We start from the raw sequence: 135,899 nt of genomic DNA on the forward strand, positions 1-135,899 counted from the left end.
CCCTTTCCATTATCTCTCTGCTCTCATCAAGAGTTTATAATGGCTCTCCAGTCTATATCAGATTGAGGGATTAACCCCCAACTCCCCAACCCCATAGGCAGCCCTCCAACCAATGTTTTATTAGGAGAGTCTGCCTTCTGTTTCTAACTGCGCCTGAGACCTCTCTCCATCCTGCCCACTTCTGGACATAGACACACCCATATCTCATTACTGATTTCCTTTATGTAAACTTGGTTTATGCATTTCTTCTGCTTGAACAAGAATTCTTTCCTTACCTTCCTTCACCTAAATCCTACACTTGCTTTAAGGTCAAATTTGAAGTCCACAGAACCTTCCAAAACTAACTAAACTTCAAAACTATATAATTAATATTTATTTTGCTTCAAAAATTGTTTTTTTCCAGGTTACGTCTCCTCAGCCACTACAGATTATAATCCTACAAAGAAAAGGAAATTATATTCGATAACTTTAATGTTTCTCTCTACCTCTGAGCCTAATCAGACCTAGTGGAAACAGTAGGTACTTAATAAGTACAGAAGTAGATCAGTAAGCCATGGGACTCTCCACCACAAAAACTTCTTGAACACCCAAAGATTTCAACTCAAGTCTGTGAAGAAACTTTTGCTTAATTGATATATAGTATATGTAGGGTTAATTTTGTTTTAAAATTCATGCATTTTGAAAAGCCAGCCTACTCAAGAAGATTCTGAGAGTTTGCAATCAAAGCTACATAAATTTTTTAAAAAATGTGGATAGATGAATAAGAATCATGTAGTGAAGGAGGGAGATAATTGTATCTAGAGCTTAGTCTACAGATTGTTGAAGGGTTACTTTCCTCATACGTGACCTTTTGTCTTTCAGAACATAACATAGCTGTCCATATGAATATACATCTTGCACAAGATAAGAGAGTAACGTCCAACCAAGATTTTTTTTTTGTAACCACTACCATTGTCCCTCATATCTTAAAAATCATGTATCATTATAAGTGTAAATATGCTATATAGGTTATTTTTAATATAATTATAAAGCACAGTATCATATGGCACACCCTCTTCTGAATGCTGGCTTGTATAAGTGGATGAGTATGGATATTCATAAGAGAATATGAATATCCATAACAGACTAAAGAAAACAAAATAGTTGTGAACTGGAATCTTCCTGGAGCTCACTGTGGGACAAAAGCAAGTGGCATGAAAAAAATATTCATTGTTCATACACTTCTATGATTTTACAGTATAAAAGTTACAGGCATGCAAGCTTGTGGTCTGAATACATCTAATGCAGGGATTCCTGAGTCAGGGACTACGCTAAAGGTAACTTTAATTGAGCCCAGTATTTAGCTCTGAGCTCCATGGCAGCCAGGGAAAGATGCTGATTTATGTGTCTTTTGTTATTTGACTTTGTAAAAAATCACCACTTCTTTGGATCTGAACTTCTTTCCACTGTCAAACTGTGAGAGAAGCTGGTCCTGGGACACTGAACAGCTAAGGCAGGGTCTTCATTAGAAATTTCAAAAATATATGGCCTTTCTTGTCAAGACACAAGACAATGTGCCAAGATAATTCTGTACATTATTTTGACAGGGAATTCAAGTGATTTAATCTATAGAACCTTCTGATACAGCAATATGAAGAGGCGGTCATGAAGAGGACTTCATGGGTTGTTTGGTTTTCTTTTCTCAAGATGAAAATAGGGTGAAAAAGTGATTCAAAACTGAGTTTCAAGAGGTCAAGTAAGCAAAGCCATTACCTACCTTATCACTTTTTCCAATTTTCTTTCCCTTTGTTCTATTTTGGTTTATTTGTGGATTAAAAAGTAACTTATTTATGTAACATTTTGTTACCATAAATAAGTAAACGTTTTTCAAACACAGAGCGCTCCTGCGGTGTTTGCTGCCGGGTGTGGGTAAGGTGTCCATCCTACACTATATCTGGCCCCAGTGGCACTTGTAAGGGAGCCCCCTCTATGTTAACACAAAGCACAGGCTTCAGCTCAGGGGATCCTGGGAGGTGATCTTCAATCTGGGCTGAATTGTTTCTGTAACCTGTCTTCTCTTTCCTTCTGGGGGCTTCACTTTCCTAGGGGACTCTCTGAATCGCACTGCTGCCTCTACCACCTCCCAATCTGGGCCAAAAGGAAGTACCGCCATTCCACTTGCAGACTCTACCCCAAGCTTGACCAAAACGATCTTTCTCTGGCTCCCCTGGATGTTCATGCATTCATTCATTCACTTGATCATAGTTAATTCAGCATCTTTGCTGTGCTGGATTCTCTTCCAGGTCCTGAACAGCAGAGGTGAGTAAGGCGGACTCCTAGATTCTTTCCCTAATGGAGCTGTCACTTTAGTGGGAGAATATACAGTGAACACTTAAATAGAAAAGTTAGTTATTGTTAGTCATAAGTACCATTGAAAGACCGCTCAGGGTTGACAAGAAGAACTGGCACACATTAAGGGAGAATAAGAAGAAATAATGATAGGAAATGCAAATAACAAGGTACTTACCTATGCATTTTACAAAGCATAGGCTCTTAATCTTATTTTATTATTTTTTTAATTGAAGTATAGTTCATATACAATGTTGTGTTAGTTTCAGGTATATAGCAAAGTGATTCAGTTATACATATATATGTATATATATTTTTCAGATTATTTTCCCTTACAGGTTATTACAAAATATTGAATAAAGTTCCCTGTGCTGTACAGTAGGTCCTTGTTGGTTATCTGTTTTATGTAGAGCAGTGTGTATGTGTTAATCCCCAAATCCTAATTTATCTCCCCCAACCCCAGGGTTTTTATTTTGAAATAACCATCCTCTAGCTCCAAAGAGTTGGTACTTTGCCACCAGCCTGTCTTCTCTTCAGCCTCAGCCACCGTGCTGCTTTAGCCCTCAAAAGCTATTCTAATGCTTGTCTTGTCTCCTAGACTCAACATTTTTCTCTTTTCAAATATCATTGCCAAGAAGCCCTCAAACAAGTCAGTGACCCAGTAAATTACCTAATGCAGACTGTAGCTCCAGCGATCACTGGTACAATCTTGGAATACCCAAGTGGAAAATGTTACCTGGGGCAGGTTACCACCGAGGACTTAGAAATGAGGGAAATATCAAAATTTCCAAGGGATCCGAAGAGAGATAGGCAAATCTCTTTGATGACTCTCAGGCTCGTTAAGGACCCTAGTAATACATAGAAGATGTTTGCTTATCTGAACAATATGTCATTGTAATATGGGGGTTTAAACATGAATGGATTAAATTCTCCAACCAAAAGACAGGCTTACTGAATAGACACAAAAACAAAATCCATATACATGCTGTCTACAAGAGACTCACTTCAGACCTAGGGACACATACGGACTGAAAGTGAGGGGATAGAAAAAGATATTCCATGCAAATGGAAATCAAAAGAAAGCTGGAGTAGCAATACTCATATCAGATAAAATAGACTTTAAAATAAAGAATGTTACAAGAGACAAGGACGGACACTACATAATGATTAAGGAATCAATCCAAGAAGATATAACGATTATAAATATATATGCACCCAACACAGGAGCACTTCAATACATAAGGCAACTGCTGACAACTATAAAAGAGGAAATCGACAGTAACACAATAATGGTGGGGGACTTTAACACCTCACTTCCACCAATGGACAGATCATCCAGACAGAAAATTAATAAGGAAACACAAGCTTTAAATGACACAACAGACCAGATAGATTTAATTGATATTTATAGGACGTTCCATCCCAAAACAGCAGGTTACACTTTCTTCTCAAGTGCACATGGAACATTCTTCAGGATAGATCCCATCTTAGGTCACAAATCAAGCCTCGGTAAATTTAAGAAAATTGAAATCATATCAAGCATCTTTTCCAACCACAACGCTATGAGATTAGAAATGAATTACAGGGAAAAAATGTAAAAAACACAAACACATGGAGGCTAAACCATACATTACTAAGTGACCAAGAGATCACTGAAGAAATCAAAGAGGAAATTGAAAAATACGTGGAGACAAATTACAACGAAAACACGATGATCCAAAACCTATGAGATGTGGGCTTCCCTGGTGGCGCAGTGGTTGAGAGTCCGCCTGCTGATGCAGGGGACATGGGTTCGTGCCCCGGTCCGGGAAGATCCCACATGCCGCGGAGCAGCTAGGCCCGTGAGCCATGGCCGCTGAGCCTGCGCGTCCGGAGCCTGTGCTGCGCAACGGAAGAGGCCACAACACTGAGAGGCCCACGTACCGCAAAAAAAGAAAAAGAAAAAGAAAAAAAAAGTGCTCAACAACACTAATTATTAGAGAAACGCAAATCAAAACTACAGTGAGGTATCACCTCACACCAGTTAGAATGGGCATCATCAGAAAACCTTCAAACAACAAATGCTGGAGAGGGTGTGGAGAAAAGGGAAGCCTCTTGCACTGTTGGTGGGAATGTAAATTGATACAGCCACTATGGAGAACAGTATGGAGGTTCCTTAACAATCTAAAAATAGAATTACCGTATGACCCAGCAATCCCACTACTGGGCATATACCCAGAGAAAACCATAATTCAAAAAGATACATGCACCCCAATGTTCATTGCAGCACTACTTACAATAGCCAGGTCATGGAAGCAACCTAAATGCCCATCGACAGACAAATGGATAAAGAAGATGTGGTGCATATATACAATGGAATATTACTTAGCCATAAAAAGGAACAAAATTTGTAGAGACGTGGATGGATCTAGACACTGTCATACAGAGTGATGAATTAAGTCAGAAAGACATAAACAAATATCGTATATTAATGCATGTATGTGGAACCTAGAAAAATGGTACAGATGAATCGGTTTGCAGGGCAGAAATAGAGACACAGATGTAGAGAACAAACATATGGACACCAAGGGGGGAAAGTGGTGGGGTGGTGGTGGTGGGATGAATTGGGAGATTGGGATTGACATATATGCACTAATATGTATAAAATAGATAACTAATAAGAACCTGCTGTATAAAAAATAAATAAAATAAAATTCAAAAAAAAAAAAAAGAAAGATCCAGAGTCTTTACCTGGCAGGTGTTCCCTTCAGTGATGAAAGTGAGGGACTCAGGCAATTAGAGCCTTATGTTATAAACATTTGGATCATAACTTCCCTTTCTCTGAATCCATGTTAATCAAAAACTATTCTGTGATTTGGTTTCTCAAATCCACAGAGAAAATAAGAACTACATAAACTCTGGGCCTACTTGTCAGTAATATTTCTTATTGAAATGAATACATTGGAATTTTGATTAATATCATTCAATGACTTGTCAGGCTTTTCCGCAAATCTGATCAAACCTGGAACATTGACTCAATCTAGTTTCTAAGTTCCAAAAAGTTGTGGACTGCCTTGGGAATTCATTTGATCATTTCTTCATTCAGTTGAATATTTTGGAAGCGTCTTAAAGCCCAACTACTTTGCTTAGGAATATAGCATTAAGCAAAATAGATGTGATCCTGACAGAGAGCTTTCAAGACAATAGTTATAATAACATATGACAAGGGTTTCTTGGCATCAATGTTTTAAAAAAAGAAAAATTTTGAGTCTAGAAGAAATGATTAGGTTCAGGAAGTCTTTCTGGGGTAAACAGTACCTAAATAGAGACTAGAATTAGGAGTTAGTGCAGTGAATGGGGCAGGAAGAGGTAGAAGACAGCAGAGGAAATCAGGGGAAGGAGAAGCACGGTGAAGTCAACAGAGAGTTCAGTTAGGATGGCCTTTTATTTTTTTGATTTTTTTAATTTTTAATTTTTTAATTTTAACTTTTTTTATTGAAGTATAGTTGATTTAAAATGTGTTAATTTCTGGTGCACAGCAAAGCGAGTGAAATAATGCCATTTGCAGCTCCATGAATGGACCTAGAGATCATCATAGTAAGCGAAGTAAGTCAGAAAGAGAAAAACAAATACCATATGATAGCAGTTATATGTGGAATCTAAAATATGATTCAAATGAACTTACCTAGGCTGGAATTTTAGATGCTTGCGGGAGGCTCAACAGATGCTTGCAGAGGGCCGAGAGATCAAGGCTTTGGGATGTGGGGCTTTATCCTTCGGGCAATAGGGAGACACTGCATGACTTAGCAGTAAATTAGCATGATTGGATTTGCATTTTGGGAAATTCTCTGGCCACAAAGAAACGGAACTAGAAAAGAGAGAGGGTGAAAATGGACGAAACCTGGGCAAGGAAGCCTATCTGGAGGTAATGGTTGTAATTTGTGTGAGAAGCGATGGCGGTCCAAGGTAGAAACAGTGGGATTGAGGGAGAGGCGTAGGGATTGGAAAGACATTTCAGAGGTAGAACTTGTGGCTGAGATGAGAGAGGGCCTGTAGATGGATGAAATCTGGGCAAGTGGTGGGGAGATAGTAGAGTTGAGAACAGCAGGCTGCTGTCAGGGGCAGCCGAGTGGGTGGCCAGGGAACCTCCTGACCTAGACGCTGATCTCTTATTTAGACTTTTCTTGAACATACCCAAAAGGAGGAAGATGCGCACATGTGAAGGGAAGGGTCATCTCCCAGCAGAGGATACAGAGGAGGGAGCAGAGCTCAACATGAAAATGGCCAGCTCGTGTTGGATGTTGCCTAGACGTCAACAGTGAAGGTTAGAATGGAATCCCTGGGTAGAAGATCCCTCACTGTTTCTCTGCCCAGGACCCCAGGAACTTCCTAATAGTGAGAGACCAAGCGATACAATAAGTGTTGGTACATTTAAAATATTCTCTGTACTTCCTGCCTTTGTTTCTTTTTGTATTCATACCCCTCCCAGAATGTTTGCCTTCATTGTTCACCATCTCCCCTCCTTGTGGATTTCATTGCTTTTCTCACCCTATCAGCCTTCGGTCGCTCTCATGCTGCCCCTTACTGCATGTCTCGTAAGGTCCTTTTCAAGGCCACATAGCTTCTTTGCTTTCACACACTCAAATTCTTAGGTTTATTTAATTTTCTGGGTTTGGTTTTCCATACTATATCCTTAATTGCATCTTAATGACTTTTGTTATTCCTCATGAATTATTGAATTCTGCACACTTTTAGCTAATTCCTCTGGCAGCCCGTCTTGCTGTTTTTCTGCTATGGTTTTATCTGTGAAGCCTCATCCACCTTCTAAAAACGAATTCTAAGATTGATATTTTTGGAGGTTTCAAGGATTAGCTTTTCAGCCACTCTGGTATGTAATTTTTTTTTTTTAATTGGAAAGAAAAAAAGAATGAGATTCAGGTACCTTAACTCTTTCTCATGGATTTGAAGTTGATGTTCAAGAATGACAAAAGGCAAATATAGACAATAGAATATGTGTGGAAGAAAATAGTATGGTGCCCTTATTAAGAGTAATCATCAAGAAAGATACTAACTTCTTCTTTTTTTTTTTGGCCATACCAAGTGGCATGCAGGATCTTAGTTCCCCAACCAGGGATTGAACCCGTGCTCCCTGCAATGGAAGCGCGAAGTCCTAACCACTGGACTGCCAGGGAATTCCTGATATTAACTTATTTAATGAGTTTCTGGCAGTCTTTTCACAAGGGCTGTGAAAAGGGGCGTTTATAAATTAATCATCACCGAATTCAAATGGACTCTCAGTGCTGCCTGGACGTCCCAATACGTTTCTCTGCTTTACTCATCTTCCCTGTCTATTCAGTGACTGTTTTGAAACTTTCCCACTTTCCTCCAGCCTCTAATCTTTTCACCTTCCTTCTTCAGACTTCTTAGAGTCAATTGAAGTCATCAGCCAAGAACTCTCTTGACACGCTGTGAATTAATCACCTGCCCCCATATCTAGCCTCTCCTGCTCTCCGTTAGGAGGTATTCTTTCTTCCTGACCTGGAGACCTCCATCCCTATCCCTTTTGCAAGGATCCCTTTGCCCTTCTGTTGGCTCAGCCTCTCGCTTTCAACTGCAGTCTTTCCATGACATGCTCTGCCATCTTAAAACAAAGCAAAACCAAACCAAAAAATCTCTGCTTTGATTTGCTCTCTTTCCAATTGATTTGCACCCTTTCCAACAACGACCGCGTTTCTCTTCTTGCCTTTATAGCTAGATTTCTAGACAGATGTGTATAGACCCGCTGCCGTCACATCCATGTAGCTTACGTCAGGGTCTGCGGTGCCCTTGATATCATTCCATGCTCATTTTACCTCATTTTGAACGGCATTTAACACAATAGCTATTTCTTTTAACACTTTCATCTTTTGGTCATTAAATTTCAGGACTCCCTAAGGCTTTGTCCTAAGCGCTGTTCCCCTTCTCTACTCTTCTGGGTAAATCTCAGCTCTGCCAATATCTTCAATCACTATCTATGCTAATGACTCCCAAATTGACCGTCTTCAAGCTTCTCTTCTCAACTCGAGATCTTGCCTACTTTACTTCTCCACTTGAATATCTCGAAAGTTTCTCAAGCTCAACATGTTCCAGACTGAGTTTATCTTCCTGCTGAAAGCTCGTTCTTTTCCACAGTTTCTTAGCTTTGTGATTGGAACCACCAGGCAGGTGTACAAGCGAGAACCTAGGTGTCATGCCCAACCTGTCACTTATCTTTATCTTCCAAATGTAATACAACAGAATTCTGCTGATTTAACCTCCTAAATAGTGGATTTTTCCTCTGTTTTTCCTCTAGCATGACTGTCACATGCTAGTCTAAACAACTTCTAAGGAACTTCAATGAAACCAGGTAGCATACAGGTTTTTTTGAGGTCCCGCTCTCTCAAAACTATCCTTCTACCCTCACATTTAGCTAGTACTAATGGTCATGGGTTTCCATAGGATCTAATAATGAACCCTGGGATAATAAGAAAGTCATTGCATAATGACTTTATATTATGAACAAATTGAAAAATTATAAACCTGCAATAACTAAATCCTTGCATTATTCATTGGTTACATTTTACTTAAATTATATTTGAATAAGGCTGACATCTGAAAACATCTAGTGTTTGATTGACAACAATTAATTATTAGGTGGCAAGTGATAAGGATTATAAAGCTTAAATAGGCTGAAAGTCGCACACAGAGCAGGTTTTTTAAAAAGGGAAGCCGCCAATAAACAGAACTTGAGTGCAATATCCTGTTTTCCAAATCTTCAATTTAAAAGTAAATAGTAAGTGAAAACCCGATACAAAGCAGGCTCAAATGAGAAAAATATGTGTTTTCAAAGGGGCGTCATCAAGCAATGCTATCACAGTCTACAGTAGCACAGACAATTAAATCAGTCTTTTCATATCTCAAAGTGCTCTCTTGGAGATAGGTTATTAAATGTGAGGGAGTGTTTTTAACATGAAAAAACCCTCTCTCTCCCTGCCGTACAGCCTGGCCACCAAAAGCTCTTCACTATTGCACTGAACGACCAGCCATGAGTAACCATGACAACAGCCTCTGTAAAGGTTAGCAGTGCGCCTCTTAGAAAAAAATATACTTCAAGGTCAAACTCTACGTTTGTGAAGAAGCCTTATCCTGGTCCTCTCACGAAGTTGTCATTGAACAGCGGCCAAAGTTTGAGCCTCCCTCAACCTTGGGGGTGTCAGCCAAATGCCCTGCTAGCTTCCTTCCGTGGGTCCCACCAGGACTGCCTGTGTCTGTCCTTTCTATCTTGCATCAGCGGGGTTCCTCCATTCCCTGCAAAGTTCTCTGTTGGGGCCACTGCTGGGATGGCAGCCGTGAAACCCTTTCACTTCGTCCCTCCATCCTGGGGCCTGGTGGCTCCTGGTGCGGGCCTCAGCTGTGAACAAGGCCCTGGTTACGGCCCTTCTTCCCAAAGGTAGGATCAAGTCTACTAGGGACTGAAAAGGAACAACATCCCGTGGATCCTTCCAGGTCATCTTCTGTATCCGTGGTCTCTAAATGTATTTGATGCTACATCCCTATCAGCGAAAATGTTTTGAGCATGTACCCCCGATGTATACAGTTGACCCTTGAACAAATAGGTTTGAACTGTAAGGGTCCACTTATATGCGGAATCTTTTCAACAAATACGCACTACCTACCTGATCTATGGTGGAACCCCTGGATGCAGAATAGCGACTGTGAAGTTACCCACAGATTTCTGACTGAGCAGAGGGTGGGCATTTCTAACCCTGAGTTGTTCAAGGATTAACTGTATTTATTTCTAAATTATGCATACATTATATGCTGAAACCTGTACGTATTAAACTTTAGGGAAGCTTAACGGTTTCCTTCTTTAGAAAAAGGAGATCTCATATTTTCTTCCCACTCTTCAGAAGACTGCTCTGCACACCTCGTAGGCTGCTTCTGCTGCGCTTTACAGATCATTGCGGTTCGCGTTCGCCAGAGTCAACATTCTGAGATACAAATAAATCTCTCCCTGCTTAAAATCCTTCAGCCGCACCACACTGCTGTCAGGATAAAGTCCAAATTCCTTGACACGGGTTTGAAAGCCGGTCTGGCTCTGCTCTTTACCCTCTCATAATTTAGAATCCCATCCCTTGCCTTCTCTCCACGTCCTACATTTTTTCCCTTCCAGGACATTGCACAGACTTTCGACTGAAATCCTTTCTCCCCACACGGTCTTCCCCAGTGACTGCCATTCCCAGGGAATTCCCCAGGCTGTCCTGCTCCACCTCCCACCTCATCAGAATGTGGGACCAGCCTGTGCTTCCGCAACACAGCAGGGTTTATTTTACTCTTTATGTGACGTCCCTCCGAGCCCGTTGCAGTTATGAACTCACCAGTGAGCTTGCTGAAGGCCGGGATGGGTTTTTAAGCAAAAGGCTTGTGTTTAGCAAGATCAGAAAGGAGAAAATTCTCCTGGTTTGAGATGGTGCTTCACACCAGCGACAGATGGTGTGAAAGAGGTCCCCAGCCTCCTTGTTGATTTGCAGGACTTTCTAAAATAGTTAAGATATTAATATTAATATTGTACACATTTTCTTCTAATTCGTGATCTGTCTGTGAGTTTTATTTTTCTTTGTTCTTTGTTGAACCGAAACCTTTAATTTTGATGTCCCCAATTCCATCAATTTTTTGCCTTATGGCTTAAGCTCTTGGGGATTTGCTTAAGAAATTCTTTCTCATCTCGAAGTCACAAAGATATTCCCCTATATTGTTTTCTGTTAACTGTATAGCTTTTATCATTTACACCTAGGACTTCTTTCCATATGGAGTCTACCTTAGTATATGGTCTAAGGTTAGAACCCAATTTCATTTTTCTTCATAGATCCCTTTCATTTTCTATGCAATATTCTGCCACACACACCAATTTCTCAGCCCTCTGCTAGGTTCTTTCTGTCTTAAAAGTCTAAATACTGAAGGCTCCTTCTGTCTCAGGAGTAGAACCAGCAAAAAGAAGTCATCCACGGTCAAGCTTAGAGGCTATGAATTGGTCCCTGCCTTTCTGGGTGAGTCCCTGACCCTTAAAAATAAATAGCTGGGGTCAATGACAGTGATGACATCCACTTAGAACTTTTCCCCTCGTTTGGAACACTGGGAGGAGGGCCCACTTTATTTTCTAATAGAGGTAGTAAGTAAGACATGCTTACTTGTGCTTACAAAGTAGTACTTGGGCATGGCTAGGCGAAAAAGTTTTATAGAGATAAACCGTAATGGAAAAGAATATATGCATAAAAAATGAATGTGTGTATGTATATATATACATATATATAAATAACTGAATCACTTTGCTGTACAGCAGAAATTAACACAACATTATAAATCAACTATACTTCAGGAAATAAATCTAAGTTCTTTAGAATTAAAAAAGAAGTTTTGCAGAACCTCGAATACTTTGTACACCTTCCTTCGTTAAAAATTCTGTTAATCATCTTTGGGAAGTGGTACAGCCCAGGCCTGGCAATATCTTGTTCTCGGAACTTTAGCAACACTTTATCAAGCCAAGGTTTTCCCTGATGAAGGAGAGAGTCACAGAGGGCAAAAGGCTTAGGAGCCCCTAAAAGGGCTTTTCCTTGGGTTCCCCGGCCATATACTACCTTCACTATTTCCCATGCAATGGGACTAGTTGGGCGCACTTCTCTTAAGATATGGCCAGTTCTTGTACTTGGCATTTCCCACGAGGAAATGAAAGAAGGAGGCTTGTGTCTTTTTGTCTCAGCAACATCATAGAACTAGTAAAATAATGACACTCAATCCACTAGTGACAATAGCGCCCAGCAAGCCACTATTCACAAATGTAAAGCAGGTGTTTGTATTAAATTTTAACATAACACTGGGTAAGATTGTTCTAGTTCTGTTGGATCTTGATAAAAATGGTTTTCAAACTAAATTAGCTCCCAATTTGCCATAGTTCATTGAGTCCAAAGATGACACGTCCGGTCCTCATGAATTTTACCTAAGCATTGTATTCTGATACATGCCAATTTTCTTCAGCCAAAAAAAAAAGTGTCATTACTTAGAGTTTTCGTAGCTTGGTAGGCTGTGGCCCTCAGAGGGGCACTGTTGGCAACTTCATGAGGTTTAATTTAATTGGTGCAGATACTTCTTGACCACAACTTGGAATTGCCTGGTCTTTTCAGACTGTCCGGCAATGGGCTGACATGGTACCCCACTACTCCTGCAGGAGAGGTAGATGTCTTCTCCTGAATCTCAATAAATAGGATGCCAGGCATGAGAGTACATCTTGTAAAACACACTCGTTCGAAACTAGTAGTGTACACACAGTGTCGCAGATGTGCTCAGTGGGCCAGTGGGAGGAGGGCACGGTTATGAATTTAATAAAACTAAAATAACAAGGATGAGCTGACCCTTGTGAGAGTATATCTGGGTATTGTAACTTTCCAGGTAGAACTTGGTTCTTAGCCAGAGGTCAGGCTCTGTAAATGTTATTAAACCATAAAGCTTGGGAAGAGTTTCCGTCTGATTCTCTCTTAGTAATTCCCTAGCTATTACCAATTCTTTTTCCTCCTAGGACTTACAAATTATATATTCAGCAGGACCCACGTGTATAAGCCTGTATGAACAAGTTTTGTCATTCCTGAGGTTATTTATATCCAGTGCACAGTCCTCTGACCTAAGAGGAGAAGGCTTAGCTCGTGTCTAACACTGACTAGAGTTTCCTTCCTCATCTCACTATCCACAAGACAGAAGTGAATGTGTATTTAATATTGAATGTTTTTCCTTGCTAATAAAAATATTTAATTTGTACTGATGGATTGTTGAAAGTTTTCTGGGTTTTATCTATACAATTCCACCATCAATCATTTAAAAAGGTGTCCAATATGGTAGCCAATATCCTCATGTGGCCACTGAGCACGTGTAATGTGGCTGGTCCAAACTGAGATGTGCTTAACGCATAAGGTACACACCAGATTGTGAAGATTTAGTATGAAAAAGAGCGTAAAATATCTCATAATGGTTTTTATATTCATTACTTGTACAAGAGGTAACATCTTGGATATATTGGATTAAATAAAATATATTATTATAATTAATCTTACCTATTCCTTTTTACTTTTTCAAGTATGCCTACTAGAAAATTTAGAATTACTTTTGTGGCTCCCATATTTCTAGTAGACAACACTGATCTAGAAGCTGGCTTTGGGTGTCTTGGCATCAGTTCCTTGCCCGGTTACCTCAGTCAGAACACTTGATCTCGTCCACACTGGCGTGAGTTCTTTCATGTGGCTTAATCACCTCTGTCAAACATTGTCCAAGCAAGCAACTGGGTGTTAGTAGAGATTAGAGCCCATGACTAGCTTCTGGTTCCAGCCTACCTGGCATGAGATGCCAGTGGCATAAGAGGTTACTGGACATGCTGTAAGTTATACAACTACCAGGGGGACAAAATTAAATTCCAGGGCTTGTGCATGCTGGAGTCCAAGGCATTCATTCTACTCACCTGAAAGTATAACTCTAGCCTAGAGCAGAAAGCTTCATTGTCAGAAGTAACAGGATTAGGGGATCAGTGTGAAAAACATCAACTAAAAACCGTTTAATTTTATAATTCCAGGGTAAAAACGCTATTTCCCCTGTCTCCGTTTGGCTACACAGTTGGATTTCTTGGGCTTTCAGTCACAGCACCTCCTTTTCATGGCTTGATCATTGGGAGTTTTTCTATACTTTACCTTCCATTTAGTCGTAGGGACTTTTGTTTTACTTTAATCTTGCAGTGACTTGTAGAGTTATGAGTTCTTATAATATTTAAATCAGTGAGTTAACACCAAATTACCTCCCTGTAACAGTGCAAAAGAATAATGCATAGAGTGGGCTTCCCTGGTGGCGCAGTGGTTGAGAGTCTGCCTACCGATGCAGGGGACACGGGTTCGTGCCCCGGTCCGGGAGGATCCCACATGCCGCGGAGCAGCTGGGCCCATGGGCCATGGCCACTGGGCCTGCGTGTCCGGGGCCTGTGCTCCGCAACGGGAGAGACCACAACAATGAGAGGCCCGTGTACCACAAAAAAAAAAAAAAAGAAAAGAATAATGCATAGAGAAATTTATTCCCCACTCCGTGTTCACTTGTTTCCCTAATAAACCATGTACTTTAAAATTTGAATCTACATCTATTTCCTAGGAGGAAAGCTTATTTTATTTTATTATTTAACTTTTTATTATGAAATCTTTCAAACATACACAACAGAAAAGAGAATAGTATAATGAGTCCCCATATATCTGTCATGATGCAGTTCCAACTATTGTCACAACATTCCCAATCTTACGTCATCTATTTCCCCATATATTTCTCTTTTTCTTTTTTCTTAAGCATTTTGAAACAGATCTCAAACAATGTGTCCTTTTATAAATACTTCAATGTGCATGTCTAAGCGATAATTTAAAAGGACTTTTAAAAAAACATAACCACTCTGACATTTACCACATTTATTAATAACCATTCCTTAGGAAAAAAATTCTGTAATTATGTACGGTGACAGATGTTAACTAGATCTATTGTGGTGACCATTTCACAATCTATGCAAATGTCAAACCACTATGTTGTATACCTGAAACTAATATACTGATGTATGGCAACTATACCTCAATTAAAGAAAATAACCATTCCTTAAGATAATCTAAATTCAGAGCATACTGGGAATGCCCCACTTTATCTTAAAAATGTCTCTTTTTACAGGTTATTTTTTGAATCAGGATCCAAACGAGTATCACACATTACGTTTGGTTGCTGTCTCTCTTTTATTCTATAGCCGACTCTTTTCTACATGCTATGTATGGTACGTAAAAGACAATGAGTCATTTGACTATAGACTCTCCTACAATCTGTACTGGCTGACTGTTTCCTCATGGCGTCATTTGATTTGCTCTGCAAACTCGTGTATTTCCTGTACATGAACTTAGGTTCAATTTTACGGTCAAGAATCCTTTATTCGAGGTGCTGTGTACTTCTTTTGGCATCACATTATGTGGTACATAATGGCTTATTGTTCCACTTTTAGAAAGGCCAAGACTGATCATTATGGGCCAGATTGTCAGACTGATCCCTCCATTATGAAGTTCCCTACCAACATTTCATCTAATGGTTTTGGCCTCTGTCAACAAAGGACCATTTTGTACTCAGATTACAAGGATAAGCAGGGCCAGTGTTTTCAGCGCAGAGCTGTGTCAGGTAGTGTGGACATGGCTGTAGGAGTAGTCTTTGCTTGGGTGTAGGAAAAATCTCTTTCTCCACAGCCTCTCTGTTCCCTCACCCCTTTGCCTGCCTCCAGATGGGTGTACTTGTCAAAAATGGCACCGGCCTGTTAGAGTAGCAACAGCATTATTCTAATGTAAGTCCTCACCAGGGGTTTCATAGGAATCCATATGGGAAACTAGCATTTTAGCGCTGGAAATTAAGGACAGTAGGGTGGTGTGTGTGTGTGTGCAGGTAAAATTGGAAAGACTATCTTTTAGCATGAAGTATTTCTTCTACTGTTTTGAGGGTTAAATTGTCCTTTAATTGATGAAATTATGTTTACTGTATTTGATAATTGGCCAAACACAAAGTTGGCAAATTTGTTTTCCTGATCTTTGAAATCAGAAAGTCTCAGATATCAGATTAAGATGATCCTCAACCTAGGAGGTATATGAGAACCTTGGGGTGTCATGAGCTTTTATATTTTTCCAAGGGGGCATAGGTCAGGAAAAAAAAAAAGATTGAGAAACGCTAGTCTAAAAGACAATGGAATCAGCACAGAGAACATAAACTCTACCAGATGACAAAGGTGATCATAACCGGCAGTCTCTTTTCTTTTTACTGGCTTTGGTCTGCTTATTTTTATCAACCCATTAAAAGTAGTCACAATGTCGTACCCACTAGGATGGCTACAATGAAAAAGAAATAATAACAAGTGGTGGCAATGATGTGGAGAAATGGGAACACTCAACCACTGGTGGTAGGAATGTAAAATGGTGCAGACTTTGGAAAATAGTCTTGCAGTTCCTTAAAGGTTATAAACATAGAGTTGCCGTATCACCCAGTATTCCATTCCGAAGTATATACCTAAGAAAACTGAAAACATATGTGAACACAGAAACTTGTACACAAATGTTCACAGCAGCAGTATAATAATAGCCCAAAAGATTTAACAACCCAGTGTCCATCAAATGATGAATGAATTAATAAGATGAGATACAGCCATACGATGGATTATTATTCAATAGTAAAAAGGAATGAAGTACTGACACTACAACATGGATGAACCTTAAAAACATTATGCTCAGTGAAAGAAGCCAGTCACAAAGGGTCACATACAGTATGGCTTCATTTATATGAAATGCCCAGAATAGGCAAATCCATAGCAGTACAAAGTAAGTTGGTAGCTGTCTAGAGCTGGGCGGGGGGCCAGTGGGACGGTTCTGGGGGATGAGGCCAGGAGATGGGAACTGACTGCTAATATACATGGGGATTCTTTTGCGGTGAGGAAAAGTTCTTAACGTACTTAGTGATGGTTGTACAACGCTGTGCCTATATTAAAACCCACGACATTATACACTTCAAGTGGGTGACTTATGTGGTATGTGAAATGCATCTTGATAACGCTATTGTAAGAAACGAATAACAACCAGCCTTTTGAATAAGCATTGCTTTAAAGACACGAAACGTTCCACTCGTCCACTCTTAGGGATTAGAGAATGTCAAGGTTAGACCGGATTTTTTAGTCAACTGGTCTTTTTATCTCTTTATTGTCCTTCACATCTTCTTTCTCCACTTTCTAAAGTTTAATTAACAAGACTCCCCATGTATTAACTAACAATGAAAGATAAGTCTAATGTGATGGCGTGAATAAACCCACTCAGAAGATCAAATTAGATTAGAAGTTTGTTTAATAAATAAAGGTTTGGAGTAAACAGTGTTTAATCAACCCATTTCCTGAATTAAGAATAGGGAACATGGGCTTCCCTGGTGGCGCAGTGGTTGAGAGTCCGCCTGCCGATGCAGGGGACACGGATTCAAGCCCTGGTCCGGGAAGATCCCACATGCCGCGGGGCAACTAAGCCCGTGCGCCACAACTGCTGAGCCTGCATGCCACAACTACTGAAGCCCACACGCCTAGAGGCCGTGCTCCGTGACAAGAAAAGCCACAGCAATGAGAAGCCTGTGCACCGCAACAAAGAGTAGCCCCTGCTCGCCACAACTAGAGAAAGCCCATGTGCAGCAACGAAGACACAACACAGCCATAAATAAATAAATAACATAAATAAATTTAAAAAAAAAAGAATAGGGAACACAAAATCTCCTAGGGCATATATAAAATGGTGAGCTATATTTTAAATTTTATGACCAGTTTTAAAAAAAGAGGCAGAGGAAGAGAACGAGGGCTGTACGCATAGGAGATAGGGAGACAGAGGGAAGAAGAGGATTGTCGGAATCTTGGAATCCCAGTGTTCATCAGACCTGAAAACACTGCTTAAAATATAACCAAGTCAGGGCGGAAGGAACATGAATCTGTGAAAAACAGGTCTCAAATTTCTTGTCAGAGATAGTATATAAAGAAAGCAGACTGTTCTACTAAATAACTCAACCTCGTGATTGATAGCATAAGACCATAAACTAGTTTAAACTACAGAAAGTGAAAATTTGAAATGCAGGCTATCAAATCCTAAGACCTATGCCATGAATTCAGGATGCAGAAGGACTGCATGAACAAAATTAGATCTGAGGTCATTATGCAAAATACCAGAAGATTCAGAGGCAGAGGGCAGAAGGTTCCATGGAGGCCCTTTCTGATTTAAGCGGAGCTGCTGCTCATATGACTCTTGACTCATGAGGGGAGGCCGGGCGTCACCAAGAGACACAAAGGCACTCTATGGATGGAACAGAAGTCCCCCCAAAAGTGAGCCAGAAACAAACAAAGACCAGAGGATGTGAGCTCTTAACCAGTTCTGAATGGCTCATCACAGAGAGAGTTCACGCCCTCTTGACCTAGGATTAGGAGAAAAAATCTGCTCAGAAAATGGGGATTCCTGAAAGATGGTTGGAACTCCAGCTATTTCAAGAAGGAATTTCAAACGCTGTAATTTCCATTAGAGAAACAGAAGGGGAAAAAAAGAGTGATAGAGAAAGACATTCATGATTCCTAATTTGTTCAACCGTCCTAATTTGTGATCCTTTCTCATCGTGTTCAAAAGATTTTAAAGCCAAGTTGTGCTTTCATAAGTAAAGGCATAGGGTGCCTTTACACTTGTCCTAAAGGGTTAAATGAAGTTAAATTTAAGGCCAAAATTTCCCATCGCTTTTTTATGGACTCCATGCATTAATTTTTTCAAATCCCTTCTGCTGTTTTGGCTGAAGGCATGTGTTGGAGGCTCTGTCCATCTCTTCTGCAAGCTAGTTGGAGATCATTTTGAGCTGCATCTGAAAGGCTCAGTCAAGTCTCCAGAGACTCCATTTCCATTGAACATGCTGCAATAAATTCTCCCAAAACCCGCCTGACAGTTTAAGCGGTGTTGTGTAAGAAGATGGAGCCCAGTTTGGTGTGGTATCAATTTGCAGTTGAGTTAGCATATTTTCACATGAGCTATAAATCTCGTGGATTCACCAGCTCTCAGCTTGATTTACAAGCTTCAGTTGCCAGGCACACGCCACACTACACCAGTCCACCTTCCCCAGTGTCCCCACAGCTTTCACGAGATCCTCACGCTGGAATTTGACAAGACGTCAGGGAAGAACAGTAGTAAAGTTCCAGAGAGGGAGGAGCCTGAGAACCAGCCTATTTATAACTTTGCCCTTTTTTTTTGGTCATGTTCTGTACTATGAACATGGCCTTAACCTAAGTTATTGGTCTAAAGAACCCAGTTTTGAAGTGAGAGTCTTCTAATATTTAGAGTTATACAAGCAGACCTCGGAGATATGGCAGGTTTAGTTCCAGACCATCGCAATAAAGCCAATACGGCAATAAAGTGAGGCCCACAATTTTTTTGGCTTTCCAGTGCATATAAAAGTTATGTTTACACTATACTGTAGTCTATCAGGTGTGCAATAGCATTATGTCTAAAAAAACAATGTACAGGGGACTTCCCTGGTGGTCCAGTGGGTAAGACTCCATGCTCCCAGTGCAGGGGGCCTGGGTTCTATCCCTGGTGGGGGAACTAGATCCTACATGCATGCCACAACTAAGACCCAGCACAGCCAAAATAAATTAATTAATTTTTAAAAATGTGCATACTCTCATTTAAAAATACTTTATTGCTTATAAACGCTCACCATCATCTGAGCCTTCAGTGAGTCATAATTTTTTGCTGGTGGAGGGCCTTGCCTTGACGTTGGTGGCTGCTGGCTGGTCAGGGTGGTGGTTGCTGAACGCTGGGGTAACTGTGACAATTTCTTAAAATAAGACAACAGTGAAGTTTGTCCCATTGATTGACTCTTCCTTTCACTTGAACACTTAGAGGCCACAGTAGGGTTATTAATTGGCCGAATTTAAATAGGGCTGTGTCTCAGGGAATAGGGAGGCCCAAAGAGAGGGAGAAAAATGGGGGAACAGCCAGTTAGAGGAGCAGTGAGAGCACACACAACATTTATCAATGAAGTTTGCTGTCTTATACGGGTTCGGTTCATGGGACCCCAAAACAATTATATAGTACCATCAGAGGACTGATCACAGATCACCATCAAACCTATAACAAAGATGAAAAAGTTCGAAATGTTGTGAGAATTACCAAAATGTGAGACAGAGACACAGAGTGAGCAAATGCTGTTGGAGGAGCGGTGCCCACAGGCTTGTGCCATGAAACTCCAATCTGTAAACATTGCAACGTCTCCAAAGTGCAATCAAAGGAGGGCTGTCTGTAATTTGTAATAAACCATGAATACTTTAAAACCCACATACCAAAAGTTGTATAGCTTTATTGCGATATGATTCACATATCATACAATCCATCCATTTAAAGTCTACAATGCAATTTTTTTTGGTACCTTCACCAGATTGGGCAACCATCACCACTATCAGATTTTCGAGTATTTTCGCCCCTTCTAAAAGGAACCCTGTACCGATTCGATGTCATTCTCCACTCCCTCCACTCCCCCACCCGCCGCCCGCATACTCAAGCCCCTAGCAACCACGAATCTACTTTCTGTCTGTACAGATTTGCCCATTCTGGACACTTCACAGAAATGGAATCATACAATATGTGGTCTTTTGTGACTGGCTTCTTTCACTGAGCGTAATGTTTTCAAGGTTCATCCATGTTGTAGCATGTGTCAGTATTTCATTTATTTTTATTGCCAAAATAATAACTGTTCTGTTTTGTGGGTACACACATTTTATTTCTACATTCATCAGCTAGTGGACAGTCAATAAAAAAATTCATATAAGAAAAATAGTGGCGCATATGTAATCATGAAATTTATCTTGGTTGTCTGTTGCACATGTTCTGCAAGAACTTCTAAATCCTAGTTGAAGTGTAACTTACCTGGAAGGCTGGTTATGAATTAGGGTACAGAAAATGAGTTGTAGAATGCGTGGCGTTTTATTCAGGCATTTCTGAGTTAGTAGAGTCCTTCCTCTGACATTTGCACACCTCACTTTCAACAAGTCTCTGGTTCTAGTTTACAAAACGGGGTGATCGTGTTCTAAAGAGTACTGATGTGGGTTTGACAAGCCTGTCAGTAATGCTTCAGCCAAGTCCATGCAAGTTTTACCTGGTGATGCTTCATCAAGGTTGTTCTAAGTAGCCAGGAACTTCCAGACTCTCCAAAACTAAACCCATTCTCTAGATTCAAGCCTTTCAAATGCCTACCCTGCTCTGACCCTGGTGAGGGAAGATTTGCGTGGAATCTTAGGCTGCAGAGAGATGCAGGGTCTGAATGGGGCCCTTCCAGAAGTGATGACGCACTGTCTATAAAGGGCACTTTGGGGCTCATTTGCAAACATAACCTCAAAGAATTTTTTGCAGAGAGGTGTAGCCTACCTGCCAATAATCATTTTCACAAATGATGCTACTTCATTGACTGAAGATTCGTACTTATGGCACTGGCTGTAGCGGCAGCAGGAGCAGCTGAATAGCCATCATTACAATCCCCAAGTGAATGGCATCACCTGCTGTACGAACGAAATGACACCCTCAAAGCAGTTAGAGGCTTCTTGGATTAATTTGAAAGACTTATGAATAAAATATTGTAGCCTAGGCTATAGGGGCAAGCACAGGGGGCTGCCCAGCAGCTCTCAGGCAATGAATGCCCTAGAAACTCGAGTGCTCTGCTTTCATGCCTGTTCTGTTAATGACATGGTGACACCAAGCTGTCATGTCTGTTTACTCCGCTGTACACTCGGATGGTGTACTGATTGTCAGGGTGGTGAACTGAAATTATATATATAAAAGTGCCTGAAATCTGGCAAGCGTTCTGTAAACCATTAACTGAATCGGAGAAGAGCTACATGATTCCAATTTGGCTTATGCAAAGACCAATATAGCAATCTCTGTTTTACAAAATAATTTCTAAATCCTGATTATTGCAACAGTTTCCAGCAAAACAATTTCTACACAACATATCACATCATTTAGAGACACCCATGAATTTCACTAGAAGTTGATTAGTATAAACAATCAGTTCAATCCAGTATGGAACCAAGGATACATAGTAAACAAAGCAGACAAAAATTCTGTTCTCAAGAAGCTTATAGCCTCATAGAAAGTCAAGGTTATTCCTACTATGTGCACATTCTGGGCAAATACATTTTTCCAAGCTCCTTGTCTATATAAACAATTTGATTTTAAAAATGTATTAGATGGGCTTCCCTGGTGGCGCAGTGGTTGGGAGTCCGCCTGCTGATGCAGGGGATACGGGTTCGTGCCCCGGTCCAGGAAAATCCCACGTGCCGCGGAGCGGCTGGGCCCGTGAGCCATGGCCGCTGAGCCTGCGCGTCCGGAGCCTGTGCTCCGCGGCGGGAGCGGCCGCAGCGGTGAGAGGTCCGCGTACTGCAAAAAAAAAAAAAAAAAAAAGTATTAGAAAATTTATGGACCCATATGAGCTACAGTGATTTATTAATGAAGATTCAGAATAATAGTTGGAGGAGAGATATTAAAGTATTTGCTTATTGCCCAATCAGTGCACATAAAAATTCTTAGTGTCCAAGCACCATCTCTTTCTGTTCATGTCCAGGAATCATCTTTTGTGTTCTTTATTGCCAGATGCCCCCTTCCTGACTACGTTCACATCTCTCATCGTGAGAAAAAGGTAACAACACTGTTCTTATTCACGATGCACGGCTCTTCAGAACCGGGATGCACTGAAACAGCATAGATCTTCAGTCTCTGCTCGTCCCCACAGTGAACGCTGGCTACGTCATTACTCATGAGGCTGCCTAATCCACTGGGCTTCCAATGACCACCTTAAAGGTTGTCACTGTGCTTCAGTGATGATGACCACAAATGCAAGTCTCATCCAGAATTTGCAGGAAAATATGAACAGTGATGTGTTCTCTGACCAGGTTGGCTTTTCTATTTGGAATGTTACAGCTTAAACATGGAACAACGCATCATCTGAACAGGTCTTCTCTTGCACTCCTTACACTGTAATCCCTGCATTGTTAGAATGTGATCTCTTTGAATGTCGTCTGCACACCTACCTTCCAGACACTGCCACCAGCAGGGAGGGGCCGTGGGCAGGAAGAGAAGAGCGGACCAGTTCATGCCAGGAATGTCAGTTCTTTATCTGGCAAAACCGGCAGGGTGTGGATTGCATGCACGAGAGAACATTGATCGGAAGGGTCGTCGTACTGGAGGGGCCCTTTGGCACCATGGAGTCATAGTCTTGAAAGCCCGTGGGGAAGATTGGGCACGAGAACTCTGGAGGACTGCCTGACACGTGGAGCCTATGGAGGAGACAGTGTGACTGCCCTGGGGGACAGAAGAAGTTTACACAGGGTAAAGGATGCCTGCCACCAACCCCGTGGCCCTCCGGTGCTATTGATGGGAGGTGGCACCACATTGGGAAACGGTCAAGCAAAAGCCACTGCTGCCTTCCTGAGTTCGCGACTTGGTTTCATATGATACGTGGTCTTTCACTTAGGGTGTGGGGTTTATGCTCTGCTGTTGCCACCTTGAAATTTTTGATAATTGCATCTTTGAGCTTGTGTTTTGCGAGGAAGTCCTGTGGGACAATGGAATACGCATGTCAGCAGCAGAGATATGTCGGGGGCCAGGCTCTGAGCCTCACGGCCAAGCACACATACGTATGCCTTGTGGATAGTTGGGCTCCATGGGGTCCTAATTTGGCCAGGCCAAGACCTGGCCCTGATCGGTGGTGATGAACAGTTGTGGCAGAAGCAGTGGTGGCAGTGGTACCAGCTGCAGCCGTGGGGAGAATATAGTGGCTCGGCATGCAGGCAGTGCCAGTACCTGGGGCGGGAAGCAGTAAAGTTTGTCAGCAATTATTACAGAAGGAAATCATAGACATGGGAACTGCAGCAAAGCATATCAGGAAGTCATTAGAATTCTCAGAGTTTAGGATCTCCAGTTTTTAAAACTGCTGGAACATTTCAAAGCAAAGTAAACATCCACAGGCTTGAAAATTAAATTTAAAGGTCATTGCGTTCAGCGGAAAAGAACACCGCTTTCATGAGAAGCTTCAAGGAAACCGATTATCAATAAGGGAGAAATTCTTAAAATTAAATTTTCATTGTAATTGAAGATATAAGTAAAGAATGCATAAACAAGTGCTTTAAGTTATATAAGAATCATGAAGGCAATTTCAAAAACCTCCACAAGTTAGAGGAAATACCGGGGAAAACCTTAAAATGCCAGTGGGAAATTTAAAACTTAATAGAATTCAGACTTACACAAAATTGATTTTGTATTGAGTAAAATCTTTTTTAGAAAATTTATCCTGTGAAAATAATCTCTAGATGTGCTAAACTTTAAATTTCAAAATAATGTATCAGAAATTTATCATGTTGTTACAGACTGCAAATTCTCTTAACAGCTCCAGAAATAATTTCTTCTTTCTCAAAATAAAAAACCATCAAAAATTATTAGTGATCTTGCATCTGGTAGTAGTGACTGATGTTGCTTTCAATTATATCGATTGAAAGTGAAATTGCTAAAAGGATAGTTTTTGATGATCTAATCAATGAATTTACAGAAAAGCAAGCCAGAAAAATCTTAAGTCGACGTATCACATTTTTAAAGTATCATTATTTACCATACTATATAAAATTATGACGACAGAATATTACTCAGGGCTAAAAAGAAATGAGCTATTAAGCCATGAGAAGACATGGAGGAAACTTAAATGTATTTTTACCAAGTGAACGAAGCCAATCTGAAAGGGCTTCATACATACTGTGAATCTAAAACTGCTCTAAAAAATAAAGTCTATTTAAAAGGGGGAAAAGTGGGGAAAAGATCTGAACTCCTCATCAAAGAAGACGACGTACAGATGGCAAATAAGCATATGAAAAGATACTCAGCATCAGACGGCATTAGGGAATTGCAAATTAAAACGGCATTAGAGACCACCGCACATCTATTAGAATGGTAAAAATCCGAAACACTGATGACATCAGCTATTAATGAAGGTGTGGAGTAACAGGATCTCTCATTCATTGCTGGTGGGAATGCAAAACGGTCCAGAAACTTTGGAAGACAGTTCAGCAGTTTCTTACAAAGCTAAACATACGCTTAACATATGATACTCGACACACGATCATGCTCCTTGGTATTAACTCAAAGGATTTGAAAGTTTATGTTCACGCACAGATCTGCACATGGATGTTTATGCAGTTTTATTCATAATTGCCCAAACTTGGAAGCAACCAAGATGTCCTTCAGTAAGTGAGTGGATAAATAAATTGTGGTACATCCAGACAATGGGATATTATTTAGTGCAAAAAAGAAATGAGCTATCAAGCCATGAAAAGACATAAAGGAATCTTAAACGTATATTACTAAGTGAAAGAAGCTAATCCGAAAGGCTACATACAGTATGATTCTAACTATACGACATTCTGGAAAAAGCAAAACCATAGAATTTTAACATAAAACAATAAAGGGATCAGCGGTTGCCAGGGGTTGTAGGGAGGGAGAGATTATTAGAGGATCTTCAGAGTAGGACGCTATAATGGTGGATACATATCATTATACATCTGGCAAAACCCACAGAATGTACAACACCAAGAGTGAACCCTCATGCAAACCATGGTTTTTGGGTGATACTGGTGTGTCAGTGTAGGTTCCTCGGTTATAACAAATGCACCACTCTGGTGGGGCATGCTGATAGTGGGGAAAGCTGTGTATGTGTTGGGGCGGCTGGGGGTATGTGGGAACTGTCTTTACTTCTGTAAATCTAAAACTTCTCTTAAAAAAAAATAGCCTATTTTGGGGACTTCCCTGGTGGTGCAGTGGATAAGACTCCGCACTCCCAGTGCAGGGGGCCCGGGTTCAATCCCTGGTCAGGGAACTAGATCCCATGTGCATGCCGCAACTAAGAGTTCTCATGCCACAACTAAGGAGCCCGTGTGCCTCAACTTTAAAGGAGCTGGTGAGCTGCAACTAAGATGCGGTGCAACCAAATAAGTAAAATTAAAAAAAAATTTTTTAAACAGTCTATTTTTAAAAAGCTGGTTAACAATGACAGACTATGAGATACACAAAAAAGCAAGAAAAAGCAATCTGTTAAGAGGTAAAGTTATGAGAAAAACCAGATCCAGATATAGCCCTGAGGTTGGAACTATCAAACAGGTCTTTAAAATAATTATGATTAATATGTTAAAGGAAAGGAACTAGAGGAAAATGTGGACAGAATGCATAAACAAGTGGGAAATTTTTGCAGAGAGATAGAAACTATTAAAAAAGAGTGAAATGGGGGACTTACCTTGTGGTGCAGTGGTTAAGAATCCGCCTGCCAATGTAGCAGACTCAGGTTCGAGCCCTGGTCCAGGAAGATCCCACGTGCCACAGAGCAACTAAGCCTGTGCACCACAACTACTGAGCCTGCACTCTAGAGCCTGCGAGCCACAACTACTGAGCCCTCGTGCCCACAACTACTGAAGCCTGCGTGGCTAGAGCCTGTGCTCCACAACAAGAGAAGCCACCGCAATGAGAAGCCTGTGCACCACAATGAAGAATAGCTCCCGCTCGCCTCAACTAGAGAAAGCCTGTGTGCAGCAACGAAGACCCAACGCAGCCAAAAATAATTAAATAAAATAAATAAATAAATAAATAAGTAAAATGGAAATTCGAGAAATAAAAAACCATGATATTAGAGATGAAGAATTCCTATAATGGGCTTATCAACAGATTGGGAAGAGCTGAGGAAAGGATCAAGAAATATGAAGAGAGTTTCACAAAAATTATCCAAACTGAAACATAAAGAGAAAACTTTTTTTTTTAAGCCTAGAGTAACAAGAGCTGTTGGACAATATCAAACAACTTAATACATGTGAAGTTGGAGTCCCAGAAGGAAAAGAAAGAGAATAACAACAAAAAACATACTTGAAGAAATAATTGTTGAGAATTTTTCAAAATTAATGCAAGACAACAAATCTCAGATTCAAGAAACTCAGAGAACTCCAAGCTGGAGAAAGAAAAAAAGATCACCCAGGCACTTCATGGTCAAATTGCTAAAAAACCAGGAGAAAGATAAAATCTCGAAGGTGGCTGGAGGAAAAAAAACCCAAACTATTTTGTTATTGTTTTAATTTGCATTTCCCTGATGACACATGATGTGAAGCAATTTTTTTTTATGCTTGTTTGCCATCTGTATATCTTCTTTGGTGAGGTGTCTGTTATTGTATTCTTATTGTTGAGTTTTAAGAATATTTAAGAATATTTTGTATATTTCAGAAACAGTCGTTTATAAAATGTGTCTTTTGCAAATATTTTCTCCCAGAATGTGGCTTGTCTTCTCATTCTCTTGATACTATCTTACACATAGCAGAAGTTTTAAATTTTATTTTATTTTATTTTAATGAAAACCAGCTTATCATTTCTTTCATGGATGGTGCCTTTGATGTTGTATCTAAAAAGTCACAGCCAACCCAAGGTCATCTAGGTTTTCTCTTATGTTATCATCTAGAAGTTTATAGTTTTACATTTCGGTCTATGAACGATTTTCAGTTTTTGTGAAGGGTATGAAGTCTGTGTCTAGATTCATTGTTTTGCATGTGGATATCCAATTGTTCCAGCACCGTTTGTTGAAAAGACTATATTCTGACAAATTTTTAACAGTTTTCTCATTGCTTTTATAGAGGAAGTAATTTTCAGAGGTCTTACTTTATTTTCCTGATGTCAAGCCCCAATAAGAAAGCACTGGTTTAGATATCAACACATTCACCCCCATCTCATGTTCATGTCAATAAATTTAACATTTTGCATTATGATACCTCTGTTTTCCTGAAGGTTCTGATGAGACCTATACCATGCACCACGGGCAATACAACCCAACACATTTGCCACATACATTTCTGAGCAAGCTGTTCGGATTTCTTATTTATTTATTTAGCCATGCCGCACAGCATGCGGGATCTTAGTTCCCCTACCAGGGATCGAACCTGTGCCCCCTGCAGTGGAAGCTCGGAGTCCTAACCACCGGACTGCCAGGGAAGTTCCTCAGATTTCTTTTTGCACTGTAGTTCTCACTGTTGTAAAGCATCTTGGGACAGTCTGTCCTCAAGGGACCAAAACAAATAAATAAAAAACAAAATGATCTCTTAGTAGCTTTAATTAATTTTGTTTCATTAGTTCTGCATTTTTCATGCTCCTGTCACATAATTATTTGTAAATTATATTCATAACAGTTTCTTAATTTGTGGTAATTTTATCACTCAGAGAATAACTGTTAATTATCTTCCCCTATGATTATCACAGAAGAAAAACAAGAGTTTCAAAAACTGTGAAATTAAATTGGAAGGGAATTTCAAGCAGTCACATTCCCCCTTGTTCTGACATCCCAGATGGTGTCTACGGTTTGTATTCATAGTTTTGCAAAATGACAGATGTCAGAAGCAAATATTTTCAGCATATTAATAAGAGCAATGCACTGGCCCTTTCTGTAATAGCAGGGATGGCACTGATAAAAAATGCTGAGAACTCTCTCAGATAGAGCAAGAAAAAATAGGCTCATTCACGGTCTTCAGTTAGTTTAGTGTCTGGATCAGTAAATGGAAAATCAAAAAATTGAAGCAATACCCCCTACTCCACCAGAGACTTATGATGTGACCTCATAATTCTCAGCTATGTTCCTCCTGGAGTGAGACAGGGCTATGGACCAATAAATAGGCTAATAAGCAGGTACTAACAGCTCATGCGGTCAGCATCACAAACAGGCTATGATCTCCCGGATATCTGAAGCTTATCTCTGTAAGCTCTGAAATGTTAATTTTATCCGTTTGAAGGAAATTTCTCTAAAACATCACATAGGTAACTGCTTTCATTTATTTATTCTGAGGTGTATTTGATTTATAATGCTTGTTAGTTTCAGGTGCACAGCAGCAAAGTGATTCAGATGTATGTATATATATTCTTATTCAGGTTTTCCAGAGAAACAGAACCAAGAAGATGTGGATATATAGAGAAAGAGATAAGAGATTTATTATGAGGAACTGGCTCACAAGATTATGAAGACGGGCGGGTCCACATCTGCAGTGTGGATCAGCGGCCTGGAGACCCAGGTGAGCGACAGTGTAGATGAAATCCAAACACAGTCTACCTGCTAATTCTCTCTCACTGGGAGAGGGTTGGTCTTTTGATCTATCCAGCCCTTCAACTGGTTGGGTGAGCCCATCCTACATTACGGAGGATGACCTGCTCTACTCTGTGGATTAAGATGTTAATCTCACCCAAAAGCACCCTCCCAGAAACCTTCCCAGAATAATATTTGACCAGATACCTGGGCACCCTGCAGCCCAGTCAAACTGGCACATAAAATTAACCATCACAAAAATATACGAATTGGTGGGACAAATGGAAAGGTAGATTTAAACCCAAATATGTCGTCATTACATTACACTTAAGTGGACTATATGTTATAGTTAAAGGATTTCTGTGGCCCAGAACTCTTTGCCCAACTTGACCACTATATCCTTTGGAGGTGAGCTAGCCTACTAACAGAGGCCTCTGGGCCTAACTTCTCTCCCACATGCGTGAAGTTTAGTGTGTGGATTCGCAGGTCTAGAAGTCAGAGTACTGCTCCCTCAGGTCCCCTCTGGAAGGTATTGTTGGATGAGTTAGGCTTTCTCAACCCAGGAAAGCAATACTTCAACTCTAGCACCTTATTTTGGCTACCACACTTCCCCTACTCCCTGTTCAAACCTCATTTCTAGTGGAATGGACTGGTTTTGAAATATTCTGTGCTTGGAAGCATTGGATGATAGCAGCAACCTCAATTCATTAATTTTAGCTCCCTCTGCTGTTTCAGCAACATAGATCATTTAGGGAAAAAACAAAAACAAAAACAAAACCCCAAAACCAAAAAAAACACACCATGCACACACAGACACACACAGCAAGTAACACTTAAGGGGAGGAAAAAACCAGAAACTAATTGGAGATTGCCATGGTCTGAACATGTCCCCCCAGATTCATGTGTTTAAATCCTAGCAAAGGTGATGGTACTGGAGGTGGGGCCTCTGGGCATGATTAATTCAGAGGGCAGAGCCCTCATGAATGGGATCAGTGGTTAGAAAAGAGACTTAAGCAAGACCCCTCACCTCTTCCACGTTAATACACAGTGAGAAGGTGCCACGGATGAGGAAGCGGGTTCTCACCAGACACCAAATCTGCCGGCACCACGAGCTTGCACTTGCAGCCTCCAGAGCTGCGAGGAATAAATTCCTGTTGTTTACAAGCCAGTCAGTCTATGGTGTCTGTTGCAGCAGCCCGAACGGACTAAGACTGGGACAGTGGGGCATATCCCTTAGATTTAGATGTTTTAAAGAAGTAATCTTCATATGAAAAACGAAACAAGAAGTTATGGAAGGTACTTTTGAAAAATGGCTACTCTGGGCTTCCCTGGTGGGGCAGTGGTTGCGAGTCAGCCTGCCGATGCAGGGGACGCGGGTTCGTGCCCCGGTCCGGGAAGATCCCACATGCCGCGGAGCGGCTGGGCCCGTGAGCCATGGCCGCTGAGCCTGCGCGTCTGGAGACTGTGCTCCGCAACGGGCGAGGCCACAGCAGTGAGAGGCCCGCGTACCAGAAAAAAAAAAAAAAGGCTACATTTCTCTTTCACGACTTCTTCCTTTTCATCACGACTAAAAAGTATGTCAGCATCAATAAACATTACCAAGCAGATTATAATAATTTATGGCTTGGAGTTACTCATTTATTCTTCAGCAAGTATCTCTGGAATGCTCACTTTGCACATGGTGCTGGGTGCTGAGGATACAGCGGTGCAGAAGAGAGTTTTTAAAAAATAATGCTCTTTTACCTTATAAATCTGCAAGGCTTTCTCCCTAACGCTTCTCTTGATCATACCCCTTTCCTGGGTAATAGATTAAATCATGAATGAAGATTAATGCAATTTACTGTGGATTTATTTTTTAAAATAAGACCTTCTGGGCTTCCCTGGTGGCACAGTGGTTGAGAATCTGCCTGCTAATGCAGGGGACACGTGTTCGAGCCCTGGTCTGGGAGGATCCCACATGCCGCGGAGCAACTGGGCCCGTGAGCCACAACTACTGAGCCTGTGCGTCTGCAGCCTGTGCTCCGCAAAAAGAGAGGCCGTGATAGTGAGAGGCCTGTGCACCGCGATGAAGAGTGGCCCCCGCTTGCCACCACTAGAGAAAGCCCTCGCACAGAAACGAAGACCCAACACAACAAAAATAAATAAATTAATTAATAAACTCCTACCCCCAATATCTTCAAAAAAAAAAAAATAGGGGCTTCCCTGGTGGCGCAGTGGTTGAGAGTCCGCCTGCCGATGCAGGGGACACGTGTTCGTGCCCCGGTCCGGGAGGATCCCACATGCCGCGGAGCGGCTGGGCCCGTGAGCCATGGCCGCTGGGCCTGAGCGTCCGGAGTTACCTGGAGTTAGCATCAGATTCCGCAGATTTAAGGACTCAGTCCCACAAGACTACTCTCACTTCAGACGCTAGTTGGAAGTCCTACCCACCTGTACTTCTGACTGACCAGCTATAAGTCAGGGCTTCCTATGACCCTCTCTTCAGGTTTAAGCATTTGGTAGAACAGTAGAACCCAGGGGAACACTTTCCTTAGGTTTACTGGTTTATTATAAAGGCTACAACTCAGAAACCGCCTGATGGAAAAAATACACAGGGCAAGGTGTCGAGATGGGGGATCCAGAGCGCCCTTGCCCTCCCTGGTGTGTCACCCTTCCGATGCCTCAGTATGTTTACCAACTGGAAAACTCACCAAATCTTGTTATTCCAGAGTTTGTATTGAGCTTGACCTCCAGCCACCATTCCCCTTCCCAGAGGTTGGTGGGTGGGATGAAAATTCCAACCTTCTAATAATTTGGTCTTTCTGGTGACCAGCCCCATCCTGAGGCTATGTAGGGGCTCCACCCTATATCACCTCAGCAACGTAAACTTAGATAAGGTGGCAGAGGGTTCATTACAAATAACAAAAGACATCCCTATCATTCAGGAAATTCCAAGGATCAGGGACAGAGACCAAACGTATTTCTTATTATACCACAGTCTCCAAGCCAGACTGCCTGAGTTTGAATCCAGGCACCACGATTTATGAACTGAGTGACTCCGGAGCATTAAGTCATTTCCATGTACCCCGGTTTCCTCATCTGTTAAATGGTCGTAATAATAATAGAACCAACCTAACAGGTTTGTTGTGAGGTTTAAATGGGTTAACAAAAGCACTTAGAACAGTGCGTGCCGCGCAGGAAGCAATCTGAAAGTGCTGAATTGCTATTCACACTCCCTGGTTCACCCCATGGTAAGATAAAATTCTAACCCCTCTGTTGCCTACAGATTAAATTCCAAAGGGCTTTTGTAAAAGCCCCAATTTCATATTATTCACAGCAAGTAGTTTAATAAGTGTTAGATAGAGGTGAGTTTGGTTAGCGTGTCCTTTCTTCTAAATGGGGAAATTGCATAGCCTAGGGTGTGTGCGTGTGTGCGTGTGTGTGTGTGTGTGCAAGTGCGTGAGTGACATTTAGAAAACTCCACCCTCCATTATGCAAATATTTAGATAGAGTATATCTAGGCTTTCAGTTATTACTATCAGTACAGTAATATGTACAGATAAGTTCTAAACCCTTGCTTTCGATAAGCATGAAGAAAAAATATCTTTCCAAATCAGAAATTGATGAATGATTTTTGGCCAAGATATTTAAGTGAATGATGTTCCTGGTTGCTGGCAGAATGTCAGTATTTCCATTAGAAGATGTTATCAAATCCAGATGATATAGGGTAGAGATCACTGTGTTCCATTAATGCCTTTGAATTCAAGGGTACATGTACCTTGATTTCTCCCAGGGTGTGACACAATTCTCATTGAAGCAGGGATAAAATCGGTTGATTCATTAAACTCATGATGATATTGTAACCGAAAGTGGGGTCTGGCTGCTCGCTGCTCAAAAGCCAATAAAGAGGCCAGTTTGGTGGAAAGGAAAGTTTGCTTTATTTTGGATGCAAAAAAAAAAAATTATATTGGGGGGGGGTGACGGAGGGCAGAAGCCTGTCCAAAGGCCAACTGCCTCCCCCATCCCCCTGACAATCAGGGGACAGGAGCTTTTATAGACGGAGGGAGGGGCTAAGTGCAGAAACAGCCCAGTCAGCTCTGACAGTCATCTTGAAATTGGTCATTGGTGGTCCGACCAGCATCATCTCCATTGTTTTAGGTACAGTTAGTCTTTAGTTCCAGGGTTGGTTTGTTTCCATTTCTTTGAGGCCGATTCTTGGAATTGTGGCAGCTTAGGTCATGGCTACAGCCTGGTCATCATGTAGTTAACTTCTTCCACCTGGTGTGGGTTTCAGTATCTACAAGACAGCTCACCGGATACGGTCCAGAATATTATCTATAGCCCTTGAGGAGAAACCAGAGGTCCTTGACTATGCTTAATGACTAAACTATTATTATTTGGTTTCCTTTGACTGTGTTCCTCTGTTTCTGCATTTTCTCACTTCTCTGATTAAACTTTGGCTAAAGTTATTCCACAGACAAAAGGCTGGCTGAGGACACGGAGAGGCAAAGACCACAGGGTCCTGCTCCATTTCAGTATGACAGCACGCAATCAATTCAAAGACGAACCCATGCAGGAAAGTCAGGTTGTAAACACGAATATGTCTTGCACGCCCATGTGTCTTTCCTGTGAAGCTATTTTTGGGTCCATACAGCAGTTTAATTTATGAGGACTCAGAGCACCTTTTTAAGGATGTTCGTGGAATTCCATCCTTCAGGCATCCTACGCTTCCTCTAAGGAAGTTCAAGTCACACTTATCAAGAATCTTCTGGGCCTTCCCTGGGCGCAGTGGTTAAGAATCCGCCTGCCAATGCAGGGGACAGGGGTTCGAGCCCTGGTCCGGGAAGATCCCATGTGCCACGGAGCAACTAAGCCCGTGCGCCACAACTACTAAGCCTGCGCTCTAGAGCCCGAGAGCCACAACTACTGAGCCCGCATGCCACAACTACTGAAGCCCGCGCACCTAGAGCCCGTGCTCCACAGCAAGAGAAGCCACCGCAACGAGAAGCCCATGCACCGCAACGAAGAGTAGCCCCCGCTCGCCGCAACTAGACCCAACACAGCCAAAAATAAATAAATTTATTTTTTTAAAAAGTCTTCTTCAACAACCTAATTTAGCCCTAGCCCACTGTTCCTACAGGCTCACCATAATAATCACCAAATGAGTTTGGGAGGAAAAAAAATCCCAGGCCACACTTGTTGAGACTCCCATAAGGAGATATCGGGGTGGAGCCCAGTCATTCATAATTTTTAGAGTTTCTTAGGGGATTATGATCAGGCAGAATTAGAAGTCACTGGTCTTTCTCCCTGATCTGTTACCTGACAGAAGTGTAGTAGGTGAGGTCTAGGAATATCCAGCCTTCCTGAGACCCCCTTTACTGAGGACTCTTCCCTTATCCAGAAGGGGTGGGTCTTGACTAGTATAGTTTCAGTACTGGACTTTTTTCTAGGCCATGGTGATTTGACCAAGGGAAGGACTGTGGCATAACTTGGGCCAGATTTTCTTCTCTCATTTTATTTAAATTGAGACACGGAGACTGAAAGAGCTGGAGCAGAAGACACAGAGGAGCGCGATCCCGAAGGTCCATGTGCCTGCTGCAGGGGCCCGGCTGAGGTGACCCTGGTTCCCACCTTCCCTGACGCCCATTCTGTTCAACTTTTCTTTGAATTCTGCAAAACACTCTGCATTAGTTTCCTATCAACTGAGCAGCTTAAAACAATAGAAATTTATTGTCACACAGCTCTGGAGGCCAGAAGCCTGAAATCAGGGTGTTGGCAGGATTGGTTCTTTCCGGAGCTTCCGAGCAAGAAACCCTTCCTTGTGTCTCTCCCAGCTTCGCCAGCAATCCTTGGTGTTGCAAATGCAGCTTCCCGATCTTTGCTTCCATCGTTACATTACCTTCTTCTCTGTGCCTAACCTCTTCTTATTCGGACACCAGTCCCTGGATTTAGGGCCTCCCTAAATCTGGTGATGGTTAATTTTATGTGTCAACTTGGCCAGACCACGGTATCCAGATATTTGTTCAAACGCGAGTCTAAATGTTGCTGTGAAGGTATTTTTTATATGAGATTAACATTTAACTCAGTAGATTTTGAGTAGAGAACATTAACCTCCATAACGTGGGTGGGCCTCGTCCAATCAGTTGAAGGCTTTAAGAGTCAACAGAATGAGGTCCCCTGAAGAAGAAGGAATTCTGCCAGCAGATTGCCTTTGGACTTGAGCTGCAACATTAACTCTTCCCTGGGCCTTCAGTCTGCTGGCCTGCCCTGCAGATTTTGGACTTGCCAGGCTTCACAATGGTGTGAACCAATTCCCTGAAATAAATTTGTCCCTCTATATATCTGGTTGGTTCTATTTCTCTGGAGAAACCGACTAATATGGGAGGGGTTGGGTGGCCCCGTCTCCTACAGCACATACGTGCACGCAGTCCTCTGGCTGCCATGTGACACCTACATGTCCCCCACCCTCCTTTGATGGGTACCTTTGTTTCCCCGGCCACCACCGGAGTATGGGGTCTGCTGTATCTTCTCCACCTCAGTGAGGGCTGGTCCTGTGCATAAACAGGTCATTCTCACGTGTGCTGTCACTCTCTCACGTCTCTCTGTCCCCTGCTCCCATATCTTCTGCTACCTGGACAATGCCCCTTGTCCTAAACGCCATCCAGCAGTGCTGACCCGCGCTTCGTCTTTCAGGGCCGTTAGCATCGGTCTTATGTCCTCTCCCCAGGCTTTGGAACACATTTCTAAGGGAAGCCGTTGTTTCTAATCACCTTCAGAGTTATCATAAAGACCACCTTTTGGAAAAAATCAGTACATTTTTATGTTCAAATAAATTCTCTTTCTAAGGCACAGATATAAAGACTTCATAGTATGAATTTTCGTTCTCCTCAAGTTATTTCCTGAACTCTTGTACAGACTTTCAGTCATGTGCCTTAGTTTTAATTTTTGATATTCTAATCTTGATGTCAAGTTGACCATCATTTGGAAATTTTAACATCGGACCCACTATTAGTATCCCAGGGATGTTCACATTTAATTAAAAACAACCGGAGAAGACATTTATTTAATAATGTATTAGTCTATTATTAACCACTTGAGCATATAGTAGCCTTTAGGATGAAATGACTTTTATCTTCCCTCTTTTCTGAAAAATCCACAAATTAGCTCTTCTTGGTATTTGAACTACTTTCCTTCTGGGGGTAACACTCCATTACTTTACTACACGACTTCAAAGTGTGCTCTTGACCATGACCCAAGAGACTAGGGGGAAATGCAGAGATAAGGGCTACACTGCCAACCTCATTTCCACCTTTTATGAAGGAAGAAAGGTAAGGGTAACAGTTCGAGGTGTCACCTGTATCAAGAAAACAAAAGCTTTTCCACAAAGCCTCAGGTTACATCTCATTGCCCAGAATTGAGGCCCACGCCCAGTCCCTGCCGCAAAGGAACCCAGGCTGCACGCAGGTCTCCACTCTAAACCCAACCAAGGTTCTTTTGGAAAGGAAGAGAAGGGAACAAATATGGGGGTACACAAACATGCTTCCTGCAGAAAGGAAGTGGAAGCGTGTGACCAGGCAGAGGGCTTTCCCTGGGGAGGGGTATAGATTTCCCTTTTATTTGACACACTTCTTTTGCTGCTGATTTTAAAATAATGTCAAACATACAGAAAAGTTTCAAGAATAGAAGAAACTTTCCTGAACCGCTTGAGAGTAAGATGCTGTTACGATACCCCATCACCCCTGAATTCTTTAGTTTGTAATTCCTACAAACAAGGACATTCTCCTACCTAAGCGAAATGACCACCATCAAAACCAGGAAATTAACAGTGAAATCTTCATACCATCTACTCCACGGATCTCATTCAAGTGCATTCTTTTCTCTATGATTCATATATTGAATTTTCATTGATGATTTTCCTTGATGTCAGCTACTTGGGAGAAAATACAGATTATTTTTATTAAAAATGTGTCCTTCACATTGTCCTTGAGCAACCAAGGTGAGAGTTTTTCGGAACACGTGGGAATGTATGGGTAAATGTGGGGCAGATGCACGGTCTGTGATCTCAGCGCTCTGTGGAGGGATGCTTGGGCTGGGACCCCAGAAGAAGGACTCAAGTCTCCCACCCCCACTCAGTTGCGTTCCCTTTTTATAGAGCAGGCATGGGAGTGGCCTTGCCAACTGGGATGCAGTGTCTGCCTGGGCATCGGGCAGTCTGAAGTTAGATGGCAGCTGTTCAGGAAGTTAGTTGTCTGTAGCGCCTGCTGCCAGCACCTGTTGACCTGTGGGAAGTTGCCTTTGGGCACAGCCCCTCCTGCTGGGGGACGGGGAGGCTCTGGACCCATTCAGACTGTTGCCAGGCAACCTGAGTCTTCAGGGTCAGACAATCCTGTTTGTCTTTCCCCAAAGTATATAGACAATTTGTAAAGAAAGCCTATCTTAAGTAAAGTTTAGATTGTTGAGGGAACATTAAATAGGACTTTTTTGTTGCCTCTCTCCCTTCCATTACTGCTCGCAGAGGTTACAGATTTGAAAGAACTTTTAGATGATCTGCACTCACGGTCACTTGAAGAGAGGCCACAGCGGGTGGGGTGATGTGCATATAGGCTACACTACTGACTGCCTCATACCATGGTCTTTGGCCCTTGCAGTGTTTTTGATTCCTAATAGTTCATGTTTTAATTTTAGTGTGTTTATAGTTTTTGAAGCTATACTAGCAAGGTGTAAAACTGGTATGGGAAACAGTCTTACCTAAATGCAAAAGGAGGAATTAAAACCAGACGTTTATCATTGTTAGAAATTCTAAAAAAAAAAAAAAAAAAAAAAGGACCCCCTGAGCCTATGCTGTGATGATATGGTCCCAAATTAGGAGTAACCTCAGTGGAGCACGGTGATTTTACTATCTACTACTTATAGAATGCATAAATAGAACTACTCAAGTGGTTTGAGTTGAATAACTTTGCAAAATTAACTATTTAATCATTTAGGGCCGCGTTTCATCATTTTGTCTGGAACATATTTAAATCCATCCTCTATCAATGCCATAGGAAACCTTCCCTCTAGACCTGTGTGTCCAATATGGTAGCCACTAGCCACATACGGTTCTATACATTAAAGTTACAATGAACTAATTTAAATTAAGAATTTAGTTTCTCAGTCACACGAGCCACATTTCAAGCGCTCAATAGTCACCTGTCTCTAGTGGCTACCTCACTGGATAACGTGGCTATAGAACATTTCCATCATCAGAAAGTTGGACAATTCAAAACCTTGAATTGTCCAATGTCCAGATCTTATCAAAAGCCTGTTTAGAGAAGCAATATTTACAGAAGGTTGGTGGAAGAGGATCCATTCCTGTGGCTTCTTTTTTTTTTTTTTTCCGGTACGCGGGCCTCTCACTGTTGTGGTCTCTCCCGTTGCGGAGCACAGGCTCCGGACGCGCAGGCTCAGCGGCCATGGCTCACGGGCCCAGCCGCTCCGCGGCATGTGGGATCTTCGCGGACCGGGGCACGAACCCGCGTCCCCTACATCAGCAGGCGGACTCTCAACCACTGCGCCACCAGGGAAGCCCCATTCCTATGGTTTCTTTGAGCTTTAGACTCGAATCAAGCAAGACCATCAACAGCATTTTTGGATGCCGTCGTCCTGGCTCTCTACAGAGCTGCTTGCATTGAGCCACGTTTTGGGATTTTGTCCAAGAACTCATTAAGCTATAACCGCGTGTATTGCTGTGCCAGCAAGTGAAGAATCACTCAGGTATGATGAGTGCCAGTTTGAGGGCATTCACCAGCCAAATCTGGGAGAAACTGAGCAGTAAATTAAACAGGATAAAATGGATTAAAGAATAAATCCAGCATGGAAATGAGTCCACACTGATGTGTGGAGGAAAATGCTGGACCATAAAATGCCAACAAATAAATGCAGAAGGAATGATGGAATTAGAACATCACCACTTGACACCCTCCATGGTCATAGCTGTTTCAAGCAAGAATCAGCAATAAAAACTAGAGGGGGAAAGTTGGAACAAAATATTTGCTTAATTTCAAGGTATCTATTTACAAAATATTTCTCAATTATAAGAAACAGTGACTTCAGGGACTTCCCCGGCGGTCCAGTGTTTAAGACTCTGCACTTCCACTGCAGGGGGCACGGGTTCGATCCCTGGTCAGGGAACTCAGAACCACAGGCCACACGGTGCAGCCAAAAAAAAAAAAAAAAAAGGAAAGAAAAGAAATACTGACTTCACAGTGGGGAAAACCTGAGAGACACTACCTTAAGCAAGTGTTCAGAGTTGACATCATCAGGATGAGAAGAGTAGGTATGCTGTGTCTCCTGACGGGTCACACTGAGAACGCGATACTACCAAGATACTCGTGCCAAAACATGACCTGAATATAATCATGAAGGAACACTGGACAAACCAAAACCGAGGGCCATTTTACAAATATCTGGCCCGTACTGTTCAAAAATGTCAAGGTCGGGCTTCCCTGGTGGCGCAGTGGTTGAGCGTCTGCCTGCCAATGCAGGGGACAAGGGTTCGTGCCCTGGTCCGGGAGGATCCCACATGCCGCGGAGTGCCTGGGCCCGTGAGCCATGGCCACTGAGCCTGCGGCTCCGCAACGGGAGAGGCCACAACAGTGACAGGCCCGCGTACCGCAAAAAAAAAAGAGAACATCCTTGTCCTTGAAAATACACACTGAAGTATTTAGGAGTAAAGGGGCATAATGTCTCCAATGGTTTAGAAATATGTATATATGTATGCATATATAGAGAGAAATAGAGAAATTGGGGTGAGGAGGGAGGGAGGAGTGGGGAGAGAAAGAGAGAGAGAGAATGATAAAGTATATATGGTAAAGTATAACACATGCAACATTCGGAGAGTCTGGGTGAAAGTGTAAAGGACTTTGTACTGTTTTTGCCATTTTTCTCTAGGTCTGAAATTATGTCAAAATGGAAATAAACAAAAAAACGATCTCATGAAAATCCATTACTATTTTTGTTGTGGGAGGTTTAAGCTTCTCTGCATCTCTGCTGTGAAACTTAATATGAGAAAATTCTTCTAGAGTTAAAAGCTAGAAAAGCTTTGCGTCCCCCCAAAGACTTTTTCGTTTCTCTTTTTGCCTACTAAAAGTGTACCTGTTTCTCTTTTCACTTTGAGCTGCAGAAAGCTCAGAGCTAAATTTCTGGCTAACTGTAGCCACGATATAAGACCCTATAGGAAATTCTCTGTGTTCTATTTATCCCCGTTGGTGCTGTGCTTTTTATATTTCCCTCATCTTGATGTCTTTTTGGTTGTCTGTGTGTTTATTCATCTACCACGAATCCTCTGTGGACCGAAGCAGCAGGTACATAACAACTCCAATTTCTGCATCACTAGATTCTAGGCCCTGCTCTCCGTACTGCCCACCCTCTGTCTTATTTAATGTACACACAGCTCCACCAGGTGGCTGCTAATACTTCTCTCCCCATTTTGCAGATGGGGAGACTGAAGCCCGGAGGTATTAAGGAGAACACAGGTTCACGAGTTTAGGAAGCGGGGGGACCACGGGTTGAACCTAGGCAGTTGGTCCCCTCAGCTGCAACTGTTAACAAAGTGGAACTGTATTTCTTCTTGAAAGGTGAGAATCAGAGGGAGGGAAGTCATTTCATTTATGCACAAAGGTCCTCTCCGCACAGAGTCTGTTCTCAGGCAAGGGTTAAACCGTCTGGGAAATAAATATAAAATTAGCATGTGGAAATACATCATAAGAGAGAGGGAACTTTAGCAAAATAAAGAGTATTTTCCCTGAAATTTTTATATAAATAGTTCAAACCAATTACATTCACGGATGATGCACTCATGTATCATATTGGAGAAGAACTGGGTCAGGCTAGAAAAAATTTGTAGGGAGTCACAAATGCTGTAAAGATGTCAAAGTGGTAGAATGAGTGGTGATTTTTTTCCCCCCTCATTGTCCTTTGGGGAAAAAAGACTGATACAAACTGCAAACTTAAAGCCAAGAGACTGAGTAGAGAAATGTGGTTTTGGGGTCAACCGTTGGAACCTACAATTGACAATCGAAACAGCCGATGCATTTACTAGTTCATCAGCTCTGGATGTCTCCCCCAGCACCCAGGCTGGCACATCTGGAGTCCCAGGGACCCACAGAAGAGGCTGCCTTCCTGGTGTAAAGATGGGTAATCCAAGGGCTGGGCAAAGCACCTATTTCTCTCTTCCTGGAGTGCAGTTACCCTGCCACCTGGCCATCGCCTAACAAGAGCGGGACCTTCCGGTCAATCTAGCTCATAAAACCCTGATTCTTCCTCTAAAATTTACTGTAAGTTATAATTATAAGCAAAAGCACTTCTATTCATTTCTAACATAAAAGCTTGTGCAGATATAAACTAAGCTATGCTCAGCACCAAAGAAATTAACACCAGGAACAGAGGCTGGCCACAGCTGTACATAGGGTAAGCAGTTTGTGAATTTTCCAGTTGTTATCACTGAAAGTCCTGTGTCCCAAAGTAGCTTTACTATTCTGTTGTTTATCTTTGCTGCAGGATCACTGTTGGTACATACAGGCACCTTTGTGCAAATTAGGAAAGGAGGATTCCTCCTTTTGGCAGACCGACCAGAAAAGCGTTTTCCTTCTCCCGCGCTGGTGGAAGGCAGTCTCAAGCCTGGGCATGCAGCTTGGCGATTAGTGTGTGACACGGATTTTAACCCCACTTGAGGCCCTGTGAAAAGCACAAACACACATGATGGCTCTGCTTTGCTGGGATCACAAACTCATGGCCCAGGCCCTAACCCATGGCTAGGTTTATTTGGCCTGTTTTAAATATATTTTACTTACTAATGTTCGAAATTCAGGAGACCCTATGTAAAAATACAGACTTCTGCTTTTCTTTAAAGATCTAGTAATACTGCACCTTCCTTCTCCCATGGCAAAAACAGGCTGGAGTCAAGCCGTGCTGCTAATGTGTTGCTCTGCAGACCTCCGTGCTTCCCATCAGCCCAGTTGTAGAAGACTCAAAGGCCAAGTAGAAAGCGTCCTTCCTTAATGCTTTGTATTGTTTTCCCTAAACCCAACCAGCTTCATTCATACTGTGCGTGCCTAGCCCCCGTAGGCTTTTAAGCATCCCGTCCGTGTTACAATCTGTCTCTCTGATCACAAGGTGACACACAGCAGCAAGTTCAAACCTTACAGGCTCTTGGTTTTAAGCTAAAAAGCAAGAGCATCTCTGAGTCCTGCCATATCTCGCTGCATGCTATTGGCTCTTAATAGGGCCAGACCAAACCTTACAACAGCACGTGAATGTCTTGAATGTTGCATTTCTGTACTTCCATTTGTTTGCAATCTCACATTTTTCATATCTTTAAGGTATGGTGGCTTAAAGGAAGGATAATGGATTTACACTGTGTTTAGATTTCAGGGAGAGTAAAGTTTCTAGGAGGGCATTGTTCTTGAGCTATATTTAGGCGAAGGTGAAGGAACCTAGGAGCTGGATGATTATTTCAGACTGAGGGGCTGGGACGAGGAAGCGCAATCTGTGCGCAGGGTGGGGAAGGAGAACAAGCGCCCGGCACTCCTGAAGACTTTCCTGGCTACGTCTTTCTCCCTCCCTCTACAGAGACTGAAGCTATTTGTGACGCACATCTTCTGTAAGCCTCAGCCAGAAATATTTGCCGAAATAAAGGCCATCTGTCCCAATGGCTGAATGCCAAGTTGTAGGGATCTCCCGCGGAATACAAAACAAGAAAATGAATTTATTCTAGAGAAGGAAGACCTGACTTTGACCCCCTATGGGCTTTAACACTCCCTGGCCTTCAGGGGATATCCAGAAGCCAGTGAGGTCAGGCTCCCCAGTATTCCAGCGCTCTCAGTAGAGCACAAGCCTTCCAGGAGCCACTGTGTATGCATATGTGTCTCTTTTTGAATCAAAGAAGATGTCTGCTGGTCAGCATGGTGCAGTGGGCACCCAGTGAAATGGCCCAAGGGAAGGATCTGGCAGATAGCAATTGATGACGCAGCGAGCAAGGGGTGACAGCAAAGTCCTGGAGACTGTGAGAGGCAGCAGGGTTTAGAACCCAAGTGGGGAGGTGGGCCTTGGCTAGAACGGAGGTCTTTTACTCAGTGAACATCGGTGAACCTGAGTATACTCGCAGCCCAGGGGGTAGTGTGCTGGTGGGAAGATGAGTTACTTTAAGCAAGTGGTTTTCCCCCAAACTGAGGAGTGGCATTTAATCAGAGGCGTTAATGTGAGTTTTCATGGGGAATGTTGACACGGAACTTAGGATATGGGCAGGTATGAGGAGGGGGACGGGAAGTGGGAACTTTGGGGTTCCCCAGTAGCATGTGGGCGCTGTCTATGGAACAGAGGAGGGAGACAGGGAAGGGGGGACCCCAGGGGGAAGTACAGTTCTCTCTCTGTGGTTTTACTTGGGCTGCCGATGCTAGGGCTGAGCTAATGAATATTCGCCAGAATCTTTGACCTAAGTGCCCACAGACTGCTTTTTCCTGATCTAAATCCTTGCAGAAACCAAATTCTACTGAGTTAATCAACAAGGTCAAGAAAGTATAGTCCTCTCAGGGGAGAGAAGATAAGACAAGAGCTGGGGAACATGCCTCAGCCCGATGGCCCAAGGAGGAGGGACCAGAGTCCATGTCACCAGGTATTGACACAGATTCAAGCGCTTCCTTTGCAGACAGGCCTGGGACAGCTGTCTGAGTGGAGATGCCCAACAGTCCTTTCCTACTAAAACACCGTCACTCAGCATTCCTTTCACTAATCAATAAAACCAACCAGTGAGTATGGAAAAAGCACACTGTTGAAGGGTGAGATTTAGAAAGACGGAGAAAGAAATGTTAAACTGATTATCAGATTGCTTCGGAACGACATTCTCCTTTTGCTTGCGGAATCACAATGTGGGTGGCAGAACGGAGTATATTTTTGTTTTTTAATCACTGACTCAACCCAGTAGTAAAGTAACGGTTCTGCCATAAAGCATGATGTGGTTAGAATGACTCAGAGGGACAGCCCAGGTGGGAAACCGTGGGACACTAGCTAATTCTGCAGCTTATGAAGGACACAGGAAGCTTAAATAAAATGCATGATTCTGCTATAAATTTGAAGGAAACTAAAAATTCAAAGCAAGGATCCATTTGCTGACAATGAAAGTGGTAGAATGTTTCTTGCGATCTCTTAAACTGAACTCTCAGGACTCTGTTAGACGGACTGGTATCAGAATAAAGCACCCCGGACACGCTCTGGTCAGCTGGTTTGTTAGAATTCACTCCTGCAGACTTTCTGCCATCTTTGGTGCCAACTAAGCAGTGTTCTGGTTAAACACAGGATTATTTGATCGAATTCCATGGAAATCCTCACAGGCGCTTAAGGCAAGCAGCAATTTAGCATTTAGAAAAGTGGTTTTCAATTTCTAGAAAACAGCACTCACAGAACATCTTCCACCACAGCCCAGAATATAAACACACACTGGTTCTACAGGCATTGCTGAATTGTCTTTCATAAAGGTTGTATAATTTACACTCAAAAAACTTTGTAGGAGAAAGCCTGTTTCCTCACACCTTCCAAAATGGTATTACCAAACTTTTCAGTCTTTGCCAACCTCATAGGAGAAAAATGGAATCTCACTGCAGATTTCATTTCTCTTATTATGAGTGAACATCTTTTTCTTTAAGTCATTTACATTTCCTTTTCTAAAACTGTCACATTCTTTGCTCATTTTTCTATTGATAATTTCTTCTCTGAGTTTTTTCTATGTGTATATATTGAAAGTAATTTTTCTTTCAAAAAATAATTTTTTTTTCAAAAAGAAAAATAAAGTTTGTTGTCTTATTTATGGAAATTATTTCTATGCAGAGCTTTTTCATTTTTACATCATCCAACTTAGCATTTTCTTTATGGCTTCAGGGTTTTGTGTCCAACATAAGGAAGGTCGTCTCATTCTGAAATTATATACTTAAAAATCATTTTTTTTTCTTGACCTATGGAAATTACTATGATGTAAATAGTGAGACAGGAATGCCTTTCCTTTCCTCCCCCCAGGTGGCTATCCAGTTGTTCTAATACCAGTTATTGAAGAAACTGTATTTTCTACAGAGATATCATAAATTACTGTATATATTAGGTCCATTTCTGGATTCTATTTTATTTCATTGAACACAGAAGGTGCCAGTACCTTATCACTTTAATTCCTGTTGCTTGAAGTATGTTTTACTAATGGGTAGAACTAATCTTGCTTTATTACTCTTTTCAATATTTTTTTCTGGCTGTTTTAGTGTGCTTGGTTTTCCTTAAGAACTTCAGAATAAGCTTTTTTTTTTCTTTTAAAAATGAAGTTGCAAAAAAAATAAAAAATCAAGTTGCGAGTTCACTGCGATTACCTTAAATTTTTAGGATAATTTAGGGAGAATTAATGTCTCGGACAAAACCGACTTTTTGCAATTGCTCAGGTCAAAAGCTTAGGAGTCATTATTATATGATTTCTGGCTGGCGCCACACGGCTTGTGGGATCGTAGCTCCCCGACCGGGCCCTCAGCAGTGAAAGCGCAGACTCCTAACCACTGGACCGCCAGGGAATTGCCTAGGAATCATTGTTGATACACATCTATTTATTTCTCCCACATCCTTCATGTGATCTGTCAGCAAATCCCGTGAGCAGTTCTCTCAACACACATCCAGAAGCTGATCACTGCTCACCCACCTCCACCTCCCATCCTAGTTCAAGCCATCATTATTTTCACCTGCATTTCTGCAACAGCTTCCCCACTCGTCTCTCCCTGCCTCCCCTTCTGCTTCAGTCCATCCCCAACACAGAAGCCACAATAAACTGTTGAAACAAAAGTCAGATCGCCTCACTCCTCTGCTCAAAGCCCTCTATAGGATGGAATATTATTCAATCATGAGAAAGAGGAAATCCCGCCATTTGTGACAACATGGATGGAACTTGAGGGCCTTGTGCTAAGTGAAATAAGCCAGACAGAGGAAGACAAACACTGTATGATGTGTATGTGGAATCCGAAAAAAGCTCAACACGTAGAAACAATGTGGATGGTGGCTGCCAGGGGCTGGAGGGTTGGGAGATGCTGGTCAAAGGGTACATACTTCCAGCTATAAGATGAATAAGTTCTGGGGATCTAATGTCCAGCACGGTGACTATAGGTAACAATACTGTATTTTATGCTTAGCAAGGCAAATAGATATCCTAACTGTTCTCACCACACGTAAAAATAATTATATGAAGAGATGGAGGCGTTAAATAATCATAGTGTGATAAGTGTATCAAATCATCACGTTGTACTTACACAATGTTATATGTCAATTACAGCTCAATAAAGCTGGGGGAAAAAAACCCTCTAGAGGCTGTCCGCCTTACTCAGAGTAAAAAAAAAAGACTTGGAGAAAAAGATACTAAGGGAAAAACTTAACAGATGGCATTTGTCAGCATGTAGTGGGAGTGAAGTGTTTCTCTTAGCAGATGGATGGCCATTCTTGTAACCACTCCATGATTTCTCCGTTATCATGAGAATTTTAAATAAATAGCATCCACCAATTAAAATTTTATCTTTGGGCAGCCCCTGGAAGGCGAGGAATATTTAGTGTATTCCGCATTTATCGAATGAAACGGCCAACTGACAAATCCTAGATTTAGTCATCTTCAGAGAAATAGGACAGAAAAAGGAGGAAAAGTTTTCACTTTTAATTTTTCACATTTGTGTTAAAAGAAAAATCACACTATTGGGTAGAATTTGAAAAAGGTGTGATTTTAAGAATTCAAAACAGACGGTGAAAAGAATGTAGGAATTAATAAAGTGTTTGCATCCACTGAAACCTCAGAGGGATTCAGATTTTCCGAGGATACAAGGGTCCAAGTCTTAGTATGTTCCTTCGCAAATGAGGTGGGCAGTGATCCAGAGCACCTACTGCCCTCCGTAAAAACACATGCAGTGTCACCCTGTGGTAGCCGCAGAATGAAACTCTGGAGCATGTAAGGGCAAAGGATTCTTCAGTCTACACACAGTGAGGCTGCTGAAGCTTGTCCTCTGTAATTCCATACATGAAAACCTTTCTCATCTCCTTCTGCATTCTAAACACGGTCATAGATTAAAACTTTCAAGGCTAATTTCTAACCACTTAATTATGAAGCAAAATGATTTCATCTGCATCCTCCCCCCAACGCTGGGGACAGTTTCCTCCTTTTATAATTTGCATTCTCTTTTATGAATGAAATAAGAAAGAACTGATCATAGAGACGGTTTGTTGTTTAAAGCATCAAGAAGAGTGTCCCAACAGGCCAAATCTAAAAAGACCTCTTATAGCACCAGAAGGCTGCAGAGAAAACGAGCAAGGTCACTTCAAACTTCCCAGCTGCCAGCAGTAACAAATAGGGGAAAATGGGCAGGGGTGGGAGTGTTTCCTGTCTATCTTATCACCACCATCAGCAGGTTATAATTTATTTTGGAAACTGGATTGATACAACAAACCCAGGAAGAAAATGCTCACACCTCTAGAAATGGTGGGAAAATTGAACTAATTTTCTTATTTTGGGTTCTTTTCAGTATGAAATGAAAGCTATTAAAGTTATTTATGTACTCAGGTATTAGCTCTCAGGTATTCTCTTCAGTTCTTCATATAAGCAACAACTGTAAATCTGTAATAGTGAAAATTCTTGCAGGACAAGGTCATTAAAAAAGTCCTACTCCAAATCCAACGTCTTGCTCCTTTCCCATTATACTATGCAATGTGGCTTTAACTGGTCTTCGGTAATAATGCAAAATTAATGACAAATGTTATTAGCACTCTGAAAGGCATATCTTGTCTTTTTAAAAATTAACGGTTTTCATATAAAATTTGTTCCATCTTTTGTATACTTTCATCAGCGGCTTTCAAACTTTTTTTCACCATTACTCACTTTAAGAAATAAATTTTACATAATACTTACACATACACACCCCAAAATACCCTTACAACATGTAGTATATACTGGTATTTTCTGTTTAATCCTATTCTAGTCCATTCCATTAGAAAAACTGCTGGTAAAGACACTCAATTAATTTCTTCACTAATGGATCACAAACTGCAGTTTGAAAAACACTTTAGACCATACATCACTTCCTGATTTTGTCAAATAATCAAAAACACTGAAATTCAGAATCATAGATTACCAGGTAATTCCTACCAGATAACACCTCCTGTTCTGTTTTCACTCCATGGGGCTTCTTTGGAGGTCTGGATTGAAGGTGGGCTCAACATTTCAGAGTGGATTTGTGGTCATTTCTACCACTTGTCCAGAGGTTCTACCCGCCTGGTACCATCCTGGCTTGAGGGTTTTTTTGAGATTGCCCACATGGGGGAGGAATTTGGGCTGAAACCCAAGTATGAGATGAATTGTTATGGGTGCAGGAGAGTACATGTATGTATACTGACATTTTCTGCTATACCCAGAACCAAAGTTCAAGACCAGAACTCTTCCTCAGGGCCCCCACGGGGGACAGGTCTCAGCCTCACGCATGCTGTGCATGTGTGCGTGTGTTATGTCTCCCTACCCTGGGGTGACCCTGGACTTCATCTCCTGTCTCTGGGCCCCCTGAGGCTGTGAAAACTGAAGCTGTCCTTAACCTCCAACTTTCATTTAATTTTGTAGACTCTGGGTATATCTTACCCTCATCAGTTCATTTAAAAAACCTTTTTTAGTCCAACATTTGGAACAGTTTCTAGCTGGATGGTACATCTTGTACCATAAGTCTGTGCAGTTACAGAAGCAACAGTTCTCTCTCCAAGTGATGTGAAATAAAACATGTAGAAACATCACTGAGTGTAATTCAGATTTTATTGCTTATTATGTCATTCCATACAACTTTAGGTAAACAGACGTTGAGAAAATATACTGGGAGTATTAAACAGATGATGGCAATATTGATGAGAATGTTCAAGTGTTTTACATAAGGTAGTAAGAGGCACCGCTGCCACCATCACCCCCCCCCCGAAATTTGTACATTTCGTATAAAAGAGTAAAAATAGTTCATTGGCATTTAACTAGCATTATTCTTTGTAATCTATGAACCACAATATGCCTGAATAATTTCAGAATCTTCAGAGCAAAACAAAGCATTTTCTTCCACTAGCAGACATAGCAGTTTGTTTCTTTAAAAAACAAGCAAACAAATCAGCACAACAAAAACTATACACACAACCCCAAAACAAGAACGCTGGCATATTCAAGTGGCCCTGAATTTCGACGTTTCTATCGTATTAATTCAAGAAATAAAATGTGACTCAGCATTTAAAAATGAGACAAGCTTCTTCACCATAGTTATACTTACTTTATAATTGAAACGATTTAACTGAAGCCAATGTTAACCCAGCAAAAACCATGGATATAACTCAAACTGCTCTTTTGATAAAGAAATTTCTTTAAAAGTTAACTATTCTTTAAAAACCCAGACCCGAGCTGCACAGGTGTAATTGAGGAACCAACAACTGACTCTTCCAGAAACCACAGCAGTAGTTCTAAGTGCTTTTCAAGCTGGGGAGTACATACAGAGTCACTGTAAATCGCACATACACATCAGTAACTTCCTGCTAAAACAGCATCTGAAAGACTTCTATGTCTATTTTTACAAAGATGAGTGGGCTCAGACATACATTTGGATACTTGAAAAGAAACAATGCTTGAAATGTGGTTTTATGTGAAACCACTTAGAAGAACTCAGTTATCAAACAACTAAAAATACACAACAACAGATAAATAGGAATTTATGAAAACCATTGTCTCTAACAATATAAAAATTAAATATTAAGGCATCTTTTACCCCCATTTTGGTATATGCAGCAAAGGGAACGGTTTTAAATAGGAACCAGCACTTCTAGTCAAATGCTTTCTAATGTATTTGGCAGATTTGTTTTTTTTTTTCTTTCTTTCTCCTATTCCACATACCATTGAAAGCTCTCATGATCAAACATAACCCAAACCAGGAGGAAAGTATAAACAGATATTCATTTATTAAAAAGCAGTTCACCCTTGAAAAATAAAAAGGAACTACAAAGAATATTATGTATAAAGTTCAAATACTAGTATTTAAATTTCTCTGAAGCAATTTATGCTTCAGTAATTAAGAGAAAGAAGGGATGAAGACATAAAGACGAGAAGCCTATTAATATGGATCACGCTGTGAACTCACTGTTCACTCAGTCTTCTGCTCCATTGGGATGAGAATTTGAAAAGCGCTTCATACTCCTTAAAAAAAATCACATCCACCAGAATAAGATCACATAAATTAACACTGATGATTTATAATTCTCCATATTTGTCCATTTATAAAGGCCAATTGGCTTTATAAAGTATACTAAACAGTAACATTTTCACCTTTTATTAAGGCAAGTTTGTGAAAGTAATTTAATACAACCAGATCTCGTCATGAACTTTCAGCTTAAAACATGTTTTTACATAAGAAACATACAAAAAAAATTGTTTTATAGAAAGCCACCTCAATACCAGAAAAGAGTAATGAAAGATTTTGAACCCAGTTTACTTTTTAAAGGATGCTGTTCCTCCCTCGTCTCAAATTCCAAGTGCTATTCATCATCTTTAGAGCCAGTTTTGCTTAACTATAAAAAAAGATGAAAGAAATATTCAACAAACTTAAGCTTTCATATTATTTGAGTTCACTATTTCCACATCATATCAAGTCAACATTTACAGTTAATAGAACAACAGGCAACAAGGTTCAAGTAACTTGCACCATCTACAGCTTCCACCGTATGGAAATACTTTTCAACTTTAGCCTCAGCTACTTTAAACAGGATTCTTTGAAAACATAACCTCAACAGAACAAGAGGGGTAAAAAAATCCCTTGAAGCTTTCCAAGAAATAAATTGGAACCAAGAGTATACAAAAGGTACCATTTATAAAATGAATGATATTCTTCTATTTTTGTTTTTTTACAAACAATAAATTCTAAAATTTTAACAATGTATAAAACACTTAAGACTTATCATCTTAACTACATAATTCTTACAGTTTTGGAAACGTGACACAAGTCTCAAACTGCGCTTCTCAAACATTTTGGCTCCGGGACCTCTTCCCACTCTTAAAAATTGAGGATCCTAAAGAGATTTTTTGTTTTTTAAAATGTACATTATACCTACCTGCATTTGAAAAATGAGAAGTTTAATTCATATAAAAATAACAGGGGCTTCCCTGGTGGTGCAGTGGTTAAGAACCCACCTGCCAATGCAGGGGACATGGGTTCGAGCCCTGGTCCTGGAAGATCCCACATGCCGCAGAGCAACTAAGCCCATGCGCCACAACTACTGAGCCCATGTGCCACAGCTACTGAAACCCACATGCCTAGAGCCCATGCTCTTCAACAAGAGAAGCCACCGCAATGAGAAGCCCACGCACCACAACAAAGAATAGCCCCCACTCGCCACAGCTAGAGAAAGCCCATGTGCAGCAACGAAGACCCAACGCAGCCAAAAAAAAAAAAAAAGTAAATAAATAAAATAAATTTAAAAATAAATAAATAAAAATAACAATAATGATAACCCAGTCACATTTTAAAAATGAAAAACTGCATTTTCTAAAACAAGAAACCAAAACTTAAAGTGACGAGTAGTGTTGTTTTACATTTTTGCAAATCTCTTTATTATCGAGCTCAACAGAAGATAGCTGGGTGCTCACAAATCTGCTTCTATAGTAAGGCAGATATAATGGAAAATGGCCAACAAAAACACAGTCCAAGTACTAGGAACAAACGGAGTGAACAGAGAAATGAACGTACTTAGATCCTAAACCCACTTACTATCTTAGAAAATTCTGGAAAACGCAAGAATATAAAAGCACACATTCCATTAGTGCTCTAATAGAGAACGTAGTGATGGCATCATCACACTTCATGCAGCCTCTCATATTTTGATGCAAATAGTCTGAACCTGACAGTCCCTCAAAGAGGGCCTCCAAAGACCACATGTGGAAACCACTAGCTTAGAGTAATGGATTCTGAGTCCAAACCGTGTCTTCTTAAAAATCTCTCTCCCATCTCCCAAGATTACTGGATTATTTGAATTTTACTTTCTTTTTTGGCTTAAAATTCTAATTTATATTAAGAAAGTCTCTCTTAAAAACAAACTGGGGGCTTCCCTGGCAGTGCAGTGGTTAAGACTTTGCCTTACAATGCAGGGGGTGTGGGCTCGATCCCTGCTTGGGGAACTAAAATCCCACAGGCCTCACGGCCAAAAAACCAAAACACAAAAGCAATATTGTAACAAATTCAGTAAGATTTTAAAAAATAGTCCACATCAAAAACAAAACCAAAAACACTGAAAACGACACTTCTGGCTCTCGGGAAAGAGGCGCATGATCACTTGAGATGATGCATATTCTTCTCCTTTTCATGCTTGGCTGCGATGGGCCACACCAAAAAGATGGATCCTTACTCTGATTTGGGAGACAGCTCCTTCTGGAGCAGGCAGCATTTTAAGGGGAGAGCAGACTTAGCTGGTGAGATAAATACAGGTGCACCTGGGACAATGCTAAGTATCTATGAAGGATCAGTGGCAGGGGCCCAAGTCAAATGAGAGAACGCCAGAGGAGCTCCACCCACACAGATCGCTTGTATAGGGTCAGCCTCTTCCCAGGAAGGCAAGAAGTAGTAAAGGCCGACCTCAAAATTTTGCGGGTTGGGTTCCAGATGACCGCAATAAAGCAAACATCATAATAAAGCGAGACACACGAATTTTTTGGTTTCCCAGTGCATATAAATGTTTACACTATACTGTAGTTTATTAAGTGTGCAATAGCACGATGTCTAAAAAAAGATGCACACACCTTAATCAAAAAATACTGTATTGCTAAAAAATGCAAACCATCGTCTGACAATGTAGGATTGCCACAAACCTTCAATTTGTACACAACAGTATCTACGAAGCAAGATAAAGTGAACTGAAATAAAACAAGGTCTGCGTGTACTGTGTTTCTTTATTCCAGTTGTGGCTCATGTCTCCCTACTCTCAGGTAATATTTTTGTACTAGATTTTAGAAGCACAAAAATTACTTCAAATAGGTTCTATAGAAAAGGCATCCTATGGCCCAAACAGCTGGCTTCAAAATAAACTTTAAGAATACATTGCTTTGGGGCTTCCCTGGTGGCGCAGTGGTTGAGAGTCCGCCTGCTGATGAAAGGGACGCGGGTTTGTGCCCTGGTCCGGGAAGATCCCACATGCCGTGGAGCGACTGGACCCGTAAGCCATGGCCGCTGAGCCTGCGCGTCCGGAGCCTGTGCCCCACAGCGGGAGAGGCCACAACAGTGAGAGGCCCGCGACCAAAAAAAAAAAAAAAGTTCCAAGTGGAAAGTAAACAATTTTCAACAACAAAACCAGAAAATCTTTCTTGACAATGGTGGGAAATTTCATTTAGGGTCTGCCGTAAAAAAAATACTTAACTTCTACTAAGAAATCAAAGCACTCCTTTTCATGGCTTGTTTCAAATTCCATATTATCTATAATTTAGTCATATTTTAGTACATCTATTCTTAAGATGTACTTACATAAACAGGCACACTTTACTGTAGTTATAACTCATTTCTACTTTTCCATTATTAAAAAAAGAAAACCTAAAACTGAGGGTGTAGGGAAGAGAAAAATGTGAAAGATATTTCAAAAATACTTACATGCTGAACATGAAAAAGGAAACAGACATCCCAGTAAAATCCAAAGGTTGAAGGAGAGAAAATGGAAGATATAAATTTCATTACTTGATGGTAATAACTGTAACAATTTTTTGAAGACTGAAATATAAATATTACATACCTTCACCACATCAACCCAGTTCCAACCTCGAGGAAGTTCTCCTTTGTGATCTAAAGGATGAAAACAGTAACTATATATCTAAGACCAATCAGTAATATTTAAATTTAAATAAGATTTTATATACTACTCTACATAACAAATGTTATTAAAAATTTAAATAATAAAAGGTCCTTGCTTACTGAAGTGAGAAGTTGGGTCAGTTTGCTCTTTTGTGAGTTAGTGTTCATACCAGGAAGCAGGCTCAAGACAAGAGGCCTTCTCAACACGTCTGCCTGCAAACCTAAGAGGACGCCGGGCCAACTTATTTATTAACTGCTGTGCTCTGATAAAATATCCATTATTTAACCTGACATTCTTTAATCAGGGCTTTAATCTGTTGGGAGCGCTTAGAAGCAAGCTCAACCCTTTTATAAGAATTTATAGTTTATGAAGTAATTTCACTCTTTTATTCAAATTTGAAAAATAGTTTAATAAATGTAGTCTAAAAATTTTCAATCTAAAATATCTTGATTTCCTCTTTGCTTCATGTATCTATATATGTCTCATTTTATGAAACCTTCAAAATCTGCATTCAAATCAAGGACATTAATTGTATAGTAAGAGAAACAGAAACTAACCCTGTGATTCTTACAGGAGAAAAGCTGTATCACTGGAGCTCAATTTTAGATGCTAATGGCTCTTTTCTCCTTCATGCCAATAAGAATCTTATCTCACTGGTTATAAGGGGGAACGGGGACAGATCACCAATTCTGGTAACCAAAACTCACCCACAATGCCACAACTGTCCCATTAAATTTTTATTTAGAATGCAAGTTTCAAGTCACAAGCTCCTGCACCAGACTGATAGGAAGATACGGAGTTTAGGGGGGCATCACCAAGGAGAGGGAGGTAGGGAGATAGTAATGGAAGGGAACAAGTGTACGTCATTATGTATGAAAGCAACAGTAACAAACTAACTGACATATATGCTAAAACATTCTGGAAAGAGATGAACCAAAATTCTAAAAAACAGATTATAATGGCTAACAATTTACTGCTTCAGTTGTTTATACTTTAATGCTGCTTTGACAGTAGGTATAATGGAGTCCCAGATTTTCTATCTCATAAACCAATACGATCTCAAAAAATGTATTTTGAGGGCCAACACGGTTGCTTTCTTTTTATTTTGCCACAAATGACATTGAACAAAACATAAACAACCAAAAACTACCATAACTTTATAAAAGAAAGGGTGTTATTTTAAACCTCTTCACCAAAGTAAAAGGGTCACTTCTTTTAATAAAGGGCAGCTTGTAACCATACAGCAATAACACACACATACAGACATAAGTATACGTACACACTTGTGTATGTGGATAGAAATAGCTATACGCACACATGATAATGTCCTCATTTTCCTTAACTGGAAAAAAGTTTACAGATTGATGTCAATTTGCAAAGTTTTAGGTTAAATAAAGAAAAAGGACAAAATATATATTCTTAAATCTTGTTGTATAAGTAAGTCAACTACAGACGAAAACATTAAATTATTTATTGTGTTAAGATTTGATGGTATACCAGACTTCATTTCAGATAAAAGCTATATTTCAAAAAAATTTCAAAAATACACTTATCTGTCATAAAGGTAAACAAACAGGAAAATTCCAAACATGTCAGAGAGGGTACCAGTAGGACACACATCTGTACACTATTCTAATGGTCTACAATCTTCAGATTCATTTATAGTTACTTTGCCACTTGACCTTCTTCTCAAATGTTTATCTCTTGTGGTAAAGTAGTAGTAAATATTTTCAATATACATCTGTGACCTAAAACAGTCTCTGATCCAAATGTTCCAAGAATGAAGAGTATAGAGAACTAATCTTCTAAATCTAAATATACTTATTAAGCATCCATATGATACCAAAAAGCAACCCAGTTATGTGTGTTATCAAAGAAAAAAAATAACACAAACCTGTTTTATCTGCCAGCTTACGTTTCTGGGCTTTTGAGAGTTGTTCTTTTTTGTCTTTTTTCTTACTTGATGGGGCTGTGTTAGGAGTTTCAACTGAGATGATATTGCTTATGGACGTCTAGAAAAAAAGAACAAATTCTTAGACTCAAGCCTTAAAACTTACTGAATTACACTAAATATGGCTATATCCTGAAATGAGTTGACAATTTTTAGGTTTGTGAAGTAAAAGAATCCTTTATTATTGTATTCATTTATTAGATCAGGAACCTTAGCACATTATTGGTTTCACTCTCCTGAAAGTTCACATTGAAGGCCAAAAAATTAGTTATACTGTTATAACCAGGTCCCTGAGAAACAAGATCTGATCCCAGGATTATGCCGAAGCTCTGAAGTGCCAAGGTAATTTTACAATTCAGTTAATGCGCTAGTATTTGAAAGTTAAATGTCTTTAGAAAAATCACATATGCCTACTTAGAACCTCCTGGTTCCCAGAGGAAATGAAGGGAATTTTTTAAATATCTGGGGTCACGTAGTCAGATAGACAAAACTTAAAATGCTCACTACGTGCCAAGCACTGCCGTAAATGTTGTACAGCTATCACTCATTTGATCCTTAGTACAATCTCATGAGGTAGATACTATTATAATCCCCATTTTACAAATGAAAAAACAGAGCACCGAGAGACTAAGAAACTGCCCGAAATCACACAGCAAAGGAGTGCATACTCAGGGCCATGCGGTCTGGCCCCCGGTCCAGGAGCTCTCACGGTCCAGGAGCTCTCGCCCTCCACTGCTTCTCCAGCTGCCTGTCAGCGTCCACTTGTGTTCATGGGGAACGTGGAAGCCAGAACTGCTCGTGGCCTTTGGTTTACAAGACAAAACTCAACTGATACTGACCACTGAAAGTCTTGGAGTGCGTGACTTGGTGCAAAGGGGTCTAACACATACCTGCTTAAGGTTATAAAAGATGATTATTTCCTAAAATAATTCTACAAATAAAATAATTTTTTCCTATTTAATGAAGTCTCCTTAAGCTGCAACACTTTCCAATTGAACTGTGGCAGGACTACTTCCAACTAAATAAGCCTCGTGGAGAAAGTACGTAATTTCATATGTATTTCAGCACTAGGTAAGAAATCTTCTGTCTGAGCTTTATGAAGATGTTAAATACACTTGAAAAAGTATTTGGTTCTACACAGCTCAGTTCTGGCACACCCATGAAGTATTCTAGGCTTATGTGAAGGGTAAAATCTAGAGAATATAATTTCATTTTTAACGATAAGCAGACACTAAGAAATCTAAAATTCACTGTTCTTATTTAACTCAGATGTGACTATCATTTTAAATCTAACACAAAGTCTCCCTCCAATTTTTAAAAAATAATAACTAGCAAAAATGAATTACTAGCAGAGTGAAACCAAAACAAACAAAGTATGGTGAAACTGAATGCCCTGCTCACAGCCGAATGGACAGGATGGTGATTCTCCATGAGCTGCTCTTTGCTGTCCTTGGCATATTCAAACAATGTGTAGGTCATGGCCGTCCCGAGATTGACTTCCACTGCTTCCTGTAACTTGGCTAATATGCTCTGCTTTACAGCAGATGATCTGCAATGCACAAGATATACATCGCTAAGAGAAAAGTAAGAGAGACAGTTACCCTGCCCCCGCCCCCCAACAGAAAACACCTCATGAAAACGGAACACTACTCACATGGTGTTGTTAAAAAAGGCGTTCATAGATATGATTGGAGGTGTCTGGGGATAGGTTTCTGTCCAGGAAATCTCTATTAGGAAGGCTTTGGGATCACCATTTTCACCTATCTGAAGAAAAGGGAAATCTTAGGCTTGTAGAAAGTGCTACAAGGGCAGAATATTAAATGATGATCTTTAAAATGCTGACTTCTTTCCAATGCTCGTGATCAGATCAGTCATGTCATATCTTGAAAAGTTCAGGGTTTGGGCTAAGACCCAGCAGAGGGTGAGGGCTCAGTCTTTGATTAATCTGTCTTTTAACTCACTCCTAGGCTGTTTTAAACAGCTTTAGCTGATGTCCATGGCCTGTCTCTCTCATCAGCCCTCCCATCTTTTCGAGCCCCGAGATTATGTGTGACACATGTATTTTTTTGTTTCATCAAAGCTTTCTGAGGACAAAGATAAGACATCAACTATGGGAACAAGAAGAGAATGGACAAAAATGAAAATCCACAAACTTGAAACACCTCATTTTTGTCTTAAGTTTTCCAATTGCTAAATCATAAGAGGCTTTAAGAACAGGTAAACTGATATGCATTTAGCACGATCCCAAGAAAGTAGAAAATGAAATGTAAAATTTATAGAAAAAAGGAAAGGGTAGAGAGATAAGGAAAAGGAGTGCCTTAGGCTGGACATAAACTCCTGAAAAAGTTTTAAAAAATTTTAGGGACTTCCCCGGTGGTGCAGTGGTTAAGAATCCACCTGCCAATGCAGGGGACACGGGTTCCAGCCCTGGTCCAGGAAGATCCCACATTCCGCGGAGCAACTAAGACCATGTGCCACAACTACTGAGCCTGCGCTCTAGAGCCTGTGAGCCACAACTACTGGAGCCCACACACCTAGAGCCCATGCTCCGCAACGAGAAGCCACCGCAGTGAGAAGCCCACGCACTGCAACGAAGAGTAGCCCCCGCTCGCCGCAACTAGAGAAAGTCAGTGTGCAGCAACAAAGACCCAATGCAGCCAAAAATAAATAAGTAAATTTACTTAAAAAAATTTTTTTAATTGAGGTATAATTGACATACATTATATTATTCAGGTATACAACATGATTCAATATTTGTATATATTGCAAAATTATCACCACAATGAATCTAGTTAACATCCATCACCCCACATGGTTACAATTTTCTTTTTCTTGTGATGAGAACTTTTAAGATCTACTCTCTTAGCAACTTTCAAAGTACACAATAGGGTATTATCAACTGCAGTTGCCATGTTGTACATTACATCCCCACAACTTATTTACTTTATAGTTGGAAGTTTGTATGTTTTGATCACCTATTTGACCTGAATTTGATATCTTTTCTATTTCTTTTGCTCTCCCCAGCTTTTTATTTTGAAAGCTTTTACAGAAAACCTAGAACAATGAACATTCACTGACACGTATCTTATTCACCACATACCTATTATTCCACCTGCCTTCTCTTTCTTCCACTATAGGACCAACTCCCTTTCCCCAATGTATGTGATTTTTTTCCTTTGGCATTTGTTGAACCATTTGAAAGTAAACTGCAGACATCATGAAATGTCCTTAAACTAAAGTATCCTAAGAATAAGGACCTTCTCCTTTATAACCACAAAACCATTAACACACCCAAGAAATTCAACATTGATACAAAAATATTATCTAATTCATAACTTATATTAAAAGTCACCAATTGTATCTAAAGTGTCCTTTAACAAAGCACTCCCTCAACCCCCAAATCCATAATCCGTTGAGGATCGTGGATTACATCTGGTTGTCAGATCTCTTTATTCTGTTTTAATTTAGAACAGTCCCCAGTACCCACCCCACCTCCTAAATGTCTTTCATGACAAAAAGAACCTAGGCCAGTTTTCTTGTATAAGTCCCCAGATCAGGACTGACTGTTTCCTCTGTTCAGATTCAGACTAAACGGCTTTGGTAAATGGCTTTGATAAAGATACTGGGGAGGCGATGTGGTGCACTCCCCCAGCACCAAATAATGAGGCACGTAAGATCTTCCAGAATCATTAGTAGTGATAACCAAGTTTGATCACTTGGTTAGGGTGATATTCTCCAGACCTCTTCAATGGAAAGGTATCTTTTTCATTTTGTAATTACGAAGAAATCTGTGGGTGGTACTACAAAACCATGTGCATAGCTTGTTTCTCAACAACTTTTCACCCAAAGGTTTCAGTATCCATTAAGGATCCTTGCCTGACACAATCATCACATTGGTTGTTGCAGAATGATGATTTTCGAATAAAACTATGGAATGATTCATGAATCGGCATCTCATTCTTGCACAGGGCAATGCTAATCTCTTCTGTAGTATTTTTGGTATATGTGCTGCTTTGTGGGTTTTTAAATACTTAATATTAAACTTCAGTCAAGACTTAAAAAATTTTCACCCTAAATTGTTACTTGACTCACTTTTATTTTCTGACCACTAATGTTTTTATTCACATCTCCTTACCCTCAATCATACCCCACATCAATATAAGGTGAGGCTTAGAAATTATGTCAAATAAACTTCGGGATCTGTTGCTATACTTACATAAGTTGATTACCTGCATAATGGACGTCATCGGTTTATGCTTGTGTTTTAAGTAGAGATAATTAAAAAGTAATAAAAGTGGTGGGTGGGATGAATTGGGAGATTGGGATTGACATATACACACTAACATGTATAAAATAGATAATTAATAAGAAGCTGCTGTATAGCACAGGGGACTCCACTTTGCTGTACAGTAGGAAAAAAAAAGTAATAAAAGTTACTTGCTTTATGCAGTCACTAAACCCTTACTCAAAGTATAAGTAGAAACAAACTGTCACACGCCTCACACTGTGCGTCACCCAAGAGACAAGAGCACTACTGTCTTCAAGGGAGACAGACCTTCAGACAACTCACTAAACTGCAGCACTAGGAAAAGTTCCAAAGCGACAGAACATAGCATGAGGAAATGGGGACTAGTCGATCCTACTTTGAAGTCAGGGGACAGAGAGGAGACATGGCCCACGTACGCCACAGAGGAGGCTTGGGGTAAGCATTAACGGAAGAGTAGGATGCATGATGGAGGAGAGGCGAGGGCAGGAGCAAACAACGTGTCCCAAGACAGAGTAGTAACGACAGTGCAGGGAAACATTTAACAAGGTATCATGTCTAACAGATGCCAGTGCCAGGAAAGTCTGGAGACACAGTCCAAAGCAAACAGAAGGCACTGGGTGTCAAGCTGAGGAGTTTAGTCCTCATTCTATAGGAATGGAGAAACCTTTTTTTTTTTTTGGGTTCGCGGGCCTCTCACTGTTGTGGCCTCTCCCGTTGTGGAGCACAGGCTCCGGACGTGCAGGCTCAGCGGCCATGGCTCACGGGCCCAGCCACTCCGCGGCATGTGGGATCCTCCCGGACTGAGGCACGAACCCGCGTCCCCTGCATCGGCAGGCGGACTCTCAACCACTGCGCCACCAGGGAAGCCCATCAAACAATTTATTTTAAATGGTGACAATGTTAACAACCATAAATCTTGCATAAGTCTTTTATAAAAAAAGTTTTCCATACCACCCACTACTACTTAAAATCATTCAGATAAACGGTTTATGTTATTTATTTATAAAATAAAATACTGGTACTGTTCCACGTTGAAAAAGAGTTATAAGCAACCTTTATTTTAAAGAAAAATTGACATTTCACATACTCATAAAATATTCACGCACATTGGTAATACAGAATTAAGAAAATATCAACTTTTCTTGACTAAATTATAGGGTAGTAAAAAGAATGCTAGACTTGGACTAGAGACCTGGATTTTAACCCTAACATTTATCAATATTGGCTGTGGGAGCTTGGGAAGTTAGGACTGAGAAGTTATCTTTAAGATTAGAAGGTAAAACCACATAATTTCTAATGTTTCTTCTGTTTCTAACATTTTAAAATTCTCTTACAATAAAAACGTTTATCTTAGTTTTTAAAAGTTCTGAATTAAGTTTTCAAAAGTTGAAAATAACTCATGTCATAGTGATGAGTTTTCATTTAAATGATTCAGCAAATCCAAAGACATAATAAGTATAAACCACTAAATTAAAAAAAAACAAACAAAAAACCCCAGCATTTCAAAAAGCAACTTTCGTCTTTTCCCACAAAGTAGTAAGTGCTTCTATTCATGCCAGGTCTTACCCTATATTGAAATGAAACCGGACTTAATTCCCGGAAACTTTCATCTCCTTCATAAATAGAACGCAATGCCTCCAGTTCCATCTGAAAGAAATGAATCACAGGAGCGTTGTTTAGTCATATAAACGGATTAGAAATAGAGGATCTTTTGTTTCTGGTTCAAGTCCACTCAACAGCGTAAAACTTGGCTGACTTACATGGCGTTCGACGTTTATGACCAGGTGCTATACTAACACATCACAACCCCAATCCTTTCTTTAACACTATGCGCCAGGCACCGCTAAGCATTTTGCAGTGGATTATCTCACTTAATTCTCACATCAATCTCACATCAAAGATCTTACTGTTTTCTCCTTCCCACTAGGGAGGAAAATAAGATTCAGTTTAAAGCAACTCCAGAGCCTGCGCTTTCTCACTCTGCTAAAGGCTAGCCTGGGGTAGAAAGAACATTAAACTTGCGGACGAGATGAAACACAAGTCATTCCCCATGATTTACACATACTATTTATATTTGTAATCCCTACCACAGAAGGACACAAAACTTGAAAAAACACTTACAGACAATAAAAAGAACTTTTAAAAAATGGTAGTTAGAAAGAGGTTGACAAGTATCTATCCAAGATGGGAAAAAGGACTGCAAGAGAAAATGTAACTAGCAATCCTTGGCTGGAAATACTTCTTAGAATGCTGCAGGCTTACAACTGAGAAGACCCAATCACTGTCGTGATTACTGACAAAGACCTCAGAAGAGGTAAAGAAAAGAAAGACTGCACTTCCGCAGATATTTTAGTTTTCAAAAAGATGCATGTTGAGAATTCTACAAACTACAGGATGGTGAGTTTGACCTACACGGACAACATTTTAAGACAGATCACTAAAGAAAGAGTTTGTGAGGACCCAGCAGAGTTAAGGAGTAGCCATACGACTTGGGAAGAATATGAAAAACAAGGTATATGTTCACAACCCTTCTTAGGGAGGGTGACTGGATTGGTACATTAGGGAAAGAGACAAAACAGTCTACCTGGATTTCAGCAAGGCCCCATGGGTTTCTCTTGCTACCTTCACAGAAAAAAAAATATAAGAATTCAAACTGGATCAAGGAATAACTGAGATGGGATTAGAAAAACAACATTACTCAAAATGTAGTGTTACTCCTTCTGTCCTTAATCCTTCCCTATATCTCAATTAAATGACTTGGACAGGAACAAAAATTGGAGGCAGGCTTATCAAATTTGTGGATGACAATTTGATGGGATAGTGAATCACGCTGGCAGCAGCAGAAGAATTTTAAAAGCCCTTTAAAAAAAGCTAACAAGATGAAACTTTACAGGGTAAGAAGAACTTGTCCTTAGGTACCTAAACATACAGAGCAGAAGACGAAAGACAAACTGCTCTGCATAAAGCACTTTAAGGGTTTTTGTTGACAGTAAATCTAACTGTAGAAAACTGGAATGCCCCAATTTTAAAAAAAGAACATAAATAAACTTATAATGTGTCCACAGATACACAGTTCCAGAAGAGTGAAGGAACTAAAAAGAATGAACAAATGGAGAAGAGCTAAAAGGAACCAGTTGGCATGAGAGGAGGAGGTCTGAAAAACTGGGCAGGAAAATGGTCTTCAAACATCTGAAAAACTGTCCTGTGGAAGAAGATGCTATTTTACTGTTAAATGGAGATGGCTGGTTCTCACAGCAGGAATTTCAATTCAGTAAATCTGAGCTAGAGTGCAGGTAACTGTTTTTCTAACAACCACCCAAACAGTTCTAGGCGGTGGTCCATGGGCCAAACTTTGAGAAACCTTACACTATACGCTCCATGCTACACAGTAAGAACTGTTCACGCCTTAGCTTAGAAACTCAACTGACAAGAATATTTTAGAAGGATTCAGAGACATCACAGCTTGTTGAACTTTGGGTCTTCTTTAAAGGTAACTTCCAATACCGCGATTCCATGACATGTGTCATGTAAAAGTACTAACTTTCAAGCAGTATACTCTAAATGAAAAGTGAACACCTACTTACAACTCTAATATCATATGATTCAATGTCAAAGCGGCATTTCACGAGAAAATATCTGAGTGTAAACCATACAATTCCGGTAGTACATGGATGGTCAAAACAGACTTCGTATCCACTGGACAACTATCAGATGGATATATTAAATGATTCCTTCCACCACGCAATATGGCCAGAAGACACTAGTGTCATTATTTCCCTGCACCAGAAATTTAACTAACTCAATTAACTTTCTCTACCAGCCAACAGATTTTAAAATGTAAAGGTGATTAGATTCCCAAAGAGCCTAACTCAGAACACAGGCGCTGCACAACACACGGGATTTAAGGCGAGCCAAGTGCACCGGGTCGCGGGCCAAGGACACTCGTCCTCGTTATCAGGAGACCTGGGGGGAACCCTAGGGTTTGCAAAACTCAAAACTGCAGTGCGGGGGAGGAAGGGCAGAGGTGGTCCCCTACCCAGGCAGGCGCGCTGGGCCTCTCCGCGCAGGACACCCGCAAACATAGGGCACCTCATTGAGGCTGCCGCCGTAGAGGCGAGGGCACGTGCGGGGCCGGGGAGGGGCACCCCGCCTGCGCGGGAAAGGAGCGTCCACCGGACTCACCTCCTGGTCCTCGTTGGCACTCATCGCGCCGGTCACGGGGCGCCTCCTGGGCGGACGGCGTTCGCGACAACGAAAATAATGCGAGGGCAGTGGCCCCAAGGCCGGGGCGTCCCTCTTCTGCGCCTTGGGCTGCTGAGGCACACCCTTAGCACCGCAGACGAGAGTCTCGCGGGTTCCCGGTCCCCGGGCAGCGCGAAGCCGTCAGCGGAGGATTGCAAGCGAGGAGCCAGCGGCCTCCGCAACAGTGGAGCCAGCGAGTCGCAGGAGAGGGAGAAAGGCGGTAACGGCAGAGACCCCGCCCCCTCCTTCTCTCTTCTCCTATTGGCTCCTTCTCTCCCCGCCCCCAGCTCCTGCTCCTCTAGGAAGCGGAGCGTCTTCCTTACGTTTCGTGGAGCAGCGTAGAGTTCCGGGACGGCGATTGGCCTAGGGCGCTGTCGGTCAAGCCCAGAAAGTGCTTCCTGTGCCTGCGCGGATGGGCCCTGGGAAGTCTCGCTTGTGGGCCCCGGAACAGGGGCGGTGGTGGTAGGGACGGACCCCGGCGTTTTGTGACACCCACACCCCCCCCGCCTGCTTCCCCTGGTTCTCCCCCGGCTGGCGGCGACCGGCCACAGCTGCAGCGGGCTCGGGGCGTGCGGCCTGGGTGAGTCCGGGTCGGGAGACCAGTGGGGCCGGGCGAGACCGCCGAGGGAGATTGCTAGCGCTTAACGATGCTGGTTTGGGGGGCCTGTGATTTCGTACAGCATCAGCGAGTGCATTTCTCTTTTAGCTTCTAAAGAAAAGACACACCTATTTCTAGGGCTTCCAGGTTTAAGGGGGGTAGGGGAGGAGAGGAGGAAGATAGCGTCTGCCTTTAGAGCTGCAGCGTTTCTTCATTGGAGCTACCGGAGCAGGATTCTGCGACCCTGGGGCGGTATCCTTTCCTAAGTTGGGCAGTTGCTTCGCATCCTCAGCATCAGCTTTTGTTTCGCCATCCCGGCCCCAAACTGTCCTTCCTCTTTTGATTGTTTTGTAGTTGGACATCTTTGAATCCCATCCTTACTGGCCTTGTGTCCTGCATCCCGAACCTCCGTTAATTAAAAAATAGTGACTGCATTATTTTTTTTAACCTGCCACTTTCATTAGGTCACCTTTCTTTGCAGTCCGTCATTCTTTCTAAGAGTCTTCCTTATAATTTTATGACCACGCCAGCTTCCAGACGACTTCCGTTGCACTACACGATCTCCCATCCAGAGTGTTCGCTTCCTACTTCTGCACCTCCTTCCAGGTCATGGTTTGGTTAGTTGCTTCATTGGTTTTTTTCCAGGAGATCTGGAAATTTCTCCTATAGGCTGTCATCGAGATCCATACAACCTCTGCACTTGTCCTTTGCTGATATTCTTCCCATTTTTTGCCACCGAATAGGCACAACCATTTCAAATGCCAACGCTTTTAAGGTACAGTGTGGCAAGATTTTCTGATACAGTTTTCGTACAGTTATTTTGGGACAGAGTTACCGTAATTTAGAGCTGCACTGTCTGATATAGTAGCCAGTCGCCATAGGTAGCTATTGAGCGTTTGAAATAGGCTAGATGCGCTCCGAGTGTACAATACACACCAGACTTTGGAGACATAGTATTAGAAAACGTAAAACATCTCACTAATAACTTTTATAGTAATGTTGAATTGATAATATTTTGGACATATTGGTTAAGTAGAATATTATTAAAATGAATTTCATCCCTTTCTTTACTTTTTTAATGTGACTACTAGAAAATTTTAAATTATTTATGTAGTTTGTATTATATTTCTCTTGGACAGGATTGTGATTTTAAGTGATTTAAACGTAATTTCTGTTTCCCCTTATTTCCACTCCATATTCAAAGGACACAGCGAATTCTCTTGAGCCTCTGGGGTTATTAAAGGAAGTGAGTATTTAGGGCTCTAATCTAGACTCTTTGGGATCAAGCAGTGGTACCTAAATTGTGTTTTGACCATCTCTTTTTTATTTTCACCCCAAATTCACTAGAACTAGAATCTGTTTCTGAACATGCAGTCCTTTGCCCTCGTACCTTAATCCTGTCCTCAGAATATCTGTTTAAGCATTTCTAAAACTTCTGTCTATTGTGGACATTTGTCGTTTCTGATAGACTTTCCAAACCAATTATCTAGTACCCATTGTTCCGTCAGTACTTAAGTGTGAGAAGCCTAATAGTCTTTACTAAATTAACTTTTCAGTTAAAAATACTGTTTTGCTGATCAAGTGGTAGCCTAAGTGCTCCTAACTTCTCACAGAAGTTGTGTTTGAGTCCTGTATGATATACTGGTGGAGATCACCTTTTAAACCAACCATGTGATACATGTTTTTGAAAATCAGAAATTATTCTTAAAATATAATAATTTTGTTCACAATAAACACTTTTATATAATTGCTTTTCAAAACGTAGTGCATCTTGGATTGATATAGACCGCTTCTCAGCTAAAGGGCACAGTAGAAACATGTCCTCTTAGAGGTTTCCATTCATTATTAGCTTTTCCCTTGTAGATTTTCCTTTAAGTAGTACATTTGTATTAATTGCGGAGAAATGAGAAAACATAGCTACTTAGATAATTAGCATATTATTTTAATGCTATCTCAGGAAATCAGAAATTAGATGTTAGCAATTACAGAGAAATTAGAGATAGTTGCACTTTATTGTATATGTAAATCAATCGTTGTTTTTCTTTATAACTGAAATCAGAAGTTTGATCACCCTCCTGCTTTCCTGGTCTGTTTATCCCAAAGTTTTGTGTGGTTTTGAGATGTTACTGGAAATAGTGATTTGTCTTAAAGTTGACTGCAACCCTTGTATATGAAAGATTTTTTAAAATATTATACCAATAGTTATTAAATTTTAATAGGTCCAATTCAAGAATTAAAGTTTGCCCTTTTGCTCTCTTCTTTTGGATTTGCTCGACAGTTTGTAGACACTCAAAGACTTTCGCCTTTTTGTAATGTTTTTCAAATGGTGGAGGTTCATATGTTAGATGTGGATGTGGGCTTTTAAGAAATTAATTATTAACGTATTAACATTTGTATTTCAGAATTTTCCTGACACCTTGAACATGAGCCCCACACAATGGGACTTCCCTGTGGAATTATGTTGTCGGCCTATGGCTTTTGTTACTCTCACAGGCCTGGATGTGGTTTATAATGCTGTCCATCGAGCTGTCTGGGATGCTTTCTGTGCCAATCGGAGGGCTGATCGGGTACCGATTTCTTTCAAGGTGCTCCCAGGTGACCATGAGTATCCCAAATGTAGACCCAAGGTAATGACATTATGATTGCAAGGGGACTCTCCTTCTCCGTCTGTCTCTTTCTTTGCATGTGTGTATCTTTTCTGTTCCTATATCTGTGCAGGAAAACCCCTGAGTTTATCAAGGGTATGGTTACAGTGGTGCATGAAGAAAACTCCAGACGTTTTCCTGTATGTAATATACTACAGATGTATCTAATAATCCCCTCTTTTTTTTTTTACTCCAGAAGAATAATTACTTTATAATTATTAAGCTTTCTATCCTATGAGCCTAGGTTTTCCATTTTTTATTTGTTGTTAAAACGAGACCCCAAGGCTCCATAATTTTAACAAAGACCTCTCTAAAAGGAAGGTCTCACCATTGCCAGTATCATTATAAAATCCATAGTCTCTGCAGTTTGGTTTGATTTCACAGACATATTTTGAGCACTTGCTTTGGTTTAGAGTACCTGGAACTATGCAACAGGCTGGTGATAAAAATCTAAATAATACATACTCTCTGTCCTTGATGAGTTCTACATAAACTAAAACAGTTTATTCAGTGTGGAATAGGAGGGGTATTAAGTTCAAAACTGACTTTTAGAATGAACATCATGGTAGAGACTCTGATTTACTTAGAAAAAAATACTTAGAATGATGATAGTATGAATTAATAATAGCAACTCATACATGTGTATTGCTTATTATGTCAATTTGCTTTTTAAGAAAGTTGTGTACATTGACTGATTTGTCATTTATTGTAATCTTTTCAGGTTGGTCTGAAAGTCAGTTAATAAGACACATTGATTAAAATAAACTGCCTACTTTTTCTTCCCCCCCTAGAGCAATGTTTCTGACAGACTGGTCTTTGGACCAAGTATGTCATCACTTGGGGTGTTTATTAAGCATGTCAATACTGTCTGTCCTCAGTTCAAGTTGGGGGAGCGTAGGCCCTGTAGATTTGGTCACCTGCTGATCCTTTTGCATGTGTTTGAGACTCACACACCACAGACACAGTTTCATATATCCAGCGCCAGGAACTATGAGCTTTCTCTGAAACTGTGGGAGCAATAGCACCCCTGGCTCTTACACACTTCTTTTAATGCGGTGTTTGTGTCAAGGAAGCCCAGCAACCCAGCAGGACTCACCCCTTTCTTCCTGGATTCATTCTTCAGAATCCTCATTTTCCTCCTGGTTCTTTCCTGAGTTCCCAAGGTGTTTTGTGTCAGATTTCCTTCCTGTCCTCTCTTTCCTCACGTGGAATAACCGTTGGACCAGCGTGAACTGGAGTAGTCTGGCCAGTGCGGGTGCTTTGGGGGTAGTTTGAGATTTCACCCGGCTTCTTCAGGGCATCCCCTCCCCATGACCTGGCACTTAGCGCTGACCCCCAGTGACTGCCCTTACGCTTCTGTATTTAAGAATTGTCCTTCATTTTTTTCTTTCACCCACAAGTGAGGTGTAATGCCATCCTGGTGACACGACTTTGAAGCATATGAAGCCATATTGGGTTTTAGAGAATATTTGAGCAGCTTCTACAAGAACGGAATCTGGGATGGTGAGGAATATAAGTAGAATTTATTGGGAAGAAGGCCTGTTTACTTCCAGGGTATTTGAAAGCCTTGACATCATTAGAAATGCTTTAGCTTTGGTCAGTCTTTAAATGGAAATGGTACTGGCTCTAGGGTTGAGATGCTACCTCCAGTACTTGCTAGCTCTTACCTGATCTCTGTTAAGCCTGAATGTCCTCATCTTAGAAATGCGGCGTGTGTATACTGAATGAGATATATACAGAGAAAGTGCCTGCACTCCATAACAGGTGATTTCTGCTGCTCTTGTTGTCAAAATACCTCTTTTCAACTTTGGCTAATGTTTGCAGAGAACTTCGTATGAATGGTACATTCCCAAAGGGATCCTGAAGACAGGCTGGATGAATAAACATCTGAATCTGGTGCCAGCCCTGGTGGTTGTGTTCTACGAACTAGACTGGGATGAGCCCCAGTGGAAAGAAAAGCAGTCTGAGTGCGCGACCAGAGTGGAAATAGTTAGGTATGTCCCGTTTGTCAGGTTGACTGTGTTGGGTCAAACTCACATCTGGAGTTTACTGACATTTATCGAAGGCAGCTGAGTGCCGTTAAGTCTGCAGTAGTCATTTGGGGATCACTGGCCTCCAATGAAACCTGTTCACTTCCAACAGGTAGCATTAATATTAACTTAAGGAATGGTAAGCAATGTGAAGAAATTTCTAAGACAAATTGACCTGAAGTTCCAAATGCTTTTCTTGCATTTATAATTTTTTTTTGGGGGGGGGGGAGATATAGTGATTTGCTGTTTAGTCTCATAAAACACTTTTTGCTTTATCACCATTTATTTCAAAGTAATTCTTTTGGATGACTACTCTAATATATCACTATAAAGAAATAAGTTGCAGTGTAACTTTTACATTGAAGTATATTTTAAACTTTTGCCTTTAAAGCAGGTTTTTGTAAGGAACAGAAGCTTGATCTGAGATTATACTTTTAAAATTTAAATCATTGTGGCATGTGTGTTTCTTTGTATGTAGGAAAAGAGTTCCCCCAATCTTGGGGTTTTTAAGTTGCAATTTGTCTTTCTTTGAATTGTCAAGCTTGTATTTTATGTAGTCTTGAATACATTTTTTAAGTTAAAACAGTTTAATTACTTAATTAATTTTATTGTTATTTTTCCACTGCAGGCAGAGTTTACAAGGGAGAAACACAAAAGTTGCAGTGGTTCTGATTCAGAAGAAAACCCCTTTGCCCCCAGGTAGCAAAAGGTTAATTAATAACTAATTGATTGGTTTATCCCCCCAATTCTTATTACCAGGAGGCTTAGTTTTTAATGTTGAAATCTTTCACGCATTCAGTTATGGGAAATATGGTGTGTTAACTTTAAAAAGTACCAATAATGCATGAGTAAATGCTTATTGTAAAAATTAAAAACATTAAAGAGTGCAGATCTTCTCAAGTCCTGCTGCCTAGTTCCCCTTCCCTCCAGGGAGGCACATGTCAATTGACAAAAGAGTTATTCACTTGATTTTTAAAAAAAAAGGTTTTTTGCTTATCTGAGATCTATTTGAAATTGTATTCCTTACGTAATATTTTTTTCTTAATTTGCAGTAGAGCAAAGAAAAATGCTGTAGGATTTCTAGTTTCCTATAAGAAAATGTCCTGGTTTCAAATGCGTATTTCTTCTACCATCTCAGACTTCAGAAGCCAAAATACTTTTGTTTCTATCTTGAAACTTGAAGCATCTTAAATAGTTTTGGAAACAACTTTCATGAACTATTGCTTCCATTTTTAGTTACGGTTTTGAAACAGTTATGCGATATATCTGTTGGCATTACTTGGCCTGTCTTGGCCTAGTACAAAATTCCACAGTGTTCTCCTAACATATATGTACTGTGTAACTTCTAAGCACCCCACAGAGCTCTCAAGGATTCCAGGGGTCTTATAGACGTGGTGAAAAGTGGTTTGGGTTTTTTTTCTTAATTATATTGTCCTGATTTGGGGAAATGTCCATTTAGAAAAAATGCATTAATTATTTTCTCTCTTTATGGCACTTATTGTCAACAGGAGAAGATGTCGTTGCTTCAGAAAGAGCTGCAGCCTTGTGCAATGCGTGTGAACTCTCGGGGAAGTCTTTGTTTGTACTGCCCCATACAGACCACCTTGTGGGCTATATTATAAGGTAAATAACCTAGAATATATACTGAATCTTTTAAGTTTTGACTATTCCATTTTATTTCATTTTTTTACATATTTTTCTTAGATGTATTTAAACCCTTTGAATGCAGCTTCAGAACTCTGTTTTATTCTGAGGAGGAAGAACCTTGAAGTTCAATCCTTATCTGACTTTGAATTCAGCTTTCTTTCATGCCCTAGGAAGATACTTCGGATATGTACTTATTTTCACAAACAGAACTTTGAGTTGTTTATCCATCTCTGGGCAAATTTTCTTGGTTCCTCTGTAGTCTCATAGTTATAGAATGAAGCAGGATTTCATTTATACAAATGTTATTTTCACCTCATTTGCCAGTTCTCATTTTTGGTCCTTTTCCCATTATTTTCCTTAATCTTTAAACCCTAAATGTCAGAGTCACAAAAGATAATTGAATCTAGTTGAGTATTAGATATTTGTTTCTTTCATACTTATAAAATTATAAAATAATAGATTATTAGTGATTACCTAATTTTTACAAATTATAAGAAAGTTATTTTTATCAGTTATTTCTTAGATTGTAAAATTTTAAATGGCTTTTGGTGGGTCTTCTTTTTAGATTTTTTTATCTAAAAATTTAGCTTATATTTTGCTTTACTTTTTATCTTAATCATGAAGTAAAGCAGACATTATCTCTGTCAGGATTTTACTTTCAGGTCTTATAAATATGATTCTTGAAAACACTTTGGTTTAAAATAACTTCAGTGTTTGAACGTTGGTCTTTTTTTTTTTTGCGATACGCGGGCCTCTCACTGCTGTGACCTCTCCCGTTGCGGAGCACAGGCTCTGGACGCGCAGGCTCAGCGGCCATGGCTCATGGGCCCAGCCGCTCCGCGGCACGTGGGATCTTCCCGGACCGGGGCATGAACCCGTGTCCCCTGCATCTGCAGGCGGACTCTCAACCACTGCGCCACCAGGGAAGCCCACTGAATGTTGGTCTCTTTTAACAGATTAGAAAACGCCTTTTATGAACATGCACAGACTTATTACTACACTGAGATTAGAAGAGTGAAATCTCATAAAGAATTTTTGAATAAAACAACACACCAGGTACGTGTCTCTTCCTAAAGAAGGAAATAATAGCAGCATTCTAGAGTAGATTATTCATCATTGATTATTTCTGAGGAGATGATTTAATGTCTTTAATACTTTGATATTTTTAAATGGCTTCTGTGCTTCTGAAGTTTTTTTTTAAAGCGTTTAAAAACTATTTTGTCTTTTGTCCTCTTTGCCTTTAAAGCTCTTGAAGATAGATTTTGGTAGCCTTCTTAACTACACTTGTTTACTGGAATAATTCTTGAACTTTAATTTTGGATATTTGCCTTCATACTTTTAGGTCTCCTCTTAAACGTTATTGTAATTTTTACATTTTTAAGAGAATATGTGTAATAAGGATATTTTTTTTCCATTCTTCTTTTCAGCTTTTATTTGTTAGACATCAGTTCAAAATAGCTTTCTTCAGTGAGTTGAAACAAGATACACAAAATGCTCTGAAGTAAGTTTCTAACAGTTGTCAAACTTTTTCTTTATGTTAACAATAACATAGTGGTGGCAATTTCTGAATCTCAACCAAACTTTAAGTTTAAAATGTTTATGTTGGTTAGAGTCAGGTTTGTAATATTCACTTTAATTTTTCTAGTTAAATGGAATATATTTGAGTTTTTTAAAAAATATATCCATTTTATTATCAGAAGTAAATTTTATAGTGTCCGAAAGCTTTCTGGTGTAATTTAATTAAATTTCATGATCTAAAGAAACAGTAAAATTTTTCCCATTCTGTTACCTACTTCTTCTTTGTATACTCAGTAAAATCCTTGTTAAGACTGATTTTCAAAGTTTCATGTGTATTAAACATTATCTGAATCAGACTGAATTTCTTAATTTTTTTTTAGTTTATAATACCTGCCAGTAGCATCATTTTTCGTTCTTTTTAAAATTTATTTATTTTTGGCTGCATTGGGTCTTCGTTGCTGCACACAGACTTTTCTCTAGTTGCGGCGAGCGGGGACTACTCTTTGTTACGGTGCGCGGGCTTCTCATTGCAGTGGCTCCTCTTGTTGCAGAGCACGGGCTCTAGGCATGCAGGCTTCAGTAGTTGCGGCACACAGGCTCAGTAGTTGTGGCACACAGGCTTAGTTGCTCCACAGCATGTTGGATCTTCCCTGACCAGGGCTCGAACCTGTGTCCCCTGCATTGGCAGCAGATTCTTAACCATTGCGCCACCAGGGAAGTCCCATTTTTCATTCTAAGGCTCTGCTTAGAGCTTTGAAGAGTAGTTGCAGATGTGTTGGCAGTGGTTAGGCATTTTATCCCTTTGCTTTTATTTTACTAAACACAATTTAATAAAACACCTCTTTCTAGCTTTAACTCAGTTTTTTAAGATTAACAGTGCCAGTGTAGCAAAAGGATAAAAACCAGCTATATATCCTAAAACTGGGGAGAGGCTAAATATACATGGGAGGGTGGAACAGAGAAATAAATAAGTCTGTCATTCAGAGGAATATTGCAGAAACCTCCTCTCTTTTGTTGCTAATGAGGTGCTAAGCACCAAATTGTGTTCTATAAATCTCAAACTTCGTATAGTTTTAGTTGGTTCTAATGTAGTTCATTTTTTATCTGTGGTATTAGTGAAACACCTTCAATTCCAATTCTGTTCAAACACAGTTCTGGAAAGAAAAATGTTATGTGGAGAAGTTAGGAGCAAACACTTTTCTTTGGAGAAGACTGAGATTTTCTCATTACCTTCCATCTTCTATCAGACTTGCCTTTCTCACACTATTCTCTCCTTCAGTGCTAGCTGCCCTGAGGGCATCCCCACTGCAGCCCATACCCGAGACCAGTGATACCCGTTTCAGTTGTGGAGATACTTGGGTTTAAAGCTGTTGACCCATCTCTGTCTTGATAGCACCTTCTTCGCTAATACAATTTCTATTTGAGAAGCTCAACGTGGTACTTTTAAAAAATACTAATTGTTTTTAACAATGTTAATTTTGTCATGTAACTCTGGACACTTTTCCACTTTCATTTTGCAGCTGAATTCCTATCAGGTACAGGCAGATGTTAATGACAGCGGTGTACAGTGGTTCTGTTCTTAGAGAAAAGCCATTGATTCCTCCCACACATAATGAATCAGTATATCATTTTTCAGGACATCAGAGATTGTTATGTATATGTTATTATTGAGCTGTTGAGTGCTAAGAAATGTTGAGTAAATATTGTTTCTGTTATTTCTAATAATTTTGCTCTTAGGAATCTTTTCTTAAAATTAATTTATACCATAATTAACTACCTTCCCCGTGTCTATATTAGGAATTACAGGACCGCCTATAATCTTGTACATGAATTGAGAGCCCATGAAACTAATATTCTGGAAATTAAGACCATGGCAGGATTTATAAACTACAAGGTAATAGTTCTACTTCCAAATAAACAAAATTTGGCTTTAAATATTGGAGTATCTTTTTAAAGTTTGGAAATCCAGATGACTCACTTGCTCTGAAAAGTGAGTATTTGATGAATTATGCTATGCTATTTTATGTCCTTTATCTCAAGGAGCACCCTGGTTCTTAGCAGTCTAATTGTAATGCTTGGTTTTGAGCTATGGTCCCAGAGTTCTCATTTAGAGGAGTTTTATCTTGGTAAAACTCCTTGAGGAGGGTCTTTTGTTTGTTTTTAAGTGGGTGCAGGAGGGAGTGAGAAGAAAGCTGCCTACAGTATTGAATTTTAGAAGCTGCAACTTATTAGAACTGGGTAAGCCTTCCTTGGTTTAATGGCCAGCCGTAGAAAAGGTGTACCTATTCCCCTTAGAGAAAACTTTTATATCTGGTATGTGAGCATTTTAAGGTTGTATATGGTGGAAATAGACACCCCCAGAAGGCAGATGAGGCTTTGTCTTTTGCTTTTAATCTTTCCACACTCATCTTTTAAAGAGGCTGGCACTGGGTTAGTGATGTAAGGGTAGAGGGACACTTTGTTCACTGCGTGTGTAAGTGTAAATTGGTACAGCTTCTATAGAGGCTATTTTTGCAATGACAGTGCAGATTTAAAGTGGATATTCCTTTTGACCTAGCAATTCCATTTTGGGAAATTTATCCCACATATGTGCTAAGACTTGCAAATCACATATGTAAGGATATTTATTGCCTCTTGTAATAGGAAAAGGTTGGAAACAACCCCACAATAACTGACTGGTCAATATAAATTATAACTCCAAACAACAAAATATTATACAACTATCAAGAATGAAGCAGCTCCATGCATTGAAATGGAATGATATCCAAGATATATTGTTAGGTGAAAAAAGTAAGGCACAAAGCAGCATATTTAGTGTGATGCTATTTGTATAAAAATAATAGTTTATTTGTAAATGCACATACTTGTCTGTGGACAGAATATATCACCAAATGTATGCTGGGAGCTTGTTGTCTCTAGAGAGGGAAATTGGATGGCTGAGGGACAGGGATGGATGAGAGATTTAACTTTTCATGTATTCCCTTATACCTAAAAAAATAAAATTAAAAGTGGTAATAAGCATGTGGAAATAAATTTAGGCTTTGTTTCTTCTTTTTTTTTCATTTACCCTACATACGTATAGATTATTACTTTGAAATAACATCCCAGATAATTTTTCAAGAATTTCTGTAATCCTTGTTTGATATGGAGGCTACTGTGCTCTAATTGTTCTACAAAAAATCTTTTGCTTTCTGACAGTTCTAAAACTGAAAGTTAATCTGTCCTTTCTCAGTTACCTGTTGGAAATACTTCATTTTTGCCCGTCTTTATGCTCTTCATTGGGTTTAATATTTCTTTATTCTATGCTTTAAAAAACTTTGTAAGGTATAGAATAGATTTCGTCACAAATAGTGAATAATTTTATTTCATTAATCAAAGGGACATAACCTCTGTTTTTAGCATATCCTTTGTAATAGAGAAAATCAGTTCTGTTGCACTTAAGTTCTACTGAACTTCAGAGAAGGAAATTCCATACTCTTTTTAAAGTTAGTCTCAATTTTTATATATTTTTAAATGAATACACCTTTTGACTTTGGTTTTCTTCTTTACTTTGGGGTTGATTTTACATCTTCCAGATCTGTAGGCTGTGTTTTCAGCACAACACCCCACTGGACGCAATTGCTCAGTTCCGAAAGCACATCGACTTGTGTAAGAAAAAAATCGGAAGTGCAGAGTTGTCTTTTGAGCACGCTGCATGGATGTCTAAACAGTATGTTTTAAATTATATTTTCAGAATGTTTTTTAAACAAATACTTGGGGTTTGGAGGAATGGAGTTAGCATGGACTTTTGTTCTAAATCGAACTAAGATTTTTGTCAGTAAGTAGGTTTTTAATGATCCACCGTAAGTATGTTCCCAGTAATGGTAGATACTGATTCATACAGTTTCTTAATGGAAATTAGCTAGTTCCTGGGACCATCTCTTTCATTCAATATATATATATCAAGTTTCCACCATGTGTCTAGATACCGAGAATATAGCAGTGAATAGACAGTATCCCTACTGACATGGAACTTGCCCTCTGAGACTGATGACTAAAAATCGCTAAAATGAGAAATTTCCCAGAAACATGGATGTATTTGAGTGGTGGGAACTATGTTGACATCTGGCTTGATGGTATATTTATAAAGACCTGCTAACACAGAAGAGTTGACTTAAAGAATTTTTCTGTAACCTACGATTAGTGTGTGTTAGTATTTACAATGAAATCCCCACAATTAATGGTTCAGCAGTAGCATTATTTTGATACAATCTGCTGAGGTTATGGTTCCAGGATGAATAACTACTAGAAGTAAGCTGCTTTTTCTTTCCTTTTTCTTTTTCATTCCATTTTTTTATTTCTTGATTTTTTTTTTTCTTTAAGATTCCAGGCCTTTGGAGATTTATTTGATGAAGCTATCAAGTTGGGGTTGACAGCTATTCAAACTCAGAATCCTGGTTTCTATTACCAGCAGGCAGCATACTATGCCCAGGAGCGGAAACAGCTTACGAAAACCCTCTGTAACCATGAAGTAAGTCACTGACTCCTGTATTAGCTGGCATTTAGGACATCTATTAACCTTCTCTTGAAAGAAGAAATGCTGATGGGTGTTGATAATTTTTTCCAAGCCTTTGCATGTAACAAGTTTTTATCTTTTATATTTTCAGGAATTAGGATTATTTTCAGTTTTAGCCTGAGTACTCTGTTTTCACCTGTGAATTAAGCAGAAGTTTTTCTTTGAAGAACTGATTTATGATTAGCCATAAGTCAGTGATTTAGAGGAGAGAAAGTTACTTTAAAATAAAAGCCACAGTTTAGTCCATGCCATACTGTAAATCCATTGTTTTGTTTCTGTGATCACTGCTAGAGTTTGAAGGACACTGAGAAATGTGCTTTATGTTGACCCACTGGAGAGCATAACATTGGCCTTCTTTCTCTTCCTGGGGTTCTCCTCCATGGAAAACTCTAAAGAATCTGTTTGAGGATGTTAACTGCATATTTTCTTAAACTTGACATTTCATTTTGCTTTTCTCTTGGATGATTATATTTAAATACCAGTTTCCCCATAAGCACCTTTAAAATAAGAACATGGTGTGTGTATATAGATAGAGATATTTACATTCACATAGTTATATCAGTTTATTTTCACTTAAAACCTCAGATTTCTTCTCTGAAGATAGGTGAATTTTAACAACAGTGCTACTTAAAAAAGTGTAAAAAAAAAAAAAACAGTTTGCATATTAGTACTTTAAATGCTTGGATTTTTTCCCCTTAAATCATGATATACCTAGACTATTTTCTACCATGTTATTTGTATATGATGTATAATTTCATTACATGTATTATATTTTAAAAGTTTGGCATATTATATTTGAGCACAGTATTTTAAAAGGTGATTAAAACTGGATCTTGTATGTATATGAGAAAATGGGCATTAGCAAATATTGGCTGGAATGTAAAATAATATTCTGTCAAGTAATAAATAAAGAAGCCTCAAAATCATGCCTTTCTTTTGACCCAGAATTTCATATTCAGGAAGCCTAAGACAGATAAGAGATCCTAAGAGATAAGTATTAAAATTTATTTATAGAGTTGTTCTGACAGATTTATTAATAGTAATGTAAAATAAAAATAACAATGTGAACAGCTATAGGGAATCTGTTACAATATGGAACAGCAGGCAGCCAAGAAAAATAACATTTTGGAAGAATCTTTAATGATATGGTGAGATATACAGAATGTATTTAAAAGAAAAAAGCAGGTTGAAAAATTATTTCAGCTGATGACGAATAAACGTTTGCATACAAAATCTGGAAGAATAATGTATATACATTGTTAACCGTGGTAGTAGGTCTATAGGTAATTTAAATTTTTATCATTTTCCTTTTGGACGTTTTCTGCATTTTTTAAACAATTACTTGTATTACATTTTGGTTTTAGAGGGAAAAGTTATAAAAAAGAAAAGTGGTATAAATTTGTAAATTCTGGTGCCAAAAGTATCCTCCCCCCATCAATACCAAGACTTAATACACATGCGATAAAAAAGGAAAATAGTGTCTTCTTTTCAAAACTCCTATAACATTATTTTTATTTGCACAAAAACCACTTCTACATATGGAATAACCATCAAATTTAATTTGTAATGTAGTTTTACTGGTTTATAAATTAAAAGAAAATGTAGAGCAGTTAGTTACTATGAAATCATTTGTCAGAATCAGGTTGATTTATTCAATTTAAGTTTTATAAGACTACCTAATATTAAATGAAACATTCTTGTTTAATTTTATGGACATTTAATTTATGTTAAAATATTCACAACTTTGATATTTGAATGTGTTATTCATATTTATGAAAGCTTTTTTATTCTAACAAAGATCGAGGGAGAGTTGGTCTTGATGGGCTGTGTTTTGATTTACAGGCTTCTGTAGCGCACCCCAGTCCTGATCCCCTAGAAACACAGACAGGAGTTCTTGACTTCTATGGACAGCGACCATGGCGACAAGGAATCCTAAGTAAATAATTTTTTCCTCTTTCCCTTCCTCTCAACCTCAAAAGCACAAGGTTGCTATCATAATTTTTCCATGGCTGCACAACATAATAACAAATTATGTTGAGGTAGGGCTTCCCTGGTGGCGCAGTGGTTGAGAGTCCGCCTGCCGATGCAGGGGACACAGGTTCGTGCCCCGATCCGGGAAGATCCCACATGCCGTGGAGCGGCTGGGCCCGTGAGCCATGGCCGCTGAGCCTGCGCGTCCGGAGCCTGTGCTCTGCAATGGGAGAGGCCACAACAGTGAGAGGCCCGCGTACCACACACACACAAAAAATTATGTTGAGGTAAAAATATGTGCTTTTTAAACACTTTTTAAGACTTACTTTAAAAATGTGTTGTTTTTATCACTACGTCTTAGAATGACTTATAGTTAAAGATGTAGATGTGACTAAAATATTTGGACATCTGTTGTCTTAAATGACACAGTTAGTAAGCCACTCTGGTCTATTTAAATATTTTAATTCCAGTTAAGTTTAACGATTTTTTTATGTTTGACATTTTAGAACATCATTACCAGAACCACCTTAAAAATGATTTCTCTATCTTTTTTGTTTTATACACACTTAATCTGAGCAATTTCTGTGGCCATTAAACTTTTTGTTAAGAAATTATTTACTTTAATCTACAGGAAATGTATTTTGTCTAGAAAATGATATTGGTATTACTTTTGAGGTGGTTGATTCCACTGGGCAAAAGAGTACAGAGCTCAGTAACGTACCCTTCAGAACAGAGACCACAGAGAAGATTCCATGCTAATAAAGCTGTCTGTTAGAATCTTTAGAATTCTAGAATGTTTAAGAATCTTAAGTACATTGTATAGGATTCAGGGAGTGTACACGTCCAGTGTTCGTGTGAAGGATTTGTGTTAAATGAGCTATCTAAAATGGGTTGTGTCCTGTCTTACACAGGTTTTGATCTTTCTGATCCTGAAAAAGAGAAGGTGGGGATTCTTGCCATTCAGATGAAGGAGAGAAGTGTTGTTCACTCTGTAAGTCTTTTTTCCAGTATAAACTATTTTTTACAGTATTCCAGGAAAACATGAGATTATTTTTATTGAAATGTTTCACATTTTATCTTTTCTAACAGGAAATAATAATAACTCTTCTGAGCAATGCTGTTGCGCAATTTAAGAAATATAAGTGTCCAAGAATGAAAAGTCATCTGAGTAGGTATCCGTAACATGCCACAACTTTGTGCACCTTTGAGTAATTTTAAATTATGTTCATACAGTCTTTTTTCCTTTATAGTGGTTCAAATGGGAGAGGAATATTATTATGCAAAGGATTATACCAAAGCTTTGAAGTGAGTTCTGTTCACTATTTTCACAAGTATTCTGATTCTCTTGCAGCAGAATTAGCATGGAAATCTGTATTGAAGGATTTATTATTTCCATATTTATTCCTACTTCTATTAAACACCATTTCCGTGATATTTTTTCAAGTATTGTCTGCAGGTACAGTCATTATCAGAGTCTAAGGAAACCTCACATTTACCTAATGTGAAAATACCTGTTAAACTATTTCAGTAAGATTTTCTGAAGTTTATATAAAATGAGTAAAGCACTTTTATTTTAGTTTCTCCATGAACTATTCAAACCCTTCCTCGTGAAGCTGTCTCGGCCTGTCTGACATTTTGTCCTCTGTCAGGTTGCTGGATTATGTGATGTGTGATTATCGGAGTGAAGGATGGTGGACCCTGCTCACGTCTATACTGACCACAGCTCTGAAGTGTTCTTACCTCATGGCCCAACTGAAAGATTACATCACTTATTCCCTAGAACTTCTTGGAAGAGGTAACTCGATGTTCTTTCAGTAAAATTCTGAATCTTTACAATTACATAGCATCTTTAAGCTTCTTTAAATTGGAAGAATAATTCAGTATCAAATATCTGGTAGTACTGTTATCACATGCAAGTCACTTTGCGGAGTGAAGAGGTTTTATACTTTATTGGAACTTATTAGAGTTGAAGGTCTTATTGTAGTTGAGAAAAATCTGCCTTTTTAAAATATGGCATAAAATAAATTTTCACATAGAGTTCAAACGCACACACATAAAGCATTGGGGCTGACTTTTAGCAAGCTGTGCTGTCAGTTTTCCAGTGTTGTGCTTAGCCATCTTAGAAGAGAGATTTATCGGGCTTCCCTGGTGGCGCAGTGGTTGAGGGTCTGCCTGCCGATGCAGGGGACGCGGGTTCGTGCCCCGGTCCGGGAAGATCCCACATGCCGTGGAGCGGCTGGGCCCGTGAGCCATGGCCGCTGAGCCTGCGCGTCCGGAGCCTGTGCTCCGCAACGGGAGAGGCCACAACAGTGAGAGGCCCGCGTACCGCAAAAAAAAGAAAAAAAAAAAAGAAGAGAGATTTATCTGCAGGATTTTAATACCTGAAATGAGGGTAGTGGGCTTACTTGCCTGTCTTATAGTTCTAATTTTCTTCCTTCTTCCTTCCTATCAGCTTCAACTCTGAAAGATGACCAGAAATCTCGGATAGAAAAGAACCTCATAAACGTTTTAATGGTAGGCTGGAATTCTTTATATAACATCTGTATCTGGATGTGTGTATTTTATAAAACTAGCTGAACAGATGTTTAACTCCATGTTGGCACAGAATGAAAGTCCTGCTCCTGAACCTGACTGTGACATATTAGCTGTGAAAACTGCTCAGAAGCTGTGGGCGGACCGAATTTCTCTGGCCGGCAGCAATCTTTTCACAATAGGCGTACAGGACTTTGTGCCATTTGGTGGGTAACCAACGTCTACAGTATTATTTTAGAGAAATCGTCCTTATTTCTACAAAATAAATAGACACAGAATCATAAAGTCAAAGAATTTTCCAAGTACGGTCATTTTGTAGATGAACTGTGTGATTTTTTTTTTTGAATTTTCTGCCCATCGACTTTAAAGATGGTCAAAATTTTAAATACTTAGTTGAGGTCATAACATTTACTCTGTTCGTTTGTAGTTCAGATGTTATTTGAAATGCATTTGGAAAGACAGTTATTTAAAAAGTTTATTGTCTAGGCAGGTATTTTGAAATACGTTAAAAAAATAACAAAATGGTTCTTTTTTCTTTAAAATCCTATGTCAGTTACATTTTAGGAGGAACCATGTTTTTAAAATTAGAGAGGTTTTGGAGCTAGAGTTTGTTTAAATTTGGCTTGATTTATGTCTTTTGAAATGCCTCAGGTGCAGAAGTCAGTAAGAATATCCAGTGTAGCTGTTTCCTTTCTGAAGAGCATATGTGGATCAGAGAATAATGTGTGTGTGTCTAGAGTGTCTGATGGTGTCTGACTCGGCCCTTTTTGTTTTATTTCTAGTGCAATGCAAAGCCAAGTTCCACGCCCCAAGTTTTCATGTCGACGTTCCCGTGCAGTTCGATATTTATCTGAAGGCTGATTGCCCACATCCCATTAGGTTTTCTAAGCTCTGTGTCAGCTTTAATAATCAGGTAATGGCACCTTTTAAGGTGTTTTTACCATGTGTGTATCTTATTGTAGCTTGCATTAAATGAGGTAAAATGTGTTTAGTGAATTTTAGGTCTTAATGGTTTCATATTAACAAATGTATTTTGACAGTCTATTTAAGAATAATTGTATTTATAGTTCTCAACTTCTGTATCCACAATTCAAGTTTTACACTTTTCTATTCTAGTTTTTGTTTTCACTCCCTGCTTAGGAAACCTAAGAACTTTGTCTACACATAGACAAAAAGTTTTGTAACATGTATCTTGAATTTCAAATAAGATATATTCAGAATGAATATAATTTTCAAAACCATTTGTTTTATTCTAACATTGGTATTAGCTTTATATATAAAACTGTTATATGTTTGATGTTAAAGCAATGAAAGTGGAATAGATGGATATAAAGTAGAAAGTAAATGTGTGTTCCTCCAATTCCGTTCCTTAGGGGGCGTCACAATTAACTTCGTGAATAGTCTAGACATCTTATGTGCACACATATATAAGCAACTTTTTTCTCCAGAATTGGGATTGTACTATATTTCCTACATTTGAACATTTTTATAGTGTGATATAGTCAAGTGCTTGATTACATTCTGTTTCAGTTATAAGCTCACTTCTAATTTTCTGGTCACACAGAAAGTGTACTGAGCTGTAACCAGCAAGCATTTATTGAGAGTTACAATATTCTTAGCATCATGGTGAACCTGAAAAAGTTTAGCATATATCAACCCCACTAAAATATAAGCGTTTTGGGAGCAAGGCCAGGACTGGCTCACAGATGGCCTAAATGTGTGTGTAGGCTAGAAATACTGTTATGGCAGGCATGCTGGAGAAAAGAGGAAGTTTCAAAATTGAAGATGCAATTAAGATAGGTTTAAAAAGATGAGAGGGAAAGGATGTGTTTGGCAATGAGGAAACGCTGAATGGAAACAGGAGTGAATGTTCTGTGTTTTTGGGCAAGTGAAGACAGCAGCCTCACGAGAGCAGAGGGATCATAGGTGGGGTGAGTGGGAGTCAGGCTGGGTGGCTTAGAGGAACCTGGAGAGTTAAGCAGTCAGTCTGGGAAGTATCAACAGAAGCCTTTTAAGATTGATTTATTCATTCATTTATTCGTTATCTATCTGTTTATTTATTGAATGGTGGTAAAGAAAGAATGTTGCCTGTTTAAATAGGTTTTTTTTGACTCATAAGAACTGAGCAATGTCCCTGTAATAGAATTGGTTAAATGAACCTGGGTCACTTGAGGATTAGTATGTTTTATTCAACTTCAAACCATTACCCAAGGATTCCAATTATTTTGAGAATTTTAAAGCAAGAGCATGAAATTTATGTTTAAGAAACTTTATTCCAGTAGCAAAATAGAGGGAAAGAAATGATACTTTAGAGACCGGAGGCTCTTTGTATGAACCCAGGTGCGAAAGCATGAGGATTTGGATGCTAGTGATGGGAATGGAGGCAAAGGGGTAAGAGGCATTTAAAATAGGTACGTTTGGATTGCTGAGTATATATAGAGGATACAGAATGGGGATAGGATGGATAAAGGATGGGCCATTTGGTTTTTGCAGGCCCAAAACACTTTATTTTTCCAGCTTCATGGAGATATGGCATATAAAATTGCGTAACTTTAAAGTGTACATGATGATTTGATACACATATTTTGCAAAATGACTACCATAGTAAGGTTAGTTAACACATGCATCACCTGACGTAATCACCTTTTTGTTGTTGTCTTTGTGAGAACATTTAGGATCTACTCTTTTAGCAACGTGCAAGTAAATAAATAATACAGTAATTATAGTCCCCATGCCATACATTAGATCCCCAAAACTTATTTGTCTGATAACTGGAAGTCTATACCCTTTGACCGACATCTTCCCATTTCTGCCAACGCCCAGCATATGGCAATCCTCATTCTACTCTCTGTTTCTATGAGTTCCGTTTCTGTAAGTTGTAGATTCCACATATAAGTAAGATCATACAGTATTAGGACAGCAGCTTTGTATGTGCTGTTTCTTATGCTTGGATTGGTCTTCCCTCCTCTTTTATTTGCTTAGTTCCTCCTCATGTTTTATCCCCTTAAAAGCCTCACTTCCTCAGGGACACCTCGCCTGACCTACATGACTGATTGACCTAGCCAGGCTCACATAACCCTTCATAGTACTTGTCACAGCTGTGGTTTCACTCTTGTCATGTGATTATTTGGTAAATTGCTTGTTTTTCTTACTAGAATGTAAGCTCCAAGAGGACAGACATTTTTTTTTTCACTCACTGTGAAATATTCTAAATCTGGAATTTAGAGGGTCAAGGAAGGCACTCTCATTTTACCTTTCACATCATAGCCTACTATTGCATTTCTTTTCCTTCCTTCTTTTTCCCTTTTAGCAACACAGACCACATCTATAATTAAACTAATAAAATATTAAAATAAAATATAAAGCAATTTGTTTTGTTTGTTTTTTTTTTTTTTTGCAGTACACGGGCCTCTCACTGTTGTGGCCTCTCCCGTTGCGTTGCGGAGCACAGGCTCCGGACGCGCAGGCTCAGCGGCCATGGCTCAGGGGCCCAGCTGCTCCGTGGCATGTGGGATCTTCCCGGACCGGGGCACGAACCCATGTCCCCTGCCTCGGCAGGCGGACTCTCAACCACTGCGCCACCAGGGAAGCCCAATTTGTTTTTAAAGTTGTATTCTGAATATATGTTATTTGAAATGCAGGATGCAAATCACAAGGAAAAAAGTAGCGGGTACGAGATTTCATAAGCCTGGAATAGAAATGAAAATTAGAAGGAAGGTATAAAACTTAACTGTATTAGAATCTTCTGTGAAGATAATTCACCTGCTGGGATAGAAGATGGCTCTTGGAAAGTTCTCAGTATTTATTGAAAGGATGAGAATGGTGATCCCTTAGATATGTATATGAAAGATGTCTCTGTTTATTCATCTGTAAGGAGTGTGCTTTTCTGGGAAGGTAGCTTGAAGTGATAGTGGAATTATCCCTGAGACAATTGTGGATATAAGCTTTTAGTTAAGGAATAGGTCAGAATTAGAAGTTTTTATGTGGGAGATATTAGCACAGAGGTGCCGAATACGTAGACATGGATAGACTTTGCAGTGAAGTAAACATAAAGAGAAAAGCAGAACCAAAAGCCAAGGACTGAAACTTTTGGAACCTCCGAATGAGGGGAACAAGAGGGAAAAAAGACCTTTGAGGGAAAAGCAGGAGAGTGAGAAACAGGAGCTATTATAGTGTCACAGAAGCCAGGTAAAAAGGAAGCTCTTTAAGAAAAGATGATAGACAGTAGCATCCGACGCAAAACAAAGAGTAAGTCTTTGTTTCTGTCTCCAGGAAAGGGATGGCTAAACAAACGTTTTCAGAGGCCAGCTTCTGTGCGAAGCGTCTTTATCATGTGGCGGCAGTGAGTGGTTAACTGCTACCGTCTGGCATAAAAATACTTTTTCTTTTATTAATAGAACATTCATAATGCTTCGGTATCAGTGCAGTTAACCTTAACAAGCTCCAAGTAATTCGGTGTTTAGTGTTAGCAAAACATATGACATTTGAGTTCATAAACCGTGACCCTTGCTCACCTCTTTTTCAGGAATACAACCAGTTCTGTGTAATCGAAGAAGCATCCAAGGCGAGTGACGTTTTAGAAAATTTGACTCAGGGAAAGATGTGCTTAGTTCCTGGTAAAACAAGGAAGTTTTTATTTAAATTTGTGGCAAAAACTGAAGATGTGGGAAAGAAAATTGAGGTTAGTTATGAAATGTGTTTAAAGAATATTTTAAGTGATGAAATAATGTGTATGTCAGAAAAAATTATAATAAAAATAATACAGAAGTTTATTAAGTAAAAAATGAAAATCTTCCACTTGGACTTCCCAAGGGAACCCATTCATTATGGTTTTTTGGTAGGTTTCCCCTCAGTGAGAATATGTTTTTTTGTTTTTTTTTCTTGCGGTGCGCGGGCCTCTCACTGTTGTGGCCTCTCCCGTTGCGGAGCACAGGCTCCGGACGCGCAGGCTCAGCGGCCATGGCTCACGGGCCCAGCCGCTCCGCGGCACGTGGGATCCTCCCGGACCGGGTCACGAACCCGCGTCCCGTCCCCTGCATCGGCAGGCGGACTCTCAACCACTGCGCCACCAGGGAAGCCCAGTGAGAATATGTTATACGTAATATTCAGTAGTTGGCTTTTTTTGCTTGATAGTGATATATTAGACATCATTTCCTGTTACTACATGAGACCAACCTCATTTTTAATGGCTGCATAATCAGCTAAGGAATTTTAGACTGTGTATATATATACATATTCTATAATGTAGTAATTATATTTTGTAAAATATGACATAATTCACACTAAAGATCTATATCATTTTGACCTTTAAACATTGCTGATTGCATATTTTTAAAGAAAAAATGAAGATATATACTTCAAAGGATTCATTTAATGTAGATAATTAAAATGCCTTTCAGAAATACGTGATGGAAGTCATATTTTTATTGAGCATAAACTCTGAGCCAAGCTACGTGGGTTTCAACGCCAGCTCTCTGGCTCACTTGCTTGTGGCCCTGGGCAGTTACTTGATCTCTTTGTGTCTCCGTTTCTTCATCTATAAAGTGAGGATAGTAACATTACCTACTTCTCAACGTTTCATGAGAATTAAATCAGTTAGTTAACATAAATCTCCTGGAATAGTGACTAGGACGAGGTGAGCACTCATGAAGTGCTGCTCTCCCATGGCTGGAACGGGAATGGTTGGCTAACGCGAACTAGAGACCATTTCCAAGACAGAAACTTAAGGCTGTACCCCCTATGTTCTCATAACAATTTCTGTGAATCTGTTGATTTTATTATTTACCAATATCCAGAGTTTTTGCTTATTCATTAAAAAAAAAATTCTGCATGATTTTGGCTAAATCCCTCGTGACATGTTTTAATTTTTTACAAGGTACCTAAGGAAGCCTACCAGATGTAAATCATAATTAATAATACTATTTTGAGTATATTTGTTAATGGATTTAGTGGAAAGGACATTTTTTCAGTTAATAAAGAATTTCATTGCTAATACTGTTGATGTTGTCGGGAAGAATATGTGTGGCCACTAGGAGTTAGCTTGTGAGTATGTTAACGGTTAGCAGAACATTCATTGATTTCACTCAGCAGCCACTACTGCAGGGTCTGCTCCTTCGGGCACCACGCCGAGCACTGGGATAGCAGTACCGCACCGTTGTGTCCGAGCTGGGGAGTCAGCTCATTATCCTTGTTTAAAGGTGAAGAGGTTGAAACCCCACACACGGCTAGCCAGTGTCACAGCTGAGAAGGGTCTGGGATCGGACTCCCACAGCAGGTGTTCTGACCTGTGTCACGTCGTGGGTCCGAGTAACGCCACAGCCCAGCAGCCCACCCTGTAATTTGTTGGGAGGGGATGGTGACGAACTGGTATGAGATGGCGTTTCTGACGGACCTCCTCCTTCTAGATCACATCCTTGGATCTGGTTCTGGGCAGCGAGGCAGGAAGATGCGTGATCTTGAATTGGCAGGGGGGAGGAGGAGATGCCGCTTCCACCCAGGAAGCCTTACAGGCTGCCCGTTCTTTCAAAAGAAGGCCCAGGCTCCCCGACAGCGAGCTTCACTGGGACAGCATAGTGATCCAGGCGAGCACCATGTGAGTCGGCCTGGTGGGCAGATGGGAGAAGGTCACCTCACTTCTTTGGAATACTTTGTTTCTTTTAAAAAAATCAGTGACTTAGCTAACATTTTTTCCCAAAGGATCATTTCCAGAGTTCCAAACATTTCTGTCCATCTGCGACATGACCCTCCTGCCCTGACTAACGAAATGTACTGTTTGGTTGTGACTGTGCAATCCCATGAGAAGACCTGCATCAGAGACGTGAAGCTCACTGCTGGTTTAAAACCCGGTAAACTTGCCTTTTTAAAATTTGAGCCGTATTGATCCAACATAAAATAAACATCAGTGATATCAACTGCAGGAAGTTTGTTTAAAAAATGGTTATGATCTAGTGCTCTCTATGCAGTATTAATTGTCAAGATAACGTTTGGATTTCCTGTATTTTTAAAATGCCAACATTCATACTTTTAGGACAGGATGCCAATTTAACTCAGAAAACTCATGTGACTCTTCATGGAACAGAACCGTGTGATGAGTCCTACCCGGCTCTACTCACTGACATTCCTGTCGGAGACCTACATCCCGGGGAGCAGGTGAACTTGGCCAACTGTGATTGGAGAGGAAATCGGTTAGGCTGTAGTGTTAAATATGTAGTGAGTTTTAGTTGTAGAGCATTTTAACAGCATATCCCGAGATTAAAAAAGTGATTCAACTAATGCACATTTTATTCACATTTCACATATTTAATGTGTAAAGTGTCTTCAGTTTTTATACAAGGAATTTTAGAACAAACAATGCTAATATGGAGAATTCATTGCCTGATAAAATAACTAAATAACACGAAATTTGTAGCTTAGTTAAATAACCTTTCGGTCAGCTTTTATTTCCAAGACAAACACAAAGAATTCTTGGGAAATTGAGAATGTAATAAAAAAAAAGATGGAGTAGTAATGATCCCACTCATGCTGCGACAGGAACAGCTAAAAAAAGTGTTCAAGAATTTAGCCAGTTGGTACAGTAAACTCTAAAAGGTGGGAGCATTATCCTAGAATATATATCAGGAGACAATCTCTGTAATAGTAATTAAACTAAAATACTTTTATTTTGTTGCAGCTGGAAAAAATGTTATACGTTCGCTGTGGAACAGTGGGCTCAAGAATGTTTCTTGTGTATGTTTCTTACCTGATCAATACAACTATTGAAGAAAAAGAAATTGTTTGCAAGTGTCACAAGGTATTTATTTCATAGCTACTTCGAGAAATACCATATTTGGAGTGTTTCCTATTTTGTATTATATTAGTTAACCTGTAAAATAAACAGCATAGGTGATCATAGTCCATTACAAGTTTTAATGAAACATCTGTTGATTTTTTTATCATTTACGTTTATTATAAGTGATGTGATATGGTATGCATCGCTCAAACATTAGAAAATTGGCCTATATGGTATTTTTGTACAGAGAACCAAAAGGTTTGAGATCTCGTGCAAAACAGTCTTGAGACTCTAAACCTAATCTGCTTCTTTATAAGATCACACATTAGATTAAAATCTGTAAGTTGGCTAATATGAAGAAGGTCTTGTGGGAGGGAGGTCTCCCTTTGTGGAATATTTATGTTAGTAAAAAAGATTCTTTTGAACATCATTTTTTGGTGAGTGCACATTGGTGAGGAAGAAGTAAGAAGGCTGCCAGGTCCAACAACTCCGAGGCAGCTGCTATTAACTCCTTGATGTATTTCTTATCGGTCTTTTTTGTTTCAAGAGATTGCAGGGGGACGTGTTTTTATATAGACTTAACCACATTGTATATAATGCTTGTATCCCCTTTTATTAATGGAAAATGATGATATTTGGTATCTTCTGAGACCGGCAGCCTTTTCTTAGGAACGGGGTCCTCAGTCCAGCAGAGGAGAAGCCCTAGGAATTTGGGGGTTTGTAGTTTGGTCACTGCACAGGACTGGGCCGCAGGCTGTTTTATAAGTCACTGGGAAACAAAACCATCCTAAGAGAGTTCAGGAGGATTCCCCAAGTGGCAGGGAGGAAGGCATATAATACACTGTCAAAAATTTCACCAGCCTGATGTAATTAAAAGACCTTGCTGGTGAACTAGGAGATAAGGGTGCCAGTCTCAGCACTGCCTCCTAAATCCTAAACTCAGGTCAGCCAGGTAACTCCTTTCGACCTCCGTCTCCTCATCTACAAAATAAGAACGTTAAAGTTCTGTGCACATTTGAAGTCCTGAGCCTTGGGTGTTGTTTCTACGTCTGATAATGAAGCTGATGGTAGACTTGGAATGTACTTTGAAATAACCGTTTGCTACCTCGTAACTCTCCTGAACTCGAGCGAAACCAGTGTGCCGCTACATCTTTCAGCAATGTTCTCAAGACATGAGATCATCGAGGTACATTGCACTTTTTTAGAGAAGAATGTATTTATTCTTCTATCAGCCAGTCCATTACCAAGATGTGCTTGTAAGGGACGCTAATTCTGAGGAATAGAAATAGATATTACACAAGAAAAGAATTAATTGGTCAAATATGTTTGGAAAATACCAGGTTAAAGGGTGTTAAACTGATATTTTTACTTCAGGACTTAGCACAGCATTTAAATTTGCTAGTGTGTATTGTGAAGCTTCGCAAAAGGCTGTAATGATTATTTTTCAAAATTATTTTACCCGGGACGGGGAAGGGTGAGCTGGGACAAAGTGAGAGAGTGGCATGGACTTACATATACTACCAAATGTAAAATAGATGGCTAGTGGGAAGCAGCCGCATAGCACAGGGAGATCAGCTCGGTGCTTGGTGACCACCTAGAGGGGTGGGATAGCTTGATAATAATTGAGAGAGGAAATAATTTGAAGCATATAATAATAATAAAAATGATGTTGGCATTTCACTGAGTGTTTTGTGTGCATTATCTCATTTAATTATCACAACAACCTTGGGAGGACTGAGACTTAAAGAGACCGTATACCCTTCCCAAGGTCACATCGCTGTGTCCAAGGTCTACATGGCTAGTAAGTACGTATCCAGCCAGGAATAAAATCCAGATCTCTTTGGCCTTACAGCCTGAGTCTTAACCCAACGTGGTCTTCTTTAAAGGTTTCTCACCAACAGTGTGGGTTGTTTTTTTAAAAGATGTCGTAAGCCCACTGTTTGTTCTCTGTTGTTTTTTTTTAACATCTTTATTGGAGTGTAGTTGCTTACAGTGGTGTGTTAGTTTCTGCTTTATAAGCCCACTGGTTTTTGAACAGCCCTGTGCAGAGGAGATGGAGCAGGATGGTTAAGAGTCCAGGCTCCAGGGTCAGATTTGGTTCAGTTTCTGCCTTTGTCACCTACTAGCTGTGTGACCACTTCATCTTAAAATGGCGGTGATACTGGTGTCTGTTTCCTTGAGTTACTAGGAGCATTTCCTAATATGTGTGCAGTGATTATAATGCTATGTCATATTACATTATTATTATTACTATTATCATTATCATTGTTTTAGTTGTCTTGAGTCAAGGTGAGGTGAAGGACTTAGACAAAAAGAAGACCCAGATTCTAGGCTTTGCACCACTAGTTTTGTGGCTTAAGGCCAATCACTTAACCTTCCTTAACTTCTGGTTCTTCTTCTGTAAAATGGTGACAGTGCCTGCCCTGCCCACTGTTGCTAGATCCTGAGATAGATAATGTATGAGAAAGCACTTTGCAGTGTGAACTGTTACAAAACCATAGATAATTAGAACTATTAGTCTGCTCTTTACATAGATTCTTACAAATACTATACCTAAGTGAAAGATCCTAGCTTCTTAATTTTTAAATTGGAATTATTTATTGATCAGTAATCGATTGTGTTTTGTATGCCTTCTGTTTTTAAAACTTCATTTGTTGTTAAGATTTAGAAAAGCCATTGATCGTGCCCTTTACATTTCCTTGCAGGATGAAACTGTAACGATAGAAACCGTCTTTCCATTTGACGTTGCAGTTAAATTTGTTTCTACAAAGGTACGTTCCTGTGAAGCATACTGGAAATCATTGAGGTTGTAGAAATTAACAGAAAAGAGAAAATGGATTAACTTACTTCCTGACAGACCTTTGTCTCCATCCGTGACAGTTTGAGCACCTGGAAAGGGTTTATGCCGACATCCCCTTCCTGCTGATGACGGACCTGTTGAGTGCCTCGCCCTGGGCCCTCACCATCGTCTCCAGTGAGCTGCAGCTTGCTCCTTCCATGACGCCCGTGGACCAGCTGGAGTCCCAGGTGGACAACGGTGAGAATGTGGATCATCCCCCTTAACTAGCAGAAAACAGTAGTGTGTGTGCGTGTGTAGGCTGGTGGTGTAAGAGTTAGCTTTTTGCTAAGGAAGGGAATTTGAGACTTACACTCACAAAAAGCAGGTGCATTTAGAATTAAGTTAGAATTAGCATCATTTACAATTTGCTTGAGTATACCTTATTTTTTAAAAAATCAGATTCTTGATACTGTAAGAAAGTGACTGAAAAATGTAATTGAAGATAAAGTGTTTTGTCATATTTGGATTTTTTATAGATTGTTTTTTATAATTTTTAATTGATGTTTACTGTTGGTCATAATTTGAAATGGGAAAAGATGTTTACCAAAGAAACTTTGGAAAATACAGAAAAGCAGACGATAAGTTTTCTAAATTATCCAACTAAAAACAGTTTATAGAGGCGATAGTACCTTTCTGGTTCAGGATACTTTGGGCTTTTGTATATTTCTCGAGCTGTTAGAGGGAATAAAAATTAGTTTGAATGTTAACCCAAGCAAACTTGGGCTCAGCTAGATGATAAGGGCACATATTGTGAGGGGAAAAAATCGTGATGTATTCTTAAGACCAAATATAAGTGAGTCATTTTATTTGCTCTGTTTAAGTGAGTCATTTTATTTGCTCTGTTTACCTGTCTCCTTGAAAAAAGTCATTTAACATCTCTGAGCCTTAGTTTCCAAGTCTCTACAAATAATGTGTAATTGATAAAGTATTCTTTTTTGTTGTATTACTTGGATGTAAAGCTCTCTTTTTAGAGATGAAATCACTATGAAGGATCATGAAGTCTCTTTCTTGTAGTTGTCTTACGGACTTCAGAGAGTGCCAGTGAATGCTTTTGTCTTCGTTGCCCATCTGTTGGAAATGTTGAAGGTGGAGTAGCAACTGGGCATTATATTATCTCCTGGAAGAGGTAAAATTGTATCAGCCCTACCTCTTCTTCATTATTTGTGTTATTCTAATGCCTTTATTATGTGTCATTGTCATTTATTTATTTACTCATTTATTTATTTTTAATAAATTTATTTATTTATATTTAGTTTTGGCTGCGTTGGGTCTTCGTTGCTGCACATGAGCTTTCTCTAGTTGCGGCGAGCGGGGGCTACTCTTCGTTGTGGTGCACGGGTTTCTCATCGCAGTGGCTTCTCTTGTTGCGGAGCGTGGGCCCTAGGCACGCTGGCTTCAGTAGTTGCAGCACGCAGGGTCAGTAGTTGTGGTTCACGGGCTCTAGAGCACAGGCTCAGTAGTTGTGGCACACGAGCTTAGTTGCTCCGAGGCATGTGGGACCTTCCCGGATCAGGGCCCAAACCCATGTCCCCTGCATTGGCAGGTAGATTCTTAACCACTGCGCCACCAGGGAAGTCCTTCTCATTGTCATTTAATAGTTGAGAGCTTCTGTCAGCCTGGAGAACAAGCTAGAAGTCACATGCTGTCATTGACCTTTTGTCAAAAACACAAAGATTTAAAAGGATAAACTTTTGTTTGTGTTTGTTACAATTTGTGAACTATTACAGATGCAATTTTAGCCAAATTAATTCTGATGATAGAACCAACCACTAAAAACATTAGGAGAAACTGCCCTTATTTACAGTGAATGGGATTGTTCGCATAGAAAACCCAAGGGGATCAACAAGTTATTGGAATTATAAAGAGTCTCAGCAAGGTTGCTGGATATAACATCAACATACAAAAATCAGCTGGATTTCCGTATATCAGTAATAAACCTCTAGGGAAAATATTTTTAAAATAGGTGTCATTTACATAACAACAAAATGGTAAGATACATAGGAATACATCTAGTAGAAGATGTGCATTACCTTTATGGAGAAAATTATAAAAATTTAAAGCATTAAAGGTAGACCTAAATAAATGGGAGAGATACAAAATAATCTCTGATAGGGTTTGGATAAGATTTAATATTGTAAATTGTTCTATAGATTCAATGCAGTGTCCTTCAGGATCTCAACAGCTTGTTTTGTTTTTGTGGAACTTGACACTCTTGATTCTAAAATTTGTATGGAAAGGCAAAGAGGCAGTAATAGTCAAAATATTCCAGAAGAAGTACAACTAGGCAAGGGTACTTGCTCTTCCAGATTCTAAGACTTATTGTAAGTAGTCATCACTATGGTATTGGCTCGGGGAGAGGTAAATAAACCAATGGAACAGAAGAGAGAGTCTAGACATAGTTCCACAGATCCACACATGGAAATTACATTTCACAGAGGTAGCATTATAGATCAGTAGGGGAAGGAGGAACTGCTTTATAATGGTGGTAAAGAGTTGGGTATTGACTTGGGAAAAAAATGGGATATCTGCTGTACCACTGTATAATGTATATGAAAATTCCAGGCTTATTAAAGTTTAATTGTAAAAAGCAAAACTTTGTTACTTTTAGTAGAAAAATAAGAGAATCATTTTATGACTTTGGCATAGGAAAGAATTTCTTTAAATAAGACCCTAAAAGTACAAGCCACTAAAATGGATAAATTTGATTTCTCAAAATTGTTTCTCAGTTCATTAGAAAACACCATGAAGAAAGTGAAAATACAAACTGGGGGAAGCTATTTGCAACATCTAAAACTGACAAAGGATTCGAATTCAGATCAAGAACTTCTTCAGATCATAAGAAAAACACAAGTCTCTTAACTGAGAGTTGAGAAAAATACTGGAGTAGGTAGTACAGTGATCAGAAGAAGCTGGATGGCCAGTAAACATAGGGGGAGAGAAGGTCAGCCTTATAAGTTTATCTGAGATTCAGCTGTACTCCCACTACTTTGAAAAAATAAAAAGGTTAGTGCAAAGTTTGTCAAGAGGAGGAGTATAAATTAGAACAATTGCTCTGGAAATATATTTGGCAGTACCAGGTAAAGCTGATGGCTATACCCTGCAGTCCTAGAAAAGATTCAAAAACATACACAAAGGGGACATGTCTGAGAATGTTCATAGCGGCACTACTTACGATAGTTAAAGGTTAGAAAATAAATGTCCACCAACAGGAAATTGGATAAATTGTGGCACATTTGTACAATGGAATATTATATACCAGTGAAAATGAGGGAACCAGAGCTACACCTCTCAGCCTATTAAAACTAAATGAAACAAAGCAACTGCAGAATATGAACAAATTGCATATATATAGTATCAGAAAACACGTAAAACATATGTTTCTTAGGGCTGTACGTATAATTTGGAAAAGCATAAAGAAACACGTAGGAATGATAGAAGCCAAATTCAGGCTAGTAGTTACTTCTAGAGTGGAGGTTGGGGGATGCAAGTGGGAAGGGGTACACGGGAAGATTCAGCTATGTTCTTATGTTCTCTTAGGCCAGGAGGTAGATGCATGGTATCTCATGTGTTATTTTCTTGGCATGGCTCAATTATTTTATAAGTCTTGAAACAGTAATTAAGATACTAAAAATGAGAAAGGAAAAATAGGTAATTTTATTTTTAAAAAATTAACTTGTCTTTCTCCCCCCTTGAATTTACCATATTGATGTTTAGTTTAATTCACATGTTTATAGGAATTAAAACAGCATTTTGAAGGTGCTGCTTAATTACTCTGCTGTGTTACTATAAAGACATGTATTTCTTGGGGCTTCCCTGGTGGCGCAGTGGTTGTTGAGGGTCCGCCTGCTGCTGCAGGGGACACGGGTTTGTGCCCCGGTCCGGGAGGATCCCATGTGCCGCAGAGCGGCTGGGCCCGTGAGCCATGGCCGCTGGGTCTGCGCGTCCGGAGCCTGTGCTCCGCAACGGGAGAGACCACAGCAGTGAGAGGCCCGCGTACTGAAAAGAAAAAAAAAAAAAGATATGTATTTCTTAATGGTGAGAGGTTGGGTGCTTTTGCCCATCAGTGGTTTGCACTATTGTAATAGTGTCACAGCTGTTCCACCTCTACGTACATGCTGTTCGCATGGATTGTCCTCAGCAGTCAGATAGATGCCAGCTGCCCCTGGAGTTCCCACCCTGACTGTACTACAGGGAAAAATATCTGACAGTCTCATAATGTAACTCACTTTATCTCAGTAATGTTGGAATGCCACTGTGTCTACTGATAGTAAAATGTTTTTAGTCTTCAGTTTCTCCTGTGCGTCCACAGTGCAGTTTCAGCAGGGCATGTCCAGTGGTCTGGTGCTCGTCTGGAGATGGTCCTTGGTGTGAGAAGGTGTTTGTGTCATAATGTAAAGCACCGCAGTACTCCCGACATTGAGAACATTTTGCTACCAAAACACTATGTTACGTGGTGTGCTCGTGGTGCAGTTGACTTACGTTCTGACGCAACTCCTTACTTCATCACTGGGACCAAAGAGCAGCCTTGAGTTATAACATTTGTTAATCGGAAATCCTCAAAACAAAAATGGGATTGTAAAAGCTCTTCACAAAACGCCTTCCATTAATAAACTTTTAGAAAAGGGATAGTTTATATTTCCTTCGTAATTAGTTGGTGAATATACGTGTTCCCTGGTTTTGATTTATTAACTTCTCACATGAAATGTGGATTTAAAAGGTACCTTTTTCTGCTGTAGGACTTCAGCCATGGACGACATCCCTGTCATCAGCACTGTCATCACTCTGCCACACGTGATTGTAGAAAATATCCCTCTCCATGTGAACGCAGGTAACGGCACTCACGTTTTATTTGATCAAAAAAATCCAGGAAGAATATTTATTTTAGCTCCTAAGATTTTTTTTAACTTTCTATTATGAAAAATGCCCACCATTTATAAAAGTAGATTGTGACCAGTCTTGTTTTATCTATACCTCTACACACTCCTACCCTCATTATTTTGAAGCAAATCCCAGATATTATGTCATCTATAAAGATTTCAGTATGCATCTTTAACATTACTGGCTATTTTTCTAAACGTGATCACAATACCATTATCATAACTTTAAAACATAGCAATAATTTTGTAATATGATCGAATTCCAGTATTGAAATTTCCCTAGTCGACTCTGAATGTTCTTTAGTGTGTTTTAAGGTCCCTGCATTGCCGTTCACGGATGTCTAGACTTTTGAAACCCATGGGCAGGCAGACTCCCTCTCCCCCAGCTCCACACCACCGCTTCATCACCTCCTGTGCCACCTCCACCTCCTCTCTCGCTTCCTTGGTGTTCATTTGTTAACGAAACTCAGTGCCTACAGCCTGGATTTACTGATTGCATTGTATCATTTTTTTAAGTGTTTCTCTGTCCCTATAAATTGGTAGTTAGATCTGTTGGCTTGATCAGATTCAGGTTAAAGTTTTTGGCAAGAATACATCACAGTTCCCATCAAGGGGCGCATAATGTCTGTCATTCCATCTTCAGCCATTATTGATATTTAGGGAAATCTTTTGTAGATTTAAAAAATTATTCCTAAAATATAATTCCGCTCTTGGTAGCCAAGACCCCATCTAAGTCAAATCAATTGTAGAAGGAGACTGATTCTTCTTAGTCTGTTTTATCGGCACCCTGTGGCTATTGTCCAATCAGAGAATTTTCTTATTTAGCAAGAGTGCAGTACTATCTTTAATTTAAATAATCCCATGTCTATAGTGAGATTTATTTACAAAAATAACCCATAGGGGCTTCCCTGGTGGCACAGTGGTTGAGAGTCCGCCTGCCGATGCAGGGGACATGGGTTCGTGCCCCGGTCCGGGAAGATCCCACATGCCGCGGAGCAGCTGGGCCCATGAGCCATGGCCGCTGAGCCTGCGCATCTGGAGCCTGTGCTCTGCAACGCGAGAGGCCACAATAAGAGGCCCGCATACTGCAAAATAAAAGAACCCATAAATGGTGAGCTTTTTTTTTTTTTTTTTTTTTTTTAAACCAAGAGTAATGTGTCACCTTTCTCTGCAGATCTGCCATCATTCGGGCGTGTTAGAGAGTCGTTACCTGTCAAGTATCACCTCCAGAATAAGACTGACTTAGTTCAAGATGTGGAGATTTCTGTGGAGCCCAGTGATGCCTTCATGTTCTCAGGTCTTAAACAGGTACAGGTCATATCTCTGGGTTGTTTATGAAGACACAAAAGTATGGCCAGGAAGTGGGAAGCTGTACGTTTCGTGTACAAATGAATTGATAAGGCTGACTGTGGTCCCTGTTGTTTTGATAGTGGTGAATCTTCAGTCACTTTTGAAGGTTGATTACAACTTGCTATAGAACTGGGTCAAACGGGCAACCCATTTTGCTTTGAGATCACACATATAGGTTCTTTCTCCGTATAAAACAGGAGTTCACAAATTCTTGGACTACAATAGAATTCCTGAAAATTTTAAAATGTCCCTTTTATTACTAATGAGTTTGTGAGTGTGTGTGTCTTTTAATTTGAGGCCTTGAGGCATGACTACACAGATCAAAGCTTAATTCCCTTCTGAACTATCAATACAGTTTTTAAGAGATTTTGATCTTGTATGGAATTTACTTATCTTTGTTTTGTGTAGGCACAATTTTGTATCTATACATAAAAATAAGTGATTCAGATGTTTTGATTCATCTATTCAAATCAGGGGTAGAAAAGTTCATCAGATTTTTGGGTGGGACACTCTCAGGCAAAACCATGTTGCAGTGAGAATACTGTCCTCCTCTTCAAAGTGGCCACAGAGGGGATCTCTCTTGTGGCCTAGTGGTTAGGACTCTGGGCTTTCTGCCAGGGCCTGGGCTCAATCCCTGGTCAGGGAACTGAGGTCCCGCAAGCTGTGCGGTGCGGCCAAAACAAAAACAAAAACAAAATAAAAAAGAGTGGCAACAGGGACACACCTCAGTGGTCAGTAAGATAAGGATGTAATTAGAGCACAAACTTGTCATAACACCTAGTAGCATCCACCCTGACTCACCAGCCATGCCATGGCTGGGCATGTCCTGAGTGCTGTGTTTGCAGTTAAATGAAAGTAGAATTACACATGAAGTATACTGTAAATCTGTACAGTAATTTAAATTTATAGTGTATACCAAATATAATATTAGCTGTAATATGTTGGTTACACACACACATGTATTATCTCTGACGCAACACGCACCATATGTACTCATTTGCAAATGAGTAAGCTTTTCTTGATTGTTTTGATCTCTTTCACATATTGACTTAAAAATAATTAGATAATGTAAGATACCAAAAATCTTACCTGTTGGTGTTCTTTCCTAAAGTACAAACATCTTTTCTTCCCCTGAAGTTACTTACCTTACCTCAAAGGTAGAGTGCCTAACACAAAACACAGGAAACAATCTGTCTCATGTTGACATAATGTTGACATAATGTTACATAATGTTTACAAAGATGCTTTTCTGCACGTTATCCCATAGCGCCCTGTGCCTATAAAGCCTGCCTGGTCTAAGGCACAGGAAATACTGATCCACCCTGTGGTCCACCCTGTGATCCACCCTGTGGTCCCATTGTTAAGCAGGTACAGGTTGCCTTTTAGATGTTGGTAGAAACTGAGAAATCATGCACATGTTTTTGTTATGTTTGTTAACTGCATGATCCTGACCTCATTAATTCAGCTGTATATTTTGGTATCTGTCTGGAAGAAGGGATAGGAGAGGGTGTGAATATTTCACCAGAAGGATTTAGGTGTCCTGTCATTTGCTAGTAATCTGTGGGTAACGTCGTATAGATATATTTGATATCTGTATTTGATCATCTTTCTCTACAACTTTTGTGATTTAGATTCGATTACGTATCCTCCCTGGCGCCGAACAGGAAATGTTATATAACTTCTACCCTCTGATGGCCGGGTGTCAGCCGCTGCCATCTCTCAACATCAACTTGCTCAGGTTTCCCAACGTCACAAATCAACTGCTCAGGCGTTTTATACCCACCAGTATTTTTGTAAAGGTGAGGCTTAGACATTTTCTGCTTTTTAAATTCACTGTCTTGAAAACAAACAAAAGAAGATGTTTTTTCATGTAAACTTCACTAAGTATTTGGAGACTAACAGGATAGGGCTTTGACTGTTACTGTATAAATTTGGCAATATTGCTATTCATTTCTGTAAAGTTATTATTTTATAGATTTTTTTTTTTAGATTTCTATTTTATAGATATTTTTAGATGTAACTTCAAAGATTTTTATTCCCTTGGGTAAAGGTTTATCTTTCTGGCATCCTTAAACATGGTTTTTCTTTGGCGTTTAGTAAAGTATATTTCTATTTTTGTTTTTCTTTTTTTTATTTCTTTATTTTAATATTTTGTTTACTTTTTAAAAATATGTTTTAAAATTGTAGTTAATTTGTAACTATTTTTTAATCAAAATGGATTAACTTTCTGAATACAGTCCCTGAACTTTTCTGATTCTAACTATGTAATACTACTGGATTTGGGTCTTTTCTGTAAACGATCACCGGTCAGAAACTATACCCTGGTTTAATGTTTTGATTTTTTAACAGTGATACGATTTCCAGGTTCCTTCAGTAAAGGACCCTGTAGGATTGTCATCGCTTTGCCTCGGGTTAAGCCACTCTTGATGCCTAAATTAAGGCTGTTTCTCCAGATAGTTCTGGTTTCCCTTGGTAACCAGAGATACATGAACATATATGAATCCTGTGTGTTCTCTTTTTTTATTGTTGTTGTTGTTGTGTTTTTTTTAAATAATTGATAGAGGATCACACTGGGTTTTTTTTGTTTTGTTTTGTTTTGTTTTTTTATTTTTGGCTGCACTGGGTCTTCGCCGCTGTGTGTGGGCTTTCTCTAGTTGTGGCCAGCGGGGGCTACTCTTTGTTGCAATGCGCGGGCTTCTCATTGCAGTGGCTTCTCTTGTTGTGGAGCATGGGCTCTAGGCGTGTGGGCTTCAGTAGTGTGGCATGCGGGCTCAGTAGTTGTGGCTCGCTGGCTCTAGAGCGCGGACTCAGTAGTTGTGGCTCGCTGGCTCTAGAGCGCAGGCTCAGTAACTGTGGCGCATGGGCTTAGTTGCTCCGCGCACGTGGGATCTTCCCAGACCAGGGCTCAAACCCGTGTCCCCTGCATTGGCAGGTGGGTTCTTAACCACTGTGCCACCAGGGAAGTCCCTTGTGTGTTCTCTTTTTATTTTAAGTTTATACCCCCTTTTTGGATGACAAGTTACAATTTCCGTTTTTGTATCTGTCAGGCTTTGGGGAAGCCTTGTTTATATAATCTGGGATTTGGTAAATTGTAAGTTAGCCTGTGTTCATGTATGTGTCATAATCATCCCACCTGTTACCTTTCTAGACTTACACAGTTTTGTTGTGTTTTTCTTTTGCATCTGCAAAAAAAATCATTTTTATTAACCCTCTAAGCTTCTATTCTATACCAAACTTTTATTTTTTTATTTTTATTTTTTTAACATCTTTATTGGAGTATAATTATTTTACAGTGGTGTGTTAGTTTCTGCTTTACAACAAAGTGAATCAGCTATACATATATCCACATATCCCCTCCCTCTTGCGTCTCCCTCCCACCCTCCCTATCCCACCTCTCTAGGTGGTCACAAAGCACCGAGCTGATCTCCCCGTGCTATGCGGCTGCTTCCCACTAGCTATCGATTTTACATTTGGTAGTGTATATAAGTCCGTGCCACTCTCTCACTTCGTCCCAGCTTACCCTTCCCCGTCCCCGTGTCCTCAAGTCCATTCTCTACGTCTGTGTCTTTATTCCTGTCCTGCCCCTAGGTTCTTCAGAACCTTTTTTTTTTTAGATTCCATATATATGTGTTAGCATACGGTATTTGTTTTTCTCTTTCTGACTTACTTCACTCTGTATGACAGTCTCTAGGTCCATCCACCTCACTACAAATAACTCAATTTCGTTTCTTTTTATGACTGAGTAATATTCCATTGTATATATGTGCCACATCTTCTTTATCCATTCATCTGTCGAGGACACTTACGTTGTTTCCATGTCCTGGCTATTGTAAACAGAGCTGCAATGAACATTGTGGCACATGAGTCTTTTTGAATGATGGTTTTCTCAGGGTATATGCCCAGTAGTGGGATTGCTGGGTCATATGGTAGCTCTATTTTTAGTTTTTTAATGAACCTCCATACTGTTCTCCATAGTGGCTGTATCAATTTACATTCCCACCAAAAGTGCAAAAGGGTTCCCTTTTATACCATACTTTTAAATTATTATTTTTTAAATCTCATAATTTTGGATCTCCTGTGTTTAAACAGTGGCCTTTTTGTTTTTTTAAGACTTTATTTTTTTTAGAGCAGTTTCAGGTTCACAGCAAAATTGAGGGGAAGGTACAGAGATTTCCCATATACCGCCCGCCTGCACACAGCAGTGGCTTTTTTTACATTTCCACCTCATCACACTCTAAAGCCATTTCCCTTGCTGTTCCTCACTGTCATGTCTGAGGTTACCCTGCAGGGGAGAAGTCATGACTGGGTTGGGGAGCGGCGGTGGGATGGGTGGTCTCTGATGTCCTTTTAGCTGTTTGACCCTCCGAAGTTTGCTCTTCCTAAACTCAGAAGTATGGCTTTCATCAGCCTGAAAGTATTTATCGATGTACAGACCTGATCGTATTCTAGCCGAACAAACAGAGCTTGTTTGAGATGTGAGAGTTGGTCATGTTGAGGAACCAGCGTTTTGTTCCCATCAATTAATCTCTTTCGTTCCTTTCCCTGAAGTGCTCAGAACACCCAAACTAATCCAGATAAATCTGGCTCCGTCTTCTGATTTTCTTTCACAGCAAACCTCTTCTGGGTGGTGGTGTTTTAGGTCCATAAGGAAAGGTTCCAGAAAAGTAAACATTCATAAGTTTCAACCTAATCAGCACACCCTTTTCTAACTGCCACGATCCTTTCTCTAAATTTAAGAACCATCTTCTAGTAACTTGACTGCTGCTAAAATCATTGACTGCACTATTCAGAGCCAGCTCCTTTATTAACTGGGAAAACTCAATAATTAAAATTGCTTTACCTGTCACACTAAGGGCAGTGAATGAGGATTACCCTTTTTCCACTTCATGAACAATCACCGACTAAAATTTTACCTCCCGTCATACCTTTATTAAACTTTAGACCTGTGCTATTCCAGTATGGTAGCCACGAACACATGTGCCTATTGAGATTCAAATTAATTACAACTTAACTTAAAGCTTAGTTACCAGTTGCACTAGCCTATCTCAGGCGCTCAGTAGGCGAGCAGCTAGCAGCACTGATGGGGAGCGTTTCGTCTTCACGGAGAGTCTTGTTGGACAGTGCCGCCTAGCGCACGCTTGGATCCATATTTTTCTTCCTTCGCAAAATAGATTTGTTTTCTTATTGCATGATAAGAAAACAGATTTATTGTTCTCTGTCCCTGTTTGTAAAGCTGTGTTTGTTAAGGATTTGACCTGGTGGAGCCATTTATTCTGTTTCTAAAACTAAACGTCCTCCATGAGTCCTACAAATTCCATGACGTATGAAAGACCAGCAACCTGTCCTTTCATTCATCCCATTCAGATGGCTGTTGACTCACACACACAGGCACACATGCATACATACGTACATACGTACATAAAGCTGCCCAGCAACAGATCAGAGCGGGGGCGCCCCCTTTGCTGCTCCAGGGAACCCACAGGAGCCAGCTGCTTGAAACACAGCAGTGGGCTGTGGTGCTGAGGTTGCAATGCTAATCTAGTTCATGTCCCAGACACCGTCTCTCATGCTTTTCCCACAGAGGCCTGCTAACATACAGCAGTAAAGTAGTCATTTGCAAGAATTTCATTCTTTTAGCTACTCGATGACTCTCTGGGGTGTTGCTGACCTGTCAGAAATTTTACACCTAAAAACAGTCATGATACCTTTTAATCCCTCTTAGTTTTTCTTCTTCTGATGTGATGTTTTAAATTTTTTCAATCACTGAACTTTGAGAAAGGGAAATTTTGTTTTATCTGCTGCTTCAGTCCTTGCAATCTTCGTTGTTAATACCTTAGAGTTCATTGTGAATCACTTTTTCTCAAACAGGAGATTGGGAAGCCTTGAATCCCAAAGAGCTTGCTGTCAGCTGAGGTTTGTGGCCTGCTTAAAGCTCGGGACACAGGCCGAGCAAGGGAGAGAGAGGATAGAGCGTTACCGCTTGAGCAGGAATGGTGGCCATGTTCCCTTTCACGCGCGGTGCATTGATAGATTGGTGGTAGCTGCCAGAACACCGGGTTAAGAGAAAAGTAGTGACGAGGTAGATTCCGCGGGTGGGTGTGATCGGCTGGTGATGTCTGCCACTGGGCACAGAGGGAGTGTGGCAGCACGGAGGCTGTGCCGTCACCATCCCCGGCTCACGTGAAGAAAGAGGGTGGGGGGAAAGGAGGAAAGCAACACAGTTTGTTTGGGTACTTGCACACGTCTATTCTGTTTTCGTGAAACAGTTCCAAGAACGTCAAAATCTCTTCAATTAATAGCGCTACTGTTGCCATTACCATTTTGTAAACCCGTTTTGTTTTCCACTCGGCAGCCCCAGGGCAGACTCATGGACGACGCCTCCATTGTTGCCGCGTGATGTTCAGGACGGGCCTCGGCTGTTCTTACGGAGACGCCGGACAGAAGTGTCTACGTTTTCCGTGGTGAACCGTAGCTTGATTGTGGTGCAAGTTAATCTTTGCTGTTTGTTAATGGATGTTATAGCAACTCTTCAGAGGAACTCATGCTTAAAATATTAGGAAAATCCATCCTCTTTTATAGTTTTCACTAATAAATATTTGAAATCTGTCGGTGTGACGTGAAAGGATGTCAGTCCTTTGTTCCTGTTGAAAGTCATTTTATGGATAGTAACGTCTTTTCGAAGTAAGGGATTTGCACTTGCAGTGGCCGAGGAAAGATAAGCATCTGAAATATGACCGGACAAGGGGAACACGCGCCAGTGTCTGCCCCAGGAAAGTTCTGAATTCAGAGTTGGCTAAACCGGAGGTAAATCCATCCTCATAAATCTAGTCTGTGCTCAGAATACACACACAGGAACCGGAAAGTAGTCACGTGACTGATGCAGAAAACTTCCAGAAGGTTTTAATCAGAGCAATTTAAGATGTCTAAAAAATATCTTTGCTTACCATCAAAACATGTCAGATAGGTTCAGCTTGCAGCCAAAACACGGATCATTTATGAAGCAGGTTTGTATTTATAAGTATGTTAACAAGATCCTTACCCGTCAGTATCTGAACTGCAAGATTCTGATTCTAAGCATAATTCCCTAAACTAAAAGTTTTTGAGACAGGTGCAATGTCTAAATAAGAGATTTTAGTTATGTTGTGCGATTTGAAAAGAACTATTTAAAACTTCTGAAAATTCATGTAAATAAAAATCATATTGTGAAAATCCTCTTTGTTAAAATATCTTAATTTAAAACTACCCCATTTCCCAGAGATTTTTATTGTTTAAAAGTATAGGAGTTTCAAAAAGGAAAAGAATCATGTGAATAAATATGTTCTCTTTCAGATATGCTTTTATGTATCTTTTATTTATTTTGCGCTTGTTTGATTTCAGCTTCGTGGAGCAGCTTTTACTAAGAACATGGTTGCAGAGGTATGGTGGGGTATGTAGGACTGGAAATAGATCCGCCTTCTAGAGCCGGCGCTGCGCGTCTGCGGGGAGACTGGGGCGGTGACGGTCTGGGAGGACGTGAATTCCCTGTTATCACAGCTTTACAGGTGGAGACCACAGGAGTTTGTCGGATTGTCTAGGGCCAAATCCCAGCCCTGGTGACTTTGTTCATGTTGCCCTTTGTTTGTCTCTGTTCTTACCTGTAAGATGTGGATGATGGTAATACTACCTCGTAGACTTGGTATGAGAATGATAAAAATTAAATACACAAGAGGAACTGTAAACGAAAATTTCATGAAATAATACTTTCTATATGCTCTTACATTTTATATCCCACTCTGTTTTGTTAAAAATATTCCTGGTTTAACCTGCTGAATTGATTTCATGACTCACTAAGGGGATGTAACCTGATGTTTGAAAAATTCAAAGGTCCATCTCATGCCGTGCTTATGTAATAAAGGTCTCATGTGTTAACACGGCCATCGTCAAACACAGAGTACTCAGTGCGTGTTAGAACGGATGGATCATTGGCGTCCACTTTAAAATTGTTAGCCTTGATGTCAGTGTGATTTGTGTGAGTGTAAATACACCACATAAACAGGTCTGCGCTTTCCCTCAATAGCGTAATCCTTTCTCAACCAGGAATTCTCCCATGTCGTTCATTTTACTGTGAATGTATTCTATTCACTTGTTTTTAAATTGCAAGTCTTAATTCAGAAATACATGAAATCATGATCTTCCTGGGTCCCCAAAACAAAACTGTCACAGTATTGCAGGAGCTGTTGACTCACTGAGGTTACAAGTGTCCAGAAGGAACTCAGAGTCTTTCCCTTCCTGCCTCTGTGGCCTCTGTGCACCAGCCACAGTCATCTGTCCCTCATGAGAGGACCCTGTCTTCTGTCTTAGTACCGTGTTGCCATTTGATTCTCAGTATTACTCCTTACCAGTATTATGCACCACTCAGGGGTATAAATTTTTAAATAAAGCATTTAAAATTTGGAATTTGGGGGAGCTATGTATTAAAGTTTGGCCCCTGATTCTTGAAGGTAAGAGCCGGTGGATAATCAATGTTGCGTGTTACCAAGAGGATGAGGATGGTATTGACTTTGGCATAAAATTAATTTTCCAATTTGCTTAATTTTATATATCTGTGATCCTAAAAGTGCAACTTCAACTCAGTTTTCCTCAGAAAGTCTTAGATTCTTTATCCTTGACTTCTTCTTTTTATTAAGAGGCTTTCCAGAGCACGGCTCTTACATTGAATTTTTAAAAATGTCTTCACATTACTTGAAAAAAAAAAGATTCTTTACGTTCATTTTCATTCAGTCATTTCTTTCATGGCCCATTAATAACTCCACCCAGAATATTAAAAGCCTCTTTCTTGATACTGTTCTTAACAATACGTGTTAAGGAATCTGAGCTGTAGGGCTTCCCTGGTGGCGCAGTGGTTAAGAATCCACCTGGCAGTCGGAGCCTTTGGTGTGTGACCAAGCTTTGCTCCTTTCCAGTTGCCAGGGCCGTAGGAGGGACGTCATGGCCCGTTACCCCTGTTCTCTCCTTTGTGCCGGCACAAATGCCATGCCACAGCCTTGGCACCGGGGCTGCAAGGGATTGGGTTTGGTGCCCTAACGGAGCCCATGGCTTCGGGACAGGGGTCCCCACCCTCAGAAGAGGGAGTGAGACAGGTGGGCTATAAGATGTCAGCAGAGGCAGGAACACGCGGTGGTTAACGCCGATCTTCCAGGCCCCAGGCTTGCTGGTTTTTCATCTTGCCTCCTACTCGCTCCGTGAACGCGGACTGTTTATTTAACCTTCCCCCTGTAAAGCAAGGATGCAGATATCCACACCACTGTATTAGTTATCTGTTGCTGAAGAGCGATGCTACTACACACACAGTGGCTTGAAACAACACGTATTTATTGTCTGCATTTTCCGTGGGTCCGGTATCCAGGCACAGCCCAGCCAGGTCGTCAGCAAGACTGAAGTCAAAGGGTCTGGCAGGGCTGAGGTCTCATCTGAGACTTGACTGGGGGAGGATCCACTCGCAAGCTCACCGAAGGTGTTAGCAAAATGTGTGACCTTGTGGTCGTAGGACCAAGGGACTCATTTTCTTTTTGGCTGGTGACCAAAGGCCACTTGCTTTCTCAAAGCCAGCTGGGGGGGGAGAGGCTCAAGCAAGCCAGGCACTGTAATCACACACATGTTATCATGTCCCCTCTGCTGTATTCTAGTGAGTAAACGCAAGTCCCAGGTCCCACCCACCACTACTCAAAGGTATGGGTGGGGTCATGACACACAGGCATGAACACAGAAGATGGGGATCCTGGGGTCACCTTTAGAGTGTGTCCATCACAGTGCCTCGTAGGGCTCTCGTGAGGAGGCAGTGAGTTGATACGCGTCAGGCTCTTAGAAGAGGACCCTTTCTCAGGAAGCACAGTGAGTTGGTTGTGGTGGAGCTGCTGGTGTTAACCACCATCAGAAGAAGATGCCTCTAACTTGTACTTGCTCTTGGAAAGTCTTTGAACAGCCTTTAGGGAATCTGGGATGACAGGATTCAATTTAAACAAACAACTGCAATAGTTAATAAATGAAATAATTCCAATAACCACTCTCATTTAATTTCATTTTCTTAGTTGGAGATTGCATGGCGAGTGGGAAATATGCAAGGTTTGGAGTTTGAAAAGCAGTGAATTCATAGGCAGCTTTCTCTGCACTACACAAATGTTGGCTGTCATCTTCACTTCTTAAACTGGATTTTACAAATGATTGGTTTTTTTTGTAATTACGAGGTTTAAATATTAAAAAAGTATGTAAGGTACTATAATTGCCACTGTTTTTTTTTTTTATTGAGGAGGTATAATTGACATACAACATTATATTAGTTTTCAGGTGTACAACATAATGATACAATATTTGTATGTATTGCAAAATGACCACCACAATAAATCTAGTTAACATCCATCACTAAAAAAAGAAAGAAAAAAAGAATCCGCCCGCCAATGCAAGGGACACGGGTTCGAGCCCTGGTCCGGGAAGATCCCACATGCCGCAGAGGAACTTACCCGTGCGCCACAACTACTGACCCTGCACTCTAGAGTCTGCGAGCCACAACTACTGAAGCCCACCTGTCACAACTACTGAAGCCCGTGTGCCTAGAGCCCATGCTCCGCAACAAGAGAAGCCACTGCAATGAGAAGCCCGCACACCACAACGAAGAGTAGCCCCCGTTCACCACAACTAGAGAAAGCCCATGCGTAGCAACAAAGACCCAACGCAGCCAAAAAAAAAAAAAAATTCTGAGCTGTGATTTCCACATTGGCATTGCAGTGAAAGAGGGGGTGCTTTCAAGGACAAAACAAGTGGAAAAGTTAAGGTTACTCTTGTAATGGGGAGGGTCTGTGTAGTCCCAGCACACACCTTACCTCTTGACCTAAAACCCCAGAAAAGGCACTGAAAGTGTCCCAACTCCTAGTGTAAAAAAATACTTGAGATGGGTTGTGTTATTTAACGGTTGAGTGAATAAATAGTAATGACTATAATTGTCAAGAAGCAGTTAGGTGCAGCATTAGTGATTAGAGATTGCTGAATGAACACGATACCGAACAGAAATGTGCACTTTCTCTTGCTTGTGGATTTGTTCTGAAACATTTCTACCAAGGGCTCCTCAAGCCATCCTGTGGTGAGCCCCATCACCATCTTCCTTTTATTTTAGCCAACGATGCCATTCTCAGACACAGCTACTAAAGAACTGCATACAATTCACCGAATGAGTATGAAATGCCATGTTTTCATGCATGAGAAAAGAAATTTGTAGTTTAAGTATATTCAGGTTGTCTTCGAAGGTCATATTTATGAGAAACTTTCCCTTCCACTCAATTTACTTGTGCCTGAGAACAAAAGAGAAAGTGATCACCGGGCCTTTTGTGTCTGCTTTCTGAAGCGTGTTTTACCAGAGGGGAACATGTAACCAAAGTCAACCCTGCCAGGCACCCCTGCATTTCAGGTGACATATACCATGCAAGTGACAGGTCGAGCCATGTTTTAAATTGTTTTCTCCCCAGTCGTTGAGAGGATGCAAAACTCACAGCCACCTTGAAGTAGTTTTTCATTTATAGAATACGCCCTTACCCAGAATGTATCAGCCTGCCTGGCAATATGAGAACTGGCAATATGTTTATTAGGTTGGTCAGGATTTCTAAACCATGTATATTTCCCAAATGATAATTACTGATATTATTGAGGGCTACAGTGTGCCGGGCAACTTTGTTCTTACCTCATTTAATACTCATAAAAGCCCACCGTGGTGTGGGTGCTGTTATTATCCCCATTTTGAAGATGTGGAGACTGAGGCACAGAGAGGTTAAGTAACTTGCCCAATGTTCTGGTTATCACTGCAAAACAAATCATCCCAGTACTTGATAGCTTAATGCAGCAATTATTTTTTATGGTTTCAGTGGGTCAGGAATTCAGGAGGGGCTTGGCCGGGTAGTTCTGGTTTGTGGTCACTCAGGCAGTTGCTCATCTGACAGTAGCTGGAGTTAGGATAGTGGGGATTGTGAGAACGAGGGAGCTGAAGCAGCATGGGGCTAGCCAGGCATCCCTCCATTTAGTCTCAGGACCTTCCCGTGTGGTCTTTGGGCTTCCTCACAGTATGGCGGTCTCAGGGTAGTTGGATGCTTACATGGCAGCACAGAGCTCCAGTGTGGGTGGTCTAGCCAGCAAGGAGGAAGATGCATTGCCTTCTATGACCTGGCCTTGTATATCACATAACATCACTTCAACTATGGTCACAGGCGCATTCACATTTAAGAGGAGGGAATATAAACCCTACCTCCTGATGGGGAAATGGCCACATCCTAGAAGAACAGGGGGGACAGGAGAGATCATTGCAGTCATCTTTGGAAAATACAATCTGTCCTACCCAATGACACGGCAACTGGTGGAAGAGCTGGGATTCAAATCAACGCACTGCCTGCAGAGCCCACGTGCTTAACCACTATGCTACACAGCCACCACTCTAATGCTGCCAGTGTTTGCTCCTAAATAAATGAGTTTGGGCTAAATATGGATTTGATGACTGAGGCGTTATGCATTCTGTGAATTAAGACCCGTTCTTGGGACTTCCCTGGTGGTCCAGTGGTTAAGACTTCATGCTTCCAGTGCAGGGGACGTGGGTTCGATCCCTGGTCAGGGAACTAAGATCCCACAAGCTGCGTGGCGCGGCAGAAAAAAAAAAGAGGGAAAAAAGACCTGTTCTTAAGTCTATGGCAATAAAGCTGTTGACAATTCAATTACACATTGAATTCCAAGTGTTTATCGACCGCCTGCCATGGGCCAGTTTCTGTGCTGGTTTTGCTAAAACATAAAGGAATCCTCTTCCTGAAGATCAGTGGTCCAGCAGGAGACACTGGCATGAAAACACATTCCACTGCCATGAGATTGCTGCAGTAAAAGTGGGTACAAGACTGGTGAACTGATGGGATGTGTGGGAATTGCTTTAAAATCCTCCAGAAGACAAAAACAAAAAACAAACCAGGTTGGGGAGAAGTGGATGAAACAAGATTTTTTAAATGTTAATCATTGTTAAAAGTGGGTAAAGGGTGCCTGGGGGCTCTACTTTTGGATATGTCTGTAACTTTCCATGATAAAAATAAGTAAATAAAAGATACAAGGTAGAAAGGAACCCCAGTGGAGGTGATTATAGGGTTTGAGTGATGAAGCAGCAGAGAGGCACGGCTTCCTCCAGAAGTGACCCTGGAGTTGTTTTCATGATCGTCATGAAATTACTCTGTTTTTCTTGTATGGGAATGTGTTTCCATCATCCTTGAACAGATCCTGTTATGTGAGCTGGGTTTGGAGGGCACATAAAATTTGTAAAGTAAACATATCAGGGAAGAGCTTTGCAGGTGATGAAGGGGTGCTGGCTGGCGTCCACACCAGACGGCCCCCAGGCTCACCAAGCGTTCATAGTGTAGACAGACCTGTCCAGCGCTGAGTAAAGCTGGCTCTGCTTTTCCTACCCGAGAGGTTCCTATTCAGTGATAAGAGAATTAGGGGAGGCCTGAAACTCACTTACAACTGAAAGAATGCTTGCTGCTGTCAGCACCGCTGCTTCTGGAGGGCAGGGCTTTTTCTGTTGGAATTCGAGGATTTTTGAACGAAGCGCGTCTTCTTGTTAGTTGTCTAATGCTAATTAGAGTATTGAAGAATTGTAGCTTGAGAAATCTTTGACCCTGGGTGATAATCAAAAACCACTGTCTCAGCAAAGGACTGAATCCCAAGTGCCAAATTTAACAAGAAACAATAAGAAGCCCTACATTCAAGATGTGTTTGAATATTGAATCGTTTAAACACAGGGTGGGAGGAGCTCTGTGATAGTTCATGCGTTTATCAGAGGTGTGAGCGCTTACCAGTTGCTCAGAGTACGTTTGCAATATTTTCTCTACTTCTAATCGCTACCCTTTATTTTGTTTCATTTTTATAGTGAAAATTTTCAAACATACACAAAAGTAGAGACAATAACACACATTCATGCTTGTACTCAGCTCTGTAGCCATTCATACTTTGCCATCTACCATCTACATGATATTGCACCCACACCTATTCCCCCCTTACGTAATTTCACCCATAAATAAAAGGACTTTTTATAAACATAGCCACAATACCTTATTACATCTCATAATTACCAGTAATTCCTTCAAGGTTGCCTGATACACGATCTATGTTCAATTTTCCCTGATTGACTAAGGAGTCTTTTTACAGTTGGTTTGTTTGAATCAGCATCAAACAAGGTCCATCATTATATTTAATTATGTCTCAAGTCTTTTTTGAGTTTCATTTAATGTAGAACAGTCCCTTCCTCCTTTCTATCCCTTATCATTGACCTGTTGAAGACATGCAGTCAGCGTCTTGTGAAATATTCCCCATCCTGGTGTTGGCTGACTGCTGCCCCAGGGTGTCATTTGGCTTGTTTCTCTGTCCCCTGGATTTCCTGTGGACTGTTACAGTTCAAAGCTTGTCTGAGTCCCTTTCTGCCTGCCTCCCCCCTGCTTTTTTTTTTTTTGCGGTACGCGGGCCTCTCACTGTCGTGGCCTCTCCCGTTGCGGAGCACAGGCTCCGGATGCACAGGCCCAGCGGCCCCGGCCCATGAGCCCAGCCGCTCCGTGGCACGTGGGATCCTCCCGGACCGGGGCACGAACCCACGTCCCCCGCATCGGCAGGCGGACTCTCAACCACTGCGCCACCAGGAAAGCCCCCGCCCCTGCTTTTTTTCTGTAATAATATCTCATAGTTGACATGCTACACATCCTATTGCCACACAGGTCTGATTGCCTCACTTTTAGTCATGCTACGATGGATCAGTGGGTTTAGAGAATGACAGCCTAACCCCTTTATTATAAGGTTCAGCTGAACATCCATCGGTGGCAATTGTCTGAATCAGTTACTTATTAGAAGTTGCAAAATGTAATTTTAATATACTGTCCTGCATTTATTGGCTGGAATTATGCTATATAGAAGCTTTTTCCCCCTCATCTACTAGGTCTATTTAATTACCCTAAAATATAGTTCCTATAAGAGAATTTTTAATAACTTGATTCTTTCTCTTTATAATTTTCAGGATAATGAGTGGTAACCTCACTAACTCTCGTGTTATTCAAGAGCTTTGGTTTTCGTTTTGGTTTGTTGGTCCTCTCCTTTTCTCCCCCCTTCGTATGAAATAATCATGTAAATGAAAGGCTGCAGGACAGGGAGGTTGGTGTGATGGCCTTCTGACATCTTGGTGGCAGCTGTCACCTTCTCTAAAGGACACCCAGCACCCTCCATCTGGCTTCCTCCGAACAGAGGGATCCTATGCCTGTACTCACCTGCGTAGAGCTTCTGCTTTGAAAAGTAAAGTTGACAAGGAATCTTCAGCTGTAAGGATAAGACCAACAAGAAAACTTCTACAGACTGGTGTCAGACATCCACTCCTGCAGACCTCTGCCAACCACACACTTCAAATCAATATTATAGATGTTCCAAGTGATTCCCTTGAGGAATTAGTGCAAGAGCCTGACATGGAGGAGTGATTAAATGATGTTTAATAAATGGATTTTATATGAATTCTTTGAAAACCGGTAATCACTGCATGATGGATCTTTCAACACAGACACAGATACTGTTAAAAAAATTTTTCAGGACACCTGTTAAAGACAGTTAGCCAGACTTATTCAAGAGGGGCCATTGCAATGCGGTTTTGTAGGGGAGAGAGACTGATTCAATTCCAACACCGACAGGGACAAATGTGGATTTGTAGGCAAGGTGCAGGCGGGGGTCAGTGGATGGGAAATTACTGAGATGGGAATGGGGATGGGAAAACCTAAGGGGTAAGGGGGCTCTTGCTAGACCAACTCAACAGAATTCTGGCTGAAGGCAGCCCAGGGTGGTCAGGTACCAAGGTGGGGATTTCCATGAAACTGATTTAGCAGGATTCTTGCCCAAACAGGATTCTCCAAGGACTGGGAGAGAAGCCCAAGTCGGGCCTGGCTGAGCAGAGGTGCTCAGAGGAGCCTGATCAAAGTTTGGTCAAAGGAGAGAGCCTGTGCCCATTCCCACCTACAACCATTAACCACAATGTTTTACTTTTCAGGTTAATCATTCCTCCTCCTCTATCAGGTAGTAGAATGTTTACTGTTCTCAAAGTCAAGTGTGTCTGAGCGCGCTGGACAAGCTGAACCTTTCAAGTGTTGCTTCCCCCTCCCTCATAGAAAACGAAAACCAAGGCTGGTCCTTCGAGGCTCGAGGTTCCGTGCAAGAATAACTCCGGCTCACTAGCCAGGACCATGTCGGATGACTGGCTCCGGGTTCTGCGAAGCAGAAAGAAATTTCCAAAGTGGTTAGACAGGCTGGATGACTTCAGGACAAGGAGCCTTTATGTTTTAAAATCGGAACCCAGCTGTGACGAGCAAGCAAATAGGTTTTCTTGTACCTGCTGGAATGACCGGCAGAAACATTGGCTGTGCGGGCGAGCGCTGGACTCTGCACGCAAGCTCCCTGGCGCGCATCCCCGCATCTCCCCGGGCACGCGCTGCATCTATGCGGGGACCCGGCTCCCGGCTGGAGCGGCAGCGGGCTGAGCCTGAAGGAGATCACAGGCCCCCAGCGCCTCTGAGATGGACGTTCACCCCGCTGCGATCACCCCTCGCTTAAACGTGGTGCAGCCACTTCCAGAAAGCGGGCAGGATGCCACTCTCAGAGAGGCCTCCACAGCGAGTTTCTAAAGCTAATGCAAAACGCCTTCTAAGGATTTTGCAAAGCCCACCTAGGAGGTGAAGTGGTATCAGTTTTACCTTTTCTTTGCAGGAGGAATCATAGTCCGGAAAGACAGAGGATGTGTCTAGCTCAGAACCTCCAGGCCACTTGCAGGTGTCTGGGGTCTGTGGGGGTCGTTCCACCCCGGAGGCCTAACACCCTGGCATCCCCAAGCCCCCCTCACCCCCACCCACCTCGGATGCCGATGAGAAGAGGGGAGAAGCTCTGTGTCCAGAAGAAGGTGGCTGGTATCTGAAAGGGAGGCCAGGGGATGAGAGCAGTGGACTCAGGTGCCTCTGGAATGTCCTCGCCCGGAAGGGAGAATGGCCTGCACTTTAGATGCCAGCGCTGCCAGACCCAGGTCCCTCCTTCATTCTTTCTTTTCTGTTTGGTTTGGCAGAGCTGCAGAGCTCTCAAGTGGGGCCTGAACCCCAACAGACAAATCTTTCTTTGTAAGAAGGGCCCTCCTCCCTGGTGAAATCACGTTTAAAAATGGTTGCTCTAGGGCTTCCCTGGTGGCGCAGTGGTTGAGAGTCCGCCTGCCGATGCAGGGGACACGGGTTCGTGCCCCGGTCCGGGAAGATCCCACATGCCGCGGAGCAGCTAGGCCCGTGAGCCATGGCCGCTGAGCCTGTGCGTCCGGAGCCTGTGACCCGCAACGGGAGAGGCCACAACAGTGAGGCCGGCGTACTGCAAAAAAACAAAACAAACAAACAAACAAAAATGGTTGCTCTATATTGTTGCAGAAAAAGCAAGGTACAAAACAGTGTGTGTGATACAATCTTGTAAGACAAAACAAAACAAACACTACAAAAACACAAATACATACTCAAAGAAAAAGGACTGGAAGTATATGCACCAAATTCTATTTTTGGATTATTGGATTATAGATGATTTTAATTTTCTTCATTTTACTTATCTGTTCTAGAATGTTTTCAGCAGTAAGTGGGGTTTTTTCTAACAAGAAACAATGACAAATGTTATTAAAAAAAAAAATCCACAGTATCACAGCACCAGTGGGAAGAGAGTCCATGGTCGGGCACACCTGGTGATACGATACCAATATACCCCCCAGAAGCCCCCGTGTGGATTCCCGGAGAGCTTCTGAAGATTCTGTTTTGCGGCCACTCAAGGAAGCAGCAGATGAGCCGCCGCTGTAGTTATAACCATGATGCTTTTCTCTTTCCCAGAAGGTTCCTCAGGTTGTTGGTGACTCTGATCTGTTGCTTGACACCATGTTCATTGACCTGGCTCTCTTCCAGTTGCCAGTCCTCTATGGCTGGGGGAATTCTCTGTCGTGTCTCAGCTTTTAGATTGTAGGAAGCAGATCTCGATTTAGATCTCCGACTAGGGGATGATGTCAAAGGGACCCGAAGAGCTTCAAAGTCTTAACTAAACAAGACCTAATAGCTTCCTTCTTGCCACAGAGTCCTAAGTGGGCCTTCCAGTGGAACCACGAGATTGTAAGTGCCCCAAAGATATGTCTCCTTCGCTGATCTGTCTCTAGCTCCTAGAACAATTCCTGACGCATTAGAAGGGACTGGTAAATATTTATGACATATGTTGGTAAACTACAGACCTACTCTTTGGCAATCTCCCAGCTTTCGAGATTTCTCTTTCCTGCTCTTTCTTACTTCTTGCCCTCTCTCCCTCTCCCTCTTCTTTGTTTTCCCTCACTTTTACATCTATACAGGAGAACACCTTGCTCACCCACCCCATGCCCATTTGTCATTTGCCCACTACGGATCCACTCATTCACTAAAAAGATGGGCCCATCTGAATGACAACGAAACCCACAGGCCACAGCCATGCCTGATCCCTAGAAGCTTCCAAGTCCCATCCCAACAAAGTCTTGAGGCATGGAAGAGCCAAAACCCAAACCCAGATGATTCCAACTGTGCCCGTTATTCTCATTTCCAGCTCCCCGTAAGTGTGAGAGTGACTGGAACATCGGTAACCCACACTAAGGATGCCAGCGATCTTTGTCAAAAAGTGAGAAAGAGAAGATTTATGAGACACTGCAGGCCGAGGGACCGATGTAATTTGTGTAATTCAGACACCAGAGGCACCGGCCTCTGTTTCCCTCTGCAAAGTCCTCTTGTCTTTCCGCAAGCTCTGCTTCTGTGTCCTGTGCCCCAGTGAAAGCTCTAGACAGTAGAAAATGCTATGTTTGGGGAAGGGGGGACTCTTCTAGAAAGGTAAAATACGATGCAATTGTAATGATATTTTGTTTTTTTGCATGTTTCTTCCAAAACTCTGTATGGCATTTTCATCATCACAAAATGGAGAACGGAGTCACCAGCCCCAGGTCTCAGTAAAGCAGGACAGTCCTAGGAGGAGCTGGACAGAGGCCCTTGCAGACGTCACTCTCCCTCCCGCGTCCTGTTTTTCTTTTTCTTGTGTCTACGGGACCCCAATTTGTAAGAAAATTGTATTTCCTGAACTTGGAGTCCAGGTCGCCTCCCTATGGATACAAGGAAGGGGAGGAGGCGTGGTCGGACTGCCGTGTTGCCCAGCTCCATCCACATTGAATTTTGTGACTGGTGGTCCCTAGAATGCCCTAGAAGGAGAGATGCTGGGACCAGTGAATCGGAGCATTATCCTGAGACATCCAGCTGGGTCGTGTCATTTCCGTATCCCAGTGAAAGTTCCCTGCAAGATTTTGCTATATGTTATTTTCTCTGCAGTAAAAGGGTGATTTAAAATTTTTTCTCATCAAAATGAAGGCATCAGGATGTGAGTCACGGATACATAGAACCTAGAACTTTTCACTCTCTGATGTTTCCCCCTTCAAGGTCCAAAGAGGCACTGTTGTTGACTGCACTTTTTTTTTTTTTTTTTTTTTTTTGCTGTACGCGGGCCTCTCACTGCTGTGGCCTCTCCCGTTGCGGAGCACAGGCTCCAGACGCGCAGGCTCAGCGGCCATGGCTCACGGGCCCAGCTGCTCCGCGGCATGTGGGAGCTTCCTGGACCGGGGCACGAGCCCGTGTCCCCTGCATCGGCACGCGGACTCTCAACCGCTGCGCCACCAGGGAAGCCCTGACAGCACATATTGACAGCCTATTCTGGGCGCCCTTCATGAGGAGCCGGCCTGTTCTCTGAGTCCTAATCAGCCTGCCTTCCCAGAGAGGAAGCTCCATCTTTTCTGGAGGCAGCTTGTCTAGCTTCGCCAGCATCTCGCGCTGACAGCAATGGCAAGTGGGCGTCTACCTGCTCACTGGGCCAGGGCGCCATGGTGGTGCTCTGGGGGTTCCTGTTGCGCCCTGGCCTCCTGCCGTAGAGCCAGGGGACCCCTGGGAACCTCATGGAGCCCACACTCACTGTCGCCCTGAACAGGCCCCTGAGGCTGATGGCTGCAGGTGGCGGGGGATGGGGTTGGTGGGAGAAGTCTGCCACAAGTGTTTTGAGGTCTGCTTTCCCAATGGTTGCTTGGAGATACCGCCCCCGCGCTCCCCCAGGAGATGAGGACTTAACATCCTGCAGGGTAAACTTTGGCAGGTGAGAGATGGAAGTGATGAACAAATTCTTCTCTCTTCCTCCCCCCATGGACTGTTTCAAGACATCTGTTAGTTTATTCAGCCCCTCTGAAGACCTCCCATAAGATGGAGAATCAGCTGTGCTTCTGAACGGCTCAGTACTGTTCTTATAATATTTGTTCTCTCTCCTTCCCGTGATCGCTCTCCCTGATGAAGTGTTAGCACAAATGCATTGTCCTTCATTCTGATTTCTAGACAACCTGGGCTAAGATAGGTTTATACCAGAATATCTTTTTTTTTAAATTAAAAAATTTGTAAAATTTTTACCTAGACTACTCATTTTCTTATTTTTACTATATTATTTTTAAGAGTAATATACATGCAGAGCAGAAGACTTGAAAAATGCAGAAAAACAAAAGGAACTCATAATCTCATTACCTAATGATAAAGACTTTGCACATCTTGGAGAATTTACTTCCAGTGTTTACTCTTTACATCAGGGGAGTTTGTTTCCTAAATAGTCTTTCCCCGAAGCAGCCAGACCTATTATTTTCAGACTATTTCTCATGCCTGACAGCGGATCCTTTCGCAGATTTTTATGTGGGCAGCTTAAATTGGAATAAGATAAATTCATAAGGTAAGTGTATTCTCAGAAATTAGTGGAAATTCCTAAAGTATCTAACATGCTTTAAAAAATGCTCTAGTCATTGGTAGATTTTCTGAACACACGTAAACTAGTCTCCTTTTCCCTTCACATGCAGTGGCACTAATAATAATCTCTCACAAGGATGCTCAGAGAACAAGAAGACAGGGAGGAGGGCTGAGGATGCATCACTATAAATAAGAATAGTCATGAGATTCAGCAGAGAGATGCTAGGCAGTTAAAGTGGTGATACCAAAATGAAGAGCATTCATGTTGGTTTATTGGAACTTACCCTAGCGTTTTGGGAGACTGACGTCGTTATTAATAGCAGACTTTGTGATCAGCCGATCCTAACATTTCTCTTTATAAGTTGTGTGATGCTTGGGTATTACTTAACCTTTTTAAGTCCCAGCTTTCTTATCTGAAGCATGAGAATAATAATAGGTATCTTGCAGAATTGTTCATTTATTCCACCAGTATTTGCTCAATACCAGCTATTCAATGAATATTTATTCAATACTGTGCTAGTCTTTGGGGTGCAGTGGCGACTAAGAGGAAGCCTCAGTTCTCTTGGAACCTGCACTGACAGCTCAGTAAATGGTAATTAGTCTCATAATCACCACTATCACCATGACTACCAGCACCTCGTCATCGAAATTTCCTCTATGTTGACTGATTTTGAAACATTGGTTAGCTCAGAGCAGTGCACTTTTTAAATTAAACTTTTTATTTTGAGATCATTATAGATTCACATGCATTTGTAAGAACTAATACAGAAAGATCTTGTGTACCCTTTACCAGTGTCCCCAAAGGTAACATCTTATAAAGCTAGAGTACAATGTCACACCAGGATTTTGACATTGGTTCAATCTACCAATCTCATTCAGATTTCCCCAGTTTTAACTGTGTTTTGCATATATATGTGTGTGTGTATTCAGTTCTATGCAATTTTCTCGTATCTTCACCACCACACTCAAGACACATATCCACAAGGATTCCTCATGTTGACTTTTTATAACCTTGTCTACCTCCTACCCACCATGTGGTTCCTAAACTCTGGCAACAACTAATCTGTTCTTCATTTCTATAATTTTGTCATTTCAAGAATGTTATATAAATGAAGCCATAGAATTTGTAACCACTGGGGACTGGCATTTCTTGCTCACAATAATTCTCCGGAAGTTCTCTGGAAACTCATCCAAGCTATTGCCTGTATCGATAGTTCATATCTTTTTATCCTTGAGTAAATTTCCATGGTACAGATGTACCTGGTTGTTTAACCACTCGCTGGTGAAGGGCATTTAGTTGTTTCCGGTTTTGACTACTGTGAATGAAGTCTTTATGAACATTCTTGTGCAGGTTTTTGTATGAACAGAGTTTCATTTCAAATTTGTCCTCTTTTCCATCAAAAAATTGATATTTGGTGGTGGTGGGTTGTGTCTGGAGACAGAAATGAGTTTATCTTTCAATTCCAGTAGCTTAATTAGAATGTATCTCACTGTGGATGATTCTGGTTGAGTTTCCCAGGTACATACTGACCCCATTCAATATATAGACTCAAGTGTCTTTTTATCTCATCACAGATTTCTTAAGATAGTATTTGCTCTGATCTATTGATTTAGTTTCCTTCTTCAGAAACTTCAGTTGTACGCTGTTGGATTTTTCTTTGCCTATTTTCTACATCTACCTTTATAAACAATCTTTTTCTTTATTTCTGTTTAATTTCCTCCTTTATAACCTCAATCTCCCTTGTTATGCTTTCTGTGACGTCTAATTTTTCTTGTGTAACTTCTAGCTTAGGCTTAGTTCATAAAATATTATGTTTTAATTTTTTCCTGAGCTCGCTCGACTCTTATTTGACACATCCCTCTTGTGGTACTGTCTAATTTTCGAACTTACATATGTCATATTTATGTCATGTTTCTGTAACTTATTACAGTTTTAAAAATTATTGTTAGTTCATTTTCCATTAGGAAACATTTCTCAATCTGCTTTGTGGCCATGTTTTTCTGGTATGCCTCTTTATCTGCCAATGCAGTATTTAGTTCATTTTTTCTCATTTTCCTTAAAATATCTTCATATTTGATTTACATTTCTTTTCTAATGTTTATACTTATATAAGATGGGTTTTCTTATAATTTGAAAGCAATATTGTCATGCAAGGAGTAGGGGCTAGACCAAGGTGCCTTCTGTCTTGAAGGCTCCCTCCCTATTGTCACTTCAAAGTACTTCGTTCCATGGATTCACCTCCACAGTTATAAGATCTTATTCCTTTGTACCTTCTTTATATCCAGTGCTCGGACCTGATCAATTCATTCTACTACTAGAGGATTTTTACTCAGGGTAGGAGAGAGTTTTTCCTCCTAGAATAGAGTTTTTGGGTTTTTTTGTTTTGGGGTTTTTTTTAAAATTAATTAATTAATTAATATTTGGCTGCATTGGGTCTTCGTTGTTGCACGCAGGCTTTCTCTAGTTGTGGCGAGCAGCGGCTACTCTTCTTTGCGGTGCACGGGCTTCTCATTGCGGTGGCTTCTCTTGTTGCGGAGCACGGGCTCTAGGCACGGGGGCTCAGTAGTTGTGGCTCGTGGGCTCTAGAGCGCAGGCTCAGTAGTTGTGGCGCACAGGCTTAGTTGCTCCGTGGCATGTGGGATCTTCCGGGACCAGGGCTCGAACCCGTGTCCCCTGCATTGGCAGGCAGATTCTTAACCACTGCACCACCAGGGAAGTCCCTAGGAGAGAGTTTTTATGGAGTATTTCTGGGGTCCTTGAAGGGTCCTCTCTCGTGAGGGTGAGCTTTTGTTGCAAGGTCTATGTTCTAAGGCTCTCAGCAGTGGCTCTAAGGCTCATTCTAAAGCTGAGATTCTTGCCAAACTTGACTGTGTCAGCTCTCCCCAGATCTGCAGCCAGTGACATTAACTATGGTGGAGTATTTATACCCTGAAGATCAGCAAACACTACAGGTCAAGTTGGTTTCTGAGTTTTGTTGTTTATTTGTTTTGGTGGTTTTTAAATGTTTTTGAGAGCTAACTTACGAGCACACCACCGGCTCCTAAACCATCAGAACTCCCTCTCATCCTCCCTTAGATCCTCACACATTTCCTAACCTATAAAGATTGTGAGTAGGTTTCGTGGATAGTGGTGGTTTCGTCCTACCCAGACCACCAGAGCAGAGCAAACCGTGTCACCTAATTTTATTGAAAATATTGTCGGAGGGTTGTTTAAATGTTGCTCTCCTATTGCGATGGGGATTTGAAAATATTTATAATGGTCTTGCCCTGATAAGCTTATTTACTCTGAGCGTAAATATTAAATAAGACAGAGACAATACAGCGCTAGGCCAACATAAATGTTAGCCTAGAGTAGTAGATTTTAGAGTTAACCCACCTCGGGCTCAGTTATAATCTCTTCTATTTACTTGCTTTGTGACCCTGAAAAAATTACGTAACTTCTCTGAGCCTCAGTTCCTTCTTTTATAAAAGAGTGCAATGCGTAAGATTGATGTGGAGAATAAGTAAGAATGTACCTGGCACATAGCTCTAGAAAAGAAGAAATTTATGTCCCTTCCCTTCTCCTGGCTTTAAGCCAAAGCAATAAGTTATGGAATTTCAGGCACCAGTGAACCAGGAGTAATATGTATGGAGGACATGAGGAAAAGAGAATACAATGTTCTGGCATTCCTGAATTACGCGCGGAGGGAACACCTCTTTTGCCCCACTTCCCCTTTTAATGAGTGTTAAAGTCTCCAATGAAAATTACACATCTGTTCAAGTAGCCTTTAAGTTCTATCAGTTTTTGCTTTGTGTATTTTGAAGCTCTGTTGTTAGATGCATGTTCATTTATTGTTGCGTGTGAGCTATGACTTGAAATATAAGATGCGATTTAAAATATGCCAAAGCCAGGAAGAACATTCCAGGAAATAGGACTAAGTATTGCAAAGGCACCAGTGCATAGCATGACATGGTCAGTGTATAAATGGCAAGCACCATATTGATAGAGTAGAAGATGGGTGGCAGAGATCACCAAATGAGCCAGAAAATTCACTATATTTCATTTTGCCAACTTTTGACCTGAATTCACCACAGTGAAGCTGAGTGAATTATCTGGACCATTTACTCTATGAAAACAATTGGTTTGGATGGTTTAGCCTCCAAAGTGTGTCATATGGGCGGTAGAGCATGATTTTGGAACCAGTCTACCTGAGTGCAATTTCTTATTTCAACATTCACTAGCTGAGTGGACTGGAGCAAGTCCTCTGATGCTTTTTCTACCTCATTTTCTCATCTGTAACAACAGAGCTTCAAAATACACAAAATTTTCTTACATTATAGTAACAATATCCACTTTAGAGGTTTATTGTAAGGATCAGGTGCAAGATGCTTCGAATGGTGTCTGGAAAATGGTAATCACTCAACAAATGACATTTATGTATTTCAAAAGCAACTGTCTCAATTAATGGAATGAACCAGGGAGAATAGGATCCCTGTTTTAGTTTCCTGGGGCTGCCAAAACTAAGTGCCACAAACTGGGTGGCTTTAAACAACAGAAATTTATTCTCCCATAGCTCTGGAAGCTACAACTGTGTGATCAAGGTGTTGGCAGGGTCATGCCCTCTCTGAAGGCTCTAAAGGAGAATCCTGCCTTGCCGCCCGAGCTTCCGCTGGTTGCTGGCAATTCTCGGGGCTCCTTGGCTTGGGATAGCATAACTCCAATCTCAACCTTTGTCTTCATGCGGTCTTTTCTCCTCCAAGCCTTTGTTTCCAAATGCCGCCCTTCTTATAAGGATGGCAGTCATTGAGCCACCCTAATCCAGCAGGATCTCATCTTAACCTGGGTACATCTGTGAATACCCTACTGCAAAATAAGGTCACGTGTACAGATTCTGGGTGATACACGTTTCAGGGAGACATTATTTAACACAGGGTAGATCTCAACTTGTCCACATCTCTTGACCACTTGCTCTAGGTAGCCAAGTTTCTGTTTTTCTATAACCCCTTTGCACAAAATATTTCCAAACTTCCTTGCTTACTTTTTGACATTTAACAATCAAATATACTCCGCCCCCTCGCCCGTCACGCACTGCTCGTTCGTGGGGAACCTGGTGCTAAACCATTCGTAGATGACCTGCTTCTGGGTCGGGGTTTCGTACGTAGCAGAGCAGCTCCCTCGCTGTGATCTATTGAAAGTCAGCCCTCGACACAAGGGTTTGTAAAAAAAAAAAAAAAAAATCAAATATACTAATTCCAATTGTACTTTTTTGGTAGACTTAGGCCGTTAACCGTCTGTCACAAAGACGTGTGACGGGGTTTGAAGTGTTGCTGCATTCTCTGATACTTGGGTTGGCAGTTTAGAGTTTACCTGTTTTCTTTCTCTTTATTGTTACTATCTGTCACTTCTCGCTGATGTTAGCGTTTATGTTTGTGTAAGCCCTCTTTCACTTCTACTTCTGTGAGTTGGAAAGCCAGAACTCCAAGTTTGCTGTAAGTGTAGAATTTAGCCTTACAGTCTTGATAACAGACCAAGGGGCTTCTCTTGAAATTATATTGCATGCAGTGCACACAGAAGTAAGCCAATATTCTAAAAGTTTACTGTCTTTGAACTTGTTGAGAAAGCTTGAACATAATGAGACAATATCATAGCTTATTTGGATAGGGATATAAACAATTCTGGGTATTGATATTGATTTCCTATTCCTAGGGATCAGCTAATAGCAATTCAGCCCTAGCTAAGGGCATGGTCCACGTCCCAGCCACCCAGAGCGCCTGACATTTTTGTGCTGTCCCTGGGCTGCTGGCTCTTCTTTTCTGCAGCAAATTCTTCCTTTTTCTTTAAGGCTCGTATCAGTAATCACAGCTCTATGTACTTGTTCAAATCAAGGCCTTGAAGCATACAAGTTTTATTAATTGATTTCTTTAGAGCAATTTGCTTCCCTCCAATATACTCTACAAAATGTGGGCTGCCTGCTTTGCAGGTTAACAGGAATGGCTACGCAATGCTCTGTCTGTCCATCTGTCTCTCTGTCCTTCTCTCTTTAACCCAAGCACTGTCTTTCCAATGCCTGAAATCTCCATCCCATCACGAGGCCCCTCTTCTGCTTTCCCGATTCCCACTTATGCACTTGCCATACAGTTGGATGGTAGATGAGTGAGGCTTTGCTGCTTTTATTTAGTCTGATAACGCGTAGAAGCTTAAGTGTCAATGGAATGTACAGTTCTTATATTACTGAGCCTTGGATTCTCAAGTCCATTAACCTCCGGCCCCTTTTATGCCAGGATTCAACAAAGGAGAATTCAAAAGTTTCACTCCGGAGTAGGAGGAAATTGACTGTGTAAATGCAGTTCTTCTAGGCGTTAAAACGAAGGCTCATCATCAAAATATCTACAAACAATAAACGCTGGAGAGGGTGTGGTGAAAAGGGAACCCTGTTGCACTGTTGGTGGGAATGTAAATTGATACAGTCACTATGGAGAGCAGTACGGAGGTTCCTTAAAAAACTACAAATAGAACTACCATACGACCCAGCAATCCCACTACTGGGCATATACCCTGAGAAAAGCATAATTCAAAAAGAGTCACGTACCACAATGTTCATTGCAGCTCTATTTACAATAGCCAGGACATGGAAGCCACCTAAGTGTCCATCGACAGATGAATGGCTAAAGAAGATGTGGCACATAGATACAATGGAATATGACTCAGCCATAAACAGAAACGAAATTGAGTTATTTGTAGTGAGGTGGATGGACCTAGAGTCTGTCATACAGAGTGAAGTAAGTCAGAAAGAGAAAAACAAATACCGTGTGCTAACACATATGTATGGAATCTAAACAAAAAAGAAAAAGGTTCTGAAAAACCTAGGGGCAGGACAGGAATAAAGACACAGATGTAGAGAATGGACTTGAGGACACGGAGAGTGGGAGGGGTAAGCTGGGACGAAGTGAGAGAGTGGCATGGACATATATACACTACCAAATGTAAAATAGATAGCTAGTGGGAAGCAGTCGCATAGCACAGGGAGATCAGCTCGGTGCTTTGGGACCACCTAGAGGAGTGGGATAGGGAGGGAGGGAGGCAGACGCAAGAGGAAGGAGATATGGGGATGTATGTTTACGTATAGCTGTTTCACTGTGTTGTAAAGCAGAAACTAACACACCATTGTAAAGCAATTATACTCCAATAAAGATGTTAAAAAAACCCAAAACAAACGAAGGCTCAGACGCTGACTGACCCCATTGTGTCCTGCAGTCATTTCTTCTGAGAAGAAATGTTTTCATTGAGCGTATATTTAGGCACTTTGCCGTTAAATCCAGTTTTGCAGGTGTAGGTCTAGCTCTGGGTAAAACTATGATCATGGCCAAGTTTTACTTTGCTGCCAGCACAGCTCGCCTCTGATTCCTCCACCTATTTGCCGGTCTCTTCTCTGCCCTGGGACCCCCACTGGCTCTCGCTCCCTTAGCCAGCACCTCCTGCTCCATATCCCCCCATTTCTCAGAGCATAGGGCTGGCCTGGGTTCTGTTCCCTCAGGTCTGAGCTGGACACTGACACAACACAGGATCCAGGAAACTTCAAGCTGAAAGAAGTCTAGAGATAGCTTAGGTGGGTTAATTTTAGTTAAGCGCAGGATAGGGGACGGACAAGCGTATCTCATTTTATTGTGCTTCACTGTGTTGTGCTTTGCATATATTGGTTTTTTTTCCTTTTTTTACAATTGAAGGTTTGTGGCAACCCCTCACTAAGCAAGTCTATCGGCACCATTTTCCCAACAGCATTTGCTCACGTCATGTCCCTGTGTCACGTTTTGGTAATTCTCGAAATATTTCAAATGTTTCATTATTAATATTTGTTATTGTAATCTGTGATTGGTGATCTTTGATGTTGCTACTGCAAAAAGATTATACCTTGCTAAAGGCTCAGATGATGGTTAGCACTTTTTAGCTGTACAGTATTCTTTAGTTAAGGGAGTGCATTGTTTCTTTTAGACATAATGCTACTGCACAATTAATAGACTGGAACGTAGTGTAAACATAACTTTTATATGTACTTGGAAACCAAAAGAATTTGTGTGACCTCTTTTATTGCAATATTCACTTTACTGCAGTGGTCTGGAATCGAACCCACAGTATCTCTGAAGTATGCCTGTGTGTGTGTGTGTATAATACACACACACTCACACATACACACAGATGCAATATAGGTATAAAGTAGCACAGGGGTGCTATGGGAGGAGTCCTCCCAATTACTCCTTATCAAAGGTTTACTCCCTCAAAAGACCTGTCCAGTAAATGATGCACAGCTGAAATTATCTCTTTGGTTCAATGAGCCAAACCCAAGATATTATGCCAGCCAGGAGGGATTAGTGAACCATTATCTTCCTGAGGAATTTTTGCTGTGAGGGTTGACTCATTGTTTACAAGGCCACAGTTTCTATAAAATCTTGGAATTCAGAATTTTTTTGTAATTAGAATTTTTATTCTGAAATAATGAGATAATCCCATGCATTTGAAAGAAATGCATGTAGTACTTTAAATTCAGGTAATCATTTCATAGTGCCTTACACACTGTGGGGTATGTTCAATGTATAATACTTGATGGATAGATTGATAAAATAACTATCATTGGAGCCTTACAAATGGTCTCTTGAGGGAAGTAGGTTTGAAAATTACTAGGCCCAGGGATAGGATGTCAATTTCCTGGGTTATTCAATGGCTTTGTGTTTGTTTCTTATGCATTTCTCATTTTTAGGGTATTCTTATTTAGTTTTTACACATACAATATGCACTTGGTCGCATTATGTCTTGCTGTTGTTAATTAGTGAGCATGAGGAAATCTGATTTGAGAAATGCTAGTACTTTCCTCACTGACCTGGTCAAGAGTGAGGGGTGAGCAGAGGGGTGCAGGGGCTGCGTGGAGCTGAGGGCTGGACGGCTGCACTTTCCTGAGGTTTTGAGGCGTCTCTGGTCCTGGATGCCCCGTGGCTCCCGGAGACCGTTCCCCCAACACGGAAGGAACGGCACTTCTTTAGACCAAACGCACGCACAGTGAATTCTATATCATTCTTTCGTCTCCCTCTAGAACCCTGGCAGGGAAAAATGCTGCCTCAGGTTTGCAGTGCTGCAATGTACAGTGGCCCACTCTCTGGGAAGCATAAATATTTGGAATTTGAAGTGGATTGGGAAATTAAAAAAAAAACAAACTTAAAAAACGAACTAAAGTTTGGGAACAAGTTAGCCAAGCCCTGGATTCCTTGAAATGCATCTGATATGCATTGCATTAAAGCTGACTTTTGGTAAGAGTTTCTCTAGAACCAAGAAATCGGATGTGAAATCAAGATCTTCTGATTGTACAGCAAAATTGCTTTTGTTTCTTTAAATCACATCCTCGGGCTTCCCTGGTGGCGCAGTGGTTGAGAGTCCGCCTGTCGATGCAGGGGACACAGGTTCGTGCCCCGGTGTCGGAGGATCTCACATGCTGTGGAGCGGCTGGGCCCATGAGCCATGGCCGCTGAGCCTGTGCGTCCGGAGCCTGTGCTCCGCAACGAGAGAGGCCACAACAGTGAGAGGCCCGTGTACCGCAAAAAAAAAAAAAAAAAATTCTGGTGAGCAGAATTCTTTATGTTTGCCCTTGCATAATGCTCATCTTTACAGAACAACCAAACCCCTGTTTTTGTTTTTGTTTTTTCCTTAGACCCATGAGGGCTTTTTCTGCTGAAACTGATGAGGACTGGAGTGTTTCTGGGGACAGGAGCCGGGAGAGTGCTGAAGCCCCCAGAGCTGGCACAGAATTCAGGCTCCTCTATTTTCCTCCTTGTTTAGAGATGGCTCATGCGGTCTGTTGGATTCTGGCCCAGACATATTAATTAAAGCCAACAAAGACATGAAGAAGTTCACATTTCCCTAACACACAGAGAGGAAATTTGGGGTCATAACTGAAAGTCACAGAACCAGTGGAATCCGTAGCTCTTAGGGCTGGGAGAATGCTTACTGGACTCAACAAAAGGACTAACTCCATGAGAGAAAGGACAACAGAAAAGAGAGGAAGGGTCTTGTGCTTTAATGGCTAAATGGTTTAATTAGAATCTCTCATTAAAATTAACCACATCTCCCAGACTTTAGCTCGCAAGAATATTTGCAAATTGCAAATGGTACACCAGGCTAGGCAAAAATGATCCATGATGTTCAGACTTGGAATTAGTGTAAAAAGCAGAGACTAACCTCACAAGGGTTGAATCTCTTAGACATGGTTAAGATGATACCCGTTTCTTTTTATTCATTCTTAAAGACTAAATGTGTCTGAAACTGGTATTACTTTTTCCCATCTTCCATTCATTCTGTACCAGAAGCTTCTGTTTGCTATTTCTTTAAAGTTTTAGTGTCATTACCTTGGGTCCAGGCACTCGTCAATCAGATAAGGGAACCGTCAGGGTCACTCCCAGCCACTTGAGCTAACACACTGAATCAAGAACACTTGGATCTCTGTTTTAATCTATATAACATAACACACATTTTAATGTATTGTTATTAAAAAATTCCATCCAGTTCAATATTGTACTCCTTCCGCTATGATCCAACACCCTTATTGGATTCCCACACATGTCCCCCCAATTTTTATTGATATAAATTGGTAAAATCTTACAGTTTGTCTGGTGTGCATTGCAACCTCATAGGTCATATTTTGTATCTGTTGGGACTTGCTGGAATTTGAGTCTGGTCTAGAATCAATGAGTTCACCCTGCAGAGGGTCACCAGTCTTTTGTAAGGCCTTGGAAGAGACCACTGCATGATCTTCTGGCATAAGGACAATCACTTCCTTAGACATGGGAGAAAGAATTTCTTCTACTGGCATGGAAGACTTGACAGAATCTGGGAACTCAAGGTCCCCAGCCATACTGACTATGCCTATATGTCTCCTTCTCAAATTTTAGGGTCCCACTCCTTTCCAATCATTGCCTTAACTTTAGCAAAACAGATAAGATTGGGAATTCAATTGAATTGGACTTTGGGCTTGGTTTCCAGAAATCTTGGCCTTGCAACTACAGAAAAAAGTTATTTGTTTTTAGGGCAATCATAGAATATTTCTCATCCTTTACCCAGACATTCAGCTGGGGATTTAAAGCCCTGAGCTCATCATTTTCTTTCCCCAACTTCTTCATTGTCTATAAAGTGATTTTTATTGAAGAAACTACTTAGTCACCCAAAGTCTTGCTTTCTATGGACATTTGATTGCAGGTAATAATTAAAGTAATTTTTGCCACTGCATCTCATGGACTACCATTATTGGTTATTATTAATAATTCTGGATCATTAATACCTTTAAATTGAATCAGATCAGAGGACTAATTTCAGATAGCCTAGAACTGGACCCGAGAACACATTCTCTAGAACCATTTCTGGTACTAATTTCCGCATAATCTGGATTCAGTTAGAGAAGCAGGACCACTGTAAGTGATGCAGAATACTGGATTTGTTTTAGGAATTAGAGCTTCCCCAAGCTGCTGGAGAGAGTCCACGCAAGGCTGTTGCCCCTGCATCTAGTGATGAGCCTGAAGTCTTCACGGGTTACCTAGGGAACCTGGGTTACCAACAGTGAGTCAGGAAAGCTAGACAGGAAATGGGATCAGCACAGGCGGATTGTGACCCATGAGAACAAGCCAGAATCTCTGTATCTCTACTGTGCACAGCCCTGCTAGCACAGGTAACCTGCTGGAGAAGCCGGTGGTCTTCACCATGGAGCCGTGCCTGGCCCGGGACTCAGAGAAGGTGAGCAGAGAGGTCTGTGGGGAAATGGACAAGCACGAGGCTGGCTACTGCCCCCTGCACCAGGCGTGCCAGTGACGACACGCGTGAGCTGACTTGACGCCTGGGCCCTGCACCTGACCTTCAGAGCCTGAAAATATGGCACAGGATTCATTTTTGGCTTCCAGATATCATGCAAATTTCTCTTGTGGTCAAACCCACCCCAGAAACATGCGGGGAAGAGGATGCTGGGAAAGCCATTCCAGCCTAGCTAAGCTGACACGGTACAGTCACTCAAGCAACAAATGGTCAGTATTCCCTGTGGTCATGGAGCTTACATTCTAGTAAGAAAATAGATTTAAACATAAATATATATACATAGATAGTATAAATATGTGTGTGCATTATTTATTACAATCTTCTGAGAAAAGTACTTTATTATCTCCATTTTACAGATGAAGAAACTAAGGTAGAAATAGGTTAAGTGTTTTTCGCTGGTTCCCACAGCTAGTAAGTGCCAAACCCAAGCTCCTGAGGAGCCCACAGCATTAACTGCTCCTCTGCTTTGTTTATTTTGCCTAAAGCCTTCCCCAAACACTCACCTCAAACTGAACACTCTTTCGGGTGATATCACAGATTTTAGCAGTTCATGGCACTCACATTCTTTTAACTGTCATTCTTATTGATAATTATCTCCTCCAGTTGAATATAAAACTCTCTGATAGCTGATACGCATTTTCTTTTGGCAGGCTTGCCTCCACTGCTAATAGTGAGCTGGCCCCTTGGAACCTCTCGTTGTACTGACTTAACGCCTCCGTCAGAGCAAGGTGTGTGGACCTGGGGCCCAAGCATCACTCAGTTGGAAAGAAAGCTTTTCTAAATTGCTTGTGTCCTTTCTTGGAAATGTGCTGAAGCAAAGAGAAGGCCGTCAGGGTGCCTTCAAAGATCCCCCAGGGGAATGGTCTCATTATCATGGTCTCATGATAATCACATAATCCAGACAAGTCAGGGCAGGGGAACAGTCAGGGAAGAAAGAGGGGTCAGAGCTGGAGCTGGTCAGATGGTGCCCAGCGTTTACATCTGCTCTGAAGAAGGATCATTGCAAAGGATTATTACACAGATTCCTGTAGCTCATTCAGCCGATGGAAGAGACAAAAACTCCAGGTCTAAATCCTGCGTTTTCCTTTATCCCCAGAATGAAAAGGACCTTTGTTGTCTCTCATTTAGATTTATTTAACATTCAGCCCAAAGAAAACGGAAGGGGGGGGGTTTGACCTGGAGGGGAAAGAGGCCGCCACCCATCTCCCATCATTTTGGCTTTAACTGTTATAGGCTCCCATGAAAATGCTGGAAAGGGATTTGTTTTGTGGTTGGGTTTCCTTTTTTTAAAAAAAAGAATCATGACTAGATCTGCAGTATTTCCTCAAATATGTGAGGGGAAGGGAGCGGTGACTTCCTAAAGGAAAGTATTTATATTTTTAGACTGAAATGTGCTTTGACAAAGCTTGTCTCAAAAAATACATAAAAAAGAGAGTTCTGAACAAAGGAAAATACCTCTTAAACCATAGTTAAGGCAGTTTGGCTTATAAAATATATTTTAATGTCATGAGGGAGAGAGATGAGGAATTTTGTTTTATTTTCAAGGATGACCAAAAAAGAAAAAAAAAATGCTTCTGGATTTTAGACTCTCTGCCTTGATTCCACTTTTCTTCTGAACTTCCTTGCTTTAGGCTCACACATCAACGGGATCCAGGAGAGAGAGCCCTTTGGGATGATAGGATCGGGATTGCATCCACACTGTGAATAATGAACTGGGGATGAGGGAGTGGGGTGGGGGGAGAAGAGGGAAAGATGCTCCTATGAGGACACAACCCACTCTGCTTTGTCATGAGCTTACGGTGTATTACGGGTCAAGGGAGTGCTGGAGGTCACCCAGTCTGGTGTTTCTGGCCTCGCAGACCATGTGCACCAGGGCGTGGGGCGCAGGAATCCACGTGCTTAATATGCAGCCCAGGAGGGTCAGCCCCGTCCCCAGCTGGTGCAATGGCCTTACTTCCCAAAGGAGCGGTGGGTGGTGCAGAGATGGGACAGAGCTCAGAACAGCAGCCGGTTTAAAGCAGAACCCACTTTGAGACACGTGGCTTAAGCAGGGACACTTCTGTGCCAACCTGGGTGTAGACAGTTGAACCTGGCCTCTGTGATATGCTTTCTGGGCTCCGGGAAGACATCCCCCTCGCCACCCCCCCTTCCTCTCTTACGTGCCCATCCTGAAATCCATGAAGTAAGTCACAAAACCTTTCCGCCACAGTGGGAGATAAACCGTGAATGCTCTTTGAAAAGGTGAGAAGGTAGCATAAACATGTTGACAGTGAAGGCAACATGGAAATGGGAGGCTGTCCATTTCTGAGCAGATGGTCACATGGGAGGAAGAGAGGGTGTGAAAATACACAGGACCCGAAAGGGAGCCTTGAACAAAGGGAAGGCCAAAGATCACAGATTAAAGGTTGGCTAGAAGATTAAATGTTTTCAAATTTTGCATTATCAAAGTTTGCAAACATTCAGGAAAATTAAAAGGACAGTATACTGATTACCTAGACAATGACCATTTATGTTAAAAAAGTTTTTTAACGTACCTCCACATTTGCATCAGCTACCTGTATGTATATCTGTGTGTGTGTGTGCGTGTGTGTGTGTGTGTGTGTGTAGTCAGAGACGAACGTTTCCTTAAGAATACAGAGTGCAAGACAGGGAAAAATGACAAGGTGCACTGCAGAGAGGTTGTCGAATTTACTTCAGGTCACAGAAGTCAGAGAAGAGGGGCTACACCCAAGATTTCAGACTCTGCTCCTTCCACTGGGCAATGTATCCTATTAGTAATTGTGACTATTCACCCTTCACCCTTGGATCATACTTCCGAGTGTTCAAGTTGCTTTCACATAATGCATATTATTTTCAGTGTCGTTCTACCCAGTGTGAAGGAAAGAAGAAAATCACAGGGAAAGGGAGAAGACATCCGGTATCTGCTATCATCTTGAAAGCAGAGTATCTTCCAGGAGTTAAGCTCAAAAGGTGAGGCGTGAAAAAAAAAAAAAGAAAGATGAGGTGTGGCCTTTCTCATGCTGATGTTTAAGGTTCTTTTGAAATTTTGAACAGGAAAAGCTGGAAAAATTAATTTGCGGCTCTCATCTGCTAAGGCAGGGCCATACCACTTCACAGGGAAACCAAAGAGGCAGTTCTATCCAGAACCTGCATTTCCCATTCTGCACACGGCTGCTAGAATCTTGAGGAATACTTACCTGCTTACGCTCCCTGCTTTAGCCGCCTCCTCTAGGCTACCCCCATGCTGTTCCCTCTTCCCAAAATACCTTTCTTCCCATCTTTTCAGCTGGGTTATGTGCCCCTCACCCCACCCACTGCTTACTCCTCTGGTTGCATTTTTACTCTGGTTGTAATTTCCTGTTCATTTATGTGTTTCCTCTGCTGGACCACAGACTTCACAAGGACTGAAGTTGTGTCTTAATTGCTTTTACAGTCTCAGTGCTAAACTCAATCCCTGCCAGTAGCAGACATGCAGTAAGATTTGTTGAATGAAACCATGAACTCACAAAGATTTGAACTTTAACTTGGTGTAGTAAGATTTCAAAGCAAGGGGAATAAAGTGTAGCAGGCTTTTTTTTAAATTTTATTTTGTGGTTTGTTTTCAAGTGCGAGAGGCAAGTGAGGGCTTTGGCAAGTGTCTGAAGAAGGGAGGAAACAGACTTCAGTGCAATTAAGACAGAGGCTTAAGCAGGTTGGACGGTAGGTCCAAGAGAATACTTGCAGAGCTAATGACCCAGTCTTGGGGGCAGAAAATATGGAGGTTTTCAAACAAAGAGTTTCTTGAGCTCTGTGCTATAGTCAGCTTGGATGGAGGGTATAAGAGAGTAGGTGGATGAAAGCACCAGGGGCGAGAGGAGAATCTGGGCGTGGCCACAGCACTGCCCGGGGAGCCACTGCCTTGCTGGGTTTTAACAAAGGGCAAATGGGATTCGTTCAAAATAAGCTAAAACTCTATGGATAGCCTGAGCAGGACCTTTCCAGTTTCCAAAGGAAGAGACTTAAGTTTCCAAAAAAATTTTTTTAATGTATATTTTAATTAAGAATGTACATAACATAAAATTCACCATTTTAAGCAATTTAAAAGTATATAGCTCAGTGGCTTTAGTACATTCACATTGTTGTGCAAGCACCATGGCCATCCGCCCTCAGAACTTTTTCATCTTCCAAAACTCTGTACACATTGAACAATCACCACCATTCTGTTTTCGGTCTCTGTGAATAGGTTCTATGTTAGGTTAGCAGTATTATAATGGTCGCATTAAAGGAGCTGATGTATAACTATATTGTGGTCGACAAGGTCAGCACTAAAATGATTAGAAAAATGTAGGTATGTTTGTAATAAATAAGGATTTTTTTTTAGGTCAAAATAATCAGTTCTCTTCTCCAAAAGAAGATTCCTATTAGGTGAATGTTTTGGTAACTCTGAACATGGGCAGCAACTCATTTCTGCTCAGTCCGGTCGGAGAATATTGATTTGAGGATTTTACAACACTAATGTGTGAGTGTGTGGCAATTTTTGTTTTGGCTCTTCTGGCCACTGTCTAGACTGGGCT

The 135,899-nt window shown here is 40.8% G+C and overlaps 2 protein-coding genes and 1 non-coding gene across 21 annotated transcripts; 1 reads left to right on the plus strand and 2 right to left on the minus strand.

Annotated features, from left to right (window-relative positions):
• Nucleotides 1–49,912: 49,912 nt before the first annotated feature.
• On the minus strand, nucleotides 49,913–64,613 carry RWDD4 (RWD domain containing 4). Of its 12 annotated transcripts, none has more exons than XR_016391112.1 (8): nucleotides 64,284–64,611; nucleotides 61,668–61,748; nucleotides 57,489–57,598; nucleotides 57,236–57,407; nucleotides 55,778–55,895; nucleotides 53,685–53,873; nucleotides 50,547–50,622; nucleotides 49,913–50,251 (listed from the first exon to the last, which is right to left on the minus strand). XR_016391112.1 is itself a non-coding variant. In XM_089903637.1 (8 exons), exons 1-7 carry the CDS (start codon nucleotides 64,305–64,307, stop codon nucleotides 50,590–50,592), a joined length of 588 nt encoding a protein of 195 aa, XP_089759763.1. In that variant the 5' UTR covers nucleotides 64,308–64,608; the 3' UTR covers nucleotides 49,913–50,251; nucleotides 50,547–50,589. The 12 variants fall into 12 exon arrangements, 7 of the variants coding, with proteins under 7 accessions (XP_089759763.1, XP_022426625.1, XP_089759761.1 ...); XR_016391116.1 differs by having other exon boundaries at nucleotides 49,913–50,622; nucleotides 51,033–53,687; nucleotides 53,824–53,873; nucleotides 64,284–64,609; XM_089903637.1 differs by having other exon boundaries at nucleotides 53,824–53,873; nucleotides 64,284–64,608.
• Nucleotides 59,758–59,865, minus strand: LOC149744426 (U6 spliceosomal RNA). The gene has a single exon (XR_016391244.1). It is a non-coding gene; the product is annotated as a U6 spliceosomal RNA (small nuclear RNA).
• Nucleotides 64,614–64,721: 108 nt separating the features above from the next.
• On the plus strand, nucleotides 64,722–106,001 carry TRAPPC11 (trafficking protein particle complex subunit 11). 8 transcript variants are annotated; one of them, XM_022570927.2, is made up of 32 exons: nucleotides 64,722–64,923; nucleotides 65,587–65,716; nucleotides 66,146–66,187; nucleotides 67,344–67,568; nucleotides 69,411–69,580; nucleotides 70,245–70,315; nucleotides 71,125–71,239; nucleotides 72,220–72,319; nucleotides 72,691–72,764; nucleotides 74,579–74,675; nucleotides 76,357–76,490; nucleotides 77,144–77,291; nucleotides 79,179–79,272; nucleotides 80,219–80,298; nucleotides 80,397–80,475; nucleotides 80,558–80,612; nucleotides 80,957–81,102; nucleotides 81,760–81,821; nucleotides 81,913–82,045; nucleotides 82,622–82,752; nucleotides 86,365–86,520; nucleotides 88,244–88,431; nucleotides 88,536–88,684; nucleotides 88,867–88,988; nucleotides 89,509–89,628; nucleotides 92,313–92,378; nucleotides 92,488–92,644; nucleotides 93,461–93,572; nucleotides 97,183–97,274; nucleotides 98,498–98,631; nucleotides 100,305–100,472; nucleotides 105,026–106,001. In XM_022570927.2, the coding sequence occupies exons 4-32, from the start codon at nucleotides 67,365–67,367 to the stop codon at nucleotides 105,068–105,070; spliced, it is 3,402 nt and encodes a 1,133-aa protein (XP_022426635.1). In that variant the 5' UTR covers nucleotides 64,722–64,923; nucleotides 65,587–65,716; nucleotides 66,146–66,187; nucleotides 67,344–67,364; the 3' UTR covers nucleotides 105,071–106,001. The 8 variants fall into 8 exon arrangements, with proteins under 8 accessions (XP_022426635.1, XP_022426630.1, XP_089759760.1 ...); XM_089903630.1 differs by lacking the exon at nucleotides 64,722–64,923 and adding an exon at nucleotides 64,950–65,193 and having other exon boundaries at nucleotides 65,472–65,716; XM_089903632.1 differs by lacking the exons at nucleotides 64,722–64,923; nucleotides 65,587–65,716 and adding exons at nucleotides 64,950–65,193; nucleotides 65,472–65,558.
• Nucleotides 106,002–135,899: the final 29,898 nt, after the last annotated feature.

This window comes from Delphinapterus leucas, chromosome 21, assembly GCF_059928025.1.
Source record: "Delphinapterus leucas isolate spDelLeu-1000000601 "Yukka" chromosome 21, BTC_Dleu_Yukka2, whole genome shotgun sequence".
NCBI lineage: Eukaryota > Metazoa > Chordata > Mammalia > Artiodactyla > Monodontidae > Delphinapterus > Delphinapterus leucas.

Excerpts from the sequence above, each read along its gene's own strand:
- RWDD4 (XM_089903635.1), bottom strand. The coding sequence starts at position 64,307 with ATGAGTGCCAACGAGGACCAGGAG. Across the intron at positions 61,749-64,283 it reads GTGCCAACGAGGACCAGGAG|ATGGAACTGGAGGCATTGCG; the intron begins GTGAGTCCGGTG and ends CATTTCTTTCAG. Across the intron at positions 55,896-57,235 it reads ACCATCCTGTCCATTCGGCT|ACGTCCATAAGCAATATCAT; the intron begins GTGAGCAGGGCA and ends CTTTTTTTCTAG.
- TRAPPC11 (XM_089903629.1), top strand. The coding sequence starts at position 65,459 with ATGACCACGCCAGCTTCCAGACGACTTCCGTTGCACTACACGATCTCC. Across the intron at positions 81,103-81,759 it reads CCTAGAACTTCTTGGAAGAG|CTTCAACTCTGAAAGATGAC; the intron begins GTAACTCGATGT and ends CCTTCCTATCAG. Across the intron at positions 88,432-88,535 it reads GTGATCCAGGCGAGCACCAT|GATCATTTCCAGAGTTCCAA; the intron begins GTGAGTCGGCCT and ends TTTTTCCCAAAG.